A 139,803-nucleotide genomic window follows, 5' to 3' on the forward strand; every position below is an offset into this window, starting at 1 on the left:
AATTCTAATGCTATTTCCGGTGCCCTAAGGCGCCTAGAGTACCGATGTAGTTTCAACTGAAAATCACCGACCGGGACATGCAAGAAATGGGCAGGAACATTTCAGGTCTTAAAATTTTCCTCTGAGTGGCTCTTGTGACTTCCACGACGATTCCTCATGACGGTTGGCAGGGGTGTTCTCCGAACATATCAGAGGAAGTAACTTCCATGAAATAAAGGCCGACACTCTATGGATTACAGTAATTTTGTTATTTTTGGCCCGTTAACCATATTAACCCATTTGCCATCTCAACAACTCCTTGCAAATTTCTTCGAGTTGACCCGAAACCATCTGTCTTGATGTAATTTCTTTGTCGTCCAGTCTCGTGCGATCACAGCGAACCGACGACTTAGCGAGGAATCATAGTACACTTGTGTACCATGTAGAGTCACGGGTCGAAGGTTTGAAAGGAAATGTGTACTGGACAGTTAACCCCCCCCCCCCCCCCATCTAGTTGCAGGAAGTGACCTTATTCAGTACTAGCTGGCAACCATGATACAGTCACACTGTTGAAAGGTGTATGTGCTACCAGTGTCACATTGAAGGGAAAACCACTGAGCAACAGATGCTACTGGTGGCTCCTGATGATATGGGCCAAGCAGGGCTCTACATCACAGGAAACGGAAGAGCGGAGTATTGCATCTTCAATAGTTCTGCAGAGAAGGTACTATCAATTGTGTCTAAAATATAAATTCGATGTGGACAACGGGAGAAGCCAGATAGGGTTAAAAAAAAAAGGTTAATTCAGGTGTTACCGCAAACCAAGAGAATATCTAAACTAGCCGCCTATCTGAAAGGACTGTAACCAGGGATGTTGGGATGAGCACCTCGGAGATTCCTCTAATATGTATATCATCATCCCCAAACACTATTTTCTAGTTTGGTGAGCACCATTAATGCAGTTTGTTTAGAGTCGCGTCTTTAATTAGCTGATCAATTTCACACCAGTCAAATCTATGGATACGTCACAATTCAATGGTAACTAGCTGCATGGTTTCACTTGCTGGTTGCCAAACATACCATTTTATTGGTTAATTGGTGGTTGTTATCCGTCGTGTAAATGGAGGTTTTTGAAGCCCGCGCCCAGCCTCTCACCTGTATTGCTGTCAAGGTATTTGTGGGCATAATTACTCATGAGAGAAGTAATGCACAGTTTAGAGGCAAGGGAACAGGGAGAAGGGACCATTGGAGTTTGGCTTATTCATAGTTGGCTTTTGGGTGCATCTAAAATCCCCTCCCTCCCTCCCTTTGAAAACTCTGATGATAGAAGCTGGGTCACCCCTGGCCTGCCAGAAGATACCCCAAATCTTTGTCTGAAAGAGCAGGCATGCTTGCAGGACAGCAGCCAAGTTCCACAGATTCGAGACATACGCGTGGCCCTTGAAGACGTCAAATAATTCTGTTGTTTTTTTCTACTGTCCATATAAAGAGACTCCTGAGGCCTACAAGCAAGGCCTACACGGCCTAAGACAATAAAAAAATTTTACCTCATAAGGAATGTTATTATCGGACCCATCTATCTTTTCATTTAACCTTCCATTGGACCAGCTGCTACCCGTAACACTGATCTTACCAGTACTCCTCTGTTGAATGCTACTTGTCTACTTCCCGTGTAGCATCTCAATACAAGAAAGTTACATGTGTGGCGGAGAGGGAAATTATGCTCTCCTTCAGTTATATATCGATGAAGGTCCCCCTTGTTTAGTTTTTAAAGAGCTTATACGGTGTAGCTGTCTCCAGACTTGGCAAAGCAAACACCGTGGCTTTGAGCAAATTATGCTCAGTTCATCTAGTATGTTAGATGGGTTCGTTTATGGAACAGTTCATAAGAGCTCTGAAACTAGATGCTATTCAACCGAGTAATGCAAGGTGATATCGAGGAACGTTTTCTATTTTGGATTCCAACTTCTGTAATTCTCGTGTAATAAAATTAGATGAAGTCCAACAATGCTGACATCGAAGGGACACAACATTGAAATCTCAACACAACAATTTAACGGTTGTTCCCGGCCTCTTTATTAACACTGTGAAAGACATCGGGTTCGGTAATCAATTCACAGGTCGGACCACATAATTGGTGTTAATTATTTTGTGAATATAGCTTCATTGAATGTTTGCTGTATAGATGTCAGGTTGTCTTATCACATTAAATTAGGCTGTACATGTTCAGGAATGCATGGTTTATCGCAAATGGAGTGAATTTTTGGCATTGCCTGAGATGTTGACTGTACCACCGGAAATATGATCTCTGTATCTCATTGGATGCCAAATGGGTAGACTTTAATAAAAGGGAAAGATAAGAAGAAATGTCAGCACCATTACTTTTTTTTTTTTTTTTTTTTTTTTTTTTTTTTTTTTTTTTTTTTTTTTGATGTGCCATTACTTGATTCACGAAATGGATGTGCCATGGAAGACAGTTGACACTGCTTCTTTGGGGCCTATCTTCTGATCTCTCCAGGGGCCGTAGTTCTCAGGAGACCATCTTGTTCTTTTGGGACCATATCGGTACTGTCATGGATCCTTGATAATTCGAAACACATTAATTTATAATTATTAATGTGCCTTTTCCATTACCTTATGGGATGAAACAATACAGAGGTGGCAGAACCTTCTATCACAAGAAAAATGCTCTCTGTATACAAGTTTTTTATGATTCAGAGCGTTGTTTTTTCCAGCTGGAAGACATGGTCTTACCTCATATCATACGTATTATCAGCGAGAATGAAGAACAAACAGTAAACTTACCTGTATTTTGAGCATTAAATTATTATTTAACCCAACTGGTTTTTAGTAAAATAACTCATTAATATCTTTAATTTAGAAAACTTCATCTAGAATGCCTGTATTCTTATGCTTTTTTGAAATTTCATAGCAATCTAATTATTTTTTCCGCTAAAATGTCCTTCATTTCTATTCATATCCTCTAATCTCACCAGCTACAAGGAAAAAAAAAAGTTGAATTATTAATTTTAGAATGGGAAATTTGGATGTGAACTAACTTATATTATCAAAATTAAAACGATATTTAACTTACATAATCATAAGAAACAAAGGGACTAGATTATTATTTAACCCATCAATGCATGTCACGTATCGTTCTCCAAGTCAGAATTTTGACTCAAAAAAATAATAACCGAAGTAGAGGTATCGATTAACATCGTTCCAAATCTAAAATATCAAAGATCAAATTGTTCTTTTTGTGATGGGATCAGCTATAAGGATCTCTGTTGCCAATAAACTGAGTGAAGCACAATTAATTATCAGGATTGAGTGATGTAGGGTCTGTTTATTTTTGTCTTTTAAAAAATATTTTTAAAAAAAATTAATATTTTTATATCAAAAATAATTTTAAAAAAATAAAAAATATTATTTTAATATATTTTTTAAGTGAAAAATATTTTAAAAACAATATTATTATACTTTTAAAGACGGTAGTATTATAAATACTTAGGTAGTATTGTTAAGGTTATTTAGCTTAAAAAAAAAAGAAAGGAAGAGAAGAGAAAAGGCAAGATGGCAAGGCTTGGCCAATGTACGTAGGCTAGAAGTAGTTCGAACATCTTTTCTAGCTCTTGGTAAAGATTTCAAAACTTGTTTCCCAGCTTAATTACAGAAACCTGATGTCAGACCTCAGCTGCACACTCTTTTGATATTGGACCACAGTTCCTCGAATTTGCACAGTGGGATCGTTATGTGTTATCGCAGAACCATCGATTAATATTTATGGTGAAATCCCGCAAGAATAAATTTAGAAAACAGTATTTGTATTGTTCTGACAAAAATAAAAATCTCCATGCGCTTCCAATACTATACTCGTGAAGAAGAAGAAGAAGAAGAGAGAACTGCTAGTGAAAATTGTGTGTAGGAGAAAAAACGCAACTTCAAATGGTTGAGTGAGGATTCCACATGAACGTGAGCTGTATTTCGAGTTCTTGGAGTAATAAAACAATGGAACAATGCAACAGTAGAGAATGTATGTTGCAGCCAAAAGCTTAAGGTCTGCGTGTATTGTATTAGGGTTTTATAATCCCTTAATGTCCACAATTAATGCCTAAATACATGCCTAAGAATATTCACATTCCATAATAGGAATATTACAATCAGCTCATCCCATATTTAGATATTCCATAATACCCCCCCTCAAGTTGGAGCATGAAGGTCTCGGATGCCCAACTTGCGCAATAAAAATTCATATTGTTGCTTTCCCAAGGCTTTTGTGAATATGTCGGCAAGTTGTAATGAAGACGTAACGAATGTAGTCGTAATACTCCCAGCCACAATGGCATCACGTATAAAGTGACAGTCAACCTCAATATGCTTAGTGCGCTCGTGAAACACAGGATTCTGTGACATATGAAGGGCAGATTGACTATCACAATGAAGGGACATAGCAGTCGGATGAGAGACGCCAAGACTTTCCAGTAAAGCTTTAAGCCAAGTCAACTCACATGTCGTCATAGCCATGGATCGGTATTCTGCTTCGGCGGAGGAGCGGGAGACAATGTGTTGTTTCTTGGTTTTCCAAGATACCGGTGAATTACCAAGAAAAACTATCCAGCCAGTAAGTGATCGTCGAGTAAGGGGGCAACCGGCCCAATCGGCATCACACCACCTGTGTAGTCGCAGATCACTGTCACTACGAAGAAATACACCTTGACCCGGATTACCCTTAAGATACCGGACCACCCGCAAAGCAGCGTCCCAGTGTTCCTCCCGTGGGCATTGCATGAATTGGGATAGAATATGCACACTATAAGAGAGTTCGGGTCGAGTGAAGCAAAGATAAATCAATCGTCCTACCAAGCGACGATATTTTTCCGGATCGACTAATGCGGTACTAATGGACAAAGCAAGTCGATGATTTTGTTCTAAAGGAACAGCTGCTGGTCGAGCCCCTAGTAACCCGGCCTCCGAAATAATGTCAAGTGCATATTTGCGTTGACAAAGAACAAAACCAGCAGGATTGCGCGCCACCTCAATGCCCAAAAAAATATTTTAGGCAGCCAAGATCTTTTCATGTGAAAGCAAGCACTAAAGATAATCTTTGAATGTCTGTATATCACCCGGGATGATTGCCAGCAATAATAAGATCATCAACATACACAAGGACACTAAGTTGTACTTCCCCTTGCAGATATGTGAATAAGGAGTAGTCAGAATAAGATTGCTGGAAACCATAGCTCGTCAAGGCGGTTGAGAGTTTAGCAAACCAGCACCGAGGAGCCTGTTTTAACCCATAAAGCGACTTTCGAAGTTTGCAAACTGCCCCAGTTGTCCCGACGCGAAAGCCAGGCGGAAATTTCATGTAAACTTCCTCCTGAAGATCACCATGCAAAAATGCATTATGAACATCCATCTGATGTACTGCCCAATTCTTCGCGGCGGCCACAGCAAGAAATACCCGTACGGTAACCATCTTTGCGACAGGCGCAAAGGTGTCCGTGTAATCGAGGCCTTCAGTCTGATGATTGCCCAAAATGACTAGGCGAGCCTTCAATCGCTCAATAGTACCATCAGAATTATATTTGATCTTGTACACCCACTTGCATCCCAAAGCTTTCTTCCCAGCCGGTAGACTCTGAACAACCCAGGTCTCATTAGTTTCGAGTGCGGAAATTTCACGCTGCATGGCATCTCTCCAACCTTTGTTTCGGACTGCCTCCGAATAAGACACGGGTTCCCGCTCAGCTGTGATGACTACAAGAAAGTGTCTATGTCGCATAGAAAATTTGTCACAATTCACATAATGTGCTAAAGGATAGGGTGTACCTGAAGGATGCAGTGGGTCGAGTGGCGAGCGAGATGGACTCAGTTGAATGGTGTTGGTGACATAATCATGAAGTCGGACGGAGGGATACCGCTGGCGATGTCCTCTTCCCAATAGATTATCCTCTTCTTCTAGATGAGGAGAAACCGATGGGGCAATAGTGGGAAGTGACTCAGAAGATGAATGATCAAACTCCAGCATATCCTCTGGTATAAGATCGTGGGCCTCATCAGAAGTGGTGAGAGCCATATCGGGAGTGGAAGGCCCATCAGTAGTTTGAGCAAAAGGAAAAACATCTTCGGAGAACACAACATCCCGAGAGACAAAAAAATCTTGTCTTTCCAAATCATACAAGCGCCATCCCTTCTTCCCATAAGGATAACCAACAAAAATACACCGACGACTTCTACTTGCCATTTTATCCCCCGTCTTCTCATGTGCATAACACAAAGACCCCAAAACACGTAAGTGATAATAAGACGGTTCCACCCCATGTAAAACGTGATATGGTGTTTTCCCATCCAAAATCAAGGAAGGAGTCCGATTGATTAAGTACCCAGCAGTCAATACACACTCGCCCCAAAATTTAATTGGAAGAGAACCTTGAAATCGCAGAGCGCGGGCTACATTCAAAATATGTTGATGTTTTCTCTCCACACGCCCATTTTGTTGTGGAGTGCCTGTACAAGAAGTCTGAAAAATAATTCCTTGATCAAAGAAATATGATTTAGGACATGTAAATTCTGTCCCGTTATCGCTTCGGACAATTTTGACTTTCCGAGCAAATTGTCTCTCAACCATGACAAAGAATTGTTTAAGCATACTAGATACCTCTTTCTTGTTAACAAGCAAATAAATCCATACAGCACGAGAGAAATCATCAACAATAGTTAAAAAATACGAAGCACCACATGAAGAAACTGTTCTATATGGTCCCCATAAATCACAATGAATCAGTTCAAAAATACCCAAGGTCTTATTTTCGCTAACACAAAATTTATCTCTCCGCTGTTTTGCTCTTTGACAAACATCACAATTTTTATTCAAACTGTTTTCCTGGTTACTAGAATGAACTTCGGGAACTAACTTTGTTATTCGTAGAGAAGGATGCCCCAGTCGCTGATGCCAAAGATCAAGAGACGCTCGATTACTGATCTTCATTGTATTAATCCGCGGTATCCCTTTGAAATAATAGAGTCCATCTCGTCTCTCACCCGCACCAATCAGCATCCTCGAGGTGTGGCCCTGTATAACACATAATTTTTTAGTGAATAGTACAAAACAATCATATTGATCAATTAATTGCGACACAGAAATTAAATTGCAAGTAAGTCCTGGCACATAAAGAACATTTGCAAGGCACAAATCTCCATCAAGAACTGTTGTTCCCTCTTTGACCGCCAAAGCACTACTTCCATCTGGTAATCCAACGGGACACTGATCAATTATTCTTAAATCAGTAAGTTTTCCTCAATGGACCCGGTCATGTGATTAGAAGCACCCGGTGTCCAATATCCACACCGAACCAGTCACTGTCCCATATAAATTTTTTTAAGCTTACCGGTCATTTTATCAGTTATTTCCTTCGGCTCTCCCAAGATAGCCTTTAATTTTGCCCACTGTTCGTCACTCAAACCTGGGAACGACAACGACGAGCTTCCTCCTGCGTCTGCAACAGTGGCAGAGCTGGACCCGATGTTGGTGAGAGCAGCGTTAGCACGGTGGGTTCCTCTGTGACCCCGGCCTCTTCCCCGACCACCGGAGTACCCTCTGCCACGGCCAGCCTCTCTTCTCTCGTCTCCCCTGGGTCTGTCACCCCACCATTCAGGGTATCCCGTTAGGGCAAAGCAGTTGTCTTCTCCATGCCCTGATTTATGGCAGTGCGAGCAGATCCCCTTCTCTTGCCCGTCGGTTCGAGTCATGGAGCCCTGGTGTCGTCCGTCGGTTCGGTTGCGAGCAACAAAAGCCACAAATTCTCCTTGTTCTTCTCTGCCTCGAGTCATCCCCTTCACCTGTTCTTCTTGAGTGAGGATGGAATAAACCTTGTGCAGCCCCGGTAATGGGTCTTGTGCCAGGATGTTAGATCGGGTTGTCCCGAACCGCTGCTCATCAAGACCCATGAGAAACAGGTGCACCTTCTCTTCCTCTCGTCTCTTTTCCAATTCTGAACTCAGATTGCATGTGCACTTTCCACACTTGCACACCGGCAATTGCTCAAAATTGCCCAGCTCATCCCATAATTGTTTCAATTTCCCATAGTAATCCATGATAGTCATTCCTCTCTGTTTGCAATCGGCCAATTGGGACCTTAATTGTTGAATCCGAGGTCCATTGGTGATGCTGAATCGGTCTTTGATGTCCAACCACAAATCCCGTGCAATCTCTACATGAGATATGGTTGATCTGAGTGTGGATTCGATAGTGTTTCGAATCCAGGACACCAACAATGAATTGATGGTCCACCAGTCTTCCCAATCTTCTTATTCTTCACTGGGTCGTGCAATAGACCCGTCGATGAACCCGAATTTCTTTCGGGCTCTCAGGGCTGTTCGGAACGAACGTGCCCACTCTTCATAGTTGTTCCCCTTCAGTTGGACCTGAGTAATCGTAAACCCAGGATTATCAAGAGATGTAATATCGTATGGCGAAATCGTTTTTCGATTCTCGCCAGATACAACCCTGCTGCCGGACATGGATTCTGCCATGTGTTCTGTTTGATTGTGTTTCGATTGTTTTACTGCTCTGATACCATGATAAAACAATGGAACAATGCAACAGTAGAGAATGTATGTTGCAGCCAAAAGCTTAAGGTCTGCGTGTATTGTATTAGGGTTTTATAATCCCTTAATGTCCACAATTAATGCCTAAATACATGCCTAAGAATATTCACATTCCATAATAGGAATATTACAATCAGCTCATCCCATATTTAGATATTCCATAATATGGAGTCTCCATTAGCAAGGTTTTTTTTACAGAAAATAGCAATGTTATGAAAAAAACAAGTATTTTTAGGCTCCTTGATCCTTGTAGAAAAAAAAGAGTACTGTATTTTAGGTTTGTTTTGTCTGGCTCGAACTCTCAAACGGTAAATGGCAGCTACAACTATGTTAAAACTCAGCTGTTCCTTTTGACTCTCCATAAATGCAAGCGAAAGTCCATTTGTTTTATTTTAGGCTGTACTCATCATTCTTCTTTAGTTTTGGTCCAAGGTTGCAATTTCAACGTCTGACATTGCTCCCTTTCATCACAAACTATTTAAAGATGGGTTATTTTAGAATTCTACACAGTTTTGATAAAAGTTTTGGTAAAATAACTTGTGTCATTAAATTATTAGAAGAATACGATCACAATGCGGTTGAATATATTATTATTGGGAATAATAGTTATTTTTAAAATTATATATTTCTTAATTTAATTAATAATTAATAAATTAATTTAAAATTTTACAAAGATCAAATGATTATTTTATATATTTTGACATGATAATTTTAATAACATTTTAAAATATCAATAAACAAGGTTGTTATTTGTTAAAGGTCTTACTCGGAGTTAATTTAGGGCCAATCATAACCTTATTTAATGTTCTCACTGACTTATTTTTTTTTACTCTTTTATAATATCATTTTTTTTCTTTTTTTTCTTCAATATTATATTTTTGAATTTTATCTGATTATTGAATTTTTATAAAAAATTTAAGTAGATTTTTGTTTATGTTAATTAATTTTGTAAAAAGAAGAAGATTTGAAAGAAAAAAAAGTCTAAATAACTGCTGTTTAAAATGACAGTTGTGTAGAAAAACATATTACGAAATGCAAACAATAATTTAAAATACGATTTATATTCAAATTGTACTATTTTTCTAATAATTTTTCAATCTCTGTTACTGCCAGAACTTTTAACAGACTGTACTTTCTTTTTTTAATTATAAAAAACCCTTAAAGATCAGATCATTTTAAGGTTACAGAGCAAACAAAATAGTGGACAGACAAGCAAGCAAGGTAGATATTTAGTCATGGAATTGGAAACAGTTCTTTACATGAATGCAGCAGCGTGATTTCATGGCATTTTTAAAAACAAAAACAGCACATCTGGCTGGAAAGAGAGGGCCAGACGCATATATGGTCCTGATCTCTCTTTTATTGTCCTGTAAACTTTACAGCTGTGACCAGGAAAAGAGTAGAAGAGAAATTAAATGATGGTTTTTTGTCCAAATGTGATTTATCAATGGAACAATAACAGGGAGAGACCTGGTCAAAAGAACGCTTAAGATCAAAATGGTAAAAAAGCTCTCGCCATGATCACATTATTCTACAATTATTGGTGCAGAGACAGGCTGACCTCACCATCTCTGGACCTCCAGGGCAAGCTGTTTCCCTTTGAAAAAACAACAATCTCCCTCCTTCTCTCTCTAGAATCACGAGCACTAGGCATTTGCGCATCTACTTACTAGCTAGCAATCATCCACGCCCTACTGCTAACCTTAAAGTAGAGAAACCAAAAATAAAAAGAAATATAAGAAAAAAAAAAAAAAAAAAACAGGACATCTCTCCACAGCAGGAAAGATTGTCTCCCGGATTCAAAATCCCCCCACCCTTTGCCTTTTTACTTTTTATAGCTTGAGTGACTCTTCGGCTCTCCCGTCAAACTGGCCACACCTACTGCAAACCAAAACCCTTTTTATCTGTCCTCTCTCTTAAATTTTCTTTTGTGGGAAGACTTGTCGTTTTCTTCGCTAAATTGTCATTGCTTGTGACAGGGTTTATGCAAAATAATGTTTAAAGCTCCTTAAATCTCATGCAGTTGGCGGGTGGTTGAGTATTTTTTTTAATTTAATTTTTGAATTTGAGATGATTTATTAATCTTTTAAGATATCAGAGGAGGGTGCACTGTTTAACTTATTTTAAAAAATTAAATTTAATTAACGCCCAAACTTATTAGAAAATATATATCCTCATGATGAATAAAAAAGTCGTATAATTAAAGCTTGTAATTTTATTATACTTTCAATACCTTCGTCCCATGAAGAAAATGGTGTTTAACTTTTTACCGTTCAAATTCTTGCAATTAATATGCATATGAATCCTAGATATTATTATATTTATTGAATTTTGGCAATCAAGTCTAGTTCTATTCAGATATATGTGATTCGTACATGAATTTATATTGTTCTGTATTTTTATAGATGTACGTATGGTGTGTTAATTAACCATTCCAAATGTCCATTGATTGTACATTTTTATGCATAAGAGAAGTGCTAGATTAGTATCGGTGTGTGAAGCTTTTCTTGATTATGGGGTGTTTGTCATAGTTTTTGCTTCTATTTTTAAGAAATAATTTTGACTTAAAAATATATTAAATTAATGATTTATGATGATTTTAATGTGTTGATATTAAAAAAATTATTTTGATATATTTTAAAGTAAAAAATTATTTTGAAAAAAACACCATGCATCACAATCTCAAACACCCTTCTACCATCATCTTCGTCAAAATAGGAAGAAAAAAGAAGAAGCAAGAAAACACATCTTAAAAATCTAATTCAATTATGTTACAATGATCCTCACTAACATAAGAATTAATGACGACAGTCTTGCATCATATTTTGTAGATTAATTTAATTTCTTTCGACTCAGGTGGCTGGCATGCACTGCTTAGATTAACACATATAAATAATGTTAGTGTTCAACACGTGAAAAAAGGAAGAGAAGCTCCAAGGAGCAAAGAATAAAGAAATAAAGCAAAAGAAGTACCAAAAGGGGTGATGAGCATGCCCTGTATTTAAAATCCACTAAAATAGGGCATCATGAATATGTGTGGCAATTCAGGAAGCCTGACGAAGAAGAATATGTGGACTTTATAGCGTAGTGACTAGTGGGCACTCTCAACTTTTGTGATATATATACACTACTTTAACTCATAAAGATTATGATGATTAAATTAAATTGTTGATCGAAGTCAGTCTAATCCCATTAATAACAGCCCAAAAGGAGAGAATCAAGAAAGGATTAGTCTACGCTAAAGCTATGCAGTGCAAGCCAATTGTTTAGAGGGGAGGGAAAAGCACCGCTGAGCATTCTTTTCGTTGTCGTTTTGTTGATGCTAGCTAGGGTTATAGTATTTAATCTAACAATCAAGAACTCAAGATCATCGAGCTTCAGCTCAAAATGAGAGAGCACATACAGCCACGTACGCAATCAGCCAACACAAGAGTATATCGCCACAATTCTCTCTCTTTTTTTCTTTTTTAAAAAAATAAAAACAATGATGCTTTTATAGCGTGCTAGTAATTCCCACTCTATTTGTTTCATAAATTACTCTTTAAACGAGTTTATTGTGTCAACTCTTGGAAGGGAATGTCATGCAATTATCGAGCCAGCCAGATATGGCAAACAGAGGGAAACATTAGCCAGATACGATAAGAATACCCGAAAATACATGATATCACAGGCTTCTTCCAAACGACACAGTGACGCATATTGTTCCTATACGTATATCAGCAATCTTGCCTTTTCCTCATAATAATTCACGTTATATGAAAAGATGGTATGGCTTAGATTCACAGGGGTATGGCTACACATGTCAAGGAAGAAGAAGATATTTGAGTTTTTTATTAGAGTTTGATAAATAGAGATTTAATATAATAATAAGTTGTATGTGTAAGTTATTTTACACGTGACAGGTTTCGAAAAAACTCTTGGAATTTTCATTTTTTTAAGAGATTTAACAAGGGATATCTTGGATATATAAAATCCTATCATGCATGTAATGTATTCCACGTTTGCCTGTATATATTAGCAATCTTGTTTTTTTTTTTTGCTCGTAATAATTTATGTTATATAAAAAGATGGTATAGTGTGCTTAGAGTTTTGAGAAAATGACCCGTATATCTCTCAATAAAAAATATATAGTAAAAGAAGATTTGAGATTTTAATTAGAATTCAAATATTTAACACTTAATTTTGATAAGTTGTACGTGTAAGCTATCCACACGTAATTACAAGTTTTGAAAAAAAAATTGGTACTTGTTTTTTTAAAAAAACTAATAAAATGTATTGTACACGCATAAATCATTTATTTTTAGTGTGAATAAAATGCACTAGCTATTTTGATTTTTTTTTTTTTTATCTGGGTCAGAATGTTTCGATCTTGTGATCCAATTCATCAAAATTTACATGCTGGGATGACAACATGAATTACTTTTTAGGACTAATTTCTTATTTTTTTCACCTCATGAAATTCACTATTGCAAAAAGATATCCCTGCTATCAAAGAAAAAACCACGTATATTCGCACAATTGCATCAGAAGGAAAATGAAGTCATAGATGCTATGCAAAAAGTCATCGTCAAATATTGGGCATAAACCGGACTCAACCTTCGCGGACTAGCTCAGGCTCTGGCGAGTAGAGAAAGAAAGAAGTCCCTGTTAGTCTACTATGCGGCCTATTCAAAGAGTTCCTTACCCTACAAACAGTACGAGGAACAAAAAAGTGTAGAAGATCTAAGAGCAATAGATGGTGTTTTTTAAGTTGGGATTAGGTTATTGAGTTGAGAGAGAGAGAGAGAGAGAGAGAGAGAGGGACAGAGAGAGGGAATTACGGTCACACTCGACTACAAAAAGAAGGTTGGCTCTTCTTGCGAGGTCAAAACTCTCTCGATCAAAGTCTCCCTAAAACCAAACCCCATAACCCCACTGACCGACAAGCTGCTCCTCTCATCACATGCAAACAGACAAATCCCATCATCTCTAACTAACTATTATTTATCCTTAATCATCCAGTTTTAGTAGTTTAAATATTCAATTAGTAGTAGAATATTAATTTATTGATGCAAGGTACCCATTTTTATTTGACAAACTTAATTATAAATACATCTGCGTGTCATTCTGCCCTCAGAAAAGATTTTTCAGAACAAAATCTTAAATTATTCACAAGGAGAATAGCCTAATTCCTTCCATCTTTAATTCTAAGCGAGACTTGATTCAGATTCAAGCAAGTAGGAGCAAACAAGAGAGCATTAATACAAATGAACAAAAATGATTCTGAGTTTATTTTATGAATATAATATTAATATGTCCATATAAAGTATGCTGTCAAAGAGACTTATACATGAAAAGGAAGTGCATGCGCCAAAGGCATTAATAAAGGAGATGACTCTCTTGCCCTCTTCTTTAAAAGGCCACCCTCTCATGAATAATACCTATAACGGGGAACTTTGGAATTGTCAAAAGATAGGAGGCGATTTAAAGAGGCCTTAATAAACATAGTAGAAATATTACTATGTGGCAGGTGCTTAGAGAGAGAGAGAGAGAGAGAGACAGATTAACGTGGGCTGCCAATAATGTCCACAAAGACCCATTGGTCTTGGGTTCTGCTCTTCTTAAAGAGAGTTTCTAGTGACGAAGAGACCGATGACCCTTGCAGAGGCATTGGCTCGAACTTTCTCTTTTTAGGCTTGTTATTGGCAATGGCTCGGGTCCTCGATAGCTCAAGAATCAGACCATAACAACCATTTACCTTTTCCTGTTAACAAACAAATGCAGCTGTTGAGCATTAATGTCACGCGCAATAATGAGTATATAATGTGGCTGTGTTAAGGACTTAAATACGAGACAAAAATAACGAATAATGACGAGATAAACGATACCTTGGTTATCTTGAGAACATCAAGAAGCTGGGTCTGGTAGTCAATGGGATTGAAGGTCTCAACTTGGTCTATAACATGCATCATTGTAGCAGTGGCCAGCACAGAAGGAAGATAACAGCCAGATCTTGAATCTACATCAACAACAGAAAACCCAATAAGAAACTCAACGTAAATCAAATGACGAGAAACTAAAACCAAAGAGGGAGTCTTTTCTATACTCTTTGTTCTTATCGAAAATTCTAAATGAGGGTCAAAATGGGATTTTGAAGACAGCCATATCCTATACTTACCAGAGACAACATAGAGCAGGAGATGCTCACATCTCCTGAGAAACTCCCAATGAACATTGGTCTTTAATCCAAGCCTCCTAATGATATGATCAAGAAATGAAAGTGGAGTCACTGGGTGCATCTTCCATTTCAGTGTTGAAAGCACTAGTAGCTCCATCCTTTGAATGGTTTTGGCCTCGAATAAATATTTCGTGTCTTCCACCTAAAACAGAACAAAAAGAAAACCTCTAAATACCAATCTTCGAATTAGCAAATGATAATGATTAAATGATATTGATGAAGGGTTTTATATTGACGTACTTGGAGGTCTAACAGAAGAGGAACATGAGTCTCTTCAACTTTGGCAGCCAAAGAAAGACAAGTAACAGCCACAAGCTGGATCATCCATGGCCTATTATCTCTTTGATAACAAGGGCTAACAAGAAACCTATCTAGATAATTGATAGCCAAGATTGATGTGAGAGCTGAAAATCCATGATGAGCAATGACCTTAAGCATCCACTCCACAGCTTCTTGACGAGCCCTGGAAAGAAAAGGATCGCTTGCCACATTGTTGACACTAACAGAAGCTTGCTGTTCTTGTTCTTTAGAGAAGAGTGAGAGAAGCTCCTCATCTTCCCAGAACAAATCTTGTTCAAGCAATGAAATCGAAAACAGATCGCCAGAGGGGTTGTTCACTGAAGGACTCTCTTGCAAAACCTCTTCTTCTGAATCATCTTCCCATTTCCCCTCTTCACAATAGAGTGCATCTAGCAAGAATGAAGTGTTCTGTTCTTGCTGTGTGCTTAGTTCATCTTGTCCTAGTTCTTGTTGTTTAGGTATTGCCATCTTCTTCCAGGAAGAAGAGGTTTTGGCACACTATTCATTACACAAAGAAGAACCCATTGTCCCTCTTTCTCTCTCTCTTTTTCTTCCCTCGAGGGTCTTTCTTTTTCTCTGGGTGGTGCAGCAAGATAGAGAGAGTGGTAGCTAAGGAGCGAAGAGAGGATGATAGAGAGTTGGAAAGAAAAGGAGGGGGAAGGGTTGATTTTTAACAGGGCAGGTTTCATGCTTGTCTCTTTTTGTGTTTTTCTTTTTTCTTTTTTTTTTTAAGTAGCAATATAAAGAAGTTTGTGGTTGGATTTTTTATTTTTTATTTTTTATTTTTTGCTTTCGGTGTGTCTGGTTTGGCGGGCAGAAAATGTATGTAGCGGCACACACACCAAGCCGGGCCCATGAAAACAACCTCTTATAGCAACCTAATTAAAGTCACTGTGCGCTATTCTGCTCTGGAATTTAGGAAGATGGGAGGGACACGAAGGGATTTTGGCATGGGAAGAAGAGTTTTCCGCCATGTAATTTAGGGTTAAGATATGCTATCGCAGAAGACATAAATTGTTTTTCTGTCAAGTTACCATTAACGCGCTAAAAAGAAAAGAAAGGGTCAAGGATGGGAAAGATCAAAGATCCGAGCCCATTTAAGAGTTGGAGAGAATATAGATGTCAATTAAACTACAAATTCCTCAGACATATCATCTCATTGAGAATTAAACTCATCAATGCATGCTTGATTGTTGCAACTTGAAGATTTACACATTGGTTTTAAGATCGTTGTCGTGAAGATTTTCTTTTGGAGTGAAGATCACGCAGATGGAATTTTAATTATTTTTACAAAGTATTCCAAATCTATATAACCATAAACTATGATACGTTTTAGTTTCACCATGGATAATGTTTTTATCAAATGATCTTTACAGAAAAAGCAAGGCTATACTCACCCCAGTCACCGTCACTTTTAAAAGAGGAATTTAGAAAAAATAAAAGAAAACAAGAGCAAAAAGAAAAAGAAATCACGAGAGGGTTTTGAACAAAAAAATCTTCTATTTTGCTGGTTGTTCTGAAGAAGAAATTTCCGAAAAAGACAAACCACAGAGTCCACGCAAGAGAACAAGCCAAGGCCCTTTCCATCCACGCGAAGTTACATATTCTTTTCCACGCGTTCCCAATCCAACACATAAAGTCAACTATCTTACCAGTCAGCTGGCTCACTGTCTTTGACTGCGTGTGGCGAACAACATACAGAACATCCACCAGCTGACTCTCGATCACTTCTAGCTAGTCACCATTTTTTTTTTTTTTTTTAAAAAAAAGAAGGAATAAAAAATGCATCCAAAAGATAAGTCATTAAATTTGATGGTGTCTTGTCGTCTGCGGTGCTGCCAGTGACAGCCTTAGAACCACCATAATAAGGAGGTCCTCTTCCTTCTTTCGCAACTGGCATGCACGCAAAAGCTCACCCTCTCTTGGCCTCATCCTATTTTTCACTGCTCCAGATTTTTATTTTTTTTTACTTGTTTTTGGCGTCAATTATGGAGTATTTTTTTCTTCTGCAACCACAGTAAAGACAGGTAATACTGCAAATGTACCATAAGAGATTTTGTGGGTGTCGTTGGAATCAGAATCTCACCCCAATTCAACGCAACCATGTAAGCGTTGTTAAGAGTACTGTTACATTAAGGAAAAGAATTTATATTCTACTGTTTTCTTGCTTCCGGTGATAATCTTGGAGCGAGAAAGAAAATCCTAATGGGTTGTAGAAATATTGAGATTAATTGTTAGAAGAGTTTAACTATGAATATGCAATGATCATACTTGTAATTAAACTCGTCGATCCCCATGCTCCTTTCAGCTAACTCCATTGAATTTCCTGAGCTAAACAGAAGCTCTGATTTTAATCTTAACTGGTGTCCAAATCAAACAGATGGATCATGTCTCCATATTGAAGGTCAGCATTATTGTTCTCGTCTCCAATTTTCCATGCGGTGGGTGAATATCGTAGAAACTATCAGCAGTTTAAACCAGTGGCATTGACCACTGTCTGCACTATATCTTTAAGAATTGAAGAGCATGATCATGTTTTGGACTGCTTGTCAAACAGTTCACATCTCGATTTCCATTTCTAGGGAAGTAATTTCTTCTTCTTTTTTTAATGTACCTAACACATGTAAAATTATTAAACAACCCGATGGACAAAAGGGATTATTGACCTAACAGAAGTTACACCGAGAAACTTCCAAAAGCTCTTCTTCTCGTACGCAGACACAAGTTAACTTCCAAAACAACAAACCTTATATGATGATAAAAACCAGTACTCTTCCCCAGACTAATTTTGGTAGTTTGCATTTTGGATCTATTTTAACCATCTGCATGCAAAAACATGGCTCAATTCCCACTCGATCCATGTAAATTCTCTTTTACCAGAGTCACTTAATTTGAGATGAAGGAGTACTTTAATTAATTGCATGATTAATGTAGTTGATTTCTAACACAAGCAGCCCGTCTCGACAGGATTTGCTGCACTGTTACAAATGGCAAATCGAGCTCCACTTTACAATTATAGATTTCTATATATTAGCTGTAACATCTTCTTTATTAATTGTCAAAATTAACAAACTTTAGCCCTACTTTTTGTTGTTTAAGATTTGGTCCTAAACAACACTCCCCCACTCACCAAATGATTTCTCCAGTAACGAAAAAGACAGGCAGTGCTTCCGGTCTCTCTTCAAAGAAACTTAGCTTTGAAAAATAACCTCATATTTTGAGATGGCGTGATAGTTCCTCAGTTTTTCGTTGTTTAATTAAATTGATCATGACAGTAAACAGTTTTGTTCTCACACTAATTCCTCTATATATTAGGGAGGGGTGGGGCATCATTCATTATATTAAATTTTATTATATTTCTCATTGTAAAATTAATTTTAAAATTTAAACAAAAAACAGTAAATACAAACACTAACTATTGACTCATAAATACAACACTAACTTTGAGTAAACATGTTTGTTTGTTTTTGTGTTTTAAAATTATATTTAAAAAGAATTGATTATTTTTAAATTAATTAGTTTTTTATATTTTTATATTTTTTTAATTTTTTAATGTTAAAAATAAATTTTAAGAAATAAAAAAATATATTATTTAATATATTTCTAAATAAAAAAATATTTTAAAAACGTTCCAATTCCTAAACATTGTTGGATGGCTGTCTACATCATATTATAGCCAGGCCATTCATGAAAGACCCAGTCTAATAATAATCCACTATTGCGACTAATCAACTCTTAATAGTAAATAAAAAATCTCCGATGAAAATGAAATGTCGGGTCCCTCAGTACTTAAAATCAACTACAGTGACATAGAAAGAACAGGTTGCCATGCTTTTCAAGCACCTTCAACATTTTTTAGCAACTGTGGATGATTTCTTGTTTGTTTGTCATGTTTGATTCTCATTGGCACCTTTAAAAATTCAAAAAAAAAAAAAACATTGAAGCGCTCATGAGCTGAGACTTGAGAGAGGTAAATTTGTCATCCACCATAGCCAAAACCTTTGAAACTGACCAATCATGCCTCACTTTGCCTTTATCCCCCAAGGAATTATGTCTGCGTCCATCACAACTACTTATAAAGTGACCATTTGAAGAACTTGGTACCTTTGCCTCGTCCACAACTAACTAGCCTCACATGGTGACCACTAGAAAGTGCTCTCAAATTATGGCCGATCAGCTAGCGTATCAGATATATTTTGAATATTGGGACATTATTGTATATTCCATTACTGCAAACCCAATGATTTACAGATGTTCATCGTTAATGATTTTGCAAGATCTCAATTGATCAAGCTCATGTGTGATGATTATGATCAAACGCTGGAAGAGTATTGGGATTAATACTAGAGATTCTAACCAGAAGGACAGGTCGATGTGCATGCATCTGCGAGCCCAAGTGCTTCTAGGTGACCTATCTCATCAACGCAAAGAGAAAAATGATTGGCTCTAACGATAAAGATTTAGACTGTAAATGAATAGAGAAAGCAGCTACTCGTACTGTAATTCAAGAGTGAAAGCAACCACTCACCTAATCATTTAATTAATATTTTAATTACCATTGTATATATATTCTTTAATTAACAAGCAGATGATGGCTCCGAATCCTGACCTTATCAAAGCACATATCCTTCAGCAAATAACAAGTCCATTTGGCAGCATTTTGGGTTTTTCTTAGATGATTTTTTTAAAAAAATTAAGCCCTTGCTGGTAAACTTTAGGTGATGGATTATTTCAAGTATCACAAGAAGTACTTGTGACATTAGGTTCATTGCAATTCAAAATTTATAGGTTAAAATCTTATTTAGAAAGGTCATTGTGGGTATATAATTGCCACGCTAATTTTCGCACTAAGCTCAAGGTGTTTTCCAGCGTGGGATATTGATGGATGGATTCTCTCGTGTTTGTAAAAAAAATATATATAATCAATTTATATTAAATGAGGGGTTTTATTCCCACTGTACAACCAGTTATTCTTAGTGTGTCCGTAAAATAATTAATTTATTTTTTAAAAAAATCCCTTTTTATATTTCTTTGAAAACAATAACAGGAAAATAATAGACTATACACATAAAAAAAAACCCTATACTTGAAGAATGTTATTTTATCTCCAATTGGTTCAATTTCTGTCCTCTGTTTCCTAGTTTATTAATTTGTCCATGTTTTTATTTTTGGTTGTCCCAAAATGTTTGTCTAGTCACGTTATGTGGTTTGTCTATATATTATACCCCTTATTAAAGCTATATTTATTATGTTTCTTAATTTATCTCCATATATGAAAAGTCAAAAGAAACAAACAAAAAATGACATTATTAGAAGGTTGGAGCCATATTAGGTGATTTGGCACCATGTTAACTGCGTTTCTTAATATCTGTGAAGAGTTAAAGGGGACAAACAAGTTGGTGTTTTACAATATATCTTTTCTTGAATAACATATTTTGATGTATCTAACTTGTAAAACAGCAAGTGTCATTATACTTTTTCTTTTTTTTCCCTCACATGAACCTTTCTCACTATTTCATTAAATTCAAATGGATAATTTAACTAGTTAAATTTTAAATTTATTTTTTAATAGTTATGAGTTCGAGTTATCTCATAATTATTGGAGGGTTACATAATCATCAACTTCAGAATCCGTGAAATTAGTTAGGATGCTCATAAACTGAACTTGGATATCTACATTAATTAAAAAAATATTAAATTATTAGTAATTAACAATTTATGATTTAAAATATATAATCTTTGCTATTCAAGGATTTAGGCTCGTCGTAAAATTTGCAATGTCTATCAACGCATAAGCTCGTGAGAAAACAACATTTTACGTGACTTGTATTCTTGAAGAATAAAGTTATAAATATCTAAATGTAATTTATTACCTTGAAGATTTAAATAAAATATAAGAAACACGTTAAATAAAGTTATCTTTGTATCTACAATATATATATATATATATAATGGAGGGAGAATAACACCATGAAAAAATAACAAGTAATTAAATTTTGTTTAGCGCTTGCTAAATCGTACGCCCATTTATTTCTAGACGTAGAGCACGAGGAAATCTTGATCCAATGCTAATACATACCGAAAGGCTTCGAAATAAAGTTCAACCCATTGGGGCCATAACTGGCATCCTCCAGTCGCGCAGATGATCTATTCCTTCTCTACTTTGGACGATTTGAACTGCTAAACAAAGATTACCAGTCTTGCTCCGGTAAGTCTTTGATTACTCCGGTAAGTCTTTACTTTGTAGATGATGACAGGTTGGACCAAGTCTGCTTACCAAGAGCGTGATCCCAGGAGAGGGTAAGGATCTCCGTGAGTTTGTGTGTGTGGGAGGTCTAACATAAAGCTGATATGAACTAAAGGCGAGCAAAGTATAGCAGCAAGGAAGATCTAAAACAGTCTGCGAGGCGGAAGCATGCTGAAATCTTGATATTGCTGGCACATGCCGGGGCAGCAGGTTATTAGCAGCCCAATGAAGAACACAGCGAGTATAAAAATTTTCTTGCAAAATGAGATATATTCATTGGGAATACTTTGAGTCATGGAAAACATGAAACTCGGTGCGGAGGAAAAACTAGGATCGCTAAATTCTAGTGTTCTTTACAGGGCAGTTCCTTCTGTTGGAAGAAAAAACTAGTGTTATAGGAATTTATGGATAGCAAAACAAAGATACAAAAGAACAGGGCAATCGTATTAAGTGTTTTTCTTGGTGTAATCTGAATAGGAAACATATTCTATTGTTTTAATTGGTCGATCATTTATCAACTAACTAATTTAATTTAACTTATCAACCGATTTTTTTATTCTTCAAAAAAATTAAAATCTGGTTTATTTTCAATACATTCTACATGTTGCTTTTTCACACTTAACATTTTGAAGCGTCATTTTAGTATGGTAGTAGAGAATAGATTCTAACAAAAAAGACATAAAAAAAGATAGAGACAGTATTTGGAAATGCGGTTAAAATTTTATTTTAAAAAAAATTAAATTAATTTTTTTATGTTTTTAAATTGTTTTAATATGCTAGTGTTAAAAAATAATTATATACACACACACACACACACATATATATATGTATGTATGTATGTATGTATTATTTTAATACATTTCCGAGCGAAAAGCATTTTGAACCACAATCATTACCACACTCTCAAAAACTTCAAAAATTATTGTTTTAACATCATTACCGGTATGAATATCAGTATCTAAACATTGTTAGGAGTCTCTTTATATTATGATTTTCACAAAACTCACCCTTTATATGTTTTTAGTGATTTTATAGAATAATCACTTTTTTTTACGACTAATACTTTAAAGAACTTCTTTAAGCAATTAATTACATTAGACTTTCTCTTTAAAAAGCATATAGAATTATATCAAATGAGCATTGTTGAATAAGACCATATATGTCTGCATGTATCTTCTGTAGAAGTTGACCTGCTCTCGATATAGACTCCTTTGAAAAGCTCTTACAAATGTATTTGTCTACTAAACATCTTTCACACAACTAATTTCGATATATAATTTATGATAAACCCTTCAATATCTTTTTTTGTGCCATTATTTTCAAGTTATCAAAATTTATATGCTCAAATCTCATATATCAAAGCCAAGTCTCATCTTCATTATCAACTCCTTGATTTAATTATTTCAAAACTTCTTATGCTTGTTTGGAGGTGGTTGCATTACCCACTATCTTAAAAGTGATATTGGCTAGACATTGATGAATGATTGTTAGTGTTTGTTGATCATTCCTCCGTATTTTTTGCACATCCTCTCTTTAGGTTGAAGTCACTTTGCTCCTTTTATAGGTTTTTTAAAGCCTTTTTCAACTGTTTTTCACACAACTTAGAACCTAGCCAGGCTTTCACACAAATACACCAAATTTTATAATTATTCTTTGTCAAGCGAGGACATTGAAGTAAAAAGTTTATGTTGGTCATGTCAAACAATCAAAAGTAAGCTCTAATACCACTTGTTAGAAGAAAAAACTAGTCTTGTAATAGTTTATAATCAACAAAACAAAGATACAAAACCAAAGATCAAATTTTATAATTATTCTTTGTCAAGCGAGGACATTAGAATAAAAAGTTTATGTTAGTCATGTCAAACAATCAAAATACCACTTGTTAGAAGAAAAAACTAGTCTTGTAATAGTTTATAATCAACAAAACAAAGATACAAAACTAAAGACCAAATTTTATAATTATTCTTTGTCAAGCGATAAAAAGTTTATGTTGGTCATGTCAAACAATCAAAAGCAAGCTCTAATATTGTTAGAAGAAAAAACTAGTCTTGTAATAGTTTATAATCAACAAAACAAAGATACAAAACTAAAGAATAGGAAGAAGATTTGAAAGAAAGGCAATCTTATTAAGTATTTTCTCTTGTGTATTCCTCTTTATAGATTAATTATGCTTCTAATTACAAGTCTATTTATAGACCTCAAATCCTAGACAAGCAATACATTAAACTACTTAAAGAAAATTATAATCTAAATAGAAAACGTATTCTATCATTTTAACCAGTCTACTGTTTCTGAACTGGTCGCCTGACGCATTTAATTCAACCAGCCGACTGGTTATTAACCAGTAAACTAATTCTTCTGTTTAAAAAAAAAAAAAAAAAAAATCCGGTTTACTTTCAGCACATTCTACGTGTTGCTTCTTCGCACTTGACGTTCTGAAGCATCATTTTAGTAGTATGGTGGAGGAGGATAGGTTCCAAAAAAAGGACCTAAAATGGGTGAAATGATTGTTTTAACATTGTTACCAGGATGAATATCAGTATCTATAGGAAAGAATATGAAAATGTATAATTTAGTTACCTGGAGGATAGTAGGGTGAAGCTTGAGGTGGAGGTGGGTATGGTGGTGGAGGACATGCTGAACATGCTGGGTACGGTGCAGGAGGATAAGGAGCAGGCTGTGGTGGGGGATACGCTGATTGTGGAAACGCCGAACTAGGTGAGTATGAGGGATAAGGATATGGAGCTGGCAGGCACGAGGGATAAGGATATGGAGCTGGGTAGGTTGTTGGTGGTTGTGCACGAGGAGTTCCTTGCGCAGGTGGCGGTAAATAGTATTGTGAGACTCCAGGATCAGGGTATACACATGGCGGTGCCGAAGGAGCATAGCCTGTTGCTGCTTTCTGCAAGAAATGACAGTTTATTCAGCTTCCAGCAGTCAAAATATCTTCGTAGGTAAAAGATAAGGAGTATTTTCAGTATATGTAATCGCAAGATAGCTTACATTGGCATTTGCATAGTGCATTATCAATTTTACTTCTCCAGCATACCTGTGATCGGAGAAAAAACGAAAGGCACACTTTAGAAGAGATGTACTGTTAGACTATTACCAAACAGGTAAAAAAATATGTAACCAGTGAATAAATCACACACCATGCTCTGGAACAAAAACAATATGTCTGTGTGTATATATTATCAAAGCCACGCCACAGCATATTTGGTATATTTGATATCTAATACAGGAGCACCGATGCACCTTTATGTTGGCATGAAATAAACCTTGCTAATTTGGTAGAAGAATGGAGGGATTGTGAAAATTTCTTAAGAAACTATTCTATGAACCAATTCATCTCTGCTCCGAAATAATCACTCTATAGAGAAGCAGAGAATTGTATTCTTTCAGCCTCAAAATGGAAAGACAATGTCCTCTCCCAATGAGGGAAGGCAAAATCCCTGTCCCATGTTTGAAACTGAGTGGTAATTTTTTCTCCATCCTTGCCTCACGAAGTTGAAAGCATTCAGATGAAGAAACCTCACTTAATTGCACGCCATGCAGGGGCCAGTGAGAAGAAGTTTACCATATAAAAGTTGATAAACTGGATTATAAATTGCAGAAAGCACCAAAATGATTTGCAATTAATTTCTGATATGGTACAACATTACCACAAAATAAAAGCATAAAACAGCACGTCAATGAACAATATTTTACATTTATCTGTGTACATGGTCTCTTAACCGACATCCAAAATCCTCGGGCCCCTTCATTGTTAAGAATCCCATACTACAATATACCAAAGGGCTTTTAGCTCATTAGTATAGCAAACAAGAGACATAAAGTCTCGTGTTCAAGCCCCAACTTTACCACTCCATCATTAATTCTAAATACCATCAAAATCAAAACACATATTTTCAATGGTAGCTTATGGCTCCATTCTACTCAAAGAGAAACCACCATTTCAGGATATTATTACTAAATGCAAGGAACTAAACAAAAAAAGCTAGACCAATTCTCCTTCGCCGATTAAAAAAAAAAAAAAAAACAAGCAAATTGCAGTTATAATTACCTTCCAGTTTTAGTTTGAAGTGGCCAAGTTGTATCGTCAAAGCCCTGCGAAAGAACTTTGTGCAATTGAATCCTATACACAGTAACATAGCAAAACAGAAAAACAAATTTCAATCTCAATTTAAAGCCAAAAGCCAAAAGAGTCAGCTTTAAAAATCATAACTAGATCAAAAGGTTAAAGACTAATTACTTTCCGTTGCCGATAAAATCATCAAAAGATAAGGTATTGCTGTTCCAAACACCAACGCTTATCTCTCTTAACCCTTCAATTAGTGTAAACATAAACTTCTCTTGGAATGTAGGGTTTTTGCCTCCATCTAAAAAAGAAGAAAACATGAATATCAGTTTTTAACAAAACACGAAATCAAAGCCAAATTGCGATCTAAAAATCGACTAATACTCCTAGAAGATTATGTACCTGTGCAGGTTCTTGTGCGACAGTTATTGCTACCATATTCAACACAAACGTAAGGATCTTGTCTTGATACCCATTCAGTGTCTTTCAGTTTGGTACACCCAACAACTGCATCAAAGAAAAATCTCAAATGAAAATCAATTCCATAAGAAACAAAAAAGAAAATAAAGGGTTTGTTTAATCACGTGAAATAAAACAGAATTAAGCAACAAAAAAAAAATACCAGTGACTTCAAGAAGCTGCCCTTGAATACCAGAAACTGACATTGTACAAGACGGATACAGTATATTATTGATTTGGTAATAGAAACCTAATAAATGTCTAGAATTTTCTTTGTAATGTTTTTGTCGGGTCACGAAAAGGAAAAACCAAGTCCTAAGGCTGATAAATGAAACGCTACTTTTTTTTTCTTGAAACGATAAAGCTGAATTTATATGGTAATGGTTGGTCGGGTTTTTTTATAAAAAAAAATGGATGTCCCTGTCCTTGGAGTTGAAGAAGAAACTACGGTGATTTTTTGGGTACTTTCCGGGTCGTTAACCGGTTGATGTTTACGCGCCTTCGTAAATAACACGCTCCTTGTAATTTGCCACGAAATTCCTGCATATTAAAAGTCAGTTTTTTTTTTTTTTTTTTTTTTTTTAAGGATGAATTCAGAGTTGGAAAAACATGTAAAAAATTTGAGGTTGAAAGACTATTTAAATGGATAATCAACCACCTTAAACTTTTTTTTCATTCATATCCTTTTTTTATTAGATATTTTTGCTTTCTGTTTATTATTTATTATTTGTAGATTGTTTTTGTAGAATTGAAATTTAATAAATATTAAATAATATTAAAAATCATGAACGAGATAATACAAGATAGAAGAAATATTTAAAAAATAATAATAAAAATGTAACGTAGAAAATGAATTTCTTTTTAAAAAAAAATTTATTACTCAATTTTTTTTATTCTCAAATTAATATTTTTTTTTATTAAGTTGACTCGGTATTGTGTCTGATGTTCCTTTTCAGTTGGTTTTATATGAGTTTTTTTAATGTTAAAGATAAGTTTTGACATTGAGTTAATGCTTAATTTGACAAAATAAAATTTAATTTTATCAATTCAAACCAGTTAAAACTTTAATAATCCGATTTCAAATGAAAAAAAATACCATGTCTCTTTTTTTCTAATAAATAATATATTTATCTTAACTTTATAATTTAATCTTTAATTGGGATTAATAAATAAACCAGCTCAAATAAAAAAAAATTACTTCTTGTATGAGTAAAATGTTATAATTAATATGATTTCTATAATTTGATCTATGTTGCTTTTATATTTTAATTTAGAGAAAAGTTATAAGTATTGTTTGTTCAAAATATTTTTTAATAAATTTATTCTTATTTATTGACATAAATAATTGATTTATTTTAATGAATGCACATATTAAATTTTTAGTTTACAATTTTAAAAAAAAAAATGGTGGTAAAAAAAACAGCAATGCTTGCACACTTTTTAAGATAAAGAGTGTTATTTCCTGTAGTGTAGCGCAAGAAATGAACTAGCTTAAAATAATAATAAAAAAAGATTTTATTTCTTATGTGAGTATAATGCTATAAATGATATGCTTTTTATAACTTCATCTATGTCTCCTTTTATCTTTTAATTTAGAGGAATTTTATGAGTATTGTTTGTTAAAAATATTTTTTGATGTAAATTTTTTTATAACAGAGGGAGATGTGTGTTTTTCATTGTTTTGGAAAAAATAAAAAGCATTGATTTTTTCTCTTGTTGCCAAAACTATAGAAATTTGTTTCTTTAAGTGAAAGAAAAAGAAGCGATGACTTTTCTTAAAAAGAAAATAAAAGCATTGATTTTTTTTTTTCTCATACAGGAAGATACATCGAATATAAGATATCATGTCACACACGATACGGATAAGACTTTCTAGTTTCTTAATTAGTCGTTAGCATTCTTGTTTGCAAGTGTGTTTAATTTTAAATTCTAATTTTAATTTTTTACTTTTAGTTTTTTTAAAGAATGAAGAAGGTTTTTTTTTTTTTTTGCATTATTTATTATTATTATTATATTTATTAATTTTATCATTCAATATTTATTTAATTTTACATTTATCTTTATAAATTATTTCGGCTTATTTTTTATAAGACCATCATAATCTCAAAAAAATTATGATATTTAATTTGTACTTAATTTTACAAGTATTTATTTTTATTACCGTATAATTAAATAAAAAATAGTTAATAAAAATAAAATTATTAAATCCAATAGAATTCATCACCACAATCACAAAATTAGGTTAAGTTGCAAAATCCAAGTCATTTTAAATATATCAACGTCTTAATATTAAAAAAATATCATATTAATTTTCTAAAATTTAAACTATTCTCAAGATGTCTTTAGACCTCTCATGTTAGAATAATTCTCATATAATTTAATTTCAAATTTATGCCAGAGAAAAAGTTAGGTTGAGAAGTTTTAAAATTTAATTAAATTTAATAATAATATCAAGTAATTTTTTATGATTTAGATATTTTTTTAATTTTAGCCATTGTAAACTAGTAATTGGCTAATACTTTTCTTATTTCTCATTGTCGGATGTGAGGTTTGAGTTTCAATAATTAAGTATTCGGTCTGAAATTATAATAGTGATTGTGGTTTAAAGTATTTTTATTTAAAAATATATTAAAATAATATTTTTTTTATTTTTAAAAAAAATACATCAAAACTATATAAAAATATAAAAAAATTTTAATAAAAAAAATTTTAAATTTTAAAAAAAACACGACCTTGTTTACTTAACTTAAGAGGACCACTTTTGTGGTTTTAATTATCTTAGTGATTCCAAGGATCAGGGGCAGTTTTGGAAGGTGATTGTTTTTTGCAGCTAATTTAGGGATATAATCCAATATATTAAAAGAACTAAATATAATTATGATGCTTGTTGATTACATGAATAGTGAAAAACTTTAATATATTATTTAATCGGTTAGTAACAATTCATTACCTTGGTTGAGTTGGCTAGCGCGTGGAACAATATCGGGGAGTGTTCAGGAGTTGTGAGGTGCACAATTTTTTTAATTTTTACATACTGAAATATATATATATATATATATATATATTTTTAAAAGGATTGGATAATAGATATATATATATATATATATATATATATATATATATAGTTAGCTGTGGGGCTATGACCTTTACTACTACTTTTTTCATTTTTTTCTTAGGGGTTTTTGGACTTTAAGAAAAATTTATTAGATTTATTTATTTTTTATGTTATAAATTTTTATTTTGTTTTTAATAGTTTATTTTTTAATTATTATATATCTGATTTGAAAGTAATAATACTAATAATAAGTTATTCGATTGAAATTACTTTTTTAAAAGAACTTTTAAATTAATTTTAAAAATAATTTCATCACATTTGTAAATTTGTTAACTTTCAACCAAGCAAAATATTAACATACTATTCGCCATAAAATTAAATTATCAACTTTGTTTAATTTGAGCTTAGGCCCCGTTTATTATTTAAAAAAAATAAAATAAAAAATGAGTCGAGGGAGCAGAATGTGGTTTCCAAATACGAGGCATATTCTTCGCCATAAAATTAAATTATCAACTTACCAGTTGAAACTAGCATGCTTCTCTTTTCTTAAAATTAAGAAACAGCGTCAGTTGATCCATGACATGTACATTTACAATCTGAAATACAACTAGGAGAACCCGCCTTCATTATTGTTAAAAACAAAGTAGAAGAAGAAGAAGAAGAAGAAGAAGGCCCACCTCATTAATTTAAAGCAGGAACCGAAGGCAAATGAGCTTACAACTCTTTCCACATAATTTAAATTTATTAATGTACAGCAGTACCTTTTTTTTTTTTTCAATAAAAACAATGAAACAATTCCACTAATTGATGCACAATTATTGTCGCCTCCAGCCTGCCTTTCGACTTACAAAAATAATAAGCCAGATAAAGAACTTGACAAAACATATGGATTGATCACCAACAGGTACACGTATGCCTAGCAAACTGATTTATGTACAGATCCTTGCAGGAAGACATCAACGCTCCTCCTTGCTCAGTCACTTTCGTAGTCTTCATCATCTCCAAAGGTAAAGACGGATGCATCAGCAGCCATTGCCTTGAATTCACTATGGGAGTTGCTCGCCTCAAGGCTTGAGACAGTTCCACCTACAACTTCACTTTTCAGCTGACTAGTGGCATGTGATTGTTGGGAGCCCCTGTTTCCCAGAGAAAACTGTTCAGTTGCCTGGGTTAAACTTGCAACTTGATCTGATTTACTATCAGTTCCAGGACTAGGAGCTGGTGTGGCAACACCTTGTCCCCCTGCAGAGGATGCTTGAGCCTGCTTTCGTTTGGACAATACTGATTCATCTGCCTCACCATCCGAGAACACATCATCTTTATCATTACTTCCTGGATCTTTGTTTTGGTTTGGTTCAGCTGTAGCTGTAGCTGTAGCTGCTTCAACTGATGCAGGAGCAGTACTTGAACCTTCATCCGACTTCTTCACATCAGTTTCAGCATTTGACCCACTTGAAACAGAGCCATCATTATCTACTAGCACAACCTCAACCTGAAATCCTGGGGAAGGCAGTTTCCTCTGCACAAAATATGGGCAGATTATTATGCAGATAGAGAAGGCTGAAATTGACATTGCCAAAGGCACAGTCATTCTCACTCTGGTTAATAAATAAATAAAAGATCTAGCTATTCAGGATTAGTTAATTATTACTGCTCCATGGATAGGCAATCATTCAAAAAAAAATTAACAACAAATTATTCAAGGTCCTGTACCTTAATGAACCCATCAATATCGCTGGTGTTCAAAATTTGTCTATTCTCCATAAATGTCGTGTTCAACCAACTGAAATTGCAAAGGAGCATTAGTAAGGAGCTTCATTATATTCTTAAAATCTAGAAAGGGATCCATTCATGAGAGAGGAGACTAGAGAGCAGACAAGTAAAAATCCCCTTGGCGGTCATGAAAATGAACTTTGAAGTCTCCAGACACCTCCGTCAGACCGGGCTCTCCTGGCAAAGTAAAGACCATAACTCCTTTCTTGGGAGCACTAAACCAATAATCTTCAGGCTGCACAAAGAAAGAAACATTTGTGAAAACTAAAAGGGGTAAAAGAATCCAGCAGAGTTCAACGTAGAATTAAAAAAATCTTGGGATGGACACCAGAGGTCCAGAAGAAAACTTCTAACAGAGTATTGGCATGATACCAATCACTGCCTTGCACCCAATGAGACCTACCGGCAAATCCTTGGTTCGGGGATGCTTTTTTGAGGAGAAGAGAACACCTGTGAATGAGGAAAGCATTAGAGAAAATCCAAAATTTTTATTTTCAATCTCAATGCGGTCTGGCACTCCTCTTGTACACATACACATACCCCTAGATGCTTGAGTGGCAGGCACACATGTGTATTCATTGGGCAAGGGTCAAGTCAATATAACTGTCTTTCAATTCATCAATGATCATTATTTAGAAATAAATGAATAGAGGAACAAATTGAGCTTGTTACAAGCCTATGCAATGTTCTACATACTAAACATTATAAAGACAGGTTACAGAGTTCACAAAAAAGAAAACCAGATCTGAGAACCCGATCAAATCAATCAATAAGCTATATATACACAGATAAAACCATCAAATACAGCAGACCCAGATAATGACAATAATAAAGTAGGCAGGGAGAAAAACAGGAATCAAACAAGCAGAAATTGACCTTCTCGTGGTCAAATGGACCGCCAAGCTAAATAAAAAATGCACAGTAAGCATAACACAACGCACCATTATGATCAGAGATGGTAATAGATGGCCTGATCCAATATGGGCACCTGTGAAGCCGAAATCCCCTGAGCATGCTCCTGCATAAATGGTGATGTCAGTAGCTACAAAACACAGATGCTTGAAAGAAACATTGAGCAAGGAGTATACCTACGCCCTGGCTGGTTTTCTCCGTTGAAGTATGTTAGGATACGCTCAAAATATTTTACATATCTCTTCAAAAAAGAAAAAGAAAATCTTAGACAGGATATATAGAACCTCAGCTAATAGAGGAAGTATCCTCAATGTGCATTTTTTAATAAACATGCAATAATTAACTCACAATTTGGCTGGGCAGAACAAGCCCTTTTGCATCAAAACATCTCTTCTGGTTGTAATAGTCAATAGACTCCTCTGCAGTAGGGAAGAACTGAAGAAAGATGAAAAATTAGTCTAAGGTGAAAATCTCAGCAGTAAACATTAGTGTGTCACACTCTATGTTCCTTCCAACTCATCTTCATTTAGGAACATTTAATATTTCTGACCTTTAAGTACAGAAGAAGGCTAGAAATCATCAGCCCTGTCCTTGCCATTCCAGCCTTACAGTGCACAACCACAACATTCTCAATATCCTCCTTTAACCACAAATAAGCACTTTGACAAAATGATAGTATCAGCTGTGTTGGGGGGCAATTGTGGTCATCAAATGGAAAACTAGCCACCTGATGCAGGAGTTTGACATAGCAGATAAGAGAATCAACCATATGGTTTTCCTCCACGTAGTACATACCAGGAACAGCCTCAGCAAGATTGAAATTAAACATGAAACGATGACATAGATAATGTTATATTCACCTTTCCTTCAAACAGTGATGCATCATACAGCCTTTCAGAACAAAGATTGTACACTTTATACTTGTCCTGCACATAGAAAGTAAACCAAAGGTAAAACGGAATCTTCCCATACCAGCAATAAAACAAAGATTAAAATTCAACTGCTTCACAAATGGAGAAGCTAACTTCAGAACCAGGAAGTCTCTTTTTTATTTATTATATTGAGCTGAGACATGGCCCTCCAAAAAAATTCTGTTTGCAACATTAGGCACAAAGATGTAAATTATAGCTACCCATTAGATGGAGCCAACTTTGAGAAAAATGGGAAGACAACAAATTAAGATCACACTAGGCAGAACTCAGCATTCTTATCAAGAGGACAAATATCAATGAATGCAACCGTAGCTGAAACTCAGATGGCATGTTGCATGCATAAAGTGCTAAATGCAAACATCATGCACAGAGCTGCTCCATCCAAATCGCACGTGCATGAATTTAGGTGATGCGTAAGATTCAATGTCATGTTCCAAATTGAGCAGAAAGGTACAGCACATTTCATCCACCATGACAAGAGCCACTCCCTTCGAAGCAGCAAATACAGACTAAATGTAACTATACACTTGAGATTGACCTATAATCTAACAACAATGAACAAGCTAAATATCAAATGGAGCCACCATGTTACAATATTTGATACAGAAAAAAAGGAATAGAAGTCATTTGAAATTCAAAAAATAAATAGAGAAAACAATAACAAATATCACTGAATGTGTTGCTACCTTGTGATGGGTCTCAAAAAACTTGATGACTTCTTCCATGTGGTTTCGATAGAACCCCTGCATCATATAGCTAGATGCATTAACATTGAAGTATTTAATTAAGACAACATGGCAACTTTATGGTGCAGATTGATCTGCTTACCTCCACATAACCAAAAAACCCAGAGCTCATGTTACCAGCAGGAAATCCCATAGCAATTATATTCTCAGTGATATATGTCATATCCAAATCAAAACCTCCTTCCTGAAGAGAAAGATACAGCCAAGGTTATATAATTAGATGTGAAGTTGGTAATAAAAAAAAAATTCCTAAATTGAACATAAACTCTTTAAAATAAACATGAATTATCCTCATGACTTTACAGTAATCATAAATTATCCCAAGTATGCGAGGAGCATGTATAAGGAACTACTATCTTGAGTACAAAGAAGTGCAATAAAAAACTTCCTCAAAAAAAGATGCGCTATGCAAATAACAATAAAGATAGCCAACAGAAAAATAAAAAGTATGCACAATTTATGTCATTCCAGAAAATAATATCTCTTCGCGGTGGAATTGTTTAAAGAAGAACCACCATGAAGAAATCATGGAAGCAACATTAACCAACATACGGGAAGAACAAGAATGAACCCAAAAAGGAAAGCAATATATGATCCGGTTATACAAAACTAAAACAATATTACAAAAGCCATCATCCTACCTGATATCTTCGCTTGTTTTGAGAGACAGCATGCCGAGCTTTGACCTGCACTGCCTTCACTGCATTCTTAGAAGTATCAACTAACCCCTTAGTAATTGTTCCAAATATACCAGGTTGTGAAGTTGATGAAGTTCCTTCAGGACTATCATCTGCTGCAGGGGATTTAGGAGACATGCGCAGTCCAAACCCACTAGTAAAACGTGCAAAGTTTGATTTTCCAGCATTTCCAGTAGGTGAGTCATCTGGCGAGGAAGTCAATGGCTGGGGGATTTTCAAACTTTTGGCCCATGATGTTATGCCAGCTGCAGATAGTTTTGGCGTCGAATCACTTGCAGAATTCCCAGGCACGGGATCATGAGGAGGTGGTTGTGTATCAGGAGATTTAACAGGTGGCAGTGATGAATCAGCAGTTTCTGAATCCATTCTTGTTCCCAAATGTCCTGGTAATTATTGAACAACAATACTCAAGAAACCAGCATAGGTAGTTACTATAGTGAGCTACTGCAGGTAAAAAATTAACATACAAACATCATAAGCAATTACTCCACTTACCAAAAACAACCATCATAAATAAATACCATAAAAATAATTCCAACGTAAGATAGCACCAAAGCCCAAATAACTACGCCTCAGCAAAGTATTCCCATTATTTTTTTCCAATCACAAACAATAAGAATCATAAATAAAAGAACACCTATTCCACTAAAGAAACGTTAATTCCCGCGCAGACACGCTCATAGCAGCAACTCAATACTTCAAGCCCTAAAACAACATTTTCCGGTGGAGGTGCGGAATGTCTAATGCTATCTGTACAAGCAAGCATACTTCACAAAGATTTAAAATATGAGAGAGCACTGCATCATCGGTATTAGAAACTAGAAATCATTAATGCCAGATTGATTTTAGCTGCTTCCACTCCAATTTAGAGTAAAGAGCGTCATTTGAATTAAATTCAGGCTTGAAACACACTGAAACTGCTTGATAATCAAAAGAAAAAAAAATAAATTAATCCACGCAAGAGTGGATTAACAAAAATTAGATTCCAAAGAAAATCGCAGTGATTACACAGTAAAGGAGAGGTCAATTGAATTGAAAATAACAAAAGAGGAATTGAATTCAATGATTTGAGATCTAACCAGTTATTGTTACCTGATTGAGACTCGATCAGTGAAAGATAAATTAGGGTTTGGGAGAGAGGGAGGGGGAGAGAGGGATGGATGGATTTATGGAGATTGAGATTATTAGTTAATGGAGGGAAGAAAGTTGTTTGTCGCTGACTGCGTACTTCACGTCGGTGGTTTGGTCAACGGATTAGCAAAAATAGTAAGCGTTATGGTGATTGCTGATTGTCTTTTATTGTGATCCAACGGTAGAGATGGATGAGAAGACCAAGCACAAGGGAAAACGGTACCGTTCGAAATATTAGCGATAAGAACGTCTTTTTTTATTATTACTTTTTATCATCAGTGATAAGAATGTTTAGGATCTCGAATAAATTATTAGTTTGTTGGGAAAGTGATATTTTAAAAATTATTTTTTAATTTTTTTAAAATTTATTTATTATTAAAAGAATTGATTAATAAGAAATATTTTATAGTCAAAGAAAAATTTGACTTGATTTTCATAAAATTATTTTCCTTTTATTTTGAGTAAAAAAACACTTTTTAGAGGTTTTAAAAATATAAAAAATATTATATTATTTGCTGATTATATTAAATTTGATCCTTAAACTTTTTATTGATATATATTTTGTTTGATTTTTTTTTATTTTTATCCCTTAAAATTTAATTTTTATATTAACTTTGATCTTTATTTTTATAATTATTATTTATTTTTCTCTTATTATTTTTTTAATTGAAAATTTTTATCTATCAAATTTGATCCTCATTCTTTTGATTGTTACTTATTTTATTTAAAATAATTTATGAAATTATAATTATTATTATTTTAATTTCATCATCTTTCAATTTTTTTATTTGTTAGATTTGATCTCCATTATTTTCATTATTATTTATTTTATTTGAAATAATTTATGAAATTATATTTTTTTCAATTTCATTCCTATTCAACCTTTTAATTTGTAAAATTTATTCCTTGTTATTTTAATAAAATTAAAAAAAAAATAAAACATTAATAAACTATTTTCTGACTCATTTTTCATAATATAATTAAACATTAAAAAGTATTTTTTAATTTATTTTTTATGATACTATCAAATATCAAAAAATAATTTACTTTTGAGGAATTCACTTTCCAAAAAAAATTATTTTCTAGTAAACAAAAGGAAATTAAATACAAATCCTATTACAACCCAAAATTAAAATGGAAAAAGGGGTGTTTGCTTTGAGAAAATAATTCTGCAACTTGCATGAATATATTTCTTATCCATTCTATAAAATATCCATTGTTTAGCTTCTGTTTAAAGTAATAAGCAATAGATAAATAAATATAAAAAATTAGGTGAATCAAATAAGGTCTTCTTTTGTTTTATATGGTAGAAAATTTGAAAAAACTTCTGGATGTTTTTCTGTTTTTTAAATAATAGGAAAAACAGAAAACACATATTTCTAAGAAAAAAGTTTGCATTCTTCATTAGTCGGTACATTTTTAGAAAAATTAGCAACAAATTCTTTTTTTTTCTTAGCATGTATCGTATGATTTTTCTCTGAAATATATTCAGAGGAACTTAAGTCTCACGGAATATAGCTCGTCCATTTAGAGTAAAAATTCATAAGAATTTTATACCATCGCAAGGTCCCTGGACTATTTAATGGTCGGTCACCAAAGTCTTGTAATTATAACTCAATGGCAAGAACACCTCTTTAAAAAGAAAGAAATTGGCTACAGTTGGAGCCGATGAAAAAAAGAAAAAAGAAAAAAATTATATAAATGGAATTTCATTAAAAGAAACGAGAGTATTTTAGAATTCTAAAACAGTTTTATAATTCTTTTTGGAAAGGAACAAATATTAAAAAAATAACATAATTTGAACACAAAAAATATAACAGGTATTGAAAATAGCAGTTAAACGTAATTGTTATTGAAGATAACAATTATTCTAAAACTGTGTCTATAAAAAATCAATTCAAAATTTGATAAACATCCAATGGCCTAGAAATGAGATTTAAGATTTAATAGTCAATAAAAAAATAAATTATCAGAGACATACCAAAATTTTATTTTTTACATATTAAATATTATTAAAAAGATATCAACAACACGATTACAATAATACTTTAAAAGACTATTATAAATCATTGTAACTTGTTAAAAGTTAATTTTTTTGTATTTTTTTAAATGTAGTTAAAATTATTTTATTAAGATTTTTCTAACAATATAAAAAATAAAGAATGTGTTTCTAATTACACTTTTTATTTCACATTTTTTTCTTATTTCTCTCCCATTACATCTTATGTATTTTTTCTTAGTTATTAGATCTTGAATTTAATTTTTTAGCTGTTGAATTTTTTTAAAAAACAAGTTGACTTTTGTTTAAGTTTTTTTTTTTTTTTTTTCGAAACATTCATACAACTACCATTTCAAATAGAGATTGTATACAAAAACAATATTCACATTTATATATTAAATACTTTTTCAACCTATAACATTATTATACCAAAACTTTTACCAAACTATTCTATTTTTCAAAAAAAATCCGAAGAGAGGCTAATTATATGCTACCGCCCTGCCCTTGTGATGAAAAAATAAGTTATTTTCATAAAATGAATCTAATGATTAAAGGGTTGATATGTTAAATAAATTCAATAGGCCCCAATCACTATCACGCTAAGGAAACAAAAGGAGGTAAAGGATCCCATCGTGCACCTAAGATCTCATCAAATAATTGAAATGGGAAAAGTGAACTGGTATTCTAAACAATGCAAGCATACAGGTATCCATCATAAACGAAAATCAGAATTTTAGGGAATCAATAGCTGATGATGATATTTACAAATGGAGGAATCATAAGTTTTTAGCCTGCTTCAGCAGCAGGCATTGAAGGTATTTACAAATGAAGAAAAACAAGATGACAAGTTTCTTTGTGGAATAAAGAGGGCCAATCATGCACTTGTGAGTTCGGGCAAAGAGAAGCATTTCCTCCTTGAAGACAGAAATCTCCACTCCTGTAGACCCTTGACAACATCGAAATATCTCAAACAATGCCAAGTCTCCTACCAGCTAGCCTCTTACCACCAAGCTGGTGAGACTGAGCAATTCTAGCAGGCGCTCGAGTCAATGCCTTGACACCAAATGGATTGTTCTTGCTCTGTCGCATGTCAGCAAACAAGGTTAAAATTTCAGAAGCTGCCCTCACAAACTTATTAAAATTGCACTTCAAATAGCAGATGACAATACTTACCATTCGGCAGGTTCCAGCTTCAAGGTCACAGACAGGATACTCGTGAGGACAGCAGCTGTCATGGTCATCGCAGCAGGTTGCGGACTCCAGAGGGCAGCAACCCCATCCAAAGCAATAGTCACCATACTGATATATGCAGCAGCATGTGCTTCCAGCAGGGCATGAGTAGTAATCATCACACTCTGAGGAAGGTGGAGGAGAAGGTTTCACTGGAGATGGAGGGGAAGGACCAGGATTTGGGGGGTTTGCACCCTTCTTGGTGGGATACGAAGCTTCCATTGCTATTCCACACTTGCCAGTTTCCGTGCTGGCAACATTACGCTCCATCCTGATGTACCCATTCTCTCCCCATGCAGGACCCCATGAATTCCTGACGACCCAGTAATCCATGCCATTTTCTGTACCATACCCAACAGCAACCACACCATGGTCTAGCTGTGTTCCACATGAACCAGTAAAAACACCCTGAACAAAGAAAAAAGAAACATGAAACCATGTAATCAATCAATTTGCACAAAGACTACTTAAAATTCATTTTGTGTGAGGTGGTACCATTCAGAAATTCAAATGTCACTTTAGTAACTAGGCTATAAAGGTTAATGAGTTCAAGTTTTTCGGCCTATTATGCATTAGAAACAAATTGCCATACACACAATTCTTATGGTGAAACCTTGACGCTGAGCATAAAATTAGGTAGTAAGATAGGATGCTTACAGACTGGTAGAGTTGGAAAGCCCTTCCACCAGCTTCAATGGCAACACTGACAGGTTGATTTGCCACAGCCTTTCTCAGTGACTTCTCGTCATTTTGGGGAACGTCTTCGTATCCATCAATTGTAACAACTCTAGCATTTTTCTACAGCATACATAATGATCAAATGCATTAAGGATGTGCAGTAAACCAATCTGACCAGAGAACAAAATTAATTTTCTAAAATAGGAAACTTGAGAAGGAAATCGATCCATCACATACCCTGTTTGGATCACACATGCTATCAATAGCCTTGTAGGGGTAATCTTCTTCGGTATCAATACCACCATTCTTCATAATAAATTCAAAGGCATAGTCCATGAGACCTCCATTGCATCCTTGGTTATATGCTTTATCGCAATCCACCAACTCCTGTTCTGACAGAGATGTCAGGTTACCAGTCACAATCTGGTTTATCCCCTCCACAGCACCAACAGTTGAGAATGCCCAGCAACTCCCTTCAATATATATATATAAAAACTTAACATTAAAAAATAGCTAGAGCCACTGTAATGCCTTCAAAAACTTTGTAGCTACAAAAACAATATACCAAACAGTTTAACCTGTATAGGACATAAAAAATCCCGTATAAACGAAATTTAGCTACCAAAGACCAGAATTGGATTATGCGATTCTTGTCTGATCTTATTTTAAAACCTAAGAATCACATCAAAAACTTCAAATCATATTAACCAAATCCCTTTTAATCTGACGAGAGAACAAATACCCCACAAAACATCTATTCTAAGATATAACAAACAGACACATAACAATATCAAATGATAACGGTAGTTATCACGGTCAAACGAGGAAAATCCCAACTAAGAACATCCTTAGAGAAAAACATGCCCCTGGTCCCACGCTCACTATCAAATCTAAGCCCCCGAAATAAAACAAACACAAAAAACAAAAATAAGGTTAAAATCCAAGGAGAATCTGGGAGGGAAATATTTCCCAGGAAGAAAAAAGGGCGTTAATCTCGATTTGCTGTCCAACAACTGATTAAAAAAAAGGTAAAGAAGAAACAAAAACATACCACACTGGCCTTGATCTTTAACAGGGGCAACAGCTCCTTTTTCTCTCCAATCAACACTCTCCGGCAAATCATCACCGTCCTTAAACAAATACCTCGCACTCTTTGGCCCACCCAACAACCTTCTCTTTCCATCCATCCTCGTGCCCAAATAAGCCGCCCGGTACTCCTCATTACTCAAATCCGCAAACTTGTTTAACCCAAGTTTATAACTTGGGTTCCCAACCGAGTTATGTTGGTCAACGAATTTAAGATTATCCTTGAAAATTTCAAATCTTCTTTCTTTTTCACCCAAAGCATTATATGCTTTCCCGTATTTGACTAGCCACATCTCGTAGAGTCTTATTGTCTCCGCCTCTGTTCTTTCTGGGACCTGGCCATGCTTTAAGTTGTAATCAATTATGGACATGTCTATGGCTAGACAAACAGAAAGGAAATAAAACGTAGCCAAGAAGGCAAACGATCGATAAAGAGAAGCCATTGTTTTGTGGGTTCTTGGCGTTTGTGTTTGTATCTGTGTTTTGTGGTGAGTCTCCAGGGACGGGGGTATTTATAGGTAGGGAAGGAAATTGAAGGGGACGGGAAAGTGGCGTTGGTACAGGAGACGGATTGAAGGAAGGTGCGTTGTAGTAGGAGCGTATGTATCTTATCCCGCAAGTTCGTGGGTCTTAGGTGGGTCCTCCTTATATTTGGAGTGTGTGTGGTGTCCACTGCTCCTTTTATTTTTGTTTACTATAATTAGGATTTTTTTTCTAGACTGTATTTATACCCTTATAAGTCCCTGTTCGTTTTACTTTGGTCCTTATACTTCTTATTATCTCAATATTGATTATTTAAAAAATTTCAATCACATCTGCCATCAAAAATTGGTAGCTTTGGTTTGACAGTAATTTTCTGATGGGGCAAAGAAAAATATGCATCGTAAATGTTATTAGCTTATGAATTATGTTTTTCAATCACACACAAGTAAAATTATATTTATATATTTATTCAATGATGAGAGGGTGTTTACTTATTTATTTATTTGATGATCGGAGTTCACATGAGAGTTTTAATTTTATTTTTTTATAAAAATATTCATCATCAAAAGGATAATTTATAGGGATGAAACTGAATATTATTGAACTTATAGAGCAATATTGTTGTCCTGAAAGAAGAATAAAAAAACACCTTCGAGAGATTAAAATAAGAGTTTTGATCTTTTATCTATCTTGTACATGCGGGGCATGTGAGTGGTGCTAAGAAGTAGCAATCAATAACAAGTTAGACTGAGCCACGTGTTTTATACGGGATCAATTGTGTTATGTTGGGGAAGAGTGTCGGGTTTTCCTTCTAGAGTGGGTTTTTGTTCTCGAGAATGATTAGGAAAATAGATTTTCAGTCATCCATCGAAGCATTGGAATTAAGCAAGAAAGTATATTAAAGAGATTGTTATCAAATAATTTAAAGTAATCTTATTTAAAATTATATTAAAATAATTTTTTTAATACCAAATCATCAAAAAATTTAATTTAATAATATTTTATATTTTTAAAATGAAGATCCAATGTTTCTTACCTGGGAAGTAAAAATATCCTGTCAGAGGTCAGTTTCATTTTTCTACGCATTAAAATATGCTTTCCGATTTTATAAACAGTAGATTTTTTTTCTCGGGTGCCAGAAAGCAACAGACAAAGGGGAAATCGAAAAAGGAGTCCCGAGGAAGAGGGAAAAAATGAAGTAGATAGAACGATTAAGTTGCAGGATAAGCATGACTTCTTCGATGAGGGGAGGGGATTAATTACAATTACGTGGATTGGTCGAATACTAGCTATTTAACCTGTGATGTAATGGGATTCCCTTTTCTTTTCTTTTTTTCTTCTGTGCAAAATATTAAATACAATGATGCTTTCAAGAATCAAATAGCAAGGTGTTTGGTACCTACAAGGTTTAAATCTTGGATAAACGAGACAAATTATTTCTAATATGCACATTAAATATAGATAAACTTTTCTTATACATAATTAATAAACGATAAGTATTTTACGGGATAAAAAAATCCGAGTATTTTTTAGCTTAATTTTAGGTGATAAATATCATAATAAAAACAAACTAATAAAAGACAAATCAATTCATGCATCTTGTGAGAATTAAATCTGTTTGTAATTAATATAAAATACAAATTAATTTAAGAAGAGAAGTGGAGAGATTCAACTTGACCTGTAAAGTAACTCAAGTGAAAAACAAATTAATTAAACGTTCTACCACGTGTAAAAAATGGTTTCATCCCAAAAAAATCCAACAAGTGGTGTTTTCAAATTTAATAATTCATTATAGATTATAGAAATTTAATTGCCATGGTTATAAAATTGAAAAATAAAAGTCACTGTAAATCTAACTGGTTGTTTGATAACCGGAGTTCACATGAGAGTTTATTTTTATTTTTTTAACATTATTCATTATCAAAAGGATAAATTATAGGGATGAACTGGATATTATTAAAATTATAGATCAATATTGCTGCTCTAAAAACAATCAAGGGACTAGAATAAGAGTTTTGATCTTTTATTTATTTAGCAATTAATAATAAGTTAGATTAAAGAGGTTTTTGAGGATATGATAGTGGTTGTTTTTAAAGTTTTTTTTGTTAAAAAATATATTAATTTTATTTTTTTAAAATATATTTTTTATTTTAGTATATTAAAATTATTTAAAAATATTAAAAGATTGATTTAAAGAAAAAATATTATTTTTTTTACTAAAAACATGCTGAAACTGTATCGAACACTCAATAAACCACATGTAACATGGGATCTATCAAGTTGTGTTGGGGAAGAGCGTCGAGTTCATGTTTCCTTCTAGAGTGGGTTTTTTTTATTTGGAAAATAGATATTTGTTCATATAGTGTATTAAGTAGTATAGTATATGATGTTTTTTTAAAAAATATTTTTTATTTAATTTTTTTTTAAAATATTATTTTTTTTAGATGAAGATTAGGTTTTTTCCAATTTAAAAGTGTTTTTAAAAATAAATAAATAATTTTATATAATTTTTCAGATCGTTGATGATGTAAAAAAATAACTTTGAAAAATAAATAATATATTAAATTTTTTTTTAAAAATAATTGCTACTAACAAAAACCTATAAAACAATACAACAAATTACTAGTTATTAAAAACGATGTTATAAATAGTAAATTTAGTAATACGTTAACCGGCTGAAATTAAGTTTTATTTTGAACCATTATATTTTACTAAAATAATTTTATTTTTTATTTTTCAAAATTATAATTTAAGGTTGCCTCAACACATCTAAATTACATATAAGCTAATTAAAAGACACCCATAAATTGTTTTTTAAAAAAGTGATGCACCCATAAAGAGAGCAGTTACTGGCAATAAATAATGGTACTAAAAAATTGGAATAATTAAATAAATTTGAATCTTGAATATTTTATTCATCATTATCAAGTCGTGAATTAGTAGGCGATAATAATGGTACTCGTAATATTAAATAAATTTGAATTTTAAATATTTTTATTCATCATTATCAGCCCATGATTGTTAGGTGAGAGCAGTAGATATGTCTGGACGTGGTCAGATCGGATATTTTATCCAACATGTGATTTGGCTAGACATGGTCAGATCTATACGATATCTATTTCAATAAAAAAGAATCTTGTTTTCTATTTCAAGGAATTTGCACGTAATAAATAGGTTTCTTTAACTATCCATGAAAAGTCTTAAAAAGAAAAACCAAAGATAGAAACCGAGCAAATGTCATGGGAAACTTTTGATGTGACCTTGAAAAAGAAACACATTGACAAATAGACAAGAATTCTAATTGGTACTCTTGGATAGTTACTCCCAATTTTTAATATTTTTGTAGTTGAAATCCGTTTGATTGCATTTTAAAAATGTAATTAACTTGAAAAAAAATATTAAATTAATATTTTTTAGTTTTTTTAAATAATTTTAATATGTTGATGTAAAAATAATAATAATAATAAATCTAAAAAATATATTTTCAAGAAAAAACACTTTGTATTACAATACCAAACATATATCTATTATATCAATACATAAATATATACATCTACATACATGTATATACACACTAATTTTGTTATTACTAAAATAAATTTGTTTATTTCCATGATAAAACAGAAAAAGTAATAAATATGATAATAAAGAAAGAAGGAAAAGGAAAAAAAAAGGAAAAAAGGGAAAAGGAAAAGAAAAAGAGAGAGAGAGAGAATAAAAGGTGGATGATTGGAATCCAAAACACACGAAAGAGTCGGAGACGTAGGTATCTTCTAGCCATCCACCAGTTACGACGGTCTTCACCCAACTGGCACCACTTTGTGCCGAAATATTGATAAGTGCCATCACCCCATGTGCCTCGCATTTTGGGCTTAATTTTTTTTTAAAGGCCAAGAAGTCAAAATTACACAGCGGAGCATAAGCAGAGCGCACATGCGCTTCATTTCCCGATAAATCACAACCACCGCCACCTCCTGAGCCGGTAATTTGTTTTTAATGTTTTTTATTTAAAAAAAATATTAAAATAATAATTTTTATTTTTTAAAATATATTTTTAATATCAACACATAATTAAAAATATAAAAAAAATAATTTAAATTTTTATAAAATCACTGTACAGCGGCGTTGCCATATAAGGCGAGGTAATGGGCCTAATGGCTATGTATTATAGCTTCTATCCAGGCGAAATAGGCACATTCATATGACAGCGCTTCGTTATTTCTTTAATCGTTATTAATAAGAAAATTCCAAGTACAGTAGTTATGTCTAAGGGGTACCGGGGGCTGGTTCAGGTCGGCGTGTTATCCAACAATGGCTTAGAAGAAATTGTCGTCTCTGATGATAACCAGACACGAGACATGAGAGAAATCTTCTTCAGATGAGGGAAAATTGGTGTGAGAATATTTAAGAAAAACTATTTACCGGCTATGCTGTAGATAATGAAGTTCTAAATCAATCTGGGATTGAGCTGGTAGCTAAGAAATGCCTATTATTGCCTTGATGAGAATCTGGATGGTATTGAAGTTTCAGTTTTTTCTGATTTTTTTTTCTTGTACAGGTTACTACTAGTAGTTTAGCTTGTCACGCCGGTTTGAGCTCCAATATGAACACTGTGTGGTTGAATTGAAGCTCCATCAAAACTCGATCGCTGTGAATTGGAGCGAATCCCATTTGCTCAAGAAATCTGTCGATCTTGGGTTTTCAGCAACATCTTTCCGGATCTTGGAATCACATAGACTGGATTGCTTGTTTCACCAATATAGACACTGCAGAGCGATCACTGGAATGAATCGTCCCATTCCTCTCCTGCCATACGAATTAAATATTGTAGAGACATCAAGCAAGCCTCATCATAATAGCTTTACGGCTCCTTTTCTGCAGAGACTTTTTTGTAAAATCTAACTCAAAATCCCAATCACCAACAGCCCTCAGAACACTACAAATCTGCAAAATTATACTCCAAATACACTTCAACCATCCAAGTTGCAATAGGATACACCGTCCTTTCTCTCTTCATTTGTCTTGTTTTAGTTGGCAGTCTATTAACAACAACTATCTATGAAATGAAACTATATCTGGGTATGTGAAGTGGACGAGATTAGTTTAAACCATTGTACTCTGCTATTCTTCATTCTAGCTTGCTCCCGAGGACTTTTGCAACCGAACTTCTCATCAGGAGACAAATTCAATGGAACACAACAGCAGGGCCAACAGAGGGATAAACAATACGACATAGAGCAGCTTGTATGTTTATCATAATCAGACCTGGTTGCATGCCATTTGAAGTCACCATCGCATATGAGATCTGAGACTTCAGCATTGGAAGGCAGACTAGACTGTTGAATAATTCTCGTTCCAGAATTCTCGACCAAAGGACCCGATGGGTGCCAGTTATCCTACCATAAATAAGCCTTCTTTCCAATCCCAATCCTGTGCATAAGATGACCCCAAATAGAGCTTCTCAGGTTTAAGATCTTCCTCCATTCCCGGCCACAATCATCAGGAATGTTGATGCTCCAAATACTCCTGGAAGGAATCCCGTGCATAAGATGACCCCAAATAGAGCCTTTTGCAATTCAATGATTAATTGATTGCATAATTTCTTATGACAAGTTTAAACAATTGGTAACCATGGCGTGATCGAATGTAGTCTCTTCTCCAACCCTTCTTCGGCTACTTGACTCCTTCTCTTAACATTTTTTTCATGCTCATTAAATTTCAATCAGGTGAGAACAATAGTTTGTAATTCATTTGCATTTAGTTTATCCTTTTCTTTTAGATGTTTTCTTCTAAAAGATGTAATTAGCTAGAGAAAGAATGTGCTCTAAATGTTGATGTACAATTTGGCATTCCATGAAATATATTTTACCTAGATGTCACCCAAAGTAACTTGCAGAGAAGGTTATAAGCTCTCGTCTCTCTTTACGTCCTTTTCCCTAATGAGATGCTGCATCTCAATTATACATAAGACTCATGTTTGAACATTACAAAGAATGCTACAATGACCCAATTCACGTACATATATAAGAACAGAACTTTTATACAGCAGACTTTCTTTCTTTTTTTTCCTTATATGAATATGTACATTAGACATGACAATTTATGCTCATCTTGTTCTAGAAGCTGGTTGTCTTGATGGCTCTAAGTTCTTTTAATAATGCCTTCAAATTGCAGCAAGATGATCCCTCTTCTTCAGTAGTCCTCATTGCCATCTCCCTGAGTGCCTGAGCTCGGTTCCTCAATTCCTCAGCTTCTTCACCGACCAATAACTGAATAATTGCCATCTCAATTTCTTCCCTCTTCACCAAAATTTCCCTTTCATGTCTAGACCATTCCTGAGCACCAACTGCCACTCTTACTTTGAGAACCTCTATGATCAATCTTTCATTATGATTCTGTTCTGCACAAAGTGGCCATTTGACCATTGACACCCTGCAGTATTTCCCTCTAGTGCTGAGTTCAATCCACAATGAGTCATAGATCTTCCACTGGCTTCATGGTCAAGGATCAGCATCTGGGGTGCCCATCCTCTTACTATCAAACCATTTCCTTCCACCTCTCTTCTCGAATCCTTCTGGCAACCACTCTTCCCTGTCTTCTCCTTTTGTTTTCTCTCCATTTTTCACTACCCGAATGAAGTTCTCTCCAGAATCTGCAAGAGCCTTTTGCAATCTCAATTAACTGAGTAGCTGAAAAGTGAGATTTGGACATGCTTCCAAAACAAATGTACAAAACTGAAATGGATATCTTCAAGGCCAGCTATCTCAAACATTCATTTTCATCGATAGATGCCAGGCCCCCTCTTTACACTTTATCTCTGGTGTCCCTATTGCAAAATGAAACTTGGTCTTTGTGCCATGCCTTCCTTCCAATCACCTTCTTGTAGTGTTCCGAGTAAGCTGGTTCCAGCTCATGGAAACTGTTCACGATAACTCCATAGCTTTCCAGCTCTGCTTGTAAAATTTCATCCATTTTATTTGAGAGTACGCTATTTTCCTTAACATATGAAGGTAATTATAGTCAAGTCAACTTTATCTTGTCTGGAAGGCTTGGCATTGTGAAAGTCTATAAATCAGATTTTATGCTTTTGTGAGGTTCGTGGCGTTTTCAACAATCAGATACACAAAAAGCAAAGGAACTTGTTCCATAGAAAACCAGCCTTGGGATCCCAAATTTGCCTGCAACTCCTGCAGCCCATGGAAACATCATGTCTGCCACAAGAAAATTGGCGAGGCATTCTCCGATGAGCTCCTCAAGTGGTTGTTGAAGCAGGCTGGCTGCCTTGAAGAACTTCAGAATCATTTCTAGCGTTTTGATTGAACTCGACTTCTCACAACCTTCTGACAGCCTGGCCTCTGCAGAAGGCAATTTCATTATGAGAACACAGGTTTTGGAACCCAGTTCTATATCTCGTTCAATTGTTCAGAGAAGAGAGGCGCATTAAGGGGAGTGATTATACTTCACCCCATGCCTAGCAAAACTTCTAGCCATGTCGATCAACAGTTGGAATGATGTGGCCAGGGGCCATAAATGGGAAAAATGCATGCAATGTGAAGCTGGAATGGCTGCGACTCCATTTGGGCTTGAACAAAGGCTATTGATTTGTAGCTGATGATGAACAAGTCGAATTGAGTTAAAAGTTTTGAAAGGGCTCAAGGAAGACTGAGGAATTAGCAGGAAGTTAGCGGGCTGCTTGCATGAAGTGATTCTTTAGATGATAATTTGGATTTATTTAATTTTCGTTTTTTCTTTCTTCCCGGTGTATATTTATACACCATCTTAAGGTTTCAAAATTACAGACATTTTTTTTGAGAATGTTTAAACTATACAGTTGTTTTTTATAAAAGGGGAAAAGGATTGCTTGGTGGTAAGATGTTTCTGTTTCTATTTTTTCAGACTGGGTTGGTTCTGCTTATGCTTGTGACTGAGACAGTATGGAAAATCAAACATGGTGACGAAGCATGATAGCCTTCAAGCACAAGAAAGGGTTGGTAAGCCCCTAGAATTAGTTTCTCAACGTTCCAGGATCTTAATATTCTCTTCATACTCTTCATGGGCTAATGCCATTATATTCAGTCAAAATTCTTGCAGCACAAGAAAAATGTTTTTGTACTTTGTGGTAAATCTTCAGGTGATCTTTGTTTAAAACTTGGACAGTGCAACCCTGACTCATTTTAATATTAAGTTAGGATCCGCTTACCATAATTACTATGCAAAATACAGGCATAATGAAAGCTCATACACTTGGAGGGCTTCCCCAACTTTAGTTGTATCTTGACATGTTAGAATGGAGTAGATGTGGATTCTAGCCACAATGGTTTTCCTTCTGCGCAGAAATCAGGCTAACACGTTTCAATTCAAGTTATTTGTTTAAACTTTAGACTTTATATCCGTTGGAGATGTCAATAAAGCTACCATGTATTTTCTTCTTGGCACAGTCATCGGATATCTGTGACTGGTATATGGATGCAAAATTCATGTAAAATGCTCTTTCTTTAATTTCTGTGAAAACCTGACTAATGACGAGCAACATTTAGTATTTCTACGGTAGTCAATATTCTTTTTCTGGCTATTCTAGTTTTCAGAATAATAAATGCTAACAACATTAATTATTTTCTGAACATTCTAATAGGAAACTATAACAAGACAGTCATGTTAATGTGCTGCATATTCTTGCTTGCTTGTCTCAAGGGCCATTAATTCATCTAGCAATGCAGTTAAATCAGAGTAAGACGATCCTCCTTCTTCCGTTTCCTTCCTTTCCATCTCTTTCAACTTCCTTGCTCTATTTCTTATTTCTTCTTCGTCAACCATCATCTGAATAATTGCCTTCTGATCTATGTCGGCCTCCCTCACTAGAATTTTCTTTTCATATCTTGACCATTCCTGGGCACCAACTCCCATTCCTATTCTTAGAACATATGCAATCAGCTTTTCATTATCAAACTGCTCTGCATAAAGTGGCCATGTGACCACTGGCACCCCTGCAGTCACTTCCTCTTAACGTTGAGTTCCATCAATAATAAGTCAAGAATCCTCCAACAGCTTCATGGTCGAGGATTAGCACCTGTGGTTCCCATCCCCTTATCATTAATCCTTTCGCATCCATCCTTCTCTCAAATCCTTCCAGCAACCACTCCTCCATGTCTTCATGCTTTCTCACCTCTCCCTTTCTCACAACCCAAATGAAATTCTGGAAAAAAAGCTTCAAGAGCTAAGGCAATCCCACATGATTGAGTAGCTGGAAGTCAAACAAGATTTCAAAACAAATATATAGAACTGAGTTGGGTTTCTTCAAGGCGAGCCATCTCAAACATTCATGTTCACCAATGGATGCTATATGTTCTCTTTCTGCTTTATCTTCAATGTTCTTGTTGCAAAGTGACAGCGGCTGATGTGCCTTGCCTTCCTGTAGTGTTCTGAGTAAGCTGGTTCCAGCTCATGGAAACTATTCATGAGGACTCCATAGCTTCTCACTTCTGATTCTGAAATCTGATTTAGCTGGTTTCAAAACAAATTAAATTCTCAGTTGTCTGTTTTAAGTAATCTGGCAGTTGCATTTGCAGTCTTGTCTTCTTTATCTGGTCTGGTAATTCAGGCACTATAGAAGGTTCAAAATCTGATAGACTGAAACCACTCTTTTGTGGGGATCACATCGTTTTAGGGAACCAAAGAAAAACATACAAAAAAAACTTGTTCCATTGAAATTCAACCTTGCAATCCCGACCTTGTCAACAACTCCTGTAGCCCACAGAAACATCATGTCCGCCACGAGAGAATTCGGGTGGCATTCTTCAAGGATCTGTTAAAGTGGTGTTGAAGCATGCTTATGGCCTTTAAGAGATCCGAATTCATGTTCCACGAATTATTAGAACTTAGGTTCTCACACCCTTCAGGTAGCCCTGCCTCAGCAGAAGGAAATTTTATTATGTGAGTGCTGATATCAAGATCCAGTTTCTTGTCTCTTTCTATTGTTTTAGATAAGAGGGGTCCATTAAGGGGAGTGGAAACAACGGCGGTTGCTTTAACCCCATTCCTAGTAACTAATCTTTGTCATGTCAACGGTTGGGATCATGCGGCCATGAGCCATATATGGGAGAAATAGGACATGGAGCTGATATGGCTGTGAATCTGTGTGGCCTGGTAGAACAGGTATAGATTTAGAGCAGAGGATTAAGCGGTCCGATGATGGTTGGAAATTTGGGATGAACAAAAGGCTAGAAATAGAATAATGATTTATCCGCTGATTTGGGATGGCTGCAGAGACTAGGTTCGGGCATTATTTTCCCATATCATATTCCAATTCTTGCTTTCCCCTCATTATCTTGTTTATGAGTTCAGATATGTATTGGACCTTAAGAAGAGAAATAGACAAAGATGACTTGGTTTCCAAGCATATTGTTGTGTCCTGGTAACCTTTGTGAAACATAAAATATATAAAATGATTGTTTCATGAAAAATGATTTCTTTTATTTACACATTTAGCTGTTTCTCTAAGAAAACTGGGTTAGAGTTGCTGACCCCTCCTATTAAAGAAATAATTTGAAAGGCTAAATTTTCTCTGTGCCCACGAGGCATCCAATTGCTGACAATCACAGTATATCATGTCGCAATATGCTCTCTCTCTCTTTTTCCATGAATTTATTCTTTATTTCCTTCTGACATCCCAGTTGAACTCGTCTGTGAAATTTCTTATTGATCTCTGTTTTTATTTTTTAAAACTGAAATTTTCTTATTGATCTTATCTTTTCTTTGGGGTTGTCTTGGTCGGCCAGTCTTCTTATACTGCATTGTTTATGTTTCAAGTCTGACTTCATGTCCAATTTTTTTTACTTGGTTGACAACTTTTATATATGAACTCATGTTGGTGCATTTGGATTTGTGCTTTAAAGTGAAATAAGATTTCTTAGGTTGCATTGTCATGGTCATGACCGAAGGGGTTCTTAGATGGGTCGGGTAATGTGTGCTGTTTTGTATCTAACTTCGTGGCCGGACAACGAAAATTATAATCTTTCCTTTCTTATGATTGTGGGTTCTCGGTTTCAATTGCTGAAGGTCCAACGTTGGACCTTTCACTTCTGAAATTCTCAGCTTATAGAAGTTCGGTGAAAATTTGGGCTTTTTATGTTTGTACCGAAGTTGGGGTGGAATCCTTATTTTTTAGCATGAATTTCAAGTCAACTTGAACCACCAGTTTCAAGAAACTAATGTCTAGCCGCTGAATTGTGTATTTGGGTTCAGACCTACTTAGCACTGCTGTCAACTGGGCTGGTTGTCTGAAGATCCGATGCCCTTAACCTTTTTATTGTTCAATCAAAATTTTGCTCGATTAAATCCTTTTGCCCGCTTAATCTACTGTCATTGTATGGTTTTTTCTCTTAGAATTTGAACTTTGGATCATATTCGAGTTCACCCCAATCCTCACCGCTGGCCCAGTCCAGTGGCTCATGATCTTTATATGGTTGAAACCTTCAATAAGGTTCCCCTCCTTTCATCATTTCTGGCATTCCTACGCCGTTCTTCTTTGCTTCTTGCATTCTAGATCGAGGATGATATCTACTTTGGAGAACTTCTATCCTTTATTAAAATTCCTTATTCTTTGCTTGCAAATCTTGTTATTCATGGACTGAGGTGTTGGAAACTTGTGCTGCGAGTTATTTTCTAATAAAATAAAATAAAATTCTTCGGGTTTTCTTAATTATGTATGCGTAAAGATTATATATCTAAGTTTTCATCATACTTGGATGAGTGCTTCCCGAGTTGCAGCTTGTGGTCAGCCAGGATCTTTAATTAGCTGGTTAAGTTGAGTGTTACTGCTAGCTTTATCATGTTTAACATTTTCAGAGATTCCCATAGGACTTCCTCCTTAACTAGACAAGTCCTGCTGTGATTTACTATCAACTGGGTTTAGAGCCATAACCCTTTAAGTGATTTCATGAATCAATGTTAGAATGGAATCAAAGTGGATTCTAGTGTATGGTTTTCGTTTTGAACAGAAAACAAGCTAACACATTTCAAATCAAGTAGTTTGTTTAGACTTTGTATCCATTGGAGTCATCAATAAAACTATCATGTCATTGAAACCACGGATATGTATGACTGTTGTATGGATGCAAAATTCATGTAGAACGCTCTTTCTTTTATTTTGTTGAAAAACTAAATATCTGAGAAGCAACATTTAGCATTCTACGGTATACTTTTTTTTTCCCTTTTTCTTCACACTCTTCTAGTTTTCAGAATGATGCAACAAGACAGTCTTGTTAATGTGGTGCACGTTCTTGCTTGCTTGTCTCAAGGGCCTATAATTCTCCAAGAAATGCAGTTAAATTAGAGTAAGATGATCCTCCTTCTTTCAGTCACGACCCAAATCCCGGATCCATGACCGGCACATGGACAAGGTTCCCCTCCAAGGTTCCATACCTATGCGAACCCAAACTTACATACAAACTTATGCTTCAAAACTCAATCAAAGTTGTTCAACGTGGTAGTAATAACAAAACTAATTTTATAACATAATTCGATTGTCTTAATACAAGAGTTCATATATATTCATAGTTTTGGAGCACTAACTTGACAAAAAGGAATGTACAAATTACAACCAAAAAGCAGGTTCGGAAGATTTAACAAAAGTGACCTGCTATCAAGCTATAAGCCTGAAAAGGATAAATAATGAGAGGGTGAGTTCAACAACTCAGTGAGTAGATAACGTTCAATATACACACACGAGGTAATACAGTAATGAGAAATATATATACAAGTATGGCTTTAGGTTCTTATAGAAAGGTTTCTCAAATAGGCCATAACAAGAAGATTATATGGTAAAGTTCGTCAGAAAATCAAAATGCAATAAGCATGAGGCTCCGTACTGTGGGATGATCAGTCCACACAGGTTGGTGACTCCCCCGATCAACTAGGGTTCAGATACGATGTGCACAAAGACTAACACTACCATGTTAGCATGGGTATTCTGACTGACATACCATAGGTTCATAATCGTAATCAAACAAACATATTCATATCTCAAAGCTCAACTCATGACATCAATCAAATGAGGAGCTATCAATTCAGAAGTCAATTCAAAATATATGTTGGTTCATATCAAGAATTCAGATTCAATAATTGATCATGCTTTATCATAACAAAGATAATAATCTACATGTATATATTATCAAGAAACATGATTCAATTCATATTAACAAATCAAATATTTATAATATTTCTCATGCATATTGAACATTAACCACTCACCTGACTCAAAAGCAAACAGCACTCACAAGCTGAAACCGAAGGAAATCCTACTAATGTCCTGCCGGTAGAATATTAGGATTATCTGAATACAAATGAGACATATTCAAGAACGACTCAAAAGAACATTTAACCTATTTAATACACTTAACTAAGGGTGTATACCATAACCCTATATGTTTTTGAACTAACTAGTCAATTTTCTCAAAAACCCAAAATCTAACGGTTTTTTCGAAATCTAATCCATAATAAAAACAACTAATAGAATTGGTAATAATTCACTAAATAACCCTTAATTATTCATCAAACTAATCTGCAAAAACTAATATTATAGCTAGGGACTAATCTAGAATTTATCATATTTTTAGGGCCAAATTATAACTTTTATCAAATGGAGGACCAAACTAAAATTTGTCATAAATCCATGAATATACTGAAATTCTGACCTCAATTAATCCTCAATTCTGTCTAGGATGTATCATTATGCTCCAGGGACCATTCTGGAATTTTACCAAATTTTTAGGGTCAAATTGTAATTTTTGTCAAATTGGAGGACCAAATTGAAAGTGTTAAATTCTCTTATATATACAGTAATTCTGTCCATAATTCATATGTTATTCTGTTCAGAATCTCGGAATATGCTCCAGGGACCAATTTGTAATTTTCCAAAGTCCGGGGGACTAAACTATAATTTTCGCAAATTGAGGGACCAAATTGAATTTTCATCATCTTCAACCTCCAATCCAGAATTTTAACAGAAAACCCACTATTCTCTCCAAAATTTCTAACACAATTTCACCATTCAAACAAAATCACAACTAAAACTCATCATCTTTCAATTCAATCTCTCAAAATCATTCAAATAATCAAATACCCACAATAATCAACCTCTATCATTCAATTTAATTCATCAATTTAAACCAAAACACAAATTCTTAAAACCCTAACATTCATCAAAACCAAAATTTAACTTCAATAACACATATTTATACATTTAACAACCTATATCTTACCTTTAAACTTATTTCCTCCCAATCTCTTCCTTTTTCCCTTATTTTCCCTTCTTCTTCTTCCTCCTTTCTCTCTCACGGTTTGTTCTTTAAATTTTCAGATCTCTCTCTCTCTTTTTTTTTCTATTTATATTCATCAAGTTTGTTGAATTACTACAATACCCCTTATTCATTTACTCCAACTTTTAAGCCTTCAAGGGCTTTATTGTATTTTCAAACTCATTTATTTCAAAACATTACACTTTCGTAGCCCTCCTTGCCATCTCTTTCAGTACCCTTGCTCTGTTTCTTATTTCCTCAGCTTCTTCACCAACCATCAACTGAATAATTGCCTTCTCTATGTCCTCCTTCCTCACTATAATTTTCTTTTCATATCTTGACCATTCCAGGGCACCAACTCCAATTCCTATTTTGAGAACATCGGTAATCAGCTTTTCATTTCAAAATTGTTCCGCACCAAGTGGCCATGTGACCATCGGCACCCCTGCAGTCACTCCCTCCAATGTTGAGTTCCAACCACAGTGAGTCATGAACCCTCCAACAGCTTTATGATCAAGGATCAGCACCTGGGGTGCCCATCCCGATACTATTAAGCCCTTCCCTTCCATCCTTTTCTCAAATCCTTCTGGCAACCACTCCTCCTTTTCTGCAAGCTTTGTTTGCTTTCTCTCTCTCACAACCCAAATGAAATTTTGTCTAGAAGCTTCCAGGGCCATGGCAAACTCAAGTAACTGAGCAGCGGAAAGGTTGAAGAAGCTTCCAAAACATATATATAGAACTGAGTTGAGGCTCTTTTTGGCCAGCCATCTCATACATTCATGTTCATGAATGGAGGACACGTTGCCTCTGTCTGCCTTATCTTTCATGTCCCTGTTGCAAAGGGACAGCGGCCCGATGTGCCATGTTTTCCTTTTTATTTCCATCTTGTAGTGCTCTGAATAAGCTGGTTCCAGCTCAAGGAAACTGTTCGTGAGGACTCCATAGCTTCTCACCATTGATTCTGAGATTTTATCCATCAGCTTTGTAAGTTCATTCTCAGTTCTATCTTTAATGAAAGCCGGCAGTCGTAATCTTGTCAGCTTTATCTGATCTGGTAAACCAGGCACCACGAATGGTTCGAAATCTGAATCTACTCCTTTGGGAGTTTCATAGCGTTTTAGGGAATCGAAGACACACAGGAAAAAAACCTGTTCCATTGAAAAACAACCTCGGAATCCTGAGCTTGTTTGCAGCTTCTGTAGCCCATGGAAACAACATGTCTGCCACAAGACAACTGGGATGGCATTCTTCTAGGAGCTGTTCAAGTGGTTGCTGAAGCATGCCGATGGCCTTTAAGAAATTCGGAAGCATGTCAGGCGAGGAAATAGAACTTAGGTTCTCACATCCTTCTGGCAGCCCAGCTTATGCAGAAGGGAATTTTATAATGTGAATACTGATATCAAGACCCAGTTGTCTATCTCTTTCAATAGTTTTAGATCAGAGGGGTGCATTAAGAGGAGTGGAAACAATGGTTGCTTTCACTCCACGCCTAGCAAATCATCTTGCCATGTCAACTGTCGGGATCATGTGGCCATGAGCCATATATGGGAAAAATAGAATATGAAGCTGGTATGGCATTGAATCCATGTGGTCTGGTAAGACAGATTTTCGGCTGATGATTAGTGATCTGATGATGGTTGGAAAGTCGGGATGCACAAATAAATAGAACAATAATTTTTCAGTTGGTTAATAGGTTTTGGGTTTATTTTTCCTGGGAAAATTCTTGTTCTTGCTCTCCTTGTCTAGGCTGTGGTTTGAGATTGTATATAATGTACCCTATGAAATAAAACAGAGAAAAATGACCTGGTTTCCAAGCATGTTCCTGGTAAACATGTCAAACTTAAAATATGTAAAAAGGTTGCTTTTATGAAACATGCTCTCTTTCGTTCTCAGCTCTATGATTGAAGAGTTTAAAAATGCAATGAGACGAATCTCAACAATTGAGAAGCAGGGTAAGAGACACACCGATGATCCATCGAACTTCACATCCTAAATTTATGTTACATCAATGGTGCAACTTTTTAAAATTCACAGGTTTTGTGATGTTTGACGTGTTGGTGGCTGCGGGTGGTGGCTGTCCATTGAACCTGACGCAGCAGTAAACGGCGAAGGAATACGACCAACGTCAATATTCCGTAAATTTGTCTAAAACGAGAGAAACTCTCAGGAACTCAAAGAGTTTTATTCAATAATAATTAAGTAAGTTTCGGCCAGCGGCTTTACATTGATATTTAAAGCAAAACCCTAACCTAAACTCATGACGGATAAGGAAACGACATAAAACATTAAATTTACTATAAATGCCAAATTTGAGATAAATGCAGAATATGAAAGGCCTATAAATCCTGAGCAAGTAGGAATTGACGGAAGTCAATTCGGACTTGAAAATCAAAAGTTATGGCTAAAACAAAACTTTCCTAAAATGGCAAAAATGACGATTTCGGGACCGAAACGATGGAATTTGATCAAAATTGGTTGGACACCAGGGGCGAAGCCTCTGACTTTGACTCCAAACGTCGAAACGCATTGACCCGGTGAGTTTCGCGGCATTCCGACTTTCGACGTCCCGGCTGCCCGGTTGCCGAAATTCAATTGCCTTTGAATTTCGGGTGATCACTCTTCAGCATGTAAGCTTCCGCTACTTGTTCTACATCAGAACCCTTGTGCAAATGGTATCTTCAGCTCCAGGATCTTTCATTAGAGTGCACACTTCGACAGGCTATCTATATTCCGACGAGTATCTTAAGAGCCTATGGTCGAAAACAAGTGAAGAAAAGTCAAATTTATCAAGAATAGTCACAAGATAAAACTCTGGACATGACAGATGAAGTCCAATAACTGAAGAAGATGTTGTACCCACTAATGTCAAGATCCAATTATTGAATTAAAAGTTTAATTTAATGTCCCTACACCTTCATCCTCAGCAGCAAATAAAACCAAGAATTTCTTACTGAAGTGAATGTGCCTTGGAAATTCAGATGATTTCCTTTTATTTTCCGCTCTTTCCGTGATATTCATGTCCCGCGAGGGATGGCGCACTATAAAGACACTTCGAACCATGTTACTGTAGAATAGCTACCACCATGTCCCAAAAGAAAGGTTTGATTCGCAGGGATGGAGTGGAAAACAGTAATGCAGAAATAAGTGTCTGAAAATGAGATCCCAATAGTCCCACCCCAAGAAAACTTTTCTATTGCAAACCTTTGTATGCCCGTGAATCTTGACTTCCTTTACTTATGGTCTACCTCTACCCTCTTCATAGTAATATATATACGTCCCTGTTCTCTTTACTCTCTCAAGTCCAGAGACCCTTCAGCCAGTATAGATGGGTACCGCTTCTTTGTGTTCTTCAATTCTACTTTTCACTCTCATTTTTCATTCATGCTTGCATTACAATGCGGTTGTTGGTACAGAGAGGGAAGCTTTAGAAATAATCATAGGTGGGGGTGGGGGTGGATATTCTCCTGCCCCTTCTCCTGAGAATGAAAATTGCGGTTGTCCCCTGCCGCCCCCTCCCCCCCCTCCACCCCAGCCGCCTCCACCCCCTCCGCCTCCTCCGCCATCCCCTTCACCCCCTCCCCCCCCTCCACCCCAGCCACCCCCGCCGCCTCCGCCCCCTCCCAAACCCCTTTGTCCCCCGCCGCCGCCTCCACCCCCTCCGCCATCCCCTTCACCCCCTCCCCCGCCTCCACCCCCTCCGCCATCCCCTTCACCCCCTCCCAAACCCCTTTGTCCCCCTCTTCCCCCTCCCGAACCCCATTGTCCCCCGCTGCCCCCTCCTCCCCATCCCAAACCCCGCTGCCCCCTCCTCCCCATCCCAAACCCCGCTGCCCCCCTCCGCCCCCGCCGCCGTCTCCATCTCCCAGCCCGCCAAGTACAGGTTTTGCGAGTGAAAACATTAAAAGAGACTATTGCACAATTCAGAGATTCAAAAAATTAATCACTAGGGATCCCATGAAGATTACAAAAAAATGGGTGGGAAATGATGTCTGTCATTATCCAGGCTTTAAATGTGCAACAGTACCTGACCAGAAGGTGACAGCCCTTGCAGCGGCAGATTTCAATGGCTACCATTTTGGTGGCCGGGATCTTCAGCTCACAGGTTTCCTCGATCAGTTGCCGGACTTATCCATCTTTCATGCGAACTCCAACAATTTCACTGGTCCTGTGCCAAAGAATATTACCACTTCCAGAGTCCGTTACTTATTTGAGCTCGATCTCAGCAACAACAAGTACTCTGGTGAATTCCCTGTGTCTGTTCTTCAAGCCACCAACTTAACCTTTTTAGACATCAGGTTCAACTCATTTTCAGGGTCAGTTCCAGCTAAAGTCTTCAACTTAGACCTAGATGTGCTTTTCATCAACAACAACAAATTCTCACAACAGCTTCCTCGTAATCTCGGTTCCACACCTGTCCTTTATCTCACTTTGGCCAACAACAATTTTCGTGGTCCCATTCCAAAAAGTATCGGCAATGCCCGAAACCTTCTTGAAGTGCTTTTCTTGAACAATGAACTGGAAGGGTGCTTGCCATACGAGATTGGCAAATTGGACAAGGCTGTCGTGTTTGATGTGGGCAGCAACAAGTTGACCGGCCCAATACCCCATTCATTTGCATGCCTAAAAAAGATGGAGATCCTGAATTTGGCCGTGAATAAATTTTACGGGCCGGTGCCGGAGATGGTGTGCGACCTGCCTAGATTAGCAAACTTGTCTCTCTCGTACAACTATTTCACTCAGGTCGGACCTGAGTGCAGGAAATTGATAAAGAAAAGGATTCTTGATGTTAGAATGAATTGCATTTTGGATCTTCCTGGTCAGAGATCAGCAGCTGATTGTGCTAAGTTCTTTTCTAAAAAGAGGACTTGTCCCAATGAGAGGTCGCTCAGCTATATTCCTTGCAGGAAGGGTGGTTATTCAAGTTCATTGGAGACATCTGATCAACAATCTATGGCTCCGGCTGCTGCACCTATAACATATAATGCCCTTAAACCGCATAAGCTGCGGCTTTAAATGGATCCCTTCAAGATAGTCTCTTGATTTGGTTGATGGCTGCTCCTATCTATGTACACATATTTCTCCTGATCAGCTTATAGCTTGTCGTATGAATCATAATGAATAAGGTGAACTCATTTCTGCTTTCAAAGCAAATGCAACTATATAGCTTAATGATATTTTGTCCCCTTTACTTCCTGTTTTCTTCTCGATTTCTGGGCAGCCGTTCTCGAAGCCCGTTTGGTATTGATTTTGAAATGAGCCTTCGCCCATGGGGCACTGCTGCCTCTGTAAGAAGAGGTGAGACGGATAGTTTGTGTTTTGGGTCGATTTTTGTAACTGGGTTGGTCTGCTGGTTGCGACGAGTTAAGAAGTATAAACTGGGATTTCCGTACGGGGTTTTTTTTTTTTTTTTATGAGGAGGTCAATGTGAAGCCCATTAAAAAAAAAAAAAAAAACTAGTGTTCGAGTTATTTTTTAAAGTATATTTTTATTAAAAATAATTTAAAATATTTTTTTTTATTATTTTAAAATTGTTTTTTACGTCAATACATTAAAATAATCTGAAAATATTAAAAAAAAATTAATTTAAAAAAAATTAAAAAATTTTAAAAAAAATTTTAAAAAAATATTTTTGAAGAGTAAAAACAAAACCATGCTTGCCTTTTTTTTTCTTAATGCTTAGTGCTTAGGATACTTTAAGAAAACTAGCCATTAAAAAAATATCACTCCGGCCTATCTATCAAAACAAATCAAAAAAATAAATAAATTGACTCAACATGTTCATAGTTCATACCACGAAAAATACTTTGTTAGACAAGACTAATAAGAGATTTTGGTTGTATTTAAATAATTTTATTGATTATTTTTAACATTAACATATTAAAATTATATGAAATTATATATAAAAAAACATATTTTAAATAAAATTAAAATTAAAGGAACACGGTACAACATGGTATTCATTTCTTAATGGCGCACTAATTTCTCAACCATGGTATTCATTTCCCAGCCAGCTTTTCCCGATGACACCCATGGTATCAAAGGCCAGCATCCCACTTCTTGTTAATGGCGCACTAATTTCTCCTTAATGGGCTGATCATTGCTTTTGGAAAAATGCCACCACCTTTCCTTTCCTCTATGGACAGAAACGACATCCATACTCTTACTGCAGAACCCTCAGTGGATGGAAACCAGGAACCAGAGTGATGGGATTCTGGCTATCAACCTGCAGTTAAAGAGAGCCTCACTAAACTTAAATGACACGACGATTTTCTTCGAGTAATGAACTGCAACCCAACGCGCACAAAATTGAAGAGCTCGCCCGAGTTCTGCTCCAAAAACAAATCCAAAATCATCTACAGATTGACCTCGGAGGAGAATGATTAGTCATAACACATGCCTCGGATTCAATCCACCGAAAGACAAGTGGAAGAACATGCATTAACAAGCCTTCCAATTTGATAATGAGACTCACCAACCACACTAACTATTAAGTATAAATTAACACTGGAAAACACTCTTAATCCCCGTCATCTTCTTCAAAACTCTCTTCTGGCTACCTCATGTATCAAATGGGAAGCATTTCTTCAAACAACAGAAGCATATTCCACATCTCAATCCTCTTCCTTCCATGTTTCACTTGCCTGGCTTTTTGCCAAGACTTTCAAGGCCTGTCTCCATTGATATCACCTCCATTGATTCCAGAAATCTTAAACTTCTTAGACCAAAGGCTTGCCTTAGTATATCCAATAATCCAAGGCTTCAAGAACACCATCACCTCCGATCCCCTCAACATCACTCAAACTTGGGTTGGCGCGGATATATGCAACTACAAAGGCTTCTACTGTACTAGTCCACCTGATAATGACTCTGCCATTACCCTTGCTTCCATTGATTTCAATGGATTCCAGCTGTCTGCCCCTACTCTCGATGGCTTCATTGATCAACTCCCTGACCTTGCTCTCTTCCATGCCAACTCTAACAAATTTTCTGGCACCATATCACCAAAAATCACCAAACTACCATTTCTTTATGAACTAGACATAAGCAACAATAATTTCTTTGGCAGTTTTCCCATGGAGGTTCTTGGAATCCCTGCCCTATCATTTTTAGATATCCGATTCAATTTCTTTACTGGAACAGTTCCTCCACAAGTATTCACTCAACGCCTTGACGCACTCTTCCTCAACAACAACAATTTTATGCAAGGACTCCCTGAAAACCTAGGCTCGACCCCAGTGCTTTACCTCACCTTGGCTTACAACAAATTTATCGGTCCAATCCCACGCAGCATCCTTAAAGCTTCCGCGACATTAACTGAAGTGCTGTTCTCGCACAACTTACTTACAGGTTGCCTCCCATATGAACTAGGTTTTTTGAGAAAACTAGTCCTTTTTTATGCTAGTAACAACTTCTTAACCGGTCCTTTACCATGCTCGTTGGGATGCTTGGCTAAGCTTGAACAGTTCAATTTGGCCAGCAACTTATTGTATGGACAGGTGCCAGAGGTGGTGTGCGCATTGGGGAAATTGGTGAATTTGTCACTTTCAAGTAATTATTTTACAAAACTAGGGCCAAAGTGTACGAAACTAGAGAGGAGTGGCGTTCTTGATATTAGAAAAAATTGTATTCCTGATCTTCCTGGTCAGAGATCAGCGCGGGAGTGTGCGGCTTTCTCCTTGCACCGTAGGTATTGCTCAAACCCTGCTTCGTTCAACTTCATTCCTTGTCAGGTTCCATCATCGAGTCATCCTCGGATTGGAACCAAGAGAAATTTGGTCGGTTATAGTGCTCTTTTGAGACAGGCAGTTGAATTTCCAGGAAGAAACTAAGAATGTATGAAAGGTTTGTCTGAACAATGTAAGGGTTTATAAACAAGCTGCACAAATTTCATGCTAATACGAATCGCAAGAATTGTCCCGAAAAAAATATGCAAGCTGTACTGTTCTCAAAACAAATATCGCTACTTGAAATCGTTCCTTCTAGACTCAGTATGTGTTGTAGTTACCTTTAATTGCGCATAGGCTGTGTGGCACAAGGGCAAACAAGATTGACCATCATCAAATTAAGGGCTCAACTGATTATGGTTGTAAAGGACTAATTATGGTGGTCCAAGAGGGACCGTGGATGCATCATTGAACAATAAAAAGATAAACTAACTTCAAGCACTTTACAGACAACTCCAAGGAGTAAATTTGGTTTCTTGCCCTCCCTAATTTTCTCCTGGATAGCTACAACAATGTGTATCAACAAACGACTCGGTTATGTAATATCGTAGGTGGACTTAAAATCCAAATGCAGTCCCTTTGGGCCTATCTCAGGCTTACCAAATCTCAGTCCACTCGGATTAGCATAAGCCTACGAGTTTAACTCGATCTTGCTAAATATCAAAAAACTATCTCAACCTAATAACTTAAGCTATTAGATGAGGTTCTAAAAAATAATTTATATTATTCTCTAATACATTTCCTAAAATGAAAGTCTTTTGGGCATGAAACTTGCACATGTTTACATTACCTTGTGCTTAATTTTTATCAAATAAATAGGAATTGTGATATTCGAACTCGTAACTACTTGGTTATCAAGGTTTTGATACCATCTCAACACAATAGCTTAAACTATTAGGTGAGATCCCGGGAAATGAGTTATATTATTCTCTAACACTATGATGACCAGGAAAGTTTAACCAAGTACGGTGCTTGAGAAACCGCAGATGCGCCCCTGTGAGGCATACAGATGATTTGGTGGTTCTTGTATTATCAACGAGAAATTTTAGATTACTTCGCAGGTAATTAGATAAAGTCGTCAGATTTCAGAGAATGATAAAGTTCTTTGAGTTTATGTTATGAGCTGATTCTAGTTCATAGTAAGTAGAAGGTGTTACGAATAAGAAGCACTTTTTTCTCCGTATTAGGAGCTAAAACGGGTTAGGGATTCTTGTAGGGACAGACTCTTTTGGTAGAATTCATGGATAAGCCTTAATTTCACTCAGTTTAGCCAATGAATCTAATGTCTTTCCCTTTGTTGAAATCAGTAAAGAGTGAAATAGAAAAAGAGAGAGAGAGCGCGGATATGAAGTTCTTATATCACTGTTAGACTTGTGAATTTTGAAGCATAAAAGAGTGTGTGTGAGTGCAAGGACTGTGAACTAACCCATATCTAGTCAAAGGCATGTGTTGTATTTCATCAACATAAGGATTGTTCAATTGAAAACACAATCTGGCTTTTTCTCGTTTGATCAAAAGCTATTAATTATGTGGTTAAAGCTTGAATCTTGATTTTTATAGATTAGTTTTTGTCCACGGTTTTTAGCTCACATAATTTAATATATTACTAGCTATTTTTAGCCATTTTTATATAAAAAAAACCCCAAAAAAATTCAATACATGTTATGTGGAGTTTTGTTTTTTTGGGCTGACCCAGGTCAACCCATCTAACCCGTAACCCGATCACTTGACCGGGTCGATGACCGGATAGAGTTTCAAAACTATGGGAAATAGCGCTGATGGGCTTACAAAACGATGTCGTAAGAAGAGATGAAAAGGACTGAGGCTGATTAATTATTTGGGCCAAGTATAAGCTGGAGCTCTCATCCACGGACCATTAGGAATGGAACGAATTTGAAATGGCTAGATGGTGGCTTGTCACCTTGAATTCACATTCCGGTGTCAGTTGAGCATATTTAAAAGTAGTTACGGTTATTTTTATTTTAAGTATTTTTTATTTAAAAATGTATTAAAAAATTTAAAAATACTAAAAAAATATTAATTTAAAACAAAAAAAATTGAAATAAATTTATTTAAAAAAAATTGAAATACAAAAACATCATGTTTAACGGTTCACTTGCCAACCTGTGAATTAATCTATTAACGGTTCACTTGCCAAATCAAGAACTCAAATTTTCGAGCAAAAACAAAATGAAGGAAAAATACCACTAGTGTATTTCGATGGTTTTCTTCATGGAAGCCCACAGGAAGGGGAAATAGAGCTGATGGACGTACAAATAATGTTGTAAGAAGAGAGATGAAAAATTAAAAATACTAAAAAAATATTAATTTAAAATAAAAATAAAAAAATTCAATTTATTTTTTAAAAAAATTTAAAACACAGAAAGAAACATAATGATATTCATCTGCATTTAAGAGTCCCAACTCAATTTTAGAGGGAAAAAAAAAAAGAGACGCTGTAAATTGTCAAAAACTAATGCAAACAAAATATTATACGCTGTCCGACGTGCGTGACAATCCTTTCGAAATCCTGTCGAAGTTTCAAGGGCGATAGGACCTCAACTCTTCAATCAAAGCATTGAAATCAGACCAAGAAGATCCACCTTCTTCAACAGCCTTCCTCGCCATTTCTCCTAGCTTATTTGCTCTGCTCCTCTTTTCCTCTGCTTCTTCACCCACCATGATTCGAGTGATTGCCTTCTCTACAGCTTCACTCTTAACATGGTCTCCACGCACTCTAACCCATTCCTTGACTCCAACACCAACTTCAGTTCTTAAAACATCAGTCACCAACTTTTCATTATAGAATTGCTCAGCAAATACAGGCCATGTAATCAAGGGCTTCCCTGCAGTTATGCCTTCAAGAGTCGAGTTCCATCCACAATGAGTCACAAATGCACCTATTGCTTCATGATCAAGAATCAACACTTGGGGTGCCCACCCTCTTATAATCAGCCCCCTGTCTTCCATTCTTTCCTCAAACCCTTCAGGTAACCAATCTTCCTTATCTTCTTCACTGTTTTTGTTTCTTCTAACAACCCAGATAAAATTAAGGACAAACAATAAGACCTAATATGGGAAGAGAAGAGTGTTTTGGTGATGTTGCAGTTGAAGTTTTAATGGCGATGCATATTTACTCTTGACAAAAGGAGAAAACCGATTCATAAAGAGAGATAAAGAAGTATTTTAAAGAAGTTAGTTTTAACATTATTTTAGTAATAAATTAGAGAAGAGTGCCTCCAATTTATTTTTTTTTTTTATTTTTAAATATTAATGTTCATTTAAAATTTAATTCTTAACTCGGTTGCTTTAAACATTTGAATTCGATTGGAAATATTCTAAACATGATGTGTGCTGCATGTGAAATTAAAAAAAGAAAGGGAAGCTAACCCTAATGGGTGAGATTTAACTGGTCAAATTATGTATTTATTTTTTATAGGTTATCAGTTTGAGTCCTATAAATTTCAGAATCATTAGAGATTTACATAATTGTTAATTTTGAGGCTCGAAAGATTAATTAAAATACACACAAGCTGACCTAAACAACTATATTAATAAAAAAAAATAAAAAAGGGAAGTTCCCTTCTATCCTTAGCAATTGAACCCAACAAATTCAGTAAACCCCCTTGTCTAGTATTTCCAGTGACATGGTTATTTTTCATTATTATTATTTTTACTTTGAATATTTGTAAGTTGCAGAAGATAGAAATGCTTTTGAAGAAAAGAATTTTAATGAAGACGCCATTTAATAGTAGAATGGACTTTCATACGGGTCATTATTTGACAAGTCTAATAAATTGTACAACATTTGAAGCGTGTTTGGTGTTAATTATCATTTTTATTAATGATTTAATTCCATGTTTTAGCATATAGGTGCAAATCAACATGCTTCAAGCTGGCGTTCCATGCTATAAATTTGTAGTTCAATATTGTCGGCTGACAATCCTATTGTCGTGGTTTTACCCTATTTTTTTTTTAACTTTTTTTGAAGTTACTTTTTTTTTACATTTAAAATAAAATGTGTTTCGGTTTTGCTTTTAATATTTTTTTTCTTTGACTTGGGGAAGAAATCAATTCATGCACTATATAAAATGCATTAGATGCAAGCGTGCATGGATACACTACTCGAGAAAAAAATGTTCCATAAGACAAGAGTAATTAAATGTAGCTACGTATGAAGATAACTGACAATTTTAAAATTCAAGAAGTATAGAAATAACATCCTACTGGATAATTAATTATTTTTTTTAAATGCTTAATGGCTTGAAATAAAAAGCTTAAATGAATAGTAGATATAACAAATAATTCATAATAGGCTAAGGTGACTAATAATTAATACTTATAAAAAATCTTTACTAATTAATGTGGGGATTCTTAAATATTTAAGCTAATAATTTTATAAAAAAAAAATATAATGATATTTAAAAAAATAAATTCTGAAAATATATATTTTAAAAGTGTTAATAATGTTGAGATTATAAATTTAGAACTTGAAATGCTCGTGGAATATTTATAATCCATGAGTCTTGTTTTTTTTTTAAATGAAAATCTGAAATATAATTAGATTTTTCTGATATTTAAATTATATTTTATTTAAAATAATACATATTAAATTAATAAAAAATAATAAAAAAACCTACATGGGATCCAAAAAAAAAAAAATTCCAAATAAATATTAGGTTGGGCAAGTTGGACTTGTGGTACATGTTCGAGTAAACAAGGATGCTATAATGCATGAACGGCAAAACTGCACCCATACCCAAAAAAATTTAATCTGGAGCGCTGGATTAGTTAGCCCAGCACCCCCAGTTAACTGGATCCGGATTTAATGCGCGGACCCAATAATAAATGCTCGCATTCCCTAGCACCCAAATATAAATGGGATCGGGCATAACACTCTGAGCACAAACCAAAGCTTTTTTTTTTTCAAATTTATAGAACAGAGTAAGAACAACTTCTTTCTTTTCAATTTAAATAGTATGAGAAGATTTAACTATTCTAATTTTAATTTGTGTTTGATTGTCATTGTGATAAGTATTTTACGGGATAAAAAAATACACGTATAATATGAGATGTATCAAGTTGTGCTGGCCCTGTTGAGGAAGAACGCCGAGTTCATGTTTCCTTCTAGAGTGGGTTTTTTATATCTAGAAAATAGATATTTATTCATATAGTGTATTTAGTAGTATAGTATATTATGTTTTTTTAAAAAATTATTTTTTTAGATGAAGATTAGATTTTTACATTTTAAAAAATATTTTTTATTTAAAAAAATATATAGAACTGAGTAGGGTTTCTTCAAGGCGAGTCATCTCAAACATTCATGTTCACCAATGGATGCTACATGTTCTCTTTCTGCTTTATCTTCAATGTTCCTGTTGCAAAGTGACAGCGGCTGATGTGCCTTGCCTTCCTGCAGTGTTCTGAGTAAGCTGGTTCCAGCTCATGGAAACTATTCATGAGGACTCCATAGCTTCTCACTTCTGATTCTGAAATCTGATTTAGCTTGTAAGTCCATTCTCAGTTGTCTGTTTTAAGTAATCTGGCAGTTGCATTTGCAGTCTTGTCTTCTTTATCTGGTCTGGTAATTCAGGCACTATAGAAGGTTCAAAATCTGATAGACTGAAACCACTCTTTTGTGGGGATCACATCGTTTTTGGGAATCAAAGAAAAACATACAGAAAAAACTCGTTTCATTGAAATTCAACCTTGGAATCCCGACCTTGTCAACAACTCCTGTAGCCCACAGAAACATCATGTTTGCCACGAGACAATTTGGGTGGCATTCTTCAAGGATCTGTTAAAGTGGTGTTGAAGCATGCTTAAGGCCTTTAAGAGATCCGAATTCATGTTCCACGAATTATTAGAACTTAGGTTCTCACACCCTTCAGGTAGCCCTGCCTCAGCGGAAGGAAATTTTATTATGTGAGTGCTGATATCAAGATCCAGTTTCTTGTCTCTTTCTATTGTTTTAGATAAGAGGGGTCCATTAAGGGGAGTGGAAACAACGGTTGCTTTAACCCCATTCCTAGTAACTAATCTTTGTCATGTCAACGGTTGGGATCATGTGGCCATGAGCCATATATGGGAGAAATAGGACATGAAAAGCTGATATGGCTGTGAATCTGTGTGGCCTGGTAGAACAGGTATAGATTTAGAGCAGAGGATTAAGCGGTCCGATGATGGTTGGAAATTTGGGATGAACAAAAGGCTAGAAATAGAACAATGATTTATCCGCTGATTTGGGATGGCTGCAGAGACTAGGTTCGGGCATTATTTTCCCATATCATATTCCAATTCTTGCTTTCCCCTCATCATCTTGTTTATGAGTTCAGATATGTATTGGACCTTAAGAAGAGAAATAGACAAAGATGACTTGGTTTCCAAGCATATTGTTGTGTCCTGGTAACCTTTGTGAAACATAAAATATATAAAATGATTGTTTCATGAAAAATGATTTCTTTTATTTACACATTTAGCAGTTTCTCTAAGAAAACTGGGTTAGAGTTGCTGACCCCTCCTATTAAAGAAACAATTTGAAAGACTAAATTTTCTCTGTGCCCACGAGGCATCCAATTGCTGACAATCACAGTATATCATGTCGCAATATGCTCTCTCTCTTTTTTTTCCATGAATTTATTCTTTATTTCCTTCTGACATCCCAGTTGAAAAACAAGAGTGGTCTCGTCTGTGAATTTTCTTATTGATCTTATCTTTTCTTTGGGGTTGTCTTGTTTGGCCAGTCTTCTTATACTGCATTGTTTATGTTTCAAGTCTGACTTCATGTCCAATTTTTTTTACTTGGTTGACAACTTTTATATATGAGCTCATGTTGGTGCATTTGGATTTGTGAAGTGAAATAAGATTTCTTAGGTTGCATTGTCATGGTCATGACCGAAAGGGTTCTTAGATGGGTCGGGTAATGTGTGCTGTTTTGTATCTAACTTCGTGGCCGGACAACGAAAATTATAATCTTTCCTTTCTTATGATTGTGGGCAAGGTTGTCAAAATCGCGTTTTGACTCGTAAAATCGTACGTTTTTACGAGTCAAAACATGCATTACGGGTTGAATCGGTTGAAAAAATAAAAAATCGGTAAAATCGGTAAAATCGGGTAAAATCGCGATTTTATACCCGATTCCACGATTTTGCTCTCTTCTCATTTCACCGCTGCCACCGTGCCACGTGTTGCCTGCCTATTGGCTTTACCAGATCACATTTCTCTCTTCAGTCTTCTCATTTCACCGAAAACCAGGTTCTCACATTTCTCTCTTTTGCTCACTTCTCATTTCTCATTTCACCGAAGGTCCGAAACAGAACAGAAATGAGAAATCCCTAAAATCAGTCTCATTTCTCATTTCACCGAAACAGAACAGAAATCCCTAAAATCAGTCTCTTAATTTCTTTCTCTCAGCCAACAATTAACCACCGTCCACCTCCACAACAGCCCTCGCCGCTCATCGTTTTTGTTTTTCCACCATCGACGGCGTCCTTTTCAGCAGCCACCGTGAGAACCAGAGTCCTTGACAACGACGTCTCTCCATTCTTCACCAGGTAAGTTACTCTGTTATTCCCTTTCGTTTCTTAAGTTGATGTTAATATTCACTGGTACTTCTTTGATTGAATTCGCAGGCTCCATCCTTGACTGCAATATTGATATGCATCTGCTCAGCCTCGGCCCTCGGTGCTCACTGCTCAGAATAGAGATAAGCTTCTCTCCAATCGTTTCTTACCATGTCTGTTTCTTTACAATTTAATGATGATAATTGTTAAAGAGTAATATTTTGATTCAAAGTTTCTATGGCTCTGTCTTGAATCGGTACTGAACTGAATTGAATCGCGGGTTGATCATTTTGCTGGCATATAGGATGTGAAGTAGAGGGTTGGTTGTTGATGACTGAAATACACAACTCACTCGCCGTAACATGGATTTCACTACCGATCTCAGTTTGCACCGAAAAAAGAGAATTTTGTTTGTGAATTTTAGATTCAAATATATATTGTTTGCACTACCGATCAGTTTTCACTACCGATCTCAGTTTGCACCGAAATACACAGCATTGTAATCGGTTTGCAGTTTGCACCGTAACATGGATGACAGATTTTGTTTGTGAATTTTAGATTCAAATGTATACTGTTTTTATTTATGTATAATGTTCAATGAATTAGTATTTTGTTTTGTAGAGGTTGGTTGGCTGTGAATACATAGAAGATGATTTATATATAAATATGTTGTTTCAATATTGCTTGCTTTTTTTTCTTGCATCTGTTTCAATTTTCACCCCAGCCTGCAGATTTCAAAGCACTGTCCATGGTAGATCTGTTTGGCTGGGTTTTTAGGAATTGGACTGAATTTAATGTCATTTTAGTATTATAGTACTGAATTAATTGGACTGAATTAATGGGGTGAAAATTGGACTGAAAATTGTTGAATTTGATTGAATTGAATGTCATTTCAGTATTATAAGACTGAATTAATTTTGTCAATTGTTATGTATAACAAAATGGTAATTATAATCATAAAATGTTTGGATTGATTACAGGGTTGATTTGAGTTGATTCTTGAATTGTTGAACACTTGACTTGAAAAATCTGTTAAAACATGAATTTTTATTTGAAACATGAATTTTTTTTAATGTATTTCAAAATTTCTTACGATTTTACGATCCGTTTTTACGATCCGATTTTGTGAAGGGCTTTCCATTTCATTCTAAAATTATGATTTTAACAACCTTGATTATGGGTTCTCGGTTTCAATTGCTGAAGGTCCAACGTTGGACCTTTCACTTCTGAAATTCTCAGCTTATAGAAGTTCGGTGAAAATTTGGGCTTTTTATGTTTGTACCGAAGTTGGGGTGGAATCCTTATTTTTTAGCATGAATTTCAAGTCAACTTGAACCACCAGTTTCAAGAAACTAATGTCTAGCCGCTGAATTGTGTATTTGGGTTCAGACCTACTTAGCACTGCTGTCAACTGGGCTGGCTGTCTGAAGATCCGATGCCCTTAACCTTTTTATTGTTCAATCAAAATTTTGCTCCATTAAATCCTTTTGCCCGCTTAATCTACTGTCATTGTATGGTTTTTTCTCTTAGAATTTGAACTTTGGATCATATTCGAGTTCACCCCAATCCTCACCGCTGGCCCAGTCCAGTGGCTCATGATCATTATATGGTTGAAACCTTCAATAAGGTTCCCCTCCTTTCATCATTTCTGGCATTCCTACGCCGTTCTTCTTTGCTTCTTGCATTCTAGATCGAGGATGATATCTACTTTGGAGAACTTCTATCCTTTATTAAAATTCCTTATTCTTTGCTTGCAAATCTTGTTATTCACGGACTGAGGTGTTGGAAACTTGTGCTGCGAGTTATTTTCTAATAAAATAAAATAAAATTCTTCGGGTTTTCTTTAATTATGTATGCGTAAAGATTATATATCCAAGTTTTCATCATACTTGGATGAGTACTTCCCGAGTTGCAGCTTGTGGTCAGCCAGGATCTTTAATTAGCTGGTTAAGGTGAGTGCTACTGCTAGCTTTATCATGTTTAACATTTTCAGAGATTCCCATAGGACTTCCTCCTTAACTAGACAAGTCCAGCTGTGATTTACGATCAACTGGGTTTAGAGCCATAACCCTTTAAGTGATTTCATGAATTAATGTTAGAATGGAATCAAAGTGTATTCTAGTGTATGGTTTTCGTTTTGAACAGAAAACAAGCCAACACATTTCAAATCAAGTAGTTTGTTTAGACTTTTAGACTTTGTATCCATTGGAGTCATCAATAAAGCTATCATGTCATTGAAACCACGGATATGTATGACTGTTGTATGGATGCAAAATTCATGTAGAACGCTCTTTCTTTTATTTTATTGAAAAACTAAATATCTGAGAAGCAACATTTAGCATTCTACGGGATACCTTTTTTTTCCCTTTTTCTTCTGACTCTTCTAGCTTTCAGAATGATGCAACAAGACAGTCTTGTTAATGTGGTGCACGTTCTTGCTTGCTTGTCTCAAGGGCCTATAATTCTTCAAGAAATGCAGTTAAATCAGAGTAAGATGATCCTCCTTCTTTCGTAGCCCTCCTTGCCATCTCTTTCAGTACCCTTGCTCTGTTTCTTATTTCCTCAGCTTCTTCACCAACCATCAACTGAATAATTGCCTTCTCTATGTCCTCCTTCCTCACTATAATTTTCTTTTCATATCTTGACCATTCCTGGGCACCAACTCCAATTCCTATTTTGAGAACATCGGTAATCAGCTTTTTATTGCAAAATTGTTCCGCACCAAGTGGCCATGTGACCATCGGCACCCCTGCAGTCACTCCCTCCAATGTTGAGTTCCAACCACAGTGAGTCATGAACCCTCCAACAGCTTTATGATCAAGGATCACCACCTGGGGTGCCCATCCCGATACTATTAAGCCCTTCCCTTCCATCCTTTTCTCAAATCCTTCTGGCAACCACTCCTCCTTTTCTGCAAGCTTTGTTTGCTTTCTCTCTCTCACAACCCGAATGAAATTCTGTCCAGAAGCTTCCAGGGCCATGGCAATCTCAAGTAACTGAGCAGCGGAAAGGTTGAAGAAGCTTCCAAAACATATATATAGAACTGAGTTGAGGCTCTTTTTGGCCAGCCATCTCATACATTAATGTTCATCAAAGGAGGACACGTTGCCTCTCTCTGCCTTATCTTTCATGTCCCTGTTGCGAAGGGACAGCGGCCCGATGTGCCATGTTTTCCTTTTTATTTCCATCTTGTAGTGCTCTGAATAAGCTGGTTCCAGCTCAAGGAAACTGTTGGTGAGGACTCCATAGCTTCTCACCATTGATTCTGATATTTTATCCATCAGCTTTGTAAGTTCATTCTCAGTTCTCTCTTTAATGAAAGCCGGCAGTCGTAATCTTGTCAGCTTTATCTGATCTGGTAAGCCAGGCACCACGAAGGGTTCGAAATCTGAATCTACTCCTTCGGGAGGTTCATAGCGTTTTAGGGAATCGAAGACACAGGAAAAAAACCTGTTCCATTGAAAAACAACCTTGGAATCCTGAGCTTGTTTGCAGCTTCTGTAGCCCATGGAAACAACATGTCTGCCACAAGACAACTGGGATGGCATTCTTCTAGGAGCTGTTCAAGTGGTTGCTGAAGCATGCCGATGGCCTTTAAGAAATTCGGAAGCATGTCAGGCGAGGGAATAGAACTTAGGTTCTCACATCCTTCTGGCAGCCCAGCTTCTGCAGAAGGGAATTTTATAATGTGAATACTGATATCAAGACCCAGTTGTCTATCTCTTTCAATAGTTTTAGAGCAGAGGGGTGCATTAAGAGGAGTGGAAACAATGGTTGCTTTCACTCCACGCCTAGCAAATAATCTTGCCATGTCAACTGTCGGGATCATGTGGCCATGAGCCATATATGGGAAAAATAGAATATGAAGCTGGTATGGCATTGAATCCATGTGGTCTGGTAAGACAGATTTTCTGTTGATGATTAGTGATCTGATGATGGTTGGAAAGTCGGGATGCACAAATAAATAGAACAATAATTTGTCAGTTGGTTAATAGGTTTTGGGTTTATTTTTCCTGGGAAAATTCTTGTTCTTGCTCTCCTTGTCTAGGCTGTGGTTTGAGATTGTATATAATGTACCCTATGAAATAAAACAGAGAAAAATGACCTGGTTTCCAAGCATGTTCCTGCTAAACATGTCAAACTTAAAATATGTAAAAAGGTGGCTTTTATGAAACATGCTCTCTTTCGTTTAAATATATACAAATTCTCGTAGAAAACTGGGGCACAGTTACTGAAAACATGATGAAGACTTGTTTTTCTCTGATTGAGACTATTTGGCAATCAAACTTGGCATCAAAGCATGTGAGAAAACCCGCACCCACCCACCCTTCCCCAAATCACTGTAACAAGAAAATATTGAAAAGTCATTGAAACTAAGTGTATTATATTCTAGTTTGCTCTTTTTTTCATGAATTATTGCCTTCTCTGATTTTTTTTAATCTCATAAAAGACTTGTTGTAACAGAAGAAAAGTCTTGATTCTAAATTTTCTTGTGCTGTTCTTGTCTTCTTTGAGGTTGGTTGTCTTTTTTCTTAAACTGCATAATATATGCTTCAAGTTTAACTCTCATGTCCAAGAATTTTCCTTTTTCTTGGTTGACAAGTTTATGTGTGAGCAGACGTCGGTCCATTTGGATTTGTGGTGAACAAGCGTGTTAAGATTGTCGTGGTTCTGGTTGATCGGGCTATTAACTTGGGAAAGGGTAACGTGTGCTGTTTTGCATCCGACTTTATGTTTCCTAAGACTAAGGAAATTGTACAGGTTCTCCTATTGCATGATTGTCTGTTAAGGTTCCATTGACGTTTGTTGGACCTTTCAAATCAGAAATTCATGTGCTTAGAAAAATTTAGGATGTGTAATGCTCCACGAAATGAGTAGGTACTTGAGGTTAATTTGAACCGCTAGTGTGGAGAAAATAATGTTCGGATTCACTTGGCACTGTACACAATTGAGATGGTTCTCTGAGCAGCGTAGGCCCTTTTTGTTGTTCAATCAAAGGCTTGTTTGAGCACAGATCCATGAACATTGCATAGTTTTTTCTCAAGGATCTGAATTTAGGATCTAATTCTAGTGCACCTCAACCGCTGACAACTGGCCCAGTTGAATGGTTTTTGATCATTGTATGGCTGCTAACTTCATATGATACAGTCACTCTTTTCGCTTTTGTTTTAAGACATCTTTCTATGAAATTCTTACACTGTTATCTTTCGCTTGTTTAAGTTTAGACCGAGGACGGTATCTTCTTGAGAGAATACTAAGCATCAATATGCCATTCCATATTCTTTCTTATTCTCGAGTAGGAAACACAAGGGAAGCATGCAAAGATTCTGATTGTGAGATGGGGGGGATGTCAAGCGCCAAAATGAAAGATACCGAGTAGGAAACGGAAGGGAAGCATTCATTTGCTTTTTTCAAGTTCATTCTCAGCTCTATGATTGAAGAGTTTAAAAATGCAATGAGACGAATCTCAACAATTGAGAAGCAGGGTAAGAGACACACCGATGATCCATCGAACTTCACATCCTAAATTTATGTTACATCAATGGGGCAACTTTTTAAAATTCACAGGTTTTGTGATGTTTGACGTGTTGGTGGTTGCGGGTGGTGGCTGTCCATTGAACCCATGTGCAAATGGTATCTTCAGCTCCAGGATCTTTCATTAGAGCGCACACTTCGACAGGCTATCTATATTCCGACGAGTATCTTAAGAACCTATGGTCGAAAACAGGTGAAGAAAAGTCATATTTATCAAGAATAGTCACAAGATAAAACTCTGGACATGACAGATGAAGTCCAATAACTGAAGAAGATGTTGTCCCCACTAATGTCAAGATCCAATTATTGAATTAAAAGTTTAATTTAATGTCCCTACACCTTCATCCTCAGCAGCAAATAAAACCAAGAATTTCTTACTGAAGTGAATGTGCCTTGGAAATTCAGATGATTTCCTTCTATTTTCCGCTCTTTCCGTGATATTCATGTCCCACGAGGGATGGCGCACTATAAGACACTTCGAACCATGTTACTATAGAATAGCTACCACCATGTCCCAAAAGAAAGGTTTGATTCGCAGGGATGGAGTGGAAAACAGTAATGCAGAAATAAGTGTCTGAAAATGAGATCCCAACAGTCCCACCCCAAGACAACTTTTCTATTGCAAACTTTTGTATGCTCGTGAATCTTGACTTCCTTTACTTATGGTCTACCTCTACCCTCTTCATAGTAATATATATACGTCCCTGTTCTCTTTACTCTCTCAAGTCCAGAGACCCTTCAGCCAGTATAGATGGGTACCGCTTCTTTGTGTTCTTCAATTCTACTTTTCACTCTCATTTTTCATTCATGCTTGCATTACAATGCGGCTGTTGGGACAGAGAGGGAAGCTTTAGAAATAATCATAGGTGGGGGTGGGGGTGGATATTCTCCTGCCCCTTCTCCTGAGAATGAAAATTGTCCTCCCCCGCCCCCTCCCGAACCCCTTTGTCCCCCGCCTCCCCCTCCCCCCCTCTCCCCCCCCCGCCCTCGCCCCCGCCTCCCCCTCCCCCCTCTCCCCCGCCTCCCCCCTCGCCGCCGCCCTCGCCGCCCCCTCCCCCTCCTCCTCCCTCGCCGCCGCCGCCCCCTCCCCCCTCTCCCCCCCCTCCGCCCTCGCCGCCCCCTCCCCCACCTCCACCCCCGCCGCCCCCTCCTCGGCCCCCTCCGCCCCCTCCTCCTCCCCCTCCTCCGTCTCCACGGCCCAACCCGCCAAGTAATGGTTTTGTGAGCAAAAACATTGAAAGAGACTATCACATAATTCAGAGATTCAAGGAATTAATCACTGAGGATCCCATGAACATTACAAAAAAATGGGTGGGAAATGATGTCTGTCATTATCCAGGCTTTAAATGTGCAACTGTACCTGACCAGAAGGTGACAGCCCTTGCAGCGGCAGATTTCAATGGCTACCATTTTGGTGGCCCGGAGCTCACAGGTTTCCTCGATCAGTTGCTGGACTTATCCATCTTTCATGCGAACACCAACAAGTTCACTGGTCATGTGCCAAAGAATCTTAACACTTCCAGAGTCCGTTACTTATTCGAGCTCGATCTCAGCAACAACAAGTACTCTGGTGAATTCCCTGTGTCTGTTCTTCAAGCCACCAACTTAACCTTTTTAGACATCAGGTTCAACGCATTTTCAGGGCCAGTTCCAGCTGAAGTCTTCACCTTAGACCTAGATGTGCTTTTCATCAACAACAACAAATTCTCACAACAGCTTCCTCGTAATCTCGGTTCCACACCTGTCCTTTATCTCACTTTGGCCAACAACAATTTTCGTGGTTCCATTCCAAAAAGTATCGGCAATGCCCGAAACCTTCTTGAAGTGCTTTTCTTGAACAATGAACTCGAAGGGTGCTTGCCATACGAGATTGGCAAATTGGACAAGGCTGTCGTGTTTGATGTGGGCCGCAACAAGTTGACTGGCCCAATACCCCATTCATTTGCATGCCTAAAAAAGATGGAGATCCTGAATTTGGCCGTGAATAAATTTTACGGGCCGGTGCCGGAGATGGTGTGCGACCTGCCTAGATTAGCAAACTTGTCTCTCTCGTACAACTATTTCACTCAGGTCGGACCTGAGTGCAGGAAATTGATAAAGAAAAGGATTCTTGATGTTAGAATGAATTGCATTTTGGATCTTCCTGGTCAGAGATCAGCAGCTGATTGTGCTAAGTTCTTTTCTAAAAAGAGGACTTGTCCCAATGAGAGGTCGCTCAGCTATATTCCTTGCAGGAAGGGTGGTTATTCAAGTTCATTGGAGACATCTGATCAACAATCTATGGCTCCGGCTGCTGCACCTATAACATATAATGCCCTTAAACCGCATAAGCTGCGGCTTTAAATGGATCCCTTCAAGATAGTCTCTTGATTTGGTTGATGGCTGCTCCTATCTATGTACACATATTTCTCCTGATCAGCTTATAGCTTGTCGTATGAATCATAATGAATAAGGTGAACTCATTTCTGCTTTCAAAGCAAATGCAACTATATAGCTTAATGATATTTTGTCCCCTTTACTTCCTGTTTTCTTCTCGATTTCTGGGCAGCCGTTCTCGAAGCCCGTTTGGTATTGAATTTCATCCTCCTTTTTTTTTATCTAAAAAACAAGTTGAAGCTTCATACCAGACAGGGCATTAGTGACCATTATACTCAGATAACAATGAGGATTGCATCACAACACTCTGTCTTTGCTATTTTATTACTTCTTTGTTTGTATAGTTATTGTTACAAGAAATTGCCCTCTCTCTGCGAAAAAAATAGTTATCTGTATATCTTGTTTTTATGCATAGCTCGAGTATCCGTAATATCTTTTATTTCTTTCAACGTCGTCCTATCATGCAATTTACTATGGATGACTTTAGTTGACCCGAGTCCTCAATCACTCTGAGAGCACATCAGCTGACCCAAGTCCTCTGTCACTTTAGAGAGCTGGGCCCAGCGTTTGTCTGTTAAGAATAAAAAAATATGCCTGTTCTGGTTTAGAAGCCGATGAAAGAACAGTAAAGAGATGTTTCGCAGTCAGGTTTTGATTGCTTTTTTAAAAGTAATGTTTTTTATTTAAATAATAATTTTTAATTTTTTAAAAATTATTTTTAACACATCTAAAAATATTAATAAAATATTAATTTAAAGTAAAAATAATTAATTTTAAAAAACAAAAACAGACCGACACAAGTCCTAATCCCGACAAGAGGATCTAGAAGGCATCAAGTATCAGCAAAATTGCCCTAAAATGAAGTCAAGTCCAGATGAGGACATGGAATACCTAGCTGGAAACAGCCCACAAGCAGGGCCCATGCCTGACTTGACGGGAAAAAGATTTTCATTTATTTTATTTCTCTCGTCTTTTCACCGAGTCGGACACAATGCAAGGCATAAAGGGCGATGCACTGTCTCTTTCTGATTTTGAAATGAGCCTTCGCCCATGGGGCACTGCTGTTATTGGATCTTGCCTCTGTAAGAAGAGGTGAGACGGATAGTTTGTGTTTTGGGTCGATTTTTGTAACTGGGTTGGTCTGCTGGTTGTGACGTGTTAAGAAGTATAGACTGAGATTTCCGTACGGGTGAGGTTTTTTTGGGGAGTTCAATGTGAAGCCCATAAAAAAAGACCTGTGTTTGGAAATCTGATTCCGATTCTTTTCAAGTATTTTTTTTTATTAAAAATAAATTAAAATATATTTTTTATTTTTTAAAAATTATTTTTTGATATCAACACATCAAAATAATCTGAAAACATTAAAATAAATTAATTTAAAATAAATAAATAAAATTTTAAAAAAAAATCAAATTTTTTCAAAAATATTTTTGAAGCGTAAAAACAAAAGCCATGCTTTCCTTTTTTTTTTTTCCCTTAACGCTTAGGATACTTTAAGAAAACTGGCCATTAAAAAAAAATCTCACCAACCTATCTATAAAAAAAAACAAAAAGAAAAGAAAGTAATTCCACTCAACATGTTCATAGTCCATACCACGAAAAATACTTTGTTAGAGAAGATGAATAAGAGATTTTAGGTGTATTTGAGTAATTGATTCATTATTTTTTCATATCAACATATTAAAATTAAATAAAAATATAAAAAAAAATCTATTTTAAATAAAAATAGAATTAAAGGAACGCGGTACAATATGGTATTCATTAGGGGTGTTCAAAAAAACTGAATAACCGAAAAAACCGATGAAAAATTAACCGAGAAAACCAAGCCAAGATAAAAAACCGATTAAACCGATTACCAAAACCAAAACTCTTTCCGGTTCGGTTCGGTTTCGGTTTCACCACCAAAACCAGTGAACCGAACCGGCTACCCGTAAAACTAAAGCCAGAAGAAACGACCTACTGACCTAGTATAAATACTAACTAGTACAATAAAGTGTAAACCTAAACCTAACATTACAATTTACTTCTGCAGCCGCCGCCCACACCAAACCTAAAATTTTCATTTTCTCTACCTCTTACTTTCATCCCTGCATATATCTCTTCTCTAGCTTTATCTCTTCTACAGCCGCCGCCCACACCAAACCTAACATCTTCTCTGCATCTATCTCTTCTTGAGCTGATTAACAAGTAAATAACCCACATCTCTGCATCCATCAAGTAAAGATATTGTTGTGCACCGTGTCAATATAATTTCAAGCTAATTCAATTATATATGATACATTTCAGTGGCAGGGAAGCATGGCCGCAAACAAACTCCAACGACATGGATGGGCACAGACAAGGAACGTTCCAGTCACAACAAAGATCTGGACAACTAATGGAGGTATCATCCCAAAGTCTAGAATTCCTTAAAGATTTTTCAAAATTTCCAGAAATCCAACATATAGGGATAAGAGTTTAATTGCATGGATTTGCTTGACTAGTTACTTACAAGAGGTGGCATGCACTTCTCTTAATTAATACTGTAGGAAAGCGATTCGACTAGGCCGAGAAGCTACTTGGGGTCTAGTTTGGATTGCAAGAACCCCAGCTTGGAGTTCACAATGTGTAGACCAGATTGGCCGGGGAAAGAACATTATTGATCATGCATAAACAATTGCTATATACCATGGTTGTCTTTCTTTGAAGTGAGTTCCTGCCCACCGTAAGCCAATTTAAAAAACAAACCAAAAAACCCCATGGGATTAGGTTTCCCGGTTTTTTCCTTAAAAAACCGGATTTAACCGAACCAGAAATGTTCGGTTTGAATCTGTTTTCGGTCCAGTTCGGTTCATTTTTTGCAACAATACTGTAATTCGGTTCGGTTGATTTTTTTAGTCTAAACCAAACCGAACCAAACCGTGAACACCCCTAGTATTCATTTCCAACAATATTTGTGATGGGGGCCAGCTTTTCCCGATGACATCCATGGTCGTTAGATTTCAGAGGATGATGAGGTTCTTTACACAATTAAAAAGGATCGGAGATGGTTGAATCTACAAAACAAATCTCCATTACAGGATGAGGGTTTTTGCAGTTATAAGTTTAGTGTACAGGGAGGAAATGTATAAAATCAAGCAAGGGTTTGAGGGAAAATATTGGGAAGAAGAAGATCCTTGAATCCTAGACCTCCTTGTTCTTTATGCAGGCATGGAACTTATAATGCGGATATTGTTTAAAATTATAAAAAATTACAATTTCAGTGCACAACCTTTGATTTGTGCTCTTTTTTTAGTGCTTAACCTTTTATCTTACTTATTTAAAGTCTTTTTATCTCTAATTGTTTTCTATTTAAGTTTTTTCCATAATTAAAGATTGTTAAACATTGATGTGGTTAGAATAGTCTTGAAACCCGACCCGGTCATCAACCTGGTCTAATGATCGGGTCACGGGTCAGATGGGTTGACCCGGGTTAACCCGGGTCAACAAAAAAAAGAGAAGTTATTGCATCAACTTACTAATGGAGTAGTTGTTCTTGGTAAGAAATCATCCTGGATAAGAGCAATATGTTTACATCAAGGTATTGCCTTTAACACTGAAATAGAGTGATTACAACGCAGATTCAAAGAATAACATGAAACATCTAGTACTGGCATCCTAATTATTTTCACAAAAATATGGTTGATTATTATACAAATCTTAACATATGGTACTAACCGCACCATTCATCAATTTATTATGTCCTAAATTCTGTGCATCATACAATACGAAACACATATCAATTAGATTCTGCAGCAACCAGGCAATGAAACTATGAAAGCACCTGTTAAAATGAAATATCCAACAGCTCTTTAAACGACAGTTAACTGCAAAGTCCTACAATTGCCTTAAAAAAAATTCAAACTCGAAAGATCTTATCATAAAATTCAACATAAATCAAACTTTTGACCAATCAGCATCAGAGAAAAATACACAAGACAGTCAAAACTAGTAGCCTTCATTGGCATCACAGATCAAACAAAATCACAGAACCAAATAAATCAATCCATCGACAAAACTAACCTGCAAGATAACAGAGTGAATAACATCAGCATGCTTAACAACCAAATTAAGAGACATGCACCTTGCCGTTCACCACATAATCAAGATCAGTATTAACAAATGAGAGTGAAAAGTTAATCCCCATGATAGACATCAATCAATAGTTAAACATTCTGCTAGAATTATTCACAAGCAAATTAGTCAGTAAATCAACCTTATTCGAAGAAAAGAGATCAAGAAAAACACGTGCTTGTTGAATCAAGAAAAATGAGGCAGAGATCAAGAAAAGAATAGAGAAACATACCCATGGGTGTGAACTGCGAATGAATCGTTACAGAGATCAAGAACTGTAAATTTATGCCAGATCAAGAACTGCAAGTTCAGAAAAAGGCAAAGAATAAAGAAAAGAGAGAGTGAAAGAAGGAGATTCGGGAAGAGAAACAAGAATCTAACTTTATTCACAGATTTGAAATAGTGATCAAGAGTCTTCTACTCCTCTGCTCTTCGCGATTGAAATTGCTTTTCCTTATTTAGGTTTTATCTCTATTTGCAATTGCAACAATTTTGCATCATTCATCTTCGTCATTTGATGTCTTTAAAGGAGGCCGGGTCTCAGCCGGGTTCGCCTGGGTCGCCCGGGTTCCGGGTCGACCGGGTTTCTTCGGGCCAACTCCCAAGCGGGTTTTTACTTAGACCCGGATCGGTTCCAGGCCCGGGTCGACCCGCCTGGCCGGTCCGGGTTTCAAAACTATGGTGGTTAGTATCAATTGACACGTGAATCATGTTATACTGGCACTTAGCAAGATTACGATCTCTAATCTCTAAGTTCTTTTCTTTTTTGTATATGTTTCTTTTTAAAAATAAACTTATATATATTAAATATTGGTAATTACTATTAAAATGCTCTAGAGTGGTTTGGATTGGTTCGCTGTATTTTTCATGAATGTGTTAGTTTTGTTAATTAGATATTAAGATATGATCATGAAAGAATCTAATTACGAAAACTAACCCCCAAATAGTCATGCTGCTAAAAAAACCACGGAGCTCCATTCCACCGGAGTTTCAACAAAATTTAAATGTAAATTTTTATTTAAAATAATTTTGTTATATTTTTAGTTACTTCATAGACATCAAAAATTGTTTTTAAAAAGTAAAAAGTTATTAAGATATATTTTTAAATAACAAATTTATCAAGCAAGTTTATCATTGTAGCTTGCTATAAACATATCAACTTGTTTGTGTGATTGATATTGATTTTTAAAGAGTTTTTTATTTAAAAATATATGAAAATAATATTTTTTTTATTTTATAAAAAATATAGCATCAAAATAATCTAAAATCATAAAAAAAATTATTTAAAATAAAAAAATTATTTTTTAAAAATATATTTTTAAAATATTAAAAAAAAAAAAACAGAACCGAAAACCCGAATCTCCAGCCCGGTGAGAACCAACAGGGACCTCGCAAGAAGAAACATACATGAGCCTCAAGGACATTAACTCCACAGCTTTTATTTCTAACCAAGTAAAGCATGCCAGTCCATTATCAATCGTTGTACCTCACCGACACAAATTTCTTGTTTCCCGCTCTGTCAGTGCCTTAACGTACGCTTTCGTCACGTGCATCACGTGACTAAATTCAAAAGTAAGAGAATTCTTTTGAAAGAAATACCTGCGAGTCATACTCATCAGTATATCAGTCCCTAAACTCGCCAGAGTGTTTGTTTTTGTCATTAGACATGTTTTTTAAAGTGTGTTTTAATTATTTTTTTATCTAAGACAAATTAAAGTTGTGTTTTTTATATGTTTTTATAATAATTTTAATGTATTGATGTTAAAATTAAAAAATTAAAAAACTTATTTTGAAACATTAGTATTTAAAAAATATTTTTGAAAATTACATTGTACCACATTACTCACCATAAATCTTGTTAATTTCTCACATTATTTATCTTAAAATAACAAGTTCATGCATCATTTTCCTTACAGTAAAATTGGGTTTTTTCAACCTGTGTTAATTAGTAAAATACTATATTTACAAAGATAATTGGACAGTGAAAGGTCATTCAAAATTTTGCTACCATTTCTTTCACTTAGCAACATGGAGAAACTGATGCCAATATCAAATATTTTTTTAATAGAAAGAAGCTCTTTTATTTGATTCTCTCATTATATTGTTTTAATCTATATGTAATAGATATTTTTAATTATTAAATAAAAGAGTTGATGTGATTTATTTTGTGAATTAACATGACAAAATCTTCATTTTATGTTTTTTCCTTATTCGTATATTTGAAATATAATATGGTAAAATTATTTATAAAATCCCAATTTTTTTCTAACCAGATTTAATGATTTTACAGTCATGGAAACCGCATAAAGCTTGGGGAGAAATTAGCAAGATTATAAAGACCGGGGACTGATCTATTAGTCACTGTGCAATCTGGGTACTGATTTGTAGTTCGCCAAAAGAAAAGAAAAGAAAGTGAAGTGATAATAGAGACTTTCAGCAGTCCATTTTTTTGCCTGGCGTATTATCTGGCACCTGCATCACCAATCCCATGAAAGCCCTCACGAACCTTCGTGTCTGAACTCTCTTGCAGGCCAATACTAGGACGCGTTGAAAATCATCAAGATAAGGGCGCGTGTGGATTCCAATATTCCAAATGTATAAAATTATAAATCAATCGAGAGAGAAGTCTTAAAAGAAACAAGTCAGCTAAAGCTCCCCTGAGCCCCTGTTACCGTCACCGACACAATAGTATTCTTTACCCTCATCGCTCCCTCTCCTCTTCCTGTTTGGGTTGGGATTATTTGTTTTTGTGGTTTTAAAAAAAGATTGATTTTAAATTAATTTTATATATATATTCTTAATAGCTTCGATGTACTATTACTGTTAAGAATAAATTTTAAAAATAAAAAAGATATATTATTTTAATATATTTTAAAATTAAAAACGATCTCTGGTAAAAAAAAAAAAAAAACACTTAAATATTTAACATCAAAAAACAAACATTTTAAGCTTTTTATGATAGTATGATTATTTTTTAAAATATTTTTTATTTAAAAATATATTAAAATAATTTTTAAAATAATTATTTATTTATTTTTTATAAATTATTTTTGATATCAGCCTATCAAAATAATTTAAAAATATCAAAAAAATATTAATTTAAAATAAAAAAAAATAAAATACAAAAACAAACATAACAATATATTCTATTATAAAAAAGCAGAGGCTTCTTCTACGTATGGAACAGAGAAAAACCACATCTCAAGGTTAGAGTTTAGCAAGTACGAACCAAAAATGTTTAATATATAAACTATTTCTCAATTAAAATGTATATGAATATAACCATCATGTATTGTATATGAATTACACGCTATAGTATCCAAAAAAATAAAATTGAACATACATGTGATGCAAGAATCTTTAGAATTTAATGGTGGCTAAATTTGGAAGTGTACAAAAGTGTTTCCTTTGAGAAATGTGAAGAGCAATGAGATGGACATTTTAGGGCTCCTTTAGTATTAAAAGGTTGTTAGAACTTAGAAGGTCTAATGAAGTGTCCGGTTGAGTTGAATATGCTTGTTTTGTTTAACAGGCCAAACACTTTAAACTAATAAAAGATTAGAGGCTCATGAACAGTTAACCAGTCACGTTTTTGTTTCAAAACTCCCACCTTTTCTTAGCAACCAAACAGGGTAAGACATTGAGTGAAAAGGGCCTTTGCTAATCCAAGAATTAGTCACATTTTGGTTTCAAAACTCCCACCTTTTCTTAGCAACCAAACAGGGTAAGACATTGAGTGAAAAACGCCTTTGCTAATCCAAGAATTAGCCACATTTTTGTTTCAATATTCCCTTCCTCTTCTCATCAATCAAACGAGGCTTCTAGACATGAAAGTAAACTGAGAAACACGTTTTTTCCATTCCAAGATTAATGGCCCATTAATTGTCAATCATACACTCTTTTTTCTCTCGAAATTCCACCTCTTTTCACATTGACCAAACAAGATTAGACGTAAAAGTAGATTGAGAAAAAACGCTGTGGCCATTCCAAGACTCATGGCCGGTTAATCAACAATCAACTAGTCATATTTTTGTTCCAAAAATCCCAGCTTTTCTCATCAACCAAACAGACTATACATAAAAGCAAGATTTTGAACAGCCGGCACTTGATTTTCATGCTTGATTTTGAGGATTTTTTTGGCAGTTTAAGTCCTATAAAAACTACATTTCTATATTAAAAGAAAGAAGGAAAGAAAGATATGCGATGGTACAAGTAATCACACAAACCCCTGATCTCAATCATCAAAACCATCATCCCCGGATGATAAAGATGCCGTCTTTGTTATTGAAGTTGGCAATGATGATGACAAAGATGTCGAATTTTTGCAGAACTCAAAGCAATTAGCTTCCTTTCTCTCCAACACAAAATGTCCCAGTGAATCAATAGTCTCTACCAGATTCTCTTCACACAGAAACTCTTCACTATAAACCCCCTCAACTTCTCTATCAATTTCATGCACAAAAACATGTGTCTTCTTGTTGCCTCCTCTCTTACTCTTTGCCAGAACAGCAGCAGTAAATATTGGTGACATCCTCCCTGGAGCCGCCGCGAAATACCCACGAGGCCCATCAATTAAAATCACATCCCAAGAGATTTCATAAATGTGATTAGGCATGTCATTTATGCCAAGCTTACAATCAGAGAAGAGTAGATTTTGGACAGGCCTGCAGTCACCATTAACTTGCCCTTTTGTCACTAATAAAAGATCACTCATTTCGCTAACTTTGGAGGTGAATTGTATATCATAAGCTTCGATATCAGGGTGGTTTTTTTCAAAGTTCGAAACAAAGTACTCACTTTCATCAAGAAAGATTGTACGACCATGGAAATTGAGTGATTTCCACAGAAGGGTCTCGTGGGTCAGGCCAAAAACGAGGAAATTGCAATGAGGGGAGCAGTTTTGAAGAGTGGTGGCGATGGTGGAGAGTTCAGCGGATGACATGTGGGGTGTTGTGGAGTTGGCTGTGGAGGCGTAGTGGAGGAGGGCAGCGGTGACGGAGAGTGGGAGAGAGTTGGTGGAGGTGGTGAGAGTTGAAGTTGTGGTGGTTGTAGGGAAGGTGGTGGTGGTGAAGAGAGTGATAGTGAAAGCTATGGTAAAGGAAGTGACTATGAAGAGTAACCGAAGACGGTGAGAAGAGGGCAGGGTTTTATGGATTGATTGGTGAAGTAGTATGAATTTCGTGTTAGTGTTTGTCTTCATTTTTCCTTGAGGTGAGGATTTGAAAGTTGAAACAGACAAGGTTTAGAAGGGTTCAAGTTTTGAAATCTCTCTCTCTCTCTCTCTCTCTCTCTCTCTCTCAATACTTTCTTTAACTTGGAATGAGAAAGGGAGACAGAGGAATCAACGGGGGAGATTAGCACGCCAGTCCCAAGGAGAGAGGTGAAAGGAACTGTGCTGGGGATACAAATTTGTATGCTTTTTTTTTTCAATGTATATCAGAAAAAAGTTATTTTAAATTTAAAAAATAAATAGATATTTTCTAACTATGATAAATATTATTCCCAGTCTCGAATTGAGATAAAGATAACATCAATACATATAGTATTTAACTATAAGACATCATAATAATAAACAAATGTGCATGTACTTAACATTGCAATGTATTTTTTTTAATTAGTTTCTAATTATTCCATTGGATTTTTTATACTTTTGTATCTCTTAGGAAGTGTATGAATCATATCTTCCTAGGTAATTATATTTCCTAATACACGTTTTTTTATGATTTAGAAATTTTAAAAAAAATCTAAAAAGGAATTAGCAACAAAAATAACTTTTATAACATATATGCATATGTGTAGTATTATTTTTTTTAATTAATTTCCAAATATTCAATAGATATTTACGTATCCCTTACAAAGTGTATAAATCACGTCTTTCCACGTTCGGGTACGTTCCATGCAACGCATTGACATATTTGGTCATGCAAGCCCAGGAATTTTGCTAATTTTGACTTGCCAAGATCTAACGTTAATTTGGCATATATTTAAACTTAAAAAAAAAATGGAAAAACTTCAAGTTCTTTGATGTTGGTTTTTTTCTTTTTTTCATTTAATTATCAGGTACAGAAATGGGGCAAGGGACTGGGAGAGCCAGTCGTGGAGGGACAGGGTCATTAAAGAGGGGCTGGAAACTTATGAATAAAATAATGTTAAAACATTAGAAAAACTAGCTTGAATGGAGGGAAAGAAGAGACAGCCTAACAGAAAATCAGCACGGCATTGTTCCGAGTCTCGTGTAGTAAAGGGCATGGTTATAAAATCTGGTTGGGTTTTTCCGGCCAAGAAACTGGATTTTAGGTCACATGGTTCACTCGGGTCATTTAAATAAATAAATAAATATATATATATATATATTAAATGATTTTAATATATCACATTAATTTTTTTTTTGAAATAATGTGTATATGGATTAAAAAAAATATATGAAGTCTCATATAATTATTTCATTTTAAAAAGTTAAGAAATAATTCAAGTACATATAAGCTATAAAAAAAATATGAAGTGTAGTATATTTATTCTACATTAAAAATTTAAAAAAACAATATATATTTATGTAGGCTATAAAAAAAAAGTGAAATGTAGTATAGGTATTTTATTTTGAAAAATTAAGAATTAATCTATGTGTATGTAATCATATATAATTATTTCATGTCAAAAATTTGAGAAATAATACATGTGAATGTAAGTTATAAAAAAAATATAAAGTTTAGTATAGTTATTTTACATTGAAAAATTAAGAAACAATTAATATGAACATACGTTATATATAATTATTTCACTTCAAAAAATTTAGAAACAAATGTAGATTGTAAAAAAAATATATAAGACTAAATATTTATAAATTACTTTTATATTTATTTGATTATATTAAAAAAAATTAAAAAACAAATCTCACCTATGTTATGCTAAGTTCCTAGAGTTTCAAGTTGACGCGATCCGTGTGTGTTGACTAATCAATCTCACTTGATTAATGTTTCTTACATTCACACACACTAATCACTCATTAATCTACCAATTTGATTTGGTTTTAGCGAGAGATTTTCAGGGGGGAAAGAGAGAACGCTCCGATTTCCTTTTCCTTATAGCCGACGGCTTCCAATCTTCCTTGAGAAGGTTTTTTTTTTTTTTAATTTTTTTTTTTAAAAAAAAACCACGATCCCCCTCTTCCATCTTTTGTATTATCTTTTACGTTTTACCCAACTGAAAACCTCGTTTCATTTTATTTTTAATACCAAATTCATGTAGGGACTACGGACACCACTTATCTCCACATTGGTATGATATTGTCCACTTTGGGCCTAAGCCCTCATGGATTTGCTCTTGGGCTATACCCCAAAAGGCCTCATACCAATGGAGATATTTGTTCATCTTTATATACCCTTGATCCTCCCCATTTCTAGCCAATGTGGGACTTTGGTTGCATACCCAACAATCCTCCCCTCAAACAAAGGACCACCGAGCCTCCCCTCAAACGATCATTCATCCGTCCACTCTCTATCAACCATGATTCTTCATTCTCCACTTCACCGTGTTGGGGTCAGGACACGTTCATGAAGCATCCGGAGAGCACTACCTGATTTGAGAGTTTTGCTCTTTCTAGGTCAACTCCTCTTCACCGTGTTGGAGCCAGGACACGTCCGTGAAGCACCTGGAGCACACCGCCTATCCAAGAGCTGATCCACGGATTACACGTGATTTGCTTGGGGGGCCCACCACCTTTTGTTCGGCATTCCGAGGATTCATCCATCATGGCTAACTCCGAGGCAAGGCTCTGATACCACTTGTAGGGACTACGGACACCACTTATCTCCACATTGGTATGATATTGTCCACTTTGGGCCTAAGCCCTCATGGATTTGCTCTTGGGCTATACCCCAAAAGGCCTCATACCAATGGAGATATTTGTTCATCTTTATATACCCTTGATCCTCCCCATTTCTAGCCAATGTGGGACTTTGGTTGCATACCCAACAATTCATTTATTCCAATATTTGAAATTTCTATTCAATTATACCCAACCCATTTTTTTTTTATTTCTTCATCATTTTGTGCTACCAGGCTGTTACCGTTATACAATATCTTGTAACTTTTAGCAGGGGTTTACACTGAGCATATGAAGTAGTATTAATGAAAAATAAGATTGTTTGTCATGAGGGTGTTGGAGATACTTGCTCATCCACTGGCATCCCAGATTTATTTATAAGCCGGGGTTATATTAATGTTGTCACCAATACAAACTTGTTTTAGAGTTAGACTAGTTGGGTTGATAGTGTAGGTCCATCTACGAGGATTACATGTCCATCCACAAATTGTGTTGATAATGGTTATCCTCACCTCTACATGGATATTACAAACTTATTTTCGAGTTGGATGAATTGGGATGGTGCTCCAGATGTCACGACCCGAATCCCGGATCCGTGACCGGCAACGTAGGAGCGGTGTCGAAAGGACACCTCACCTACGCTAAGCCTCAGAACGGACATATCAAAAGAACAATTTGTTCAAAAAAATACGCAGCGGCTCATAATATTCAGAAATATTATATTATTCAAATACTGATGAAACCGAAAGATAGTTATTAAAACAAAAATAATAATTCATAATACTCATTACATTGTCAAAATCCAAATTTAATTAAAACAAGGTAACAGTGGAGCGTCTAAGACATCAAATCAAAATTGAAAGGAAAGCCTCGCGAACAAGCAAGGCATACCGACCAGAACTGAAGAAGTGGAAACACTCAACAAAGTTCCAGAAACTAAGAACCTGAAATAATATTAAAAAATGAGAGGTGAGTTCAACCAACTCAGTGAGGGAATAACATTTAATATACATTTTAGATATTAATAAGTTGTAAGATGATTTATCTTAATATACATATACATATACATATACATATACATATTATCATAACGTAACATATAGTTATCATAACGTAACATATTATTATAACGTAGTGGATTACATGTCAGAGATCAGATGACACCCGAAGGTGACCAGATGACACCCGAAGGTGACCAGATGACACCCGTCGGTGACCACTGTGGGATGATCAATCGCCACAGGCTGATGCCTCTCTCACCAGCTAGGTAACAGAATATTATGTGCACACAGGCTAACTATTCTCCGTTAGCATGGAGTACTGACAAGTCCCATATCAAGGCATAACAAATATTCACATAATCATCAAAGAAACGTATATCATATCAAATAGAATTTACTTTAACAGATTGCGAGTGAAAATTCAATAATAAATTAGTACTCGGAAAATAAAGCAACATATATAAATATTCAAGAAATTTACTAGTTATACTTATTGTATACTCAACATACATATTTATTTATATTATATGCATATTAAAGATTATTCCACTCACCCGGAAAATACTGAACTAAAGGAATGTCAGACAAAAGACCCGAAAATCCGATCAAGGATCGTTAGGAGAACCTACAATAAATATATGCAATATACTCAAAAAAAAATCAAACAAAAGATACCAATGCATAAAATAAATTGGGCTTAATCTCCCAAGTTTAGGGACTAAAACGATAATTTTCCAAAACAGGGACCAAAACGTAATTTTACCAAAATTGAGGACCGAATTGTAAATACATGACCATACTGAAATTTATCCATAATTCGTCCTTATCTTTGTCCAGAATCTTGAATTATGCCCCAAGGTCCAAAATGTGATTTTATCAAAATATTAGGGGTCAAATCATAATTTGTCAAATTGGAGGACCAAACTGAAAATATTAATTATAATGGAATTTTGCCCTTAAATCATCCTCAGTTCTGTTCAGAACCTCAATTTATGCCCCAGGGACCAATCTGTAAAATTTCCAAAGTTCGGGGACTAAACTGCAATTTCCGTAAATTGAGGGACCAAACTGAATTTTCGTCATCTTCAACCTCAAACCCAGAATTTTCAACAGATCACCTACTGTTAACCCCTGATTTCTAACATAATTTCACCATTTAAGCAAAATCATAACTCAAAATCATTATCTTTCAATTCAATCTCTCAAAATCAACTAATTCATCAAATACCCACAATAATCAACTCCTAACCTTTAAATTAATTCATCAATTAACTCAAAATACAAACTTCAAAACTCTACAATTAATCAAAACCGAAATTTAACATATTATACACTTAAAACTATAAATCTTACCTTTTTACTTATTTCCTCTACTTCTCTTCTCCTTCCTTTCCTTCTCTCCTTTCTTTTCTTCTTCTTCCTCTTTCCCTTATCTCTCCCGTAGCTCTCTTTCTCTCAAAATCAGATCATTCTTTTTTTTTTCTTCTTCTTATTTATATTTATCAACTATTAGTCAATTACCACACTACCCCTCAATCATTTATACCCTCTCTTTAAGCCTCCAAGGGCTTTGTTGCCTTTTCTCATTCCTTTTAATACAAAACATCACACCAGATCTATTCACGAGTACTTCATGCCCTTACATGAGTTGAGATAATTATTAGATATAGTTACATATTATATGTATGAGAATTATGAATTGATGCATAGTTAGTTTAATTTTAATAATATGTTGTGTTATATTAATCCTCGGTTTAATTTGGTTAATTATAAATGTTAATAGTGTTTTTGATATTGAAAAACTAGTTATTTAAATTGTGCCAATTATGGTTTTTTGGGTAGGAAATTAATGGCTGAAGAAATTATCTTTGACTGTGTCTCTTCATCAAATCACATATGTTACATATTTTATATGGAACTCTCGTGTAGCAGTTAATATTTACGACCCACGAGTCACGAATATGAAATGCCGAATATGTAATGCGCCGTGCAATCAGCATATGCTTGAATGCAGCATAAATTTAAATTGATTTGAAAATTGCAATAAAAAAGTTTCGGTGGGGAGGAGGGCATGATTGTTAAGATACGAGTCTTGCCAGCGGTGCAAAAATTTATGACTTCTGAGGTGGTTGCACCTAAGTTCAGGGCCAACAAGATAGAAAACAGCTACATAAGCACCTGATATGCTCCTACTTGAAATGTAATTAAAAGAAGAGGTGGCTGTCTCTCTTCTGTGAATAGACAAGGCAGAGTTCCCTTGTTACTCCATTAGTTGCGTTTACCGTGTGTTACTCGTCGTCTTTTATGCATATTCTCCATCAAATAGAAAAGAGAATCATCAAATCAAGTGTACTAACTGGGCATATAGACGGGAGCACTGCAGTAGCAGTTGAAAAAGGAAATTTCCAACTTCTTTAATTTTAGTGCTTGCACAAGCATAGAGAGGATTTTGACTCGAGCCATGTTTTCTGCTCCTGCTCAGTATGACTTGGACTAAACACTCGTTAACTGAGCTGCTATGGGGTAGGGACTCGGGTCGCAGGGTGGACTGAATCGTTGGACGGCCGAGTTTGAGATATTATGAAAATCTTTAGGGCTTAGTCTTGATTTTTAACTTATCAGTGACTAAAACATACCGAAATTCAGGCTGGGAATTTTATAGAAAACATACCGAAACACGGCTCCCTCGCTTTTTGCTGATGCTCTGCCACTGTTCTGGGCATGATAAAACTTTCAAGAAGTATTGAACTGTGTGAACTGTCAATCTTCTGCAGTTAGCCTAATTAGTGGCGTGATCACCTCAAAATCAAATAGCTTTGTGAATTTTGACGCTCCGTTCGCTGGTAGAATTCTATGCGTTTTAAAATATTTTCAGCAAGAAAAGCGATCGAGAAACCCCGCAAGTTAGGGGTGAGCAAAAAAACTGAAAAACCGAGTAAACCGAGAAAAAAAACCGAAAAAACCGAACCGAAAAAAAAAACTGATTAAACCGATTATTTTTTTTCAAAAAAATTTCGGTTCGGTTTGGTTTCGGTTTTCAAAACCAGAAACCGAAAAAACCCCAACCGAACCGAACCGGTTCGATTTAAAGGGTACTATAAATAGGGAAAAAAAATCACTTTCTAGAACCTAATTAACCCTAAAGACTGCGACTCCATCTCCTCACAGTCGCACCTCAATCCTCACAACCGCACCTCGTTCTCTCGTTCTCTCCCTTCTACCAACCAACGCAAAGGTATAATCTTTTTAAGTTTAGCTGTTTGAATTCCAAGTAGCTGATAACTATGAACACATAAATATTTAATGGTTTATGACTGGACTTATTATTATTGTTTCTCCTGCATATTCTAAGATGGGTTTCTAAGCTTTTACTGCTATCCTTCTTTCTTGCTTCACCACTGTCACTTGCTCAAACAATAACCCCGCTGCAGACCTCAGTTCGCGCAGAGGCGGAGAGGGTAGCTCTTCTTGGCTTCAAAGCAAGAATCTTGAAGGATGCTACAGATATTCTCTCTTCATGAATATCATATTTAATGGTTTATGACTGGATTTATTATTATTGTTATTACCTTTGAATCTTTCAGGTGTGTGGTTTTGAGTGGGAAAGAAGCAGAAGATAAATATTTAATGGTTGTTCACTCTAAAAATCATGTTAATTTAATTAGAAATATAAGCTCCAAACAGTTTGATTCACGAAGAAATAGTACATGTTTTTTGGTTTTTATGAAAAAAAACCAAACCGAACCGAAATCGGTCGGTTTGAACCGGTTCCGGTTTGAATTTTTAAGTTTTTTAAATTTCGGTTTTGGTTAGTTTTTTAGATAAAAACCAAATCGAACCGGTTTTGCTCACCCCTACCGCAAGTAAGTTTATTGCATGAATATGAACTTCCACGTGTCAAGAGCAACTGACAACTCCGAGTTGACCTTACGTATACCATCTTTACTTGTTTACATGTGAAGAACGAAGCAAAGACATTCGTTGGAGCAAGCAAGCAAACACTTGGACAAGTTCTAGAATTGACACGTCTGCAAGCTACTTTTCGAAACAAGTCTAGGATTTGTAATTTCTTGATAAATTAATAGTTTTTATTAATATCATAATAAAACAACATGCCATGTGTTTGCAGTCTTTGGTTGAGGGTGGGTTTGAGAACAAAATCAAGCTACGAAAGAACTCGGAAGAAACCCCACGGAGGTGATACACGCCCAGCCGTTAAAAGCAACGATCTGATTTAACAATTCTCAGAGAGTAGGGGTGCGATGACTCTCGTGATTTTGAAAAAAAAAAAAAAAAAAAAAAGCGAATACTGTAGTAATAGTTTTGCATGGGCTGAAAAGACTCGTCAGTGTTATCAATCAGGATTGCTCGTTGCCGAAACCCAATGGAGAAAGGAGGGGTCATTTCGAGGACAAATTTGAACTTATCCAGAGAGATAAAAAAATAAATAATAATAATTAAAGAATGCAAAGACCAAAGCTTGGAGAGAAGATGAGAGTCAAGAAAGAAGAAGAAGGAGGAGAAGGAGGAAACCACTAAAATCATGGTCGATATTATTATTTAGGCTCTTAAATGATTCAACCTATTTCTTAAAGTATTTTTAATTTAAAAAAAATATTAAATTAGTATATTTAAAAAAAATTAATAATTTTATCGTGTTAGTATTAAAAATAAATAAATAATATATTTTTAATTAAAAAATATTCTTATATAACAGCAATGTTGTATCGCGTTACTAAAGATGGTATTAGTTACGGTAGTTAAGGTGTCAACATCAACTTGGAAATAACACCACACTTTCACCAGGCATTGCTGTGCTCGCTTTTCCAATTCTCTAGAGAACTGTGCTGACGTGACACGCAGAGATAAAGATTTTAAATGTGAAACTGAGCAGTTAATCTACATGTTTTGCTTCAAAAGATGTGAGTTTTTCTCCTAGTTATGTAAAATTTTATATTTTCTCAATTTAGTTTTTATACTTTTTTCTATGATATATTCTTAATTGAAAAGCAATTAATTTTAATTTATCATTAAAGAAAATGAATCAAAATGCAAAAAAAAAAAAGCATCAAACTTTGGTGTTATGCTATAAGCTTTCAAAAAAATCACTTTCATTTTTGAACTTTAAAAACAACATAAATTATACAATTTCAGTACATAAATATTTTTTTAATTCAATTTTGACATAAAAATTTATTTTTATTATTTTTTTAATCTCTCAAATAAAAAAATAGAGAGATTTTGTTGGATTTTAGCGGTAAAGAGAAAAAATTATTGTGTTGATTAATTTTTTTTATCTCTTGTGCTGATGAATTTTATTTTTAAAAATTAAAATAATATATTTAATATATGCAGTTTTTTTATGATTTTTTTTATTATTTTATTGGATCAATTTAATTTATTTATGTATTTCTATCTTTGTTTGCTTAAATAAAAAATATTTTAATAAATAAATTTATTAAATATAAAAAAGTAAATATTTTTTCTTTGGAGATTCAAAATCTTTATTTATATTTGTTTTTAATTTTATTTTTAGATATGATGAACAATGCTTTCTGTATTTATTTATTTGCGGAAATAATTCTCAAATTACTTCATTATTTGCATGAATAAATTGAAAGGGAAAGGAGAGCTGGCAATGTCATGTCATCAACCTCGAGGCCGGTGGCCCGAGTTCTTATGATCTTAAAATCTACTTTGCCAATAATTTAATAGAGAGATAATTACTTTATATCAATAATCAGATCCACGCTCACAGCCGGAAATCTTAAAAGGCTCAAGTGCCGGAAATCTTAACGGAGAGATAATTGCTTTTCGTCGTTAGCATCCACTGTCCTTTCCTTTTGCTTTCCTCGAGGCGGCCATGTCCTGCAAAATTCCTTAAAATAATAATAATAATAATATAAGGGGACATGGCAGAGGTACGGTCGACATGTATCCAGTTTCTATATGCTTTTCTCACTGTTTAAATGATTGAGAGATTTTGTACACTAAAAAATAAAAATGGCTCATAGATTAGCTTAAAGAATGGCTCAGGGTTCATGATTGATTGTAGACTGTGATGTAAATCAATTCATAGTACAAGAAGGCTTTTTTTCTTTAATCAGCTCTGAATTTTCGAAGATCCCACTATTTTGTCCTGACATATTATTGATATTGTTTTTCCTAACAAAGAAAACGAAGGAAGACTAGTAATAGAGTGTTAGGAAGCGCAGATAAATAATAATTGTTTTTTCTACATTAAATATTATTTTGATTAGAGTAATTCAACAGTCTTAGTGTAATAATTTCTTATTAAAAAATTATTCACCTCTGAAGGAAAAAAAATGAAAATTTTATGAACAACATTCCAACGAGGGGTCATAATTATTACGGAGAATCGGGTGGCCGAATGATCTCTTACATAGTTTCGTTGTTTGGGCTTTTGGATACATGCCTGCAACAGGCCCGAGGCCTGCTCAATCTTCGTTAAAAGTTATGTTGCATGGCCGGAAAAAAAAGAGTAGAAAGGTTATTTATTTTATAAAAAAAAAAACAAAAATAAAGCAAGATAGGACTGTTTAGAAGTATAATTGTAATTATTTTTTAAAGTATTTTTTTATATTAAAATACATTAAAATAATATTTATTTTATTTTTAAAAAATTATTTTTAAGATCAACGCATCAAAACAATCCAAAATTAGGAAACAACCGGTTTTGGTTCGGTTATGTTTTTTTAGAATAAAAACTGGTTTGATTTAGTTTTTTCCGGTTTTTTAGGTTTTGGTTCGGTTTTGTTTTTTTTGATTTTAGGTTTTTAAAATCGAACTGGCTGGTTTTTTAAAATTTTAATAGTTTTTGCAAACTGTGATTAGAAATTTATTTAGCTCTCAGCAGTTGGAATTATTTTGTTATCAAACATATCAAATTATTTAACTAAAAGTTATTGTATTATGTTGTAAGTAAAATCACGGAATTGTTTGATGGCATAATGTTATGTTTTTTGAATTAAAATTGTAATTAAGAGTATAAATTTAAGATTTTAAAAAACTGTATTTAATTATTTTAATAACAGGAAGGAGAAATAAGAATGAAAACATCACATGGGTTTTTTTTTAAATAAATAGAAATACTATTAAAAAAGAATAACTCAAAGAAGTAAAATTTAAAAAAAAAAATGAACTCAATATAAAAGATCACATACCAATATATATATATAATTTTGGTGATATGTATATTAAGATATATAGGCTCCGGTTATCATTCTAAAGAGAAAAAAAACCTCTACCAATAACACAGTATGTTCCCCTAACGATGGATAGGCCATAGACATTAAACACACCGAGATCGATTATTGGTTTTTTACTTTTTTTTTATCTGAGCCATGTTGTTGTGAATATTTTTTTTATTAATGTGGATATTTAAATTTATTTGTGTATATTTAATTAATTTTAAAGGCCCTGAATTTATTTTTTTATTCGGTGACGGGGTGCTGTGGAAGTATTGTGAGTGTGGAAGTGCAACAGTGAGAACATTCATGACACTACCATTGTCTGGTCTTACAACTGAGAAATTTCTTCCGCGTGAGCAGAGGACAATTTTCAAGCTAGCTGTACTGTAAATGTTGTAATTGGGGTGAAAAGTTATTATTTTATTTATAAATATTAGTTTGATATTGATATAAATTAATTAGAAATAATGTTTTTTTTTCTTAACAAATTATTTGTTTATGTTTATAGAAACAAAAACAAAGTTTTTTAATAAACTTATAAAGTTGTTATTTACATGTTTAAATTTTTATTATATCCTAAAAATATATTATTTTAACCCTGTAATAAATATAATAGAAACAATTAATATCTTTAAAGATACGTTTAAAGCTAATTTGTTATACCCACTAACATTACAATAGTTACTTAACTCTACTTGCATTAGTAAGTTGATAAGATAAATCACTAGCTTAAAACAATGTCCGGGTTGAGTTTTCTTTTAAATTTTTATGTGCATCAACTTTGTTAAACCTAAATGACTTAATGAGTCAATTCACTATTTAAATGAGACCTAATTAAATCAACTTGAATAATATTTTTTATATTTAAAATAATATTATTATTTTTATCTAAAACAATATTGTTTCATTAAAAAAAAACTTAAACATCTATATTTAAAAATTAAATCCGAGCTGAACTGCCAACCTGTGAATTAATCTATTAACGGTTCACTTGCCAAATCAAGAACTCAAATTTTTGAGCAAAAACAAAATGAAGGAAAAATGCCACTAGTGTATTTCGATGGTTTTCTTCTTGGAAGCCCACAGGAAGGGGAAATAGAGCTGATGGACGTACAAATAATGTCGTAAGAAGAGAGATGAAAAATTAAAAATATTAAAAATATATTAATTTAAAATAAAAATAAAAAAATTCAATTTATTTTAAAAAAAAAATTTAAAACACAAAACAAACATAATGATATTCATCTGCATTTAAGAGTCCCAACTCAATTTTAGAGGGAAAAAAAAAGAGACGTTGTAAATTGTCAAAAACTAATGCAAACAAAATATTATACGCTGTCCGACGTGCGTGACAATCCTTTCGAAATCCTGTTGAAGTTTCAAGGGCGATACGACCTCAACTCTTCAATCAAAGCATTGAAATCAGACCAAGAAGATCCACCTTCTTCAACAGCCTTCCTCGCTATTTCTCCTAGCTTATTTGCTCTGCTCCTCTTTTCCTCTGCTTCTTCACCCACCATGATTCGAGTGATTGCCTTCTCTACAGCTTCACTTTTAACATGATCTCCACGCACTCTAACCCATTCCTTGACTCCAACACCAACTCCAGTTTTCAAAACATCAGTCACCAACTTTTCATTATAGAATTGCTCAGCAGATATAGGCCATGTAATCAAGGGCTTCCCTGCAGTTATGCCTTCAAGAGTCGAGTTCCATCCACAATGAGTCACAAATGCACCTATTGCTTCATGATCAAGAATCAACACTTGGGGTGCCCACCCTCTTATAATCAGCCCCTTGTCTTCCATTCTTTCCTCAAACCCTTCAGGTAACCAATCTTCCTTATCTTCTTCACTGTTTTTGTTTCTTCTAACAACCCAGATAAATTGCTGGCCAGAAGCTTCAAGGCCTGTTGCAATCTCCTTTAGCTGAGAGGCAGAGAAGCTTGCCATACTTCCGAAGCAGATATAAACAACTGAATTGGGTTTCTTGGAGTCAAGCCACCTCAAACACTCATGTTGATCGATTGAGGCTTCCTTTCCTCTTCCTGATTTATCCTCGATGTCTCTATTGCATAATGAAACCGGGCCTACATTCCAGGCCCTTCTGCCCAAAACCTTCCTGTAATAATCAGCATAAGCTGGCTCAAGCTCATAAAAGCTGTTGAAAATAACACCGAAGCTCCTCAACTCTGATTCTTTGGATGCTTTCACTAACTTGGTGAAGTCATTTTGAACATTTTCTCTTACAAAATCTGGCAGTTGCTTCCTTGTCAACTTTATACCACCAGGAAGATGAGGCACAACAAAAGGTTCATAATCTGATGAAACTTTCTTGTATGGCTCATAAAGTCTCACGCATTCTCCAGCACTTAAAGCGAAGTTACTAGTGCCATGAAACACTAGTCTCGGAATTCCAAATTTGGCAGCAGCATCGGTCGCCCAAGGAAAGAACATATCAGCAACAACGCAATCAGGATGCCTTTCTTGCAGTACCTTCTCAAAGGGTTCTTGAAGGAAGGTTGTGGCAACGAAAAACTTCTTGGTCATTTCCCCTGCATTTTCATCTGTAATGAATGCGTCTGTGTTTTCACATCCTTCCGGCAATCCTGCCTCTGCTGCAGGGAATTTGATGGTTTGGATATCGATATCAAAACCCAAATCTTTGGTTTTTTGGATGGTTTTGGAAAATAAAGGTGCGTTGAGAGGAGTGGTGATGATGGTTGTCTTTACGCCTCGAGAAGCAAAAAGCTTGGCCATGTCCACAGTTGGTATCATGTGGCCATGAGCCAGGAAAGGGAAGAAGAGAATGTGCAATTGGTGACCCAAACTACCCATCTGGCCTTGTAAGATAAAAAAAAAAAAAGAACTTGGTGTTGAAAATGGAACTTAGCTTGTCAGTAAAAATGGATGAATTGATTGATGATGAAGATGAAGAAAACCTTAGACTATTCTTGTTTGAATAAAATTTTGGACAAGGAATGGTATTTATAAACAGAGGTTAGTAAGACGAAATTTATTTTGTTAAGGCTTTTCTGGAATTAAGAAATTTCCAGCTCATGCTAGTACACTACATCACGTCACTGCCCCTGTCAGAAAGTGTCAATTCTACCTAGGAAAGTTCGAAGACGTTACCTGAATCTTTTGATCCATAAAGACAACTCGTGTTGCAAGATAATTTTTGCAGAACTATCTTAATTTTGAATAATTATAGTCAAAGTATAGGTGTTCTTGTTCTAGACTTCACACCAAGGCATGCATGTGCACCGCTTTATGAACAAACAGCCAGATATGCTATAAGTTCAACTTTGTGGTGCTCCTTTATAACATACTCTCTTACGTCAGGATTTTTTTTAGCTCAGGTATTCTTCAAGAAGAAAAGTCGTGGTCAGTAGATTGAATAGCGCAATTTCAGTAGGATATTCGGATATTCCTCTGTAAACACCGGCAACATTTTGCATTTAAATTTAAATTTAATGGATAAATAAATTAAATTTACATATTAAAAAAGATATTTTATTATTGAATTCAATTAATTTTATTTTCTATATTATTATCATCACATTTATTTTATTCTAATTCTTTTCTACTATTATCACCTCAAATAACCTAAAAAATCAAATCCAAATACCTCTCTCTAAAGTTTTATTTTCTCAAGACTACACAAGCCATAAAATTAAGGACAGACAATAAAATCTAATATGGGAAGAGAAGAGTGTTTTGGTGATGTTGCAGTTGAAGTTTTAATGGCGATGCATATTTACTCTTGACAAAAGGAGAAAACCGATTAAAAAAGAGAGATAAAGAAATATTTAAAAAAAAAGTTAGTTTTAACATTATTTTAGTAATAATAAATTAGAGAAGATTGCCTCTAATTTACTTTTGTTTCATTTTTAAATGTTGATTTTCATTTAAAATCTAATTCTTAACTCGATTTCTTTAAATATTTGAATTCAATTCCAAATATTCTAAACATGATTTTTGAGACATGGGTGCTACATATAAAATTTAAAAAGAAAAGAGGAAGCTAACACTTAGAGTTGTAGTGTAATTGAAGTTCTAAATTTGTTTTTTAGAGATCACCAGTTCAAGTTTTATAAATTTTTTGATTACTGGAGACTTACATGATCGTTAATTTTAGGACCCATGAAAATAGTCGAATTCGCAAGCAGACCCAAATATCTATTTTAATAAAATTAGAAAAAAAAAAAAAGGAAGGGGAAGTTCCCTTCTATCCTGAGCAATTGAACCTGACAAATTCAGTAGACCCCCTGTTCAGTATTTCCAGTGACATGGTTATTTTTTATTATTATTATTTTTACTTTGAATATTTGTAAGTTGCAGAAGATAGAAATGCTTTTGAAGAAAAGAATTTTAATGAAGACGCCATTAAATAGTAGAATGGACTTTCATACGGGTCATTATTTGACAAGTCTAATAAATTGTACAACATTTGAAGCGTTTTTGGTGTTAATTATCATTTTTATTAATGATTTAATTCCATGTTTTAGCATATAGGTGCAAATCAACATGCTTCAAGCTGGCGTTCCATGCTATAAATTTGTAGTTCAATATTGTCGGCTGACAATCCTATTGTCGTGGTTGTACACTTTTTTCTTTCTTTCTTTCTTTTTTTTACTTTTTTTGAAGTTATTTTTTTTTTCTTTACATTTAAAATAAAATGTGTTTCGGTTTTTGCTTTTAATAAATTTTCTTTGACTTGGGGAAGAAATCAATTCATGCACTATATAAAATGCATTAGATGCAAGCGTGCATAGATACACTACTCTAGAAGAAAATGTTCCATAAGACAAGAGTAATTAAATGGAGCTACGTATGAAGATAACTGACAGTTTTAAAATTCAAGTCTAGAAATAACATCCTACTGGATAATTGATTATTTTTTATTTTTTTTTAAATGCTTCAAGACTTGAAATAAAAAGCTTAAATGAATAGTAGCTATAACAAATAATTTCTAAATAAGTTACGGTGACTAATAATTAATACCTATAAAAAGTATCCACTAATTAATATGGGGGTTCTTAAATATTTAAATCAGTAATTTTTAAAAAAAAACAAATATAATGATATTTAAAAAAAATAAATTTTAAAAATATGTATGCTGAAAGTGTTAAAAATATTGAGATTATAAACCTAAAACTTGAAGTGTTTGTGGAGTATTTATAGTCCATGAATTTATTTATTTTAAAGATGAAAAAATGAAATGTAATTTTATTTTTATGATATTTTAAGTTATATTTTATTTAAAATAATACCTATTAATCAGTATAAATTAATAAAGAACCTACACGGATCCAAAAAAAATTTCCAAATAAATATTAGGTTGGGGCAAGCTGGACTTGTGGTACATGGTCCGGATGCTATAATGTATGGCCAGTAAAACTGCACCCATACCCAAAAACAATTTATTTTGGAGCGCTGGATTAGTTAGCCCAGCACCCCCAATTAACTGGATCCGGATTTAATGCGTGGACCCAATAATAAATGCTCGCACTCCCTAGCACCCAAAATAAATGGGATCGGGCATAGCACTCTGAGCACAAACCAAAGCTTTTTTTTCCAAATTTATAGAACAGAGTAAGAACAACTTCTTTCTTTTCAATTTAAATAGTATGAGACGATTTAACTATTTTAATTTTAATTTTTGTTTGATTGTCATTGTGATATGTTAATCTTTGTATAGTTAATTCCCTTGCAACTAGCATCGTTAGGTTAAGGATCTGAGACCAACTTGGCTCAAATGCCGAAGTTTTTTTTATTATTTATTTCTTTACTATGATTATTTTATTTTGATGTGTGTGACTTATTTCACTTGTTTATAGATTTAGCTATAAATTTAAAATTGATCACTGAGCTCAATTTCATTGATTTTAAGTGGTGTTGCTCAGAATTAACAAGTGTATCTAAAAATAGACGTAATTAAATAAATGTTTTTAAGATTAGAAACGAGTGGCTCAGAATTAACCTACAGTGCAATTATGTTATTTTCAAATAACCCCATTGTATAAATCATGAGCGCCACCAATCATGGTAAAATCGAAATTTATGTTATATAGCAGCAAATGTCAAATTGCTGCCAATATCAATTATTCCAGCTACAGAAAATTGAAGCCATTAATAAAATAAGCAAAATAAATTGTATTAATAACAATATTCAAATTGTAACGTCCTCCTTAAACATAGCTATTGATTGACGATATATATATATATATAAAAAGAACTATATATATAAAAAGAACTATATATATATATATATATATATATATTATTCAGGTAAATGATTTAAGGCAGCTATGTTTTTACCATTAATCAAATCAAATTGACTAATTTTGAGTAATAACGACGACGACGACATCAACAATGTTCACGATAAAATAGATTAAAACTAGAGCAAAAACAGATACAAAAGAAATGTGCTATTAAAATATGAATCTACAATCTACCCCTGGTGACAGAAGCTCAGTTCCTCGATAAGAGCATTCAAATCAGAGTAGGAGGAACCCCCTTCTTCAACTGCCTTCCTTGCCATCTTCCCAAATGCCTCTGTTTTGCTCCTCATTTCCTCTGCTTCTTCACCCTCCATGAGTCGACTCAATGCCTCTTCTAAAGCTTTACTCTTAATGCTATCCCCGCCCAATAAAGCTTGTTCTTGAACACCAATCCTGATACCTATTTTCAATATCTGTGTCACCAGCTTTTCATTGTAGAATTGCTCTGCAGACAGTGGACATGTGGCCATCGGAACCCCAGCGGTAATGCCTTCAATTGTTGAATTCCATCCACAATGAGTCACAAATCCTCCTATTGCTTCATGGTCAAGAATCAACACTTGTGGTGCCCACCCTCTTATGATTAGCCCCTTCCCTTCCATTCTTTCCTCAAACCCTTCAGGTAACCAAGCTTCCTCTTCTTCTTCACTGTTCTTGGTATTCTTAACAACCCAGATAAATTGCTGACCAGAAGCTTCAAGGCCTTCTGCTATCTCTTTTAGTTGAGAAGCACTGAAGTTCACCATACTTCCAAAACATACGTAAACAACTGAATTGGGTTTTTTGGTTTCAAGCCAGCTCAAACACTCATTTTCATTAATAGAAGATTCTCTTCCCCTCTCTGCTTTGTCATCTATTTTTCTGTTGCAAAGAGAAACTGGTCCTACATGCCATGCTTTTCTTCCAAAAGCTTTTCTGTAATGATCAGCATAAACCGGCTCAAGTTCGTAGAAACTGTTGACAACCACCCCGTAACTTCTCGAATCTCCCTCTTTAACCTCCTTGTACATCTTGTTGAAGTCGGATTCATCATCAAGTCTTTCAGGAAATGGCAGTTCATTTCTTGTCAACTTGATATCATCAGGAAGGTTAGGCATAAAAAAGGGTTCACAATCTGATGAAACTTTCTTGTGTGGCTCGTATAGTCTCAGACTTTGTCCAACGCATAAAGAAAAAAAGCTAGTTCCATGAAACACTAACCTTGGAATTCCAAATTTAGCTGCAGCATCAGTAGTCCAAGGAAAGAACATATCTGCAATAAGGCAATCGGGATGGATTTCCTCTAGTAGCATTTCAAGGGGTTCTTGGAGAATGGTGGTTGCCACGAAAAACTTTTTGAGCATATCCCAACCCATAGCCTGAGAAATAATCAAGTCTGCATTTTCACATCCTTCTGGTAATCCAGTCTCAAGAGTGGAGAATTCGATGGTTCGTATATTAATTTCAAATCCCAGATCTTTGGTTCTTTGGACTGTTTTGGAGAAGAGAGGCACGTTTAGAGGGGTGGTGACTATGGTAGTCTTTAGGCCTCGGGAAGCAAATAGCTTGGCCATGTCCACCAGTGGTATCATGTGACCATGAGCCATGAAAGGAAAGAAAAGAGCATGTAGCTGGTTAACCTCACTGCCCATGTTGCCTGATCACCAAAGGAAGATTTTGTACAACAGAATTCAATGGTTGAATTACAAGAGAAACTAGAATCGGAGATGAAGATCGACAAGAAGAGGAAGAAAGGGCTGGGCTACCTTTCTTTTTTCTTTGTTCTTGCCTTCTATGACTAGTATGCCACTTTTTTGGCAAGAACGAGATATTTTTGGTTCTTTCTGATGATCACAGGCCCAGCTTATCCTGCGCACACGTACATGCCCTGGACACCGCATTTTCTCTTTCATGGCTTGAAGGAAAGAAAATAGTGAGTTCCTGCGGATTATGTGAAATTTACCCAGGCCATTCAAAAGAAGCGAGAACGGAAGAGAGATTTGCTGCGAATCTATACACTAATCACTATTTACCATTATAGTATCATTGTTTTTTTTTTTTTTTTTTCAAAAAATCAATAAACTTGTCTCGGGAGTAATTCGATCCTTATGTAAAGTACATTGATGATTATAAGATTGATAAAAAGTAGATTTGTCAAATTTTTTTTATAACAATAAAATTACTAAGTTAATTTTACAATGCAAAATTTTTAGAGCTGATATTTATAAGATTTTTTTATCTTTTAATTTTTTAAAATATAGTAAGATAATTTAATATTTTTTTAAGTAATTTTTTGTTAACTTGTGTATAGGGGCTTTTTCATCTTTTAATCTTGGTTCTTTGGTTATTATTAAGTTGAATAAGAAAATTTTAATCTTTTAATAAATATAAAATATTATTTAAAAAAGTAGGTTTGCATGCATTTATGTAACTTCACACTATACAAACAAAGCTAGAGAAGGCAAGTGAAGGTTGAACGATGACTTCCAAGGCAGCATTTCAATTATCTTAGCGACCCCTCTATCACTCAGCAACACATGTAATGTATGGACCTTTTGTTTGGTGCTGATGACATTTTCTTTTCTTTTCATCTTTTTTTTTTTTTTTTTTCTTGATTCTCATGTCTAAATTTTTAAATTTTTAAAGCAATCTTTTAATTTATTTTTACTTCAAGCTTAATCCATATTCTTTTAATTATACCTATTTTATTTCAAATAATTTATAAAATTGAAGTTTTTCTCAATTTTCATCATTTTTTATTTTTTGTACATGTCAGAATTGGTTTTTGTTCTTTTGATTATTATTTGTTTGGTTTTGGATTCTTTTTTTAATTGAATTTATTTTTTGATTTTATTCCTAGAATTTGATTTTATTTTATTTTTGTGTCAAATTTGATCCCTATTATTTTAAATGTTATTTGTTTGACTATAACAAGTATTTTAGATTGAGTTTTTATTTTATTTTATTTTTCAACATTAAATTAGTTAGGAATTAAGTTTTTTTATTGAACCCGAGTTTATGATTTTAAGGATTGCGAGTTTGAAGAATTAACTTAAATTTAAGAGATTCATTTGAATTTGTTTGATGTTTTCCCCTTTCATTATATTCATGTTTTTTTTAATTTTATAATTATGTTTGATTTAAGAGATACTTCATATATTTCTTAAATATTTGTCTATAAATATTTTATAACTCTTCAACTTAGTTCCATATTTAATCCAATATGATATCAATTAAGACTCAACCAAAGCCTAACCATTAGGAGAATAAAAGGGGAAAAAAAAAAAAAAAGGTTATCCAACTAAATTAGATAATTATGGATATATCATTTATCTGGATCATAAATTCCATGTGTTAACCCGGCACATTACAATGTGTTGCTTTCTTTTTATTTTACTCATTAATTTTTTTTTTTACAATTTAATCATTTGACACTATTATTTAACATTTAAGTTAGTACTAGGGAAAAGTTAAAATAATACCAATATAATTTTTTAAAAAAAACCAAATCACCATTCAAATGGGACAATCAGTTCTCTCTTAACCCACTAGATCAAACAAGTCACACTAATCTTTTTTTAATATTTATTAATATATATGGTGGTCAATTTGATACATTGATTAAGTTTTTTTATTTTTATTTTAAAATATTCTACAATATAAAAAAAATAACAGCACTCACAAGTTTTTGTAATACAATAATTGGTTTTTTATCTTGCCCGCGGAAAAGCGCGCGGTCACGGGGCCTGGTTGGAATCTAGACAGAAAATAGGAAGATTGTTTCTTCCTGCTAACATGATCACTTGCGTCATAGCGTTGGTACAGATGACAGACGGGCAAGAACGCATCTTGATTGCACATTACTACATCAATCCGTAACTTCTCATCGGTGAATTGCTCTGCAGCAAAAGGCCATGTTATCGTTGGCAGTCCAGCACTCACACCTTCTCAAGTCGAGTTCCGGCCACAATGAGTCACAAACCCTCCTACAGCCGGATGCTCTGGTATTTACAGTTGCGGTGCCCAGCCTTTTATTATCAGTCCTCTTCTGGATTCTTTGAGTCTATCTTCAAATCCTTTGGGAAGCAAGGCTTTCTTCATCATGTCCAGCTGATTTAAAGATTTTTCCAATCACCCAAATGAATCGGTGATTGGAAGCTTCAAGACCATGGGCGATCTCAAGGATTTGTTCAGGGGTTAAACGAGCTAAGCTTCCAAAACTGACGTAAAGAACCGAATTTAGTTCCTTACAGTCAAGCCAGTTGAAAATGGTTTGCTCATTAACTGAAGTCTTTTGGCCTCTCTTCTTCCACGTTTCTGTTGCATAATGAAACTGGTCCCATAATCCATGCCGTATTGCCCAATTCATTCCTGAAGGAGTCCAAATCAAAGAAACTATTGACCATAACCCCGAAACTCTTATCATCTGACCCTGGCATTCTTTTATGCAACCCTCCACCATGTGATTGTCTTCCAAAGACTGGTAGTTGAGATGTGGTCAATTCAATCCTATCAGAAAGACCTGGAACAATAAAAGGCTCCAAATCAGAAGTTACTTTCTCATGGGGCTTATAGCGTTCCATATTTTCTCGGACACAACGAGCGAAGCATCCATTCCCATTGAAAGTAATTCTTGGAATGCCAACACTGTCAAGGGAGAAAGAGAGGTTTGGGCTATAAGTTCCAAATTATGAGGTGTAGTGAAGACATCGAGTGGAATATTTACAAATGAAAAATGAAATGAATGTCCATAGGATTTATCCATTCTTCAAGAGCCTAGGTTTGGCACATACACATAATTCAGCAAGGGCGTCAGCTAATTCGAGAGAATCAGTGCACTTTATGCATGTGGCTAAGGTCGCTTGCCGGAATATATTCTAAAACTCCATACACTTCCAAGTTTTATAGAATACCAATTTCTTACTCCCTATTTGTTTTGATCTTGAAACAAAAACATAACGCCTAGGTTAGAGAGTTCATCTCGTTCAGTCATAAGAATAGATAAAAGAATTGTCAATCCTATATGTTGTTGATGTTCTTAGCTTGATGGCGATTTTTCTCTTTGACAGGTAATAATGCATGATGCATTCTTGAAAGGGATATGGCTGCGGTTCCCTTCGCAATTCCATTTGAAAGGATTCAGACAGCAAAAATTGTGTCTGGACTCCTGAGCGGGAAAACCCTGCCTTGGCATTGATCAGGAAAGGCACGGATATTATGCCTGTGGGTTGCGATGCCGGACTGGTTAGATTCCAGAAATTGAGGTGCTTTTAATCAATACTCTTGACACTTTTTTATTTTCTTGAGAACTAATACTCCTTTAAAATAATGGAAAAAGGTCAAAATAATTGGCACTTTCATATATTTGCAGTAGGAAATCCTGCTAGCAACAAGAATGCTACTTGTACAAAAACTTGGCATTAGAGACTACTGCCAAACCACTCATCAAATCCTACCCTAGATACAATATTTCATAATCCATCAATGATACAGGAATTCATGTTGATCTTTCGGTGGAGCTTTTTATCTGTTGAGAAGCTCTAACAATGTCTCCCCGAGTAATGATTCCAACCTTTGGTATTAAATTTGGAGACCAATTATAAATTACACACAGCAGATAAGAAACAATAAAATGAGAATGAATCAAGAACATTGTTTACAATTCTTACCAGCTTTCCATCGTAATCTACCACTGGGAGTCGCCGATACTTTGTTTCAAGCAGCAACCTGGCATTAGATTTGAACAATAAGCATGTTTTTCAATTCTGATTGAAATTTCAATAGAATATGATTGCAAGATGAGAAACATTCAGAAATTTAATGATGATCATTTAGATAAGCTTTTAATAAAGTTGGACAAAGAGAAAATGCATAACAGCTTCCCGAAGACAGTTTTTCATACGTTTAAGAAAGTACAAAACAGAACTTCTCATATTATAGGTTTAAACAGAGATGTCCTGGAAGAACAAAATATACACTAGAGTAGAAAGAGTTGATACCTAACAGCATCCTCTAGATTGGTGGTTTCATAAACGACCAGAGGATTAGGTGTCATCAAATCACCAACAACTTTGCCGTTGTTCTTGATTAGCAGTTTCTGTAACTCCTTGAAAGTCTGCAACATTCGTCAAGAAATAGAAATTCAGCAGTGAGAAACATTTTGCCTAAAATGTTAAGTGAAATCCTGATTTTAGTTTATCTTGTACTTCTAACATCAAGCTCTTTATTATAGGCCTGGTTTTGTCCAGTAATAGCCAACAATGGAGAACTCTTGTTTATTGAGCAGTTGTATGGTCTCTATTAACTACTTGAAATCACCATCACTACATCTACCCAAGAACCAGTATCTCCCTGCATTTAGGGAATTTGTCCAAGCAAAACTCATGCGAGACCAACCATTGAATTGTAGGACGGTGCTAAATGTAACAATTATTGATCAAACTATCAACCTTCCATCTTCTGCATTCTTTACTGCCAGTCATGTTGGATCAGAGTTTTGGCTTCTACCTCCCTACAGTACGAGTTGATGACTCATTGTGAACAAGCCCTGGTGCAGGAAGAAGTACTGAGCATCCCCTGATTGAATGCCGTGTCCTTGAAAAGGAGGGATGGCAGACTTAAAAGGTCAAATTGTCTTATAGAGCCAATCCAATCTCTAGTTTCATTCAGAAACTTGGACTCGTAGCTATGGTATGGGCAACTGCAATGTTGGAAGGACTTAGCCCCCACCCCCAAACTTCTTAGTCTGACAAAGAAACAGTCATAATCTGTTTGCTAATCATGGCCAGATAACCCTCTTAAACTTATAATATACCACATAATCACTTTTCTCGTGACCCCTAATCCTCCTTATCTTCAGGCCTAAAGGAAATACTGTGCTCAATTATTTCTGCTTGTTCATATATGCTTGGCGAGTATAACAGCAAGTCTGTAACATTATTGGGAGTTGAAGGATGTTAACTATGAATTTCACAAACATAAAAGATTCAAATCGATCAAAATATCAAAATGTTTAAGAAAACAAAACCACAGACAAACATATGGAAGCATGCTTGAATATAAATACGAAATGCAAACATCTAGAATATGATAGAGAAACTCCATACTCACCTTCCAAGAACTATCAACATCAGGAAACAAGTTTGTTTCATTTTGACAGCTGCCTGATAGACACAGAGGAAAGAAATTAGTAGCAGTTTCACCACATTACGACATTACAGGAATAACCATAATAGAAAACCAACTTCACAAAATTATAGAGCCAGTTTGTCAATGGAGAGCAATAATGAATGACAAAGCTTTTAAGATACCAATATTCAACCAACCAAAATATAATTGAAACTGAATTGATACAACATCCTTCCTGCTTTAGTCACTTGAGATTGGAAAGAATTACTTGACAAACAAGATCAAGAATTATCATAATGTTTCCCAAATCAAAGGGATGAAGCAAATTCATTTCTTCTGTTGCAGACCAGAAGGACATGATTCCTTCCTGAATCCCCCATTACTGATTATTCTTACTTGTCCCTTTTTTACACAAGTCTAGACTCTTGCAAACTAATGCTAGATTTGAGTTCTTCAATTGATGCCAAAGAGAGTTAGTATTATTTCCCCAGATAAGCCAGCAAATCTAGCAAATAAAATTAAGTTAGCACCTATTGTGCCATTTGCTTGTTTAAATTGTTATGGCCAACGATTCCTCGTGGTTTGAGAAATTACTTGTTGCCAAGTTTCCTCAATACTACTTTAATGAAACTCCTCAAATCAAACTTTACATGGTTGAAAATCATGTGCGCTAGAAGAGCTTTTCTTGCGATTGAATGGCGAAAAAAAAAAAAACAAACAGATTCTTGCTTCCAGATGAAGAGGACAAAAATTCAAACAAGTAGATCAACTTTGTTTTTAAAAACCATAACGATCTAATTCACAATCGTTCTCTAATCAGCTTGAGTATTCTCTTCTAAGGAAAAAGGAAAAGAAGATCAAACACAAAGAATATAGAAAAACATGAAAACAAGGATTTTACGTCCAAATGGAAATTAGAAGCAGAGTCTCTCCACTACCTGAAATAGAACCGAGCACTAACAGGTCATAATCAGAAACAACACCAACCTGCAGCAAGTATAGACCTGGAATCAGTTCTTCATGCAACACAATCTCAAATAACTATAGATTCAGGTGCTGAATCTGTGCATGTTATCCTTCATTTTCAGGCACAATGAACATGTATATTTTACTACGTCCTCACACACTAGCTTTCGAGTTGAAGTCTTTGCCCCCTTTTATCATAAAATAATTCCAAGAACAGCAGCATGCAAGCAAGACACTGGTAAACATGATTGGAGACAATATGACATGGGAATGGGATCACATGATGAAATGGAAATCTTACCAATTTCCAGTCATCATCAATGACAGGAAACCCCGTTATTCTCTTCTCCACAAGAGCCTCCAATGCTGCAACGATATATCACGAGTCAACCAACCATAACAATTTACAACTAAACAATAAATATACCATTCAAGCTATAACTTGTAAGAAAAGGTAGCAATTACCGTCATCAACAGTTGTGTTGGCTTTAAACACATGTAAATCCTCCCTTTTGGTCATAAAATCACCAACTATATGGATCTCACTTCTCGCCTACAATTATGTATAATAAAAAAAATCACTAAAAGGAGAAAAAAGAAGGAAAAGGTGGGTAAGTTAGTTATGTACCGGAACAGAGTTTGCCACAGTAGACAAGGCAACGGTTACAGAAGAACGGTTAGGTGATCGCTCGGAGGAGTGAAAACGACAACGCTTTGATCTGGGAGTCTTGGAAACAAAAAGAGAAGGTGGCGGTGACTGATTATTATTATTATTAGAATTAGAATTAAAACAGAGTGAGGGGGGCAGAGAAAGTAATGTGTTTGCGACAGAAGCCATGAAGCAAAGCAGAAGCAGAAGATTATAGTTGTGATTAAACAAACTAATGAGTTTTGTCCGAAAAAAAATAAAATTGGAACGTATTAAAAAATTCTGAAAATAAGGATTCCAAGTAAGATTTGAAGCGGAGTAGATGCAGCGAGAGGTGGGGTTAAATAGCTCTGTTTCGTGAAAGGAGGAAGAAATTTGAGACTTTTAGAGGGGAGATGGAATCCAGTGGAAGGCGCCAATTGGTTGGTGAGGACTTTTCTTTAATTAACTACATGGACCCCACACAGCTTACGTCCTCCTCATTCAACCCTTTGGTGGATTTTCTCTCTAGTATATTATTATTTTTTCGGTTTGAGAATATATATATATATATATATATATATATATATATATATATAGATTAATAAATAAAGAAAATGAGATTTTTTATGTCCTTTTGTAGCTTTTTATTTTTGTAAAATCCTGATAAAATTGATAAGTCATATCTTTCTCGTGATGAAAAGAGGCGGCAACTGTGAACACGGCGTGTGGCTGAGTCTGTTCATTTTTCAACGTTGTAATTTTCAAAGCCTTTGATGACAAAACAAAAACGAAAAACAATTAGCGTATCTTCCTATTTCGCTATCAGGGGGAACGTGTGTGCTTTGTCCTTTGGATTGTTTTTAAAAAAAAAAATTTTTTTTAATAATGTTTTCTAGTTTTAATATTAATATATTAAAAAACCTAAAAACATATTTATTTAATATTTCTTCACGAAATTTTATTTTTTTTCACTCGAAAGACATGGCTTTTCTTCGTTGTATTTTCGACCTCACGAATTCGAAAACCCAGTTCCGGCCATGTCTCTCGAACTCAAACAACGACGAAGGAGTATACTATGAAATATGGATACTTGTCAGTTATGCTCGAACTTTAAAAATAATAAAATACGATATTACATTATTAGACATCCGAGAATACTTTGACAATGCTTGTAAGTGCCTCGCATGGCCGTCATCAGTCCATGACATGATTCTTATGGGCAAGAATAATAAATAAAATTCAAATCTTAACATCCTTGTTGTGGATGCTATCTGAGCTAGTCTGTTGTTTCATTGTATTTTAACTTTTTTCAATATTTATTATTTATTATTTTCCCTTGTAATGTTTATTTATTTTTTCAATCTCATCTGGAATCAGTTATTTTTTTAATTAAACTTTGATCTTTCATTTTATTCCACTTTGGCATAAATTTTAATTTTAATTTCAAAGTTATGTTAAAAAAAATCTCATTTGATAATGTTTCAAAATCCAAAATATATAAATAATAGGTTATTTAGTGTTTTGGATAGTTATTAATTGATATTTTTAAGTACTTAGATATTGTCTTTTTATTCTCACGAATTCCGGACTAATGGTAAGAGATTGAGTGTTTGCAAATACAGTCTCAGCCAGAAAACTTAAAGACCTTCCATTAATAGAATGAGTATATATGAAAAAATATATATATCTTGTATATCCTTGAATTCAAAGAACAAAAATATTTGTTATTAAATTTTAAGTTAATTAATGTTCTAAAATCTATAAAAATTTATATTACAGGATAAAAAATTATGAAACCTTACTTGAATGGTTAAAGAGGTGTTTGTATCCCTAAACTTTATCATTTTCATAAAAATGAATGACTTGAAAGTTTTTTATTTTTTGATGATATTAATAAAAAAATAATATATATTAATAAAATAGTAAGTATAGTAGGTATCTCAATAAACGTTGTATACCTATAAGTATATAAAAATCATTACATCAATACAATTATTATTCTAGATGGAGAAGTATGATATTTCATCATATCTTTATACTTTTATTCAAGGAAATCATTTAGGATTATACACATGGCCTTAAAATGTGGTAATAGTTGAATCCAAATGTTTTGGGTTTAAAATATTTGTCAATCCCACGTTATTTTAAATCTAACTAATTGCGAAGTCCAAGCTTTTTGAATTTAACATGCTCGTCAGACCCAAATTGCATGGGCTTAACCAATTTTCAGGCTTATATTTTTTTTTTATTTAAAAAATATTTTAACTAAATATTTTATCTCGTCGTTAATATAACTCAAAAGGTAAAATAAAAGAAATTGAAATTAAAATAAAAATAAAAATTAAGCAAGGATATTTTCCCAATAAAATAAATATGTAAAAAAAGGTTTTTTTTTTTTCATCAACACTATCTAGAAGTCTTATGATGGCACAAGGAAAAAACTAAGCTAAAAATTACTATAAAAATATTTGTTTTTAAAAAATACTAACCACCATCGTTGATGTCTCTTATACACTATTTTACTAGCATATCATATTTACGCTTTCTATCAAATTTCTGATTAAAATCTCGAACGAAAAATCTAAAAAAAAAATCTCATATGAATGTCATGGTAGCTTGAGTATAAGCTAATTCTAACATCACCTGGAGCGTGATTAATTCAGATGTGCTATTTCACGATAACACTCAAACAAGAAGGGGGTAAAGTATCAAAATCATAGTTTTGAAATCTGATGCAGCTGGCGGGTTAACTTGAAATTCAGTTAATTTAGAATTGAAATAATAACAAGTTTTTTAAAAAATAAAAAAGGTAAAATTCAGAGTGACCCGTCGAGTTGACCCAGCAACTCGGTAAAAAAATTGGTTGCAATCTATTAATTTTTTTTATTAAAATAACATTATTTTAATTTTTTTATTAAATATCAACCTAAATAACTTGTTCAAAACCTGATCACCCGGTAAACATGTTCAAGGATTTCTCGATAAGCTAACTCCCCGGAGTTTTATTATATTTGTTTTGATAAAAAAGCTCAACTTCTATTGATTTTATAGTTTGTATTAATTTCAAATTATTTATTTAAATAATATCAAGACATCTCATAACTTTCATGGGTGGAACTGTACATACCCGATGAAAATAAACCACTGCCATGGTGGCCACAATCCAGCGATCGTGCCTCTTGGTGTAATCAACTTGTGCACGAGGAAACCGATCGATTAAGGGATTGACAGCCATGAAAGCTCTTCTTCTTTTCTCCCCTTTTTTTAAAAAAGATTTGCTACCCTTTCTTTCTTAGTGGCTAAGTCGGGCATTTTTAAATTATTTTGTAAAATGTAACCAGTTACTTGCTAGCATGACAATATGATATCTGACTAATTTTGAGGGATGTGCTTATTTTTTTAAATATTATTAGTTTGAATTTTATAAACTTTAAAGATATTAAAAATTTATATGGTTATTAATTTTAGAAATTTATAAAATTAGTTAAAATACATGTAAACTGGCCTAAACATCTATTTAATTTAATTTTAAAAAATATAATATTTTGACTCGCTAATTATCCTGTAAGCATCCACGTCGACGTTATGTTAATATGCACGTTGATGTATGTTAATATAACACGAGAATGATTTATGAAGTATTTCGAAAATGAAACGAGTTAAAATCACGACAGACCACCTGCCTGCGAGCAGACCTCCATTCAAGCTGTTTAGTAGATCTTTTTGCTCGATCGATACCGTGAGTTGCTCTGTTTAAATATATTTTTCATTTAACTATATAGTAATTAAAATAGATATATGCAAGGAAGACAATAATTTAAACTGTGAAAAAACATTCAGTCAAAAATTCTTCACGTTTTTGTTTTTTTTTAATTTCGATGACAACATGGGTTCTTACTAGCAGTATAATTTCTGGAATAAAATCTAAAAGTAGTTAAAATAAATATTTGTAAAAGTCTAAATGATTTGAATTAAAAAATAAAATATATCTCTTTAATAAACTTTTTTTTTTTTTATTATTCATGCATTTCTTTTTTATCTCTGTGAAAACACGTCGATTTTTACTATAAACATTATTTTTTAAGTAAAAAATTATCTTCATCTTAAAAACAAGCTTAATTAAGAGAAATTTAAAAAAATCATGAATTGATAATTTTTACATGCATTTATGAAAACAAATAAGAGAATAGTAGATTTGAGAAAATCATGTGAAAAATATATAATAATAGAATAAATTTTTTATTGTTGTTGAATATCCGTGTCATTTTTAAAAAAAAATTCTGCATATTAGATTTATATGTAATTATCCATGAATTAATTGTTAATATTACCATAAAACAACTCTAATTTTATTTAAAAACCATGAAATAATTAGATAATTATTTAATGTTCATTTTAATAATTTTATTTAAAGATAATTTCATGCAATAAAATGAAAAAATTATTCATTTATTTCCTTTTTTATTTCTATACAAAAATTAGGATCTTGAAAGAAACTTTTAATAAAAAATTTAATGAATGATAACTTTTACGTGCTTTTATGATAAAACAAAGTATAATAAAATTGATAAAATTATTGAAAATTAAAAGCAAAAGAATAATAAAATATATATTTTATTCTAGTTGAATACCTATAGGAAATTGTTTAAAAATTCTACATGTTATTTTTCATATATAATTATTTATAAAGTAATGATTAATATTACCATGAAACTATAATTTTATTTTAAAACAATGACACAATCAAATATTTTTATTTAAAAATATTTCTATTCTAGAATAAAATATAAAAAATAAAAAAATTAAGGATTATTAAAAAAATCAGGCACGAATTGATGACCGACGTTCCTATTTTCTTATAAAATAAAAAGGTGATGATCACCCGCTTTATTATTATTATTAGTTCAAACAACTTATTAAGGCAGTCAAGGATCTTTATTCCGAATTTTCCATTTTCTTCCTTCTTTGAATTTATTTCCAGATGCACCCTAATTTCAACTAGGAAGTAGGAACAGTCAATTAGTTCTCACTTCTTACCGTTACGGTAAAAAAGAAATTCAAACTGAAGCACTCTTTCATTTCAGACACCAACTACCACACGCGCTCTCACGTCGCGCGTCAATATCTCCTTATCCTATCAGTTACCCACTTTACCTCAAATCTAGACCCCACAAACTATCAAATCCAATGGCTGATATCTCTCCATCACACAATCTTAGGGTTTTCACATAACCCTCTCTATATAATCCCCTTTAAGCCCCCTAGAGCTCTTCCTTTATTTACTGCAGCCCCCGCCACTGCACCCTCTCTCAATATCATCGCCGCCCCGCCACAACCTCTCTCATCCGGCGGCCAATATCCTCTCCTCCTCCACCCCCTTCCCTCTCCTCCACAAAAATAAAAAAAAAAAGCAAAAAGAAAAAAGAAAAAAATCTAAACTTCTCTCCAGGACATTTTATCGAAGAGTTGGTGTGTGTGTTTTTTTATTGTCGTAATAAAAAGAGGAGAGGGAAGTTATATCAAAACCCGAAAAAAATCGAAACTTTTTTGAGAAGCAAAAAAGAGAAACTGAAATGGCACAGGTTCAAGTACCGGCTCAGCCACAGAATGTTAATGGAGGGGCTAATAACCCAAATTTTGTAACGACATCGCTTTATGTGGGTGATTTGGAAGCGAATGTGACTGATTCCCAGTTGTATGATCTGTTTAATCAAGTGGGTCAAGTGGTTTCCGTCAGGGTTTGCAGGGACCTGACGAGCCGCAGGTCCCTTGGTTATGGTTATGTTAACTACAGCAATCCTCAAGATGGTTAGTTTTTGTTTTGTTGCTAAAGTTTCGGGTTAGTTGGTGATTGTTGGTTTGTGTTAGGTTATTGTGTTAATTTTATATATAACTGAGTGGTTTTGTGGGTATGAATGATATTATGGTGATTTATATATTTTAATGTAAAGTTCCAAACTTCAGTGTGTATGGGAGGGTTTTTCAATTGACTGTTGAAGAATTTTATATGTTGTAAGGATTTAGACTTGGTTGAATTTGATAATGAATAATGCATTGGTACCCTTAATGTTTTGCATGCAGGGAACTATTTTGAGTTGTTTGAATTGAAAAGAGTAATTTTTTATGTCTTCTTTATGTCTCGTGTTAAATTCTATCTGTTCCTTGTGTAATTATGGAACATGTTGGCAGCTGCAAGGGCATTGGAAGTGCTGAATTTCACTCCACTGAATGGAAGTCCAATCAGGGTTATGTATTCCCATCGTGACCCGAGTGTTCGCAAAAGTGGGGCAGGAAATATATTTATTAAGGTATTTGTACTGGATTATCAGTCAATTTGCTTGTTTCCGTGGCTATTTTTATAATTTTTGGATTCCGAGAGTTCCAGTTCTGTTTCTTGACTGACTTTATGAATGCATTACTTTACAGAATCTGGACAAGGCAATTGACCACAAAGCACTGCATGACACATTTTCAGTATTTGGGAACATTCTCTCTTGCAAGGTGGCTACTGACCCCTCTGGCCAGTCAAAAGGCTATGGGTTTGTGCAGTTTGACAGCGAGGAAGCTGCTCAAAAAGCGATTGAGAAACTGAATGGCATGCTGTTGAATGATAAGCAAGTTTATGTGGGACCTTTCCTTCGCAAGCAGGAAAGGGAGACTGCCTCTGACAAGACAAGATTCAACAACGTTTTTGTGAAGAATCTATCTGAAACGACAACCGAGGAGGATTTGAACAAAGCTTTTGGTGAATTTGGAACTATCACCAGTGTTGTGGTGATGAGGGATGGTGATGGAAAGTCTAGGTGCTTTGGATTTGTGAACTTTGAGAATGCAGATGATGCTGCTAAAGCAGCGGAGGCTCTTAATGGAAAGAAATGTGATGACAAGGAATGGTTTGTTGGGAAAGCTCAGAAAAAATATGAAAGGGAAGTCGAGTTAAAACAACGGTTTGAGCAGAGCATGAAGGAAGCAGCTGACAAATTTCAGGGTGCAAATTTGTACATTAAAAATTTAGATGATAGCATAGGTGATGAGAAACTTAAGGAGCTTTTTTCTCCATATGGTACAATCACGTCTTGCAAGGTATGCAACTTTTGAATTTTGAGTAGCTACCACCTATTGGCTATGTTATGTCACCTGTTCACAAACATGTTTTCATGTACAGGTTATGCGAGACCCGAATGGAATAAGCAGAGGATCAGGGTTTGTTGCATTCTCAAGTCCTGAAGAGGCATCTAGAGCTGTAAGTTGATACTTTTTCTGTGCATTAATGAGTATCCTATTATGCACTAATATCATTTTGTTATTTTGATAGCTATTGGAGATGAACGGGAAAATGGTTGCTAGCAAACCTCTATATGTTGCCCTTGCACAAAGAAAGGAAGATAGAAGAGCCAGGTTGCAGGTATGTTTTCTTCACATACATTATCTTTTATTCTTCTTTGTTCTTTGTCAATGTCCAGCTATGCTATCTTCACTTTTTGATTATTGCCAATCGTTTTGAATTATCATGTTGTTCCTTGTAATGTTATTTTTCATTGATGTTTGTGCATGATAGATTTCTGTTTATTAAACAGGCTCAGTTTTCTCAAATGCGACCAGTTGCAATGGCACCTTCAGTTGGTCGTATGCCAATGTACCCCCCTACTGGTCCCGGTCTTGGACAACAAATATTCTATGGACAAGGCCCACCTGCTATCATACCACCCCAGGTAATCCTTTCTACCCATGTTGCTTCAAAATGATTGCATAGCTGTTTGTATGGATGCTTGTGTCTTTTACTATTAGGTTGGTACCCGCTTGCCAATTTGATAAAAAATGCATTCTCACTCGAAAGTTTTTTGTAATGATTTGTTCCTTTATCAGCCTGGATTTGGGTATCAACAGCAGCTAGTGCCTGGTATGAGGCCTGGAGGGGCTCCTATGCCAAATTTCTTTGTGCCAATGGTTCAGCAGGGGCAGCAAGGTCAGCGTCCTGGTGGTCGACGGGCAGGTACTGGCCAGCAATCCCAGCAGCCAGTCCCGCTAATGCAGCAGCAGGTTGGTAGTGTCTTCTCCTTAATAATAAAATGAGATGGTAGAATCCTTTGTCTTATGGTTTTGTATAAATGACAGATGCTTCCTAGGGGACGTGTCTATCGCTACCCTCCAGGACGTGGAATGCCTGATGTTCCAATGACTGGTGTTGCTGGAGGCATGCTTTCTGTTCCATATGACATGGGTGGTATGCCAATGCGTGATGCAGCGTTGTCCCAGCCAATTCCCATAGGGGCTTTGGCAACTGCACTTGCAAATGCTACTCCAGATCAGCAGAGAACGGTATGCACTATCCCTATGTTTTTGCTTGTTCATTTCTATTTAGGAAATGGGTAGGCCCCTTGGCTGATGCTTTCAAGTTCAGACACTTGTTCTGGATGCATTGGTCTTTTTGGAAATTTTAATACTTCCCTTCCCAAAACAGGTCACTCTTTGTTTTTTCTAGTATCTGGAGGTATGTGGGTTTTTATTTGACAAACCAAAAACAAAGATTGGATATTCATGCCCCTAAGGGAATTTAGGAAAACATGATCCATCATGCTCTAAATCTCATCATTAGTTTTGAATTCAATGATTTAGGTGAGAGAAATAACTAGTTGAAGCTGCCATTTTATCTTGCACTAAAATCATGCTTCATTCATTTTGAATTTAATATAGATTTAAGGAACATGACAAAATTTTACAAAAAGAACAAGAGAGGATCCCAATCCCAATCCCTAATGGGATTATAAAAAATGCCTCTACTGAAGAGGGAAGTGGAACGAGCATGGTCGCCTAATACATCTTATACTTGTTTGTTCGTAATTGATACTTAATTTCATGAAATGAATATCTGAATACGTTTTACTTGCTGCATAACTTTAGATGCTGGGAGAAAATCTGTACCCTCTTGTGGAGCAGCTGGAACCTGAAGCCGCAGCTAAAGTGACAGGCATGCTTCTGGAGATGGATCAGACTGAGGTTCTGCACTTGCTTGAGTCACCAGAAGCTCTCAAATCAAAGGTTAATGAGGCGATGGAGGTTCTAAGGACTGTTCAGCAGCAGGCCACTGGCACAGCTGATCAACTAGCTTCATTGTCACTGAACGACAACCTTGGGCCTTAAGTAGAGCTTGGGCATGGTTTTTGAAATGCCGGATGTGAAATCCATTCTAGATATGGTTTTGATGCATTTTAGACTTTGATTGCTTGGTAGCTTAGGCACCGGTTTTGGCTTGATTATTGAGTTTCTTTCACAAGTTATGTGGATGTTTTATGCTTTAATTTTTGTTATGCGAGTGACAAATTTCCGTTGCTTTAATTCCTTCGAATGATGCCATGATCCTGTTTCAGCTTATGTAGCCCATGCTGGATTAATTGTATTCTGGGCTGGTGGCGGCCCATTTTGTACCTGGAGAAGCCCAGGATTTTTACTTTCCCAATCATACACGCTAACAAATCATCCTTATCCTGCAAAAAGGAGATTTTAGAAAATAACCAAAAAATAACATTTCGGCTAGGTAATTTTTCTTACATCAACCCCCGAGCCCAGGTATCATATGCAGCTTTGAGTGCTAGAAGAAAAGCGCCTGTACCCGTTAAGAAGTTATTTACATGGTTAGAAACCCGGGGTTGATTCAGCTAGTGGGCGGGTACCCGGGGGTTGATTCAGCTAGCGGGCGGGTTTTGGGTTATATGGGTTGTTTTAGGTAATTCAAATCAATTTAAAAAAACAAAAACATAAAATAAAATATATTTAAAGTTTTAATATTTCATATACAAAATTACAAAATAATTTATATAAATATATTATAGACTTAAAATGTAAATAATAAAATTTTAAAATAATTAAAATTTAAAAGATATATATAAATAAAAGTGCTTCAAATTTTACGTTAAAAAAAACTTTTTTTTTTAATATATATTAAAAATCTTAAAATCTCATATTAAAAAAAATAAAACATTCTAGTATTTATATAATTAACTTTAAAATAAGTTAACAATCAATTAAAAAATATACAAAAAAGAAAAGGATTAATCAGGAAAAAAAACACATTTAAAGAAAAAAAAAACAAAGTCTCTATCCATCCAGCGGGTTGAATGGCTTTTTCCAGGGCAATTACTGGCTCGGTTTTAAAATGAAATAAACTAGGTAATGATCGACAGCCACTACCAGAGCCAGGTTACAACCATTTCCCCTCTTCATTCCAAAGAAATTATCAGAGGTGAACATAATCCTGCCACGCTTTAGAAATCAAGTAAAGTTTATACCAAAAGATCCCTGGAGAGATAGCTGACATGAAATGGCCGGTCCGGTTTTGAGATATGGATCGAAAGCAATTCGTGGTTGCATCGAATTTAACAAGGGATGACTGGGTTTTCCGCAATCATCAAGCATTTGCATACAGCAAATAAACGAGTATACACGTTGAACAGAATTTCATTGAAATGAAACACTTGGGATGTTCTCTCTCCTAAATTTCTAATCTGACATGTATAATATGCACAAAAACAACTCTAAAGTCACAAGCACGTTTTGAAAAACTCCCGATGGCACATCCTGTTGACATCACGAGGCTATGGATCCCACCACTGGTTATCAGCCTCGGCAGCATTCAAACTAGTGCATAAATTATTCCTCTCGAATAGCACGTCTTAATCTTATTCCTCCTACTTCAACTTCTCCAATCAAACCCGTGCCCTGAGAATTTGAAATCTGTGCTTCTGAGGAAGTCCCTGCCTCATTCTGCCGCTTCTCTGTATACTCTCCATAGTTATGAAGCCTGCGACCAATGAGATAGCGATCATCGCGAATGGAATTGTGAAGGTTGGTGAACCAGACATGAAATCTCTTGGCACAAAAGCACAGCAGGCTGAAGCAGAGGCATCCCAGCCATGCAAATCGGTACACCGCTGAGTTCACTGCTAATGGGTACCCGAGAACAGGAAATACTCCTCTTGACAAGACATAAGGTACACACAAGGCTGTTAGCAGCTTCATTATTATTGGGAAAACAATCTCCTGCAGTACCCAAAGGCCTTGCAGCCTTGAGAAACCATCTTCTCTCACCCTTTCGAATTTTATTCTCCAACTTTCATCCACCAGCGGCATCATCTGGTCCAACATTACCTGTTCAAGCACAAGATTCAATGCTGAGAAAAGAGAACTCCTTCAAAGATTCTTTTTCAGTTCATAACTTGGATATCTACATATCACATTCAAATCAAAACCTTCTATCTTTTTAGAAAAAGAGAAGGTTCCCACATAATATATGAAACAGAAATCATTTTGATACCACTACTGTCACGATCCCAACCAACCATGATACTACCCACCTTTCGCTCTACAATCTTAATGGCAGTAAGGCGATGCTCGGATAAATCATCAGTGTATTTATTACATGTCACTGTATGGAAATTATGGTAGCATGCAGCAGAATAGGGATGAACGAAATAAGCATTTTGCTAATCCCCAATATTTAAGAGGGACTGCACAATTTGATAACTCACCAGCCGAGTCCATATCTTGAGAAAGATGAGCCCTAATGCCCAATCCTGATATAGAAGGAAAACAGGGCTTTCATCTACAGGCACCCGCATAGGCACAATTACCAAAAGCTCGAATAGCAGCCCAATCAATACTGGAATAACAAAAATCTGGACAACAAAAAGCAATTTTAAGTGTTGAGAGTCAAAGAGTTCCTGTATATGAGAAACATAAACCATAACATACCCATATTGACAATAGAGCCGAGCTCTTGAGAACAATGCTGCACCACTTCCAGATTTGGCTAAACAAAACTGTTGCCCTCTTTGTTCTAATTTGCTCAATTGAGTATCTTGCTCCAGCTAAAGCAGTCCAAATGACGTAACTTCCAATTACAAAAGCATATAGATCTGAATAAAGAAATAGAACAAGAAAAAATCAGCGTTCTCATCCAAATGCATGGTGCAAAAGGACAGCTAAGCAAATTCAATCAATTACCATTGCACTTGATGCCATGAGTTATTGGCAGAAGAGGAATGGCATTGAAAAGAGCACGCCCAAGTGATATTGGAACAACTATCAACGTGGAGTTGAACATAAGTAGAGTCATCCATGCCACCACCAGCAAGAGGACAATCCGTAGAACAAAGCTGTACCTGCTAAAAGATGAAAGTGCAATATCAGGAAGCAAGAAATGCAGCTTGTCCCAGTGACCATAATTAAGTGCAACAACAAATAAACGATGGTAAAAGTATTAAAGTGATAAATAATGCATCGTTAATAGAAAGTCTTGGCAGTTGATGGTGCACAGAATTGCAATACCAATAGGCACTAGAGGATTAAAGAGTAAAACAATGCATAATATAATAACATAATCCATCATAAAATCATAAGATATCCATGGAATGCCACACAGCAGAACACAAGGATATCATGAAAATATTCTGAAGACCTAAAGATAAAGGCTCTTTCTGCCCTTGCATTTAAGATTTTTAGAACAAACATTGATCTATAAGATAGCAGCAATGTCACGGGGTGATGGAATAATGGCACACAGATGTACTGCCAGTAGATGTCATAGAGGTAGCCTTATGAAAGAGTAGAATAACTTCCAATTCTTTTGCTATCAGAAAAATAGAAATCAGAAGGGTAATGGATAATGTACAGGTAAAAGGGAAATATATATATATATATATATATATATATATATATATATATTATAGAACGAGCATAACTAGCAAGCTACTGGAGATGATAAACCGTTTTTAAAAATAATAAGATGCAGGTAATAAAGGTGTCCAAAAGGAGAGCAAGCTGCAAAGAAAGATGTTATTCATACAACCAGCTGAAACTGTCAATGTAGCACATTGTGCTTACTCTGAATCAGATTGCTCATCAATCTCATCCTCCTCTGCAGAAGTTCCGGCTGCAAGAGTGGAACTGTTTTGGTCATCTGCAGCTGCAAGAGCCACTAAGGCCCTGTCTTGTCCACCTTGTTGTGCAGCCTGTAGTCTATCCTGCCTTCCTTGCTCCACATTTCCATTGTCTTGACCACCATTGTCCTCAGCTCCAGGCAGTAAGAAATCTGTTAAGCCAAGTGCCCAGCCTACAGCTGTAAACCAGTAGCGGAGGAGGGACTTGATTGTGGTCCGCAACTTAAAATGCTCAATGGCAAATGGGATGCAGATTTGAAAGAGAAGCATGTCAGCTGGAATTTCAGTAAACGGGTCGGATACCCTGAAATAAATGTGCATTTAGATGTTAGCAAATAAAAGTAATAAACAAGTGTGGTAACTGTAGACATGAACAGTGGTGCCCATAAAGAACGGATTTCTTCTTACGAAATGTCCAGTGGAAAAATGGAAGGTGCCATTCTCATAGCAAGTTTAACAGGTAAGAATACAAGCATCACAATTAGACTTCCATAAACTGCAACAGACAATAAAACTCTGCGAGCATGCTTGTGCACAGGATCATCAATTAGATCACGGAACGGGTTGTAGTTAGGATCTGCTGGATCTCGAAGAAAATACAAAACACCATGGCGCAAAACCTGCAAAGAGCAATGAAGAAGCAAAAAAGATTATCAACACAATTGAACCACATGATCAGCTATTCAAATCTGAATTATGATAAGATGACTGAGAAGAATACCCCACGAAGAAGGCTCACGAAGATGCTGATTTGTAGCATGTAAACAATTCCTACAACCCAATGAACTAACGAGCTTGCTAAAGGAGAAATTGAGAAGAACTGAACTCTATGAGCCATAGACTTTCCAAACATTCTTATCGTACAAATATCCAGCCACCATCCACACATCAAAGGGAACACCCCGAGTTCAATAACTAGAAGGAAGGCAACCTTAATCATGGTCATCAAATGTCTCGTTGCTGCCAAGAACTGCCTGAAGAGGGATGGAATTGTCTCTGCTATAGAAGCAATACCGTAAAACCTCCCCATGGTCAAAGGTTCACCCTTAGTGTACCGAATTAAAGCAACACCACCAAGATAGAAGACGACTAGAGAGAATATAAACATGTATCCAATAGCAAGAGTCGTGACATCAGAAAGCCGTGACGTGCCAACACTTGCCCCTTTTAAGAGATCTGCAGAAAGTGGACTGCTTATGTTATTTGAGACTTCATTTAGTCCACTGGCATTTACATTCAACATGTCTGCAACCTGACCAAGAACTCCACCATCTTCACCTTCAGATGTCAAATTTGCAACAGCAGTTAATGCATTCTTCAAGGTGATATTTGCTAAGGAGAGAGCAGTATCTGTAAGTGGCATAACTGTTGACAGCACAGGAACACTTGCAGAAGAGAAAAGCCATGATATGTAGTACAGGATAATCCGTCCCAAAGAAAATGGCACAAAGATTACAACACCGAGGAATATCATATTGCTAGCCAAAACCTGCCGATGTATAAAACCAAAATGAAAAACTAACCAACATGGAAAATAGAGGCTCCATTTTATTCAACCTATTCTTTTGTCTTTATGGACTGAACAGCATCGCAGAGTGAATAACTCTTCAAATTAGTTGCAAGACACAAAGGAAAGCAGAAAGAGTTGGACAAAAGGGAAAAAGATTGTGTCAATTGCAAAATATCTCCTCTTTTTTTTTTACAGCACTCCCTTAAAAAAGCTGGTATTGGACTGACTAAAACAGGGTAAAGTAGAAAGTGAACCAGTATACTAATTCCTTGTCCTCAAATCAGTTTCCATTTGGGTTAAACCTATGCCCGACATTCACAAAGGAGAGGGAGAAAAGAGCATAGCATCGTAACCAAAACATATAATTCAAATGAAAATGATTAAAATGTTATTGAGTAAAGTACTTGGTGGAAGATGCTTAGAATAACACCATACTATATGATATAGATCTGAACTTACAGTAAATGCATTTTCAACTAAATGAAAAACAGGACCCTGCATGCCAACGAGCTCATCAAAGGGCACATCCTCTGCACCATCAGCATCATCTAAACCATCAAACATCTGTTCAACATGGGCCTCGAGACGGGCTGCCTGCATCTCCCATCGAGCAGCAACATTCTCTGCATTCCTTCGGATAATTTGACCAGCCCCAGCAATTCCTTGTGCTCCACCAGCATCTTCAGCATTTACCTCACCAGCAACATTTCTATTAGCCTGTCCTGGTGGTCGTCTTGCAGCACGGGCACCGTTTCTGTCTCCTTCATCTTCTCTCTCAGCATCATGTCCCCCAAGCTCTCTTAAATGCCTGAAGTAATCTCTTAGAGAAGTGGCGCCAAGAAAAATGAAAACAATACTCGCAGAAAGCAGGAACCCATGCAGACAATCAGTAAGAATAACAGTAGTGGAGATGTGACTTAAGAATAATCTTTGGGCTTCACCTAAACTCCTCACAAAAGCCAAGCGCCATATCCAAAATGTAATAAAGGGTATAATTAGAAGCCAAACTGAAAGCACAAAACTAAGACGCAAAAAAAATTGTAGAACATGACAAGTCTTCATTGTCATCCCTACTACAAACTCCTGAAAAGGAAGCCTAGCTGGGGCATTCTCAGCATAAACAGGAGAGAAAGAAAAGGGATGTTTGCAAACCTACAAAACACATGAAGAAAGCGATTAGTAAAAAGAAAATCATTAGAAAGGAAATGCATTTCATTCCCTATTTGACAAAAAAGACTAGAGATAGCGCCTTAAATCATGCGTTTAACCCACTGCCCAAAAAAATCATGCAATTAACCAGTTTTCTTAAAATTAAAATTCCTGTGAGCCTAAAAGCATATCCGGTACAAACCTCATGACAATCCGCAATCAACAACCTAATTGAAACACTTCATAAATTAAAGCCAAAAGGAAACAAAACTTGGGTTTTTTCCTTATGAAGACACTAATTAAACCCTAATTTCACCAAATTGAATTAAGTAAACAATATCCAAATCCTAATTAAACCTCTTCCAATCAATCTTTCAACATTTCAATTAATATCTCACAAAACCCCTAATTAACAAATCAAACACACGAAACAATATAGCAAGAGAGAGAAACCTCGCATTGGCGAGCATTACTATGATTAAGCCACTGAAGGAGACAGTCCTGATGAACAAACTTAATACTTCCACTACACGCGCAAGGATACCGTAACGGATTCTCCGCATCTCCTGGATTTCTACAGATCCTGCAAACATCCTCCTCCTCCTCCTCGTCATCGAACCTCGCCGCCGACAACAACGACACCGTCTTTACTCCGTCACTCTCCTCTTTCCCCATCGAACCCGATGGAGACTGCGTCTGGTTTACGCCGTCGGTGGCTGTTGCGGAGGTGATCGGCTGTTGTGGTGGTGGTTGTTCCACCGCGGAGTCGATCTCCATGGGGAAGGGAAAGGCTTTTAGGTACGGAATTGACAGGCGAAACAGGAACGGTGTTGGCTCAATGAGTTGATGGCGCGAGTTGAGATTGAAGAGAGTATTCGGAGTTTGTTTTTCTGGAGATTTTATTGGAAAAGGAGGAATTGCAACGCGGATCTAGTGTTTTGACGCGTTTGTCCTTGGTTTGTGGGTTTTATTACGGTTGTGTCCTGGTGGATTTAGTGAGGATAACGAGGTGGTCGGTTCGATAGGGACAAGTAGATTACGTGGAGGTGTAAAAAATTCACCTGTGAGTTTTAAACTCTGCAGCTCATAAAAAATCTGTCGAATGGGTGGTTATTTTTTATTTAAAACATTCTTAAAAAATATTATTATTTTTTTATTTTTTAAAATTTATTTTTAATATTAATATACAATCTAATAACTATTCAAAATATATAAATTTAATTTAAAAAAACATTTAAATTTTTTTAAAATATTTTTAAATACAAAAATTATGCTTTAAGATCTTATTTGAAAATGCGATTAAAATTATATTTCTCATAAAATTGATTTTTAAAAAAGTTAAAAAAAAATTATATTTTTTAAATTATTTTTTATACTAATATTAAAAATAATTTTTTTAAAAATTATATATATATATATATATATATTATTTTAATATACATTAAAAAAAATACTTTAAAAAATAATTCCTATTAAATAAACCCTAGAAACCTCATTCATGAACCCTGGCCAAACCTCAAACTAGCCCTCATTTATAATTTAACTATCAGTCCAGTGTTTAAAGGATTTTTTTCAAGTTATTTTCCCAAAACTCCAATTGAGTTTTCAACCCAAAGTCTTTACAAATTTTCCCAATCTCTTTTAAGAAATCTGAATTTCGCTACAATTATTCATCCTGCTGCACTGATTTTCAAAAAAATATTTATTTTAATGTTCAAACTATTTTTTTAAAATAATTAAAGTAATTATACTGTTTAATTTTTTTTCTGCTTGAGTATTTATATTAATGTTTTAATACTTGTACTCGTGAAATTTAATCAATCAAGTTTTTTTTTATTGGTTTTGTTAATGAAATGTTGATGTGATAGTTAATCCTTAGGTTAATGTTATTTTAATATTTATTATTCTCTTAGTAAGGTCCTTGTACTTTGTGATTTTTTTTATTTTAGCATCTGTACCAAATGTTTTTCTATTTAAGTACTTACATTCATAGAATTTTATCAATCAAGTGCTTCTGTAGGTTTTCATCACAGAACAGCTAGTAAATTGGTTATCTTCAATACAAGTGGATTGACATGCCCACAATAATACCTTTTTTTTTCCTTTCAAAAATACCTTCGAGTTATACAAGGACATAATAGGAATTTTATAAATACGACTGCTTAAATAAAGAAAATCAGTACAAGTATTCAAAATAAAAAAAATACAAAATAAACAATTAACGGAGTTTAGCAACCAAAAGCTACCTGGAGCAAGAAATTTAAAAAAAAAAATAAGAAAAAAATAATAGAAGAAAAAGGTCTCGTACAATCACCCGCGGATTCGTATAGTGTTTTACCTTTTATGTCCTTTATTTTCTTTGTTATCATATTGTGCTTGAGATTTAATTTGTTTTAATTTATTTTTTATATAATTATTATAATTTTATAAAAATATCTTTATGTTGGTTTGATATTTAATTTTATAAGATGATAATGTGATTTTATTGTTTGCAAGGACCTAGAAATAGAAGTGAAAGGACCACAATTAAAAAGAAAAATAGCAAGCTTTTTGTTTATAAAAAATTGCAGTGCGAGCTTTTTTTTTTTTTTTGGTCATTAATTTTTTTTTTAATTTAATTTTTTAATATTGTATTAATTAGAATTGAAGTTGATAATTTATCTTAATCAACTTTTTATATAGCCATCTCAATCTTAAAAAAAAAAAAAAAAATCATGTCCTTGGGTTAGTATTCAATTTTACAATAAAAAAATGATTTTACTGTTCAAGAAAAAATAAAAATAAAAGATTAAAAATAAGACAAACATCAAATAGGAGGTCTTTTTAAAATACAATATCAATACCTTTTTGATTAATTGTGCATTTAGATTTTGTCAAAAAAAAATTTAATCATTTTAGTTTGAAAATTAAATAGTTTAATCCAAAATTTTATCTTGTTTGTATTTTAGCCTTGAAGTTTAAAAGAGAAGAAAGAGAGTTGCTTAAGAATGATAAATAAGAGAGGAAGTTGGTGAGCAATCACTTTTCAATAATAAAACTTGTGTGTTGTTGAAATTTATTTGTCAAGCGGAGTTTTATTATATCAATTTTAAAAAATAAAAATACAATTATAATGTATTACTACAGTGCACCTAAAATCTTTTAAAGATGTTTTTTAATATATATAGACAATGATACCCAAGACAAAATCATCATATCAGAGTCCATTTTCACTTTTCAGAAGGCCTCATATCCCACTATCCTTTGAAGCTATTTCTAAGCACTCAAATCCACAGCGCGTGCTACACACGAGCCCTTAGTTAGCATGATACCATCTATCCATCCTCTTGATAATCTCACTTACGAAGTATGAAACGAAACCAGAAAATGACAGCCTTAGCCTAATCTTTCTCTTGCCTTGCCTTTGACAATTTTCAAGGTTTCTTTTCTCCTTTTCCTTTATCTCTCTCCCCCCCTCCGCTCTCTCTCTCATATAATTTAGCATACTTTGGTATAGTTGTCGGTGGAGCAGTAGCACAGCATCCTATGCAAAAATACCAAGCTCACATTTGTCCTTGTATAAGATCACCTGATATCCATGGGCTCAAATTCTTGTGGTCTATACTCAACACTCAACTGTTTTCCAATTCACAGCTTCTACCTTACACGTCAAGGTTTTGCTGCATTTAAGTCTTGACAGTTTCTACATTATCAAGTCGCTGCCCCCCCCCAACAATCTCTCTCAGCTGCTTTGATAGGAACATTAATGGTGGATGATCCTTTATAGCTGTTAACATCTTCTTGCTAAGCCAGGCTCAGGTGAGCAACAGCTATAATGCTTCCCCCCCCCCCTTTCTGAAGATAGTAGCTCGCATCATAGGAGATAGCTAGATATGGTAATTAATGCTTGCTTATATTATTAGATGATTCAAGTAGGCTCATCTGTGTATAGTTTTCATCAAATAATTGAGCATTAAGTGAAGATTGTTTCCAAAATCAATGATTGCATTATTGAACTGAGACTAGCTAGGAGCTGAAATCTTTAACTAGAAATCTTCACAAGAATGTTTATTGGTTATGAATTTACTTTATAAGTATAAACAGAGAGTGAAGTGATGGACAACAAGACATGGCTTTGGAGGAAAAGATCTTCTGAAAAGACAATTGTGGCAACGAACAAATTTGGCATTTCCGTGAAAGGAATCGATGAAGAGGTAACTACAGGGCCTTCACTTTAAATTTCTATAGCAGCTTTCCCTTCCCCTATGTGAAAACACCATTATAATCCTTCTAACGATTTTTTTTGTTGTTAAAATTGAAAGAATTTCATTACAAAATAGACTGGAAAACACCTTTATGAGCCTTCTATTGTGTGATCCAGTCCTGTAGCAATCTTGCATACACCTTTATTATTGTTGTTCTTTCTTTTCTGATTCTTCAATGGAAGAGGAAACTTGCATTTCAGTGCGAGAAGGTTACTTGTGCAGATGGTGAACGAACTTGATTGTGAAAATGTGAAATCCGACTCATGCATTCCTTTGTTTCATTTCATTAGACGCAGAATATTCCGGCTGGGAATGGATTAGGACCAGTTAGACGAAATTTAAACGAAAAGTTAGCTTCTGTACTTCTTGATTGTCATGCAAAAGATGATCCCGTGACAGAAAATGAAAAATCAGAACAAAGAGCTACGGCAGGTGATTCATTAATCCATCAGTTGCTTCTAGTGTCTGTATTTGTATTACTTTTGATAATCCTTATTCTTTATATGCTTGGCTAGTAGTCTCTTGGTTAATCAAATGAATGAATATTTTTCTTGTAGGCCAGGAAAAGACAGAAGCAGAGGTAGATTGCCTAAAGAAAGAACTGGATGGAGCTCCGAATCAGGGAGTAGCTGCAAATGAAGAATTAAGTCACTCAGATGCCGCATTAAAGAAATGCATGCAGCAACTGAACTCCTTCCGAGAAGAACACGAGCAAAAGATACACGCTGCTGTCATGGAAACAACAAGTGAATTTGAGAGGGCACAGAAAAATCTGGAAGGGAAGTTGATGGAGACAAGCAAAAGGCTTTCAAATTTAGCCATTGAGAACACAAATTTGAGTAATGCCCTTTTACTCAAGGAGAAATTAGTTGAAGAGCTGCATAAACGTGCATCTCAGACCCTCGCAGAATTCAATGCACTAATGGCTAGATTAGATTCCACAGAGAAAGAGAATGCTTTTCTGAAGTACGAGTTTCACATGCTTCAGAAGGAACTTGAGGTTCGAAATGAGGAACTGGAATATAACCGTCGGTCTTCTGATGCATCGCGAAGGCAACACTTGGAGAGTGTAAGTAAAGTCACGAAACTAGAAGCAGAATGTCAGAGACTTCGCACCCTAATGCGGAAAAGGCTGCCTGGTCCTGCTGCTTTCTCAAAGATCAAGAGTGAAGTCGAAATGCTGGGAAAGGAGCCGATGGAATTAAGAAGAAAACCGAACCTCACCAGAGATTTGGTACTCAGAGACGCCATTATGGAAATTTCTCCAGAAATTCCTGTAAAGAACATTGATTTCCTGATCGAGCAATTACGTGGTAAGGAAGAGGAGAATAAAGTTCTCAGAGAAATGATGACCAGAAAGAATGCTGAACTCCAATCTTCAAGAATCATGTTTTCACGAACTGCTTCAAGGTTATCTCAGGTCGAGGCTCAGGTTATGGAGCTTTCTGGAGACCAGAAATCCGTGGCGCTGACAACGCATAGCCCATCATCACGTGAACTCTTATCTCCAATTGCAGGTTCTGATGCTGGATCATGGGCTAATTCTCTAATCTCAGAACTGGAACATTTCAGAGATGGGAAACTCAAGAGTCCGTCAGGACATAAAGCCATTGAAGTTATGGACATGAGTTTAATGGATGATTTTGTTGAGATGGAGAAATTAGCTATGGTTTCAACACAAACACCTTCTGCAGGAGGGAATCGCCCTTCCTCAGCTGGCAAGGAACTAGTTCCCGTAGAACAAGAGAAACAAGAGATCCACTTGAAAGATGATTCAACTGACAAGTCTTTCGACTGGCTTCAGGTTGTTCTGAATGCAATATTCAAACAGCAGCGTATTTCAAAACGAAGTCTAACTGAACTCCTGGAGGACATTAACATTGCTTTAGGTTATATAAATCATCCAAATGTTTGCGAACCTAATACATCAGCATTCTCAAGGCTTCCTGTGGAGTGTGATATTAGCGGTTATATCACTTGGAAGTCTCCAAGTGAATCTTCGATTGTGGATTCACTGAATGAAACTTCCAGGGCCGACACCCCAGTGAAAGAAACAAGCAAACAACACTATCAATCTAATCTGACTGATCTGCAAGAAGAGAATGATAGACTGAAAAATGAGCTGAATAATATGGAAGCCAGGCTGCATTCTGCAAATAATAAGTCGGAGGCTCTGATGATGAAGCTCCGGGAATCAGAACAAAGTGTTGAAAGGTTACAAGCAGAAGTGGAAATTTTGAAGGAATCAAAAGGAATGATTGAGGATCAAATTGAAAATCAGAAGTCAATCAATGAAGATCTTGATACTCAGCTTACAGTTACCAAAGCTAAATTGAATGAGGTCTTCCACAAGTTCTCATCTCTGGAAGTTGAATTTGAGGACAAAAGTAACTGTTGTGAAGAATTAGAAGCAACTTGTCTTGAGCTTCAACTTCAGCTGGAAAGGTAACAGGTTTTTTCTTCTTATATTCTCTGCAAACTACCAAAAAAAAAAAACCTTTCCTAGATTGAAAGAGAACTCTCATATATTTGTAACATTAATGTTTAAACAGTGCTGCTAAGGAAACCCTGAGCTGTGGCATAAATGAAGAGGGAAAACAACCACAAGATGTAAGTTACTGATCACATCTTATTTTGTTAATTAAAATGCCCTTATCAGATATATATACTCGACAACTTAGCTAGGAAAGTAATTTGATCGCAATAACAAGATAATCCAAATACTTCACCATAGATAATTGTTTTATTTCACGACTACTGAATCTGATGGTCAAATTTGCAGGGCTGGGAGATCAAGGCAGCTTCTGTAAAGTTAGCAGAATGCCAAGAAACTATCCTTAATCTTGGAAAGCAACTGAAGGCTCTGGCTTCACCAAGAGAAGCAGCACTCTTTGACAAGGTTTTCACTACTCCTGGTGCCACTGCCGCTGCTACCAATATCAGGAACATGAACAGGCGCTTCTCCTTGCGTGATCAAATGATAGCTGAAGATAGATCCAAAGCAATTATTCTCAGATCTCCAACTGAAGATGCACAAAAATCATCTCTTAACCACGCAGATAACGATAATGAATTGATCAGTCCTAATGCCCTGGTATGTGCTCCTGAAGCATATTTTGGACCAAAGCACAAATCCGGTAATGCTGCAGTTGGGGCTCTGGCTATTGTTCCTAGTAAAAAGCAAGGATTTGGTTTGCTGAGGAGCCTACTAATGAGAAGGAAGAAAGGGACTAGCAAGAAGTCACGATCCTTAGTGAAGGTATGACAAAAAGTTGTTGAAGCCCAGTTGGAAGAAACTGCTGTTTCCATGACAGCACCAATTCAAACTGGACTAGAGAGCCACTGCGCTCATGGTCTTGTGGTTGAATAATTTAATGTTTCCTTTTCTTTTCTTGATGATTGGCGATGTTGATAATGTGGGTATCAGATCTTTTTTCCCTTTTCGAGAGGGAGAGAGAGAGAGTTAGAAATGTATACTGGCTTTAAGTATTGTGTACATATATCTAGGTTTGATGAAATTAAAGAGCTTAAAGTGGCACCTGTAACTGAGAATGGGATGATATGCATATGCTGTCATCGATATGGCTGGTGCACGTGGTTCGTTTACTTGACATTATAGTATCTTCTAAATTTTGGAATGATGGTGGTGATTTATTGAGACTAAAACTCAAAGAAATTTCAGATCCTTTGCTGCTAAACTAGTAAATTTGACATGAACTGTCGACACACGAACCTTAAGGATTCATGGTTAATGATCTCGTTTGATGAATACGCAACAAATCCAGCTAGCTGATCACCTCCAACCCCCTCCAAAGTAATAATCTGATCATCTCTTTTATCCACAACCAGCCAGTCAGCCAAATTTTTCACAGCCAAAGAGAAGATATTCTTTTATTGGACAGAGAAATGCAGGCGCAACATGCTCGTTGACAAAATGTATAATTAAAGAGAAGGATGTATCAAGTGTTACATCTTCTTGTGTTATATACCTTACAATAACTCTATGCAGATGCCTCAAAAACCATGCAATACAGGACTACTTTCACACTGCTCTTCCAGTAAGAGAACAGTTGAAACAAATAGAAGTCAAAGAATAGATTAGATAGCAGATTCTACGACCATGAAACGCATGATTCTTACCAAACTGGCTATTAATCTTTGTACAAAATGAATCTTGCAATTTCATCAAATCCAGCCTCCCTATAACATTCAGCAGTACGCTCCAAAACATTATCCCAGGTTCCTTTAATGGAAGCTAAATCCAACAAGAAAGCAGCCTCATCCAATGCTATCTGCATGCCAAATCAATAAGAGCATCAAAATCAGCCCACGTGAATTAGATAGATGAGAGTTTCTAATGAAATTTCAGTCTTTTGCTTATCAGAAAGATTTATTCTGCTAGAGTGGTACCTGAGCAGCCGCCTTTCCCTTCTTCAAATCCTCCTGCCTACCCTCTTCACTCACCTTCTCCTTAATGTATTCAATTTGCTCATCCTCCCACTGTGCAATGCCTGCCACTTCCTGATCAGGATTAACCAAAATCAAGATAAGGGGAAAATCAGAAGAAGGAAAATAATAGATCTAAAAGACAATGAGTTCTAATTGAAGAAGGGGAAAATCAGAAGAAGGAAAATAATAGATCTAAAAGACGATGAGTTCTAATTGAAGAAGGGTCAATACCTGATATGCACAACCTAAAGTCCACCATGGTGATTTTAAAGCAACCCTTGCAGCATCTTTAGCTTCTGATGCACGTCCAACTCTAAAAAGAAAGTGATTGAAAAGGTTTGATTGAGAAACAAAAAAGTGTAAGACTTGAAATACATGGAAGTGCTCTGAAAAGATTTCTACAAACTTCTTCAAAATCTCTGCATAGAATACAAAGGGCCTTCCAAATCCTGGAAATAGATCTTTTTTTGTATAGAATTCCCCTGTCACCATTGCCGAAACCTTCCACCCACAGTATGGAAGAATTTGTCAAGTGCAGAAGCTCTAAACATGTTAACAATTGATGGCCAAAATCATAAATAACTTACATGATCCCCTTCCTCAAAATGGCGAGCTACTTTACGCTCTAAGACATCTGGGAACAGCCCAACCTGAAAAACAATAAAAAGTTGCAACATGTAGATTCATTTACAAACTCACTTATACAACTTTACCTCTTTAAGAAGATAGCCATCGAGGTTTGCAATCTGAGATTCAGCAAAATCACCCCTCCTGTAAAGTTTCTCACCCACATCTGAAGCAGCATGAAAGAGTTCACCATCACTTTCGTTGAAATTGGTGGCATCTTCCTCAACCAGAATTCTGTGCATATATTGATCTACCTGCATTGCAAGAGCTATAGAATATAAGCTGCCCTTGTCCAACTAATCGACACATTTTCTGACACTGCCCAACGCACATAGAAAAGTGAAACCTTCGAATGGTATTGAATTTGATATAATGAATAATCAACATAATTATGCACACAAATGTATAATGCTATTATATTCTCCATCTAACTATGCACATTGATGCATGCTTACAGTTTAATGTATTACATTCTTGGCTAAAAGCCACACCCCATGCTTGCGAACATCCACAACCGGCATCTCCATTCTGTGTGAACAGTATCAATTTGTGTAGATTAATAAAGCAATAAACAAGTTTGCCAATTGCCATTAACAACATTGAAACACGCTAGAAAATTAACACAACACTCGACTAGAAAATGTACATATCTTACCCAGGTGGGGCTGTTGGCCAGCGCAGCAGTGCAGTTACGGAACCTATTGGCAAACATATGTATGATATGAAACTGAGTTTCCACTTGAACTGCCCAAGACTCATGAGTGCATGTATCAAAACACATTGTACAAACAAATTCACGTCTAACCTGACAGATTCTCCGATAGAGGAATAACAAGTGGAATCAAACCTTGTTTAGATCCTGGGGAAATAATGGTTTCACCTGTAAACAAACAAATAACAAAACGTGGCAGGCCGTGAATTAAAAGACCAAAAGGAAAAAAAGAAAAGAAAAGCACATTTGACATTTTCAGGGTTTTTTCAAATACCAAAGATTATTATATGAATGATCAATACCTCTAGTTTGAAGCATTTTGAGCAAGTAATGGAGATGCTGAGGAGGTTGAGTAGCAGCTACTTCCTCTATGAATGATATGTGGCCTGCATGTTCACTTGCAAAACTCTCTAAATGCCATAAACTACCAATTAACAATTGAAGTCAATAGAATCTCTAACTCATCTTCACCAAATTTTGCTGAAAATAGAAATAGCTTGCAAGTAAATGATATTTAATTATGCATCATCTACATTGACCAACAAGAATTGACAGTCAAAACTATTGAAAGGGTCGTCGTGGAATTACCAGAGGAGGAAAAACATCTAACCCTGGCTCTGACTTGGCGAAGAGGGAGAGTGGTAGTAGAAGGGACTCTGTGCGCCACACCCAGCACTCCTATCTTCATAGCTTCTCTCTTCAGTCTCCACTCTGTTGCCACCCGTGTATTTCAGGATAAGAGCTCGACAGATCAATATACAAAAAAAAAAAAAAAGGAACAGAGATTTTGCTGGTGGTGGTTGGATTTTTTCCTGGAATGGGCCAGGCCTTGTGCCCCATTTGGATATGGGCGTTTTCAGTTCTACTTTTCATGGCTGAGCCCATTGTACTAACTTGCAGTTGCAGGCCTGGTGTAAAAATTTTGCTTTTTTTGTCCCAAGGATTAATGGAGTTTGA

The 139,803-nt window shown here is 35.2% G+C and overlaps 17 protein-coding genes, 3 long non-coding RNA genes and 5 pseudogenes across 31 annotated transcripts; 6 read left to right on the forward strand and 19 right to left on the reverse strand.

The window, feature by feature from the left end:
- Positions 1-6,689: 6,689 nt before the first annotated feature.
- LOC140955948 (uncharacterized) lies at positions 6,690-8,748 on the reverse strand. The gene is made up of 2 exons (XM_073411336.1): positions 7,368-8,748; positions 6,690-7,051 (listed from the first exon to the last, which is right to left on the reverse strand). The coding sequence occupies exons 1-2, from the start codon at positions 8,080-8,082 to the stop codon at positions 7,017-7,019; spliced, it is 750 nt and encodes a 249-aa protein (XP_073267437.1). The 5' UTR covers positions 8,083-8,748; the 3' UTR covers positions 6,690-7,016.
- Positions 8,749-13,833: 5,085 nt separating this feature from the next.
- LOC118059183 (cyclin-D3-1) lies at positions 13,834-15,789 on the reverse strand. Its single transcript, XM_035072036.2, has 4 exons — positions 15,044-15,789; positions 14,744-14,945; positions 14,454-14,584; positions 13,834-14,329 (listed from the first exon to the last, which is right to left on the reverse strand). Exons 1-4 carry the CDS (start codon positions 15,569-15,571, stop codon positions 14,129-14,131), a joined length of 1,062 nt encoding a protein of 353 aa, XP_034927927.1. The 5' UTR covers positions 15,572-15,789; the 3' UTR covers positions 13,834-14,128.
- A 5,159-nt stretch (positions 15,790-20,948) lies between these two features.
- Positions 20,949-26,252, reverse strand: LOC118059184 (elicitor-responsive protein 1). Of its 3 annotated transcripts, none has more exons than XM_035072037.2 (7): positions 26,051-26,252; positions 25,831-25,935; positions 25,603-25,729; positions 25,414-25,485; positions 24,354-24,399; positions 23,931-24,252; positions 20,949-21,538 (listed from the first exon to the last, which is right to left on the reverse strand). In XM_035072037.2, exons 1-7 carry the CDS (start codon positions 26,091-26,093, stop codon positions 21,324-21,326), a joined length of 930 nt encoding a protein of 309 aa, XP_034927928.1. In that variant the 5' UTR covers positions 26,094-26,252; the 3' UTR covers positions 20,949-21,323. The 3 variants fall into 3 exon arrangements, with proteins under 3 accessions (XP_034927928.1, XP_034927930.1, XP_034927929.1); XM_035072039.2 differs by lacking the exon at positions 20,949-21,538 and adding an exon at positions 21,548-21,720 and having other exon boundaries at positions 26,051-26,246; XM_035072038.2 differs by lacking the exon at positions 20,949-21,538 and adding an exon at positions 23,456-23,839 and having other exon boundaries at positions 26,051-26,245.
- A 3,354-nt stretch (positions 26,253-29,606) lies between these two features.
- LOC118059185 (phosphatidylinositol 3,4,5-trisphosphate 3-phosphatase and protein-tyrosine-phosphatase PTEN2A) lies at positions 29,607-35,251 on the reverse strand. Of its 4 annotated transcripts, none has more exons than XM_035072043.2 (13): positions 35,096-35,251; positions 33,947-34,386; positions 33,388-33,489; positions 33,246-33,302; positions 32,488-32,553; positions 32,178-32,354; positions 31,976-32,062; positions 31,804-31,868; positions 31,657-31,733; positions 31,119-31,165; positions 30,820-30,950; positions 30,656-30,725; positions 29,607-30,461 (listed from the first exon to the last, which is right to left on the reverse strand). In XM_035072043.2, exons 2-13 carry the CDS (start codon positions 34,367-34,369, stop codon positions 29,916-29,918), a joined length of 1,848 nt encoding a protein of 615 aa, XP_034927934.1. In that variant the 5' UTR covers positions 34,370-34,386; positions 35,096-35,251; the 3' UTR covers positions 29,607-29,915. The 4 variants fall into 4 exon arrangements, with proteins under 4 accessions (XP_034927934.1, XP_034927932.1, XP_034927936.1 ...); XM_035072041.2 differs by having other exon boundaries at positions 33,947-34,447; XM_035072045.2 differs by having other exon boundaries at positions 35,083-35,241.
- A 2,597-nt stretch (positions 35,252-37,848) lies between these two features.
- Positions 37,849-40,713, reverse strand: LOC118059187 (cysteine proteinase mucunain). Its single transcript, XM_035072046.2, has 5 exons — positions 40,093-40,713; positions 39,279-39,514; positions 39,021-39,161; positions 38,307-38,771; positions 37,849-38,213 (listed from the first exon to the last, which is right to left on the reverse strand). Exons 1-5 carry the CDS (start codon positions 40,568-40,570, stop codon positions 38,100-38,102), a joined length of 1,434 nt encoding a protein of 477 aa, XP_034927937.1. The 5' UTR covers positions 40,571-40,713; the 3' UTR covers positions 37,849-38,099.
- A 6,013-nt stretch (positions 40,714-46,726) lies between these two features.
- LOC118059011 (scopoletin glucosyltransferase-like) lies at positions 46,727-48,187 on the reverse strand (annotated as a pseudogene).
- Positions 48,188-49,265: 1,078 nt separating this feature from the next.
- LOC118059012 (scopoletin glucosyltransferase-like) lies at positions 49,266-51,216 on the reverse strand (annotated as a pseudogene).
- A 1,947-nt stretch (positions 51,217-53,163) lies between these two features.
- Positions 53,164-56,491, reverse strand: LOC118059191 (scopoletin glucosyltransferase-like; annotated as a pseudogene).
- Positions 55,752-56,721, forward strand: LOC140955915 (uncharacterized). The gene is made up of 2 exons (XR_012170675.1): positions 55,752-55,888; positions 55,968-56,721. It is a non-coding gene; the product is annotated as an uncharacterized lncRNA (long non-coding RNA).
- Positions 56,722-56,766: 45 nt separating this feature from the next.
- LOC140955916 (uncharacterized) lies at positions 56,767-57,873 on the reverse strand. The gene is made up of 2 exons (XR_012170676.1): positions 57,564-57,873; positions 56,767-56,991 (listed from the first exon to the last, which is right to left on the reverse strand). It is a non-coding gene; the product is annotated as an uncharacterized lncRNA (long non-coding RNA).
- Positions 57,874-58,090: 217 nt separating this feature from the next.
- LOC118059192 (uncharacterized protein At4g06744) lies at positions 58,091-60,076 on the forward strand. Its single transcript, XM_035072048.2, has 2 exons — positions 58,091-58,588; positions 58,771-60,076. Exons 1-2 carry the CDS (start codon positions 58,230-58,232, stop codon positions 59,915-59,917), a joined length of 1,506 nt encoding a protein of 501 aa, XP_034927939.1. The 5' UTR covers positions 58,091-58,229; the 3' UTR covers positions 59,918-60,076.
- A 1,337-nt stretch (positions 60,077-61,413) lies between these two features.
- Positions 61,414-62,888, forward strand: LOC118059189 (uncharacterized protein At4g06744). Its single transcript, XM_035072047.2, has one exon. The coding sequence runs from the start codon at positions 61,465-61,467 to the stop codon at positions 62,731-62,733; it is 1,269 nt and encodes a 422-aa protein (XP_034927938.1). The 5' UTR covers positions 61,414-61,464; the 3' UTR covers positions 62,734-62,888.
- Positions 62,889-65,052: 2,164 nt separating this feature from the next.
- On the reverse strand, positions 65,053-65,684 carry LOC140954180 (scopoletin glucosyltransferase-like). Its single transcript, XM_073411208.1, has one exon. It carries the CDS (start codon positions 65,596-65,598, stop codon positions 65,170-65,172), a length of 429 nt encoding a protein of 142 aa, XP_073267309.1. The 5' UTR covers positions 65,599-65,684; the 3' UTR covers positions 65,053-65,169.
- A 1,769-nt stretch (positions 65,685-67,453) lies between these two features.
- LOC118059013 (scopoletin glucosyltransferase-like) lies at positions 67,454-70,363 on the reverse strand (annotated as a pseudogene).
- Positions 70,364-72,559: 2,196 nt separating this feature from the next.
- On the reverse strand, positions 72,560-74,113 carry LOC118059188 (scopoletin glucosyltransferase-like; annotated as a pseudogene).
- A 2,760-nt stretch (positions 74,114-76,873) lies between these two features.
- Positions 76,874-78,229, forward strand: LOC118059014 (uncharacterized protein At4g06744). The gene has a single exon (XM_035071833.2). The coding sequence runs from the start codon at positions 77,016-77,018 to the stop codon at positions 78,066-78,068; it is 1,053 nt and encodes a 350-aa protein (XP_034927724.2). The 5' UTR covers positions 76,874-77,015; the 3' UTR covers positions 78,069-78,229.
- Positions 78,230-86,427: 8,198 nt separating this feature from the next.
- On the reverse strand, positions 86,428-87,393 carry LOC118059015 (protein IRX15-LIKE). Its single transcript, XM_035071834.1, has one exon. It carries the CDS (start codon positions 87,391-87,393, stop codon positions 86,428-86,430), a length of 966 nt encoding a protein of 321 aa, XP_034927725.1.
- A 3,353-nt stretch (positions 87,394-90,746) lies between these two features.
- Positions 90,747-92,620, reverse strand: LOC140955911 (uncharacterized). Its single transcript, XR_012170661.1, has 2 exons — positions 92,370-92,620; positions 90,747-90,959 (listed from the first exon to the last, which is right to left on the reverse strand). It is a non-coding gene; the product is annotated as an uncharacterized lncRNA (long non-coding RNA).
- A 6,775-nt stretch (positions 92,621-99,395) lies between these two features.
- LOC118059193 (scopoletin glucosyltransferase) lies at positions 99,396-101,158 on the reverse strand. Its single transcript, XM_035072049.2, has one exon. It carries the CDS (start codon positions 101,062-101,064, stop codon positions 99,607-99,609), a length of 1,458 nt encoding a protein of 485 aa, XP_034927940.1. The 5' UTR covers positions 101,065-101,158; the 3' UTR covers positions 99,396-99,606.
- A 3,370-nt stretch (positions 101,159-104,528) lies between these two features.
- Positions 104,529-106,481, reverse strand: LOC118059194 (scopoletin glucosyltransferase). Its single transcript, XM_035072051.2, has one exon. It carries the CDS (start codon positions 106,145-106,147, stop codon positions 104,687-104,689), a length of 1,461 nt encoding a protein of 486 aa, XP_034927942.1. The 5' UTR covers positions 106,148-106,481; the 3' UTR covers positions 104,529-104,686.
- Positions 106,482-108,098: 1,617 nt separating this feature from the next.
- On the reverse strand, positions 108,099-113,635 carry LOC118059195 (CBS domain-containing protein CBSX2, chloroplastic). 2 transcript variants are annotated; one of them, XM_073411287.1, is made up of 8 exons: positions 113,218-113,635; positions 113,055-113,142; positions 112,891-112,955; positions 112,562-112,610; positions 111,606-111,658; positions 110,495-110,610; positions 110,165-110,222; positions 108,099-109,017 (listed from the first exon to the last, which is right to left on the reverse strand). In XM_073411287.1, the coding sequence occupies exons 1-8, from the start codon at positions 113,425-113,427 to the stop codon at positions 108,994-108,996; spliced, it is 663 nt and encodes a 220-aa protein (XP_073267388.1). In that variant the 5' UTR covers positions 113,428-113,635; the 3' UTR covers positions 108,099-108,993. The 2 variants fall into 2 exon arrangements, with proteins under 2 accessions (XP_073267388.1, XP_034927943.1); XM_035072052.2 differs by lacking the exon at positions 108,099-109,017 and adding an exon at positions 109,835-110,067 and having other exon boundaries at positions 113,218-113,634.
- Positions 113,636-118,491: 4,856 nt separating this feature from the next.
- On the forward strand, positions 118,492-122,556 carry LOC118059197 (polyadenylate-binding protein 8). The gene is made up of 9 exons (XM_035072053.2): positions 118,492-119,028; positions 119,410-119,528; positions 119,647-120,303; positions 120,386-120,463; positions 120,536-120,625; positions 120,798-120,932; positions 121,087-121,260; positions 121,336-121,539; positions 122,122-122,556. The coding sequence occupies exons 1-9, from the start codon at positions 118,794-118,796 to the stop codon at positions 122,359-122,361; spliced, it is 1,932 nt and encodes a 643-aa protein (XP_034927944.1). The 5' UTR covers positions 118,492-118,793; the 3' UTR covers positions 122,362-122,556.
- Positions 122,557-123,657: 1,101 nt separating this feature from the next.
- Positions 123,658-129,722, reverse strand: LOC118059198 (probable E3 ubiquitin ligase SUD1). Of its 2 annotated transcripts, none has more exons than XM_035072055.2 (9): positions 129,268-129,722; positions 128,125-128,817; positions 126,877-127,644; positions 126,564-126,775; positions 126,100-126,459; positions 125,221-125,378; positions 124,969-125,132; positions 124,746-124,892; positions 123,658-124,365 (listed from the first exon to the last, which is right to left on the reverse strand). In XM_035072055.2, the coding sequence occupies exons 1-9, from the start codon at positions 129,589-129,591 to the stop codon at positions 123,868-123,870; spliced, it is 3,324 nt and encodes a 1,107-aa protein (XP_034927946.1). In that variant the 5' UTR covers positions 129,592-129,722; the 3' UTR covers positions 123,658-123,867. The 2 variants fall into 2 exon arrangements, with proteins under 2 accessions (XP_034927946.1, XP_034927945.1); XM_035072054.2 differs by having other exon boundaries at positions 125,221-125,381; positions 129,268-129,721.
- Positions 129,723-132,083: 2,361 nt separating this feature from the next.
- Positions 132,084-136,671, forward strand: LOC118059199 (filament-like plant protein 7). 2 transcript variants are annotated; one of them, XM_035072057.2, is made up of 6 exons: positions 132,084-132,612; positions 132,889-133,007; positions 133,349-133,490; positions 133,616-135,503; positions 135,611-135,668; positions 135,841-136,671. In XM_035072057.2, the coding sequence occupies exons 2-6, from the start codon at positions 132,909-132,911 to the stop codon at positions 136,321-136,323; spliced, it is 2,670 nt and encodes an 889-aa protein (XP_034927948.1). In that variant the 5' UTR covers positions 132,084-132,612; positions 132,889-132,908; the 3' UTR covers positions 136,324-136,671. The 2 variants fall into 2 exon arrangements, with proteins under 2 accessions (XP_034927948.1, XP_034927947.1); XM_035072056.2 differs by having other exon boundaries at positions 132,898-133,007.
- Positions 136,672-136,984: 313 nt separating this feature from the next.
- Positions 136,985-139,602, reverse strand: LOC118059201 (protein IN CHLOROPLAST ATPASE BIOGENESIS, chloroplastic). 4 transcript variants are annotated; one of them, XM_073411345.1, is made up of 11 exons: positions 139,435-139,602; positions 139,149-139,256; positions 138,940-139,014; positions 138,790-138,832; positions 138,605-138,662; positions 138,221-138,388; positions 138,095-138,157; positions 137,914-138,008; positions 137,739-137,820; positions 137,469-137,579; positions 136,985-137,350 (listed from the first exon to the last, which is right to left on the reverse strand). In XM_073411345.1, exons 1-11 carry the CDS (start codon positions 139,532-139,534, stop codon positions 137,210-137,212), a joined length of 1,044 nt encoding a protein of 347 aa, XP_073267446.1. In that variant the 5' UTR covers positions 139,535-139,602; the 3' UTR covers positions 136,985-137,209. The 4 variants fall into 4 exon arrangements, with proteins under 4 accessions (XP_073267446.1, XP_073267447.1, XP_034927951.1 ...); XM_073411346.1 differs by having other exon boundaries at positions 139,149-139,270; positions 139,435-139,601; XM_035072060.2 differs by having other exon boundaries at positions 139,149-139,232; positions 139,435-139,600.
- Between the last annotated feature and the right edge of the window lie 201 nt (positions 139,603-139,803).

The sequence above is a fragment of the Populus alba genome, chromosome 9 (genome assembly GCF_005239225.2).
Source record: "Populus alba chromosome 9, ASM523922v2, whole genome shotgun sequence".
Lineage (NCBI taxonomy): Eukaryota > Viridiplantae > Streptophyta > Magnoliopsida > Malpighiales > Salicaceae > Populus > Populus alba.

Coding starts and splice junctions, on each gene's coding strand:
- LOC118059193 (XM_035072049.2), bottom strand. CDS start 101,064: ATGGGTAGTTTGGGTCACCAATTGCACATTCTCTTCTTCCCTTTCCTG.
- LOC118059187 (XM_035072046.2), bottom strand. CDS start 40,570: ATGGCTTCTCTTTATCGATCGTTTGCCTTCTTGGCTACGTTTTATTTC. Junction 39,515..40,092: donor TAAAGATCAAGGCCAGTGTG/GTATGTTTTTGT, acceptor TATATATTGAAG/GGAGTTGCTGGGCATTCTCA. Junction 38,214..38,306: donor AAGCTGGAACCTGCCGAATG/GTAAGTATTGTC, acceptor GACATGCGACAG/AGCAAGAACAATCCATTTGG.
- LOC118059189 (XM_035072047.2), top strand. CDS start 61,465: ATGTATCAAATGGGAAGCATTTCTTCAAACAACAGAAGCATATTCCAC.
- LOC118059199 (XM_035072057.2), top strand. CDS start 132,909: ATGGACAACAAGACATGGCTTTGGAGGAAAAGATCTTCTGAAAAGACA. Junction 133,008..133,348: donor TGAAAGGAATCGATGAAGAG/GTAACTACAGGG, acceptor TCATTTCATTAG/ACGCAGAATATTCCGGCTGG. Junction 135,669..135,840: donor AGGGAAAACAACCACAAGAT/GTAAGTTACTGA, acceptor TCAAATTTGCAG/GGCTGGGAGATCAAGGCAGC.
- LOC118059198 (XM_035072054.2), bottom strand. CDS start 129,591: ATGGAGATCGACTCCGCGGTGGAACAACCACCACCACAACAGCCGATC. Junction 128,818..129,267: donor GTAATGCTCGCCAATGCGAG/GTTTCTCTCTCT, acceptor TGTGTTTTGTAG/GTTTGCAAACATCCCTTTTC. Junction 127,645..128,124: donor TAGTTGAAAATGCATTTACT/GTAAGTTCAGAT, acceptor ATACATCGGCAG/GTTTTGGCTAGCAATATGAT.
- LOC118059192 (XM_035072048.2), top strand. CDS start 58,230: ATGGGTACCGCTTCTTTGTGTTCTTCAATTCTACTTTTCACTCTCATT. Junction 58,589..58,770: donor TCCCCTTCACCCCCTCCCCC/GCCTCCACCCCC, acceptor TCCATCTCCCAG/CCCGCCAAGTACAGGTTTTG.
- LOC118059185 (XM_035072043.2), bottom strand. CDS start 34,369: ATGGATTCAGAAACTGCTGATTCATCACTGCCACCTGTTAAATCTCCT. Junction 32,554..33,245: donor TTTTTGAGACCCATCACAAG/GTAGCAACACAT, acceptor TTCTATGTGCAG/GACAAGTATAAAGTGTACAA. Junction 30,462..30,655: donor ATATTGATGGGTTCATTAAG/GTACAGGACCTT, acceptor TATTTTGTGCAG/AGGAAACTGCCTTCCCCAGG.
- LOC118059194 (XM_035072051.2), bottom strand. CDS start 106,147: ATGGGCAGTGAGGTTAACCAGCTACATGCTCTTTTCTTTCCTTTCATG.
- LOC118059183 (XM_035072036.2), bottom strand. CDS start 15,571: ATGGCAATACCTAAACAACAAGAACTAGGACAAGATGAACTAAGCACA. Junction 14,946..15,043: donor CTCTTCTGTTAGACCTCCAA/GTACGTCAATAT, acceptor GTTCTGTTTTAG/GTGGAAGACACGAAATATTT. Junction 14,585..14,743: donor CCTGCTCTATGTTGTCTCTG/GTAAGTATAGGA, acceptor TTGTTGATGTAG/ATTCAAGATCTGGCTGTTAT.
- LOC140955948 (XM_073411336.1), bottom strand. CDS start 8,082: ATGACTATCATGGATTACTATGGGAAATTGAAACAATTATGGGATGAG. Junction 7,052..7,367: donor AATAACTGATAAAATGACCG/GTAAGCTTAAAA, acceptor TGTGTTATACAG/GGCCACACCTCGAGGATGCT.
- LOC118059015 (XM_035071834.1), bottom strand. CDS start 87,393: ATGAAGACAAACACTAACACGAAATTCATACTACTTCACCAATCAATC.
- LOC140954180 (XM_073411208.1), bottom strand. CDS start 65,598: ATGGAAGACAGGGGGCTGATTATAAGAGGGTGGGCACCCCAAGTGTTG.
- LOC118059014 (XM_035071833.2), top strand. CDS start 77,016: ATGAACATTACAAAAAAATGGGTGGGAAATGATGTCTGTCATTATCCA.
- LOC118059197 (XM_035072053.2), top strand. CDS start 118,794: ATGGCACAGGTTCAAGTACCGGCTCAGCCACAGAATGTTAATGGAGGG. Junction 119,529..119,646: donor CAGGAAATATATTTATTAAG/GTATTTGTACTG, acceptor ATTACTTTACAG/AATCTGGACAAGGCAATTGA. Junction 120,933..121,086: donor CTGCTATCATACCACCCCAG/GTAATCCTTTCT, acceptor TTCCTTTATCAG/CCTGGATTTGGGTATCAACA.
- LOC118059201 (XM_073411345.1), bottom strand. CDS start 139,534: ATGAAGATAGGAGTGCTGGGTGTGGCGCACAGAGTCCCTTCTACTACC. Junction 138,663..138,789: donor TGGCCAACAGCCCCACCTGG/GTAAGATATGTA, acceptor CTGTTCACACAG/AATGGAGATGCCGGTTGTGG. Junction 137,821..137,913: donor TATGCAGAGATTTTGAAGAA/GTTTGTAGAAAT, acceptor CTTTCTTTTTAG/AGTTGGACGTGCATCAGAAG.
- LOC118059195 (XM_035072052.2), bottom strand. CDS start 113,427: ATGGCTTCTGTCGCAAACACATTACTTTCTCTGCCCCCCTCACTCTGT. Junction 112,611..112,890: donor TTGATGATGACTGGAAATTG/GTAAGATTTCCA, acceptor TACTTGCTGCAG/GTTGGTGTTGTTTCTGATTA. Junction 110,611..111,605: donor ATGTTGATAGTTCTTGGAAG/GTGAGTATGGAG, acceptor CGAATGTTGCAG/ACTTTCAAGGAGTTACAGAA.
- LOC118059184 (XM_035072037.2), bottom strand. CDS start 26,093: ATGTCAGTTTCTGGTATTCAAGGGCAGCTTCTTGAAGTCACTG. Junction 24,400..25,413: donor CTTCAAACTAAAACTGGAAG/GTAATTATAACT, acceptor CTCCGATCACAG/GTATGCTGGAGAAGTAAAAT. Junction 21,539..23,930: donor TTCACCCTACTATCCTCCAG/GTAACTAAATTA, acceptor GGCATGTGCCAG/CAATATCAAGATTTCAGCAT.